The sequence below is a fragment of the Ptychodera flava genome, chromosome 3, assembly GCF_041260155.1.
Source record: "Ptychodera flava strain L36383 chromosome 3, AS_Pfla_20210202, whole genome shotgun sequence".
Classification (NCBI taxonomy): Eukaryota; Metazoa; Hemichordata; class Enteropneusta; family Ptychoderidae; genus Ptychodera; species Ptychodera flava.
The window spans coordinates 26,053,039-26,176,155 of NC_091930.1; the positions used below are offsets into that span (position 1 = coordinate 26,053,039).

The 123,117-nt window shown below is 37.2% G+C and overlaps 3 protein-coding genes across 5 annotated transcripts; 1 reads left to right on the top strand and 2 right to left on the bottom strand.

Annotated features, from left to right (window-relative positions):
- The first annotated feature begins 17,037 nt into the window (after nucleotides 1-17,037).
- Nucleotides 17,038-36,503, top strand: LOC139125902 (uncharacterized). 2 transcript variants are annotated; one of them, XM_070691989.1, is made up of 4 exons: nucleotides 17,038-17,166; nucleotides 22,252-22,326; nucleotides 26,079-26,222; nucleotides 34,433-34,723. In XM_070691989.1, exons 1-4 carry the CDS (start codon nucleotides 17,103-17,105, stop codon nucleotides 34,453-34,455), a joined length of 306 nt encoding a protein of 101 aa, XP_070548090.1. In that variant the 5' UTR covers nucleotides 17,038-17,102; the 3' UTR covers nucleotides 34,456-34,723. The 2 variants fall into 2 exon arrangements, with proteins under 2 accessions (XP_070548090.1, XP_070548097.1); XM_070691996.1 differs by lacking the exon at nucleotides 34,433-34,723 and adding an exon at nucleotides 36,153-36,503 and having other exon boundaries at nucleotides 17,039-17,166.
- An 11,920-nt stretch (nucleotides 36,504-48,423) lies between these two features.
- On the bottom strand, nucleotides 48,424-91,301 carry LOC139129799 (tyrosine kinase receptor Cad96Ca-like). The gene is made up of 14 exons (XM_070695484.1): nucleotides 91,183-91,301; nucleotides 86,887-87,033; nucleotides 86,289-86,594; nucleotides 85,604-85,891; nucleotides 83,018-83,299; nucleotides 82,719-82,846; nucleotides 81,966-82,182; nucleotides 81,696-81,806; nucleotides 80,850-81,037; nucleotides 80,265-80,387; nucleotides 75,424-75,535; nucleotides 75,083-75,179; nucleotides 49,517-49,616; nucleotides 48,424-49,169 (listed from the first exon to the last, which is right to left on the bottom strand). Exons 4-14 carry the CDS (start codon nucleotides 85,614-85,616, stop codon nucleotides 49,125-49,127), a joined length of 1,416 nt encoding a protein of 471 aa, XP_070551585.1. The 5' UTR covers nucleotides 85,617-85,891; nucleotides 86,289-86,594; nucleotides 86,887-87,033; nucleotides 91,183-91,301; the 3' UTR covers nucleotides 48,424-49,124.
- Nucleotides 91,302-93,598: 2,297 nt separating this feature from the next.
- On the bottom strand, nucleotides 93,599-97,876 carry LOC139125919 (uncharacterized). 2 transcript variants are annotated; one of them, XR_011550414.1, is made up of 5 exons: nucleotides 97,446-97,876; nucleotides 97,069-97,140; nucleotides 96,559-96,752; nucleotides 95,415-95,541; nucleotides 93,599-94,919 (listed from the first exon to the last, which is right to left on the bottom strand). XR_011550414.1 is itself a non-coding variant. In XM_070692003.1 (4 exons), the coding sequence occupies exons 1-4, from the start codon at nucleotides 97,122-97,124 to the stop codon at nucleotides 95,411-95,413; spliced, it is 432 nt and encodes a 143-aa protein (XP_070548104.1). In that variant the 5' UTR covers nucleotides 97,125-97,135; the 3' UTR covers nucleotides 95,370-95,410. The 2 variants fall into 2 exon arrangements, 1 of the variants encoding a protein (XP_070548104.1); XM_070692003.1 differs by lacking the exons at nucleotides 93,599-94,919; nucleotides 97,446-97,876 and adding an exon at nucleotides 96,273-96,323 and having other exon boundaries at nucleotides 95,370-95,541; nucleotides 97,069-97,135.
- Between the last annotated feature and the right edge of the window lie 25,241 nt (nucleotides 97,877-123,117).

Below are 123,117 nucleotides of genomic sequence, written 5' to 3' on the forward strand. Positions count from 1 at the left end.
ATTCAATCCCTAACTACTTATTCCTTCCAATGTTCTTGAAATTATTATTATTTTTGCATATGGTACACATATATATCATTTTAAAGCCTAATTTCGTGCATCAAGAATGGAAACTTCAAACATGTGACAGGATAACAGAAAATAAGCGTTCGAAGTTCTGTAAAAAGGAGACATTGTACGTATATTATGGATACGACTAGATTCTTACCGTATTCCGTACAGCAGCCTAGTAAAGATACAATATTTGGATGGGTTCCAATGGATTTCATTAGATCTATCTCTTTAAGAAAATCCATTTTGTCAACATCAAGAGGACGTTCTACATAACGCAAAAGAATCATCAGATTAATAAAATGAGTGACTAAGATTTCTATTGAATATTTACACATCTAAACTGTTCACAAAACAGAACAATATCAGAAGGAAAGCACCAAGTTTTGATAAATCATAGTTTTTTTAGTATATTTACCTTTCAAGATCTTCCACAACCACGTTCGAGACCCCTTCTCTTCCAGCGATATTCCAAGCTTCGGCCTTAAGGAACCTGCCAAAGGTGCCCTCCGCCAAAGTCTGTTTCAGGCACAGAAACACACGCGAAATTTCGAACGACGTCCTTTCACCGAGTTTCATGTACTCAGATTCGCCTTCTACGCGACGTGTGATCGATGTGTAATGTTCATATTCATCCTTTCAAAACAGCGAGAGATAAAGTATACAGCAATTCATCGGCGTATAACTGAGCGTTGCAATATTATCGAGAGTTGTAGAGGCAGTTTCACTTAGAATAGGTAATTACAGCGGTTGTGAATTCATTTTTATGGTTGTAAACGTAGATGATACGATGGTCTTTTGAATAAAGATGCAATCGTGTATATTGTTTCTATAAGGCAAGAACTTCCAACATATCTGTGCTCAGAAATACACGACAGCTTTCCCTGCGAGAATGTTGATTTATTGAAAGTGTAATGTGTGCGTACTTACTGCAAAAAAGGCAGATAAATAAATAAACGACATTGACGAGGATAACAGACGGGGGTTTAATCAAGTATCACCAGCAGCGCCTTTTCCGGTCACTAACAGGCCATTGCTTTTTGCAAAGGTCAATTTGAGAAAGTTCAACGAAATGATTTGAATTGAATATTTAATCTGACGGTGCAGAAAACAAACCTTGAATATTTAAAATATTAGATGCTCATCAGCATACACCTTTTCGTATCACTATCTGAATGTGTCATTGCTTTGTCCTTCTGTTATTTCAAGTAAACCAACTGTTAGTGTCTCCGGTTCGTCTATCAGGCAGCTGCCTGTCCTCCTTATATGTCCGTACCTGCCTACTGTTTTTCTCTGCATGTGTGAATAATCCTGTGTCAATAAAGTCTCTCTCTCTCTCTCTCTCTCTCTCTCTCTCTCTCTCTCTCTCTCTCTCTCTCTCTCTCTCTCTCTCTCTCTCTCTCTGATTACATGTCTTCTTTACTGACGAGTCATGCAAAGTGTTGTCAGAGAGCCAGTTTGTACACTCCTTAATACATACAATCTACTAAAAACGATTATAATGTTTGTAACCTCAATATGACCTACATAGTGTGCGAGCTAAGCGTCATTGTTCGTCGACCTTTTTTCTCAGATTGATGTCACAGTTTGATCATGTTATGATCCGACACGCCCTTACCTTCAAAGTCTACCGTACAATGGAACCGACCAAGCTTACAGCTGTTTACATGAAATTTCTGTTTTTGCAAACACAATAAGATTATGATCATCAATATTAAAACTTTGTTTTTGAACTCCATATTTGCGTCAGTTGATCAAGTGCCACATTTATACGGGACCTTTAATGCCTCTTTCATAGAACACATGCAGTACTTCAAGTATGCACGTTTCCACTTTTTAATGGCAACAATTCTTTCGATCAGCCTGAGAAATTGATCAAAGGACGGTTCTCGGGATTCAGTTCCGATTCTTTTTGCAAGTTTGATATTCACACCCATTCTGACACCTCTATTTTTGACAGGATTCAATAATATATAGAGTCCACGCTACGATTCGTGCTGAAATTTGGGAGAGCTTATCTACTTGCCGGCAACTATATTCACGCCTCACATATACGAACACGAATGCTATAATATCACAAAGCAAAGCCACAGTCGGGTTTCCAAAATTGTCCTTCAAGTATAGTTAGATCATGTCCTTATCAATCCAAAAGAAACGCGAATTTTACAAAACTGTGTAACATAAAATCGAAAAAAGTAAGATAAGTATCGGAAAATCTTGCTCAAGCATATGATTTATTATTCAAACTTTCAGGTTCGGCGATTGCTCGTAGGATTTCACGTACCTTCTTTTGAAAGAAAAAGAACCGGGATTTCACATTTATATAAACTAAAAATATACAGTCCATTCAAACATTCAATAGGATCGATCGAACACTTCGATTTTACAACTGTGTGAACTACAACTATTTAAATTGTCGTGTTTAGGAAAGTATGCAATCATGCAAAATATATACGGACTTCACGTCAAAATGAAAACAACACAGAAATCGAGTTTCAGAACAGGCTTTCTTTGGACTGCATTTCGATCGTCTCATAGACCTCTCACTGAAGTTTGATCAAATTACCTCCTATCAAACACGTAACTGTAAACACACCCACGGATCACGGAATTCACATATATGAAAACAGTGCTGCAAAATCAGGTTTCGGAACCTAAGATGCCCTAACGATGATAAGATACTTCCCACCAAACGTGCTTACAAAATTCACGTTCTTTGAATGGTGAATATTCAAGCCATAAAAAAGCATGAAGAATAAAGAGCACTAAAACGAAAAGTTTGATCATTCGCATAAAATATGGTGTGTATATAAAGCGAAATTTTCAAAAGACGGGATTAGAACCTTTCATAAATGTTCCGTCATGCAAAATGTTTGCTCCCACAAGAGTTACATATCGAAAAAACGTGTTTTGCCTCCGGTGTATAATTTTGTCACTTTCTCATGCTTGGATTATGTCCGATGGAGCACTTGATAGCATCCAAGACAGGGCATGCTATTTTTGCACAACAAATTTGAGGTAATATTTTAGTAAGTCATGCAGCATTCACAATAATGGTCGTCTTAACTGCTACTGTCTGTATCACTTTAGAAGAACTTACTTCCTTGTGTGGGTAATAACATGGTTTAACATTTATTCCGCTGAACCTCGAGAGCTATCCAAAAGGGCTTGTAAACTTGATAGTAGTTACACTAAGGATGGGACGAATAAAAATTTGAGTCAAATGGTTTGCTGGTGCTAGAGAAGAACGTTTTTAAAGATTGAATTTGACTTTTCGCAAAAACCAACATGGTCGCAAAACTATGTTATCGATCCAAAAGGGTGTCACAAACTTAAAAGTGCGCACACTTATGATGATACGAGCAAAATTTCCGTTCGAATGGTGCGTTGCCTCTGGAGAAGAAGATTTTTAAATAGTAGATTGGAATTTTCGCAAAAACCGATATGACCGCCAAACCATTTGATTGATCTATATGACTTTTCGCAAACTTGAAGTACTCACTCTAACAATGATACGAGTAAAAATTCAGCTCAAATATGTTCTTTCAGGACAAGAAGATTTATAAGGACTAAATTTGAACTTTAAAAAAAAAACAAATATAGCGGCGAATGTCATGTAACCCCGCAATGTTTTATCAGCAAGTTTTAAAGAATAGACAACATGCTTGCGATACATTAAATTTCCAATTGGACTTACCATAGGTCATTAGGAGAAGCCATTTAAAGATTTTGTAAAATCCAGTTTGACCACAAGGTTCTGTGACTAATCTAAATTTGTATTGTCCTGTGCACGGGTACTCAAAATGTACCTATTAGCGATTCGAGTTTGAGAAATCTAAAGGCCAGGGACTTGATCCCGGGGATCAAGTTTTTTTCAGTCTATAAGAGGATTATGGAGTGTCATAGCTTTTTGTTTTCCATTGAAATTGTAATCTAATAAGTAGATTTCCCTGCGAGACAATCTGACGCCAGCACAGGCCTTTAAGTTTGGTGGTTTTATCAGAGCTGGATAAAAAAAAATCACGGAAGAAGAGAAAGAAGGCAAAGAGGAAAAAAGAAGAATAACACTGATCTTTTATAAAAACGAAAGGGACCAGTGCCCGGTGGGCTTGGGCCCCTAATAATATTCACAACAAACTCAGCTGTTCCTTGGTGTCTTCAAATGATTCTATTAATCAGCAATATTAATGTCAAGATGTGCACAATTTGGCCCACAAACCTTTCACTTAAAAAACAGCTCATAGTAAAAATGTATGTTTTTGATGTGTGAATCTCAAAGTGGACACTTTGCTGGCGAGTCTACATTGGTTGTATTGGTTTTTCATTTGCTACTTACTATTCAGCAGTTGCTGAAATATGGTGTGTATATAAAGCGAAATTTCAAAAGACGGGATTAGAACCTTTCATAAATGTTCCGTCATGCAAAATGTTTGCTCCCACAAGAGTTACATATCGAAAAAACGTGTTTTGTCTCCGGTGTATAATTTTGTCACTTTCTTATACTTGGATTATGTCCGATGGAGCACTTGATAGCATCCAAGACAGGGCATGCCATTTTTGCACAGCAAATTTGAGGTAATATTTTAGTAAGTCATGCAGCATTCACAATAATGGTCGTCTTAACTGCTACTGTCTGTATCACTTTAGAAGAACTCACTTCCTTGTATGGGTAATAACATGGTTTAACATTCATTCCGCTGAAACTCGAGAGCTATCCAAAAAGGCTTGTAAACTTGATAGTACTTACAAAAGGATGGGACGAATAAAAATTTGAGTCAAATGATTTGCTGGTGCTAGAGAAGAACGTTTTTAAAGATTGAATTTGACTTTTCGCAAAAACCAACATGGTCGCAAAACCATGTTATCGATCCAAAAGGGTGTCACAAACTTAAAAGTGCGCACACTTATGATGATACGAGCAAAATTTCCGTTCGAATGGTGCGTTGCCTCTGGAGAAGAAGATTTTTAAATAGTAGATTGGGATTTTCGCAAAAACCGATATGACCGCCAAACCACGTGATTGATCTATATGACTTTTCGCAAAACTTGAAGTACTCACTCTAACAATGATACGAGTAAAAATTCAGCTCAAATATGTTCTTTCAGGACAAGAAGATTTTTAAGGACTAAATTTGAACTTAAAAAAAACAAATATAGCGGCAAATGTCACGTAACCCCGCAATGTTTTATCAGCAAGTTTTAAAGAATAGACAACATGCTTGCGATACATTAAATTTCAAATTGGACATACCCTTTGGTCATTAGGAGAAGCCATTTTAAGGATTTTGTAAAATCCAGTGTGACCACAAGGTTCTGTGATTAATCTAAATTTGTATTGTCCTGTGTACGGGTACTCAAAATGTACCTATTAGCGATTCGAGTTTGAGAAATCTAAAGGCCAGGGACTTGATCTCTGGGATCAATTTTTTATTCTAAAAGGGGATTATGGAGTGCCATAGCTTTTTGTTTTCCATTGAAATTGTAATCTAATAAGTAGATTTCCCTGCGGGACAATCTGACGCCGGCACAGGCCTTTAAGTTTGGTGGTTTTATCAGAGCTGGATGAAAAAAAAAATCACGGAAGAAGAGAAAGAAGGCAAAGAGGAAAAAGAAGAAAAGTAACACTGATCTTTTATAAAAACGAAAGGGGACAAAGCCCGATTGGCTTGGGCCCCTAATAATATTCACAACAAACTCAGCTGTTCCTTGATATCCTTAAATGTTTCTGTTAATCAGCAATATTAATGTCAAGATGTGCACAATTCGGCCCACAAACCTTTCACTTAAAAAACAGCTCATAGTAAAAATGTATGTTTTTGATTTGTGAATCTCAAAGTGGACAAATTGTTGCCCAGTCCACATTGGTTGTATTGGTTTTTCATTTGCTACTATTCAGCAATTGCTGAAATATGATATTGTAGGATTTTATAATACTGATTACTGAAATTCAATTTTGTAATTTTTAATTAATATCTCCCTATGATAGGTGAAAGTGATATTAGTTATGCTTTAAAAGATGAAGGGATTTGTAAATTGATCCTATTTTCATTGCTATGAAAGATGTTACACTAGCGCCCTCATGAGTCAATTACGAGAAAACTTCTATTTCTGCAGGTGTTTACGTGCATGTCTGCAGACTATCATTGACAGAGTAATCAATCAATCGTGTGAATTAGACCATACATGAGGGGATTGGCCGGCACAAACCATGTATCTAGGCTAATCCTCTGAACGCGGGAAATTTCCGCGTTACCGAATTAATGGCTTATGACTCCCAAGAGAGTAAATATTGATATCATAGTGTATAGACAATTTACAATATGAGAAGGTTTGTCTATGCCAAACGCCTTGGGCTGACATTGAATCGTGTACAAACTCATTAAAATATAAATTTCTTTCTTGTGCAACGTGTTTTGGTATGCATAAAGAAAAATCTAAGCAGAGGAATGCATTACATTATGACCTGAAACATGTTCTTTAAGGTATTAAGGTTGTTTTCATGATCCCACACGTAATTCGAGTCTTGCATTCATTTGACTCAATTGCCATTACTCTTTATGAAGTGAAAAATGGAGGAACTCGAAGGAGAACAAAGACAAACTGTTTGAATGTAGGTTAAGTGACAGGAAATCGATTTTGGCGTAGCGCTCTTTAGTAACCTGCACTGCAAATTCTGTTTGTTTATGTTTGTGTATAGTTTACATAGTTACAAATCAAAGGACACGGCTTCAGGGTGCCACGCCATAAATGTCAATGAGGTTATATAAAGTGCAAAAGGTGGTAGATAAAGTATTGTGTACTGTAACTTTAAACTGCCATAGAAACAAACTGGGCAGTTGTCCAACCAGGAAAAGTATGCTTAAAGGCCAGGACGGGGAACAAATAGCTAGCTGTCCCTGTTGGAGTCTGTTCATGCAAAGCTTGGACCCTCGAGTTTTTCTAAAGGGTCTATGGCTAGCGTCACGCTCGATCGCTCTTTAAAAACCATGCCAAAATAGTCACAGGCTAAGCATCTTAGGTGTCGAAATAATGTTATGATTTGAGCATAAATAAAGCTGATTTGATCGATGAAGGTATTTCTCATTGTCTTCAACTTGCGTGGCAAGCGACCATATCAAAGGTCTGCAAGCTGTCATTCAAAAAAGGACGCGCTACAGGTGTGACTCGGTAAACGTTTGTGAGATGTCAACATGTTAGATACGGCACAGCATTGTAATTTGATGGGAAGACTCCAGTGCTGTTGGAACGCCAGACCCGAAAGTATGTCACTCAAGCCATAGCGCGTTCTCGCGTAGACGTCGTACCAAGACACGCCGCTATTTTCGATCGTTTCTTCCACAGAACTGTCATATAAAGTTCAGATTCAAGTTCTTTTAGTTTTTTGCTGTCGTGAAAAAAATTATTATTATCATTATCGTCGTGCCGTTTTCGAAGATTTTCGAGGACCTTTCCATTGCTATGGAATCCGATGTCAAGGAAAGGCGGTGACTTTTTGAATTTGATTTCCTTTCTGGTTGTCTTAGTCAATCAATCGAAATACCTTTGTTCCCAGTTGATTAAACCATTGACTGTCTCGATTCTCCCGTCTATGATTCGATATTCACTGGCTCATTCTTTCTCTTCTTTGTCGATCGATGAAGTATTTTCATCTTCAATACACTGTAAAAATAGCGGACGCTAGACGCATCTTTACGCGTTCAAAATGTAGATGTCGGTGTTCAAATTTGAACGGCTAGTGTTCATATTGTTAACACTAGTGTTCATATTGTTAGCAATGATGTTCTAAACCTGAACACAGAGTGTTAACAACCATCTCCTTCAAGTGTTCAAAAACTCAGCATTACAGAAACTTTACAATACTGTAAAACAATTAACAATCTTTTGTGTTGTTTTTTCCTTTAGTATGGCCATATTAAATTTACTGCTGCCTCGCTGTATGGCAAACGTACACGGACTTTGGTGTAACGAATTTCACACAAAGTGAAAAATATTTCCAGTCTACAATTCCTGAAAACATGTTTTCTCTAAAAAAGGAACTATACAAAATAATTTTACACGTTGTTTACGGGTTCAAATTTTGAAAATTTGAAAAGAAATTCAGAAAACCACCATGTACGTTTTAATTTTAACATCGGCGTGTAAGAGGCGTTCTACTTCAAAACACTCGGTGTTCAAGTTTGGTGCCTTTTCTTATCCCGTCATGCATCAAAACGGAAGTTGCGACATTTTTCTTATAAGCGCACGCTGAAGTCGTGATCGTGCGGAAGCACTAAAGACCAGAAAGGGTAAGTTTTCTCTCCAAAGTAGTAAAAGGTGTTAGATTTGAAGGATCTGTATTATTATCTTTTGAAAGTAATTGCATTGTACTTTGAAATAGCTAAACTACGTGAAGAAACCTTTTTTATTTCAGTGGCTGGTATACCAAAAATAGCTGTGAATACGCAGCAGTACTTTTGCCCATAGCCTATCGATCGATCACACTCGCGTCAAGGGTCACCGCAACACAACTGTGTTGACCCGAGCGCGATCGATAGGCCTTGCACAGTACCGCTGAATAATCACAGCTAACGCATGTCTTTTAGTAGACACAATCGCATGTAAAACATCAGTTAAACATCGTAAAGTATACACTGTATAGTTTCAGCATATGGGAGGTTGTTTTTTTTTATTTTAATCAGTTGATGACAAGAAGAAGCATATATTTTGTAACAATATTGGAAAGAGGCACTGTATATGAAAGTCTCCCCTTTTCCTTACTTAATCAGCCCATTGTCTTCCATTAAAGTCTCATCTCGCCATATTACCTATTGTTGCTTTTTTCAGGATGTAACAGTTGGATTTAACTGGAAATCGAAGAGTTGTAACAGAAGCTTGTGGTACAGAAATTGAAGAAGATGAGTGTACAGGTAGCTGTCTGGAAACAAATATTAGAACCTGAATTCATGTAGATTTAATGTAGATTTAAACTTTCAAGGTTCAGTAACTGAATTTTGATAAGTTTCTGTAATTTTGTTCTGAATTAATCTAAGTTTGGTAGCATGCTATGATCAACTAAATGTTGCCGGAATATAAGTTTCACAGACGCGTAGTCTCCCTTATCAGATGAAAGGCTGGAATGAAAAATTAAAGCTGAAAACGACAGAAAATTCAGAGTAAAAATGTTCACTCTGAATTTTCTGAAATTTTCAATCTGAATTTTCTGTCACTGTCTGCTTCAATTCTTCATTCTCCCTTTCATCTGATGAAAGAGACTTCACGTCTTTGAAAGCTTATGCCCCTGTAATATTTAGTTGATACTAGCCTGCTACCAACCAAAGATTATTTTGTATTGTAGCTCAACACGTCTCTTGTTCTTAGCAACTGCTTTTTAGCTTTGCTGTCAGCTTAATTGGTGGATGTGTAGCATTGTCCTCAAATTTGTACATTCGAACGTTTTTCTTCAAAACAGCCTGTACGAAACATTTAATATTTGGATTACAGGTCCCCTGGGATAACCCGAATCAGATATGTTCAAATTATAATAAAATATACAAATTTATAGTTTTGAGGCTAATTTTGCTATTTTTGTCAGGCAATCCTTAAGTGAGCTGTCAAACATGCTCTGCATAACCAAGCAAGCTCTTTCGACCGCTAGGTTGCTTGTTGTATTCCTATATAGGTGAGGAAATGGCTAGCATTTAGTTTGTTGCCACTGGTTTTAGACTGCCGTTTCCTTGTACAAGTGAATTTCAGTAAGGACTGAAATTTCAAGATTCAACAGCAAATTCTTGTTGATACACAGAACAACACTGATGAAACGAAGTCAAATAGTTAATATGTTTTTAATTTCTGAGAAGGAGACTTTTGAAATGTCACCGATTAATTTCAGGGTTTATTAAAAGATATTACAAACAAACAAACAAAACATTTTTGTTAATGAAGGACTTTGTTGGACAATGAAATAGGTTTTACATTGCCAAGGACCCTTTTACCCACTTTCTGCATGTTGTGCCTTACTGTGACAACTTGACATGTTGTTATTACTTCAGTGTGGGCAACTATGTACCATGTGCATCGGAGAAGCCCTGAGTAACTTTTTCAAAATTTACAATTGTCTATACAAGGGGAAATATCTTTAAGAAACCATCTTACAAAAATGGAGTATGCATTTCATACATATACATGTTTTCAACACAATAGGTAAGCCAAATTTTGAGCGTTTACAAATGATTTTTTTTTGCACGTTTTAAAAAAGTATGAACATAATCAACAATATTACGTAAAACCTGTATTGTCATTACTTTGTTCATATTTTTAAAAACGATCTTCAGTGTTTATTGGGATTTTATTGCTTGTTTTGATAGGAGTGTACTAACACCATTGGTATTTTCCTCTGACAAACTTTACAAAGTGGCAATGTTTATTTGCCTTTTTACACTAAATTGTTGTATTTTACTCCAGAAATGTTTTGTGTATTTTAGAATAAAATAATTTTACTGAATATCATATGCCTGTAATGTTATTTTAAGGCTTAAACGCCAAAAAATTAAAGGTGTTCAACAAGCGCGCATTATGTGTTCTAGCCTTTCATGACACACTTATCGTTGAACGGCGTCCATGCGTTCAAAAAGTGTTACAGCCCTTTGAACGCGTAAATGTGTTCAATTTTTTAACACATGTCATGTGCAACTTGTGTTCAGTCATGGAACACCATGGCGTTCAATATAATGTCTGATGAACACATAGCGTTCAAAATCTGCACACGTGTGTTCAAAAATTGAACGTTAATTGGTTGAATACGTAGTGTTAAATTTCTGAACGTCTAGACGCGTTCAAAAAGTGTTACAAAAAGGCGTTAAATTGGTGTTCTATCCGTGAACACTTAACTTTACAGTGTGCTCTCTCTAATTTAACAGATGCAATCCTGCGCGCAGATCGATGATCGATGACAAGTTATTCTCCTCAAAACTAGTCAAAACAATTTTGCGACAATGATGATGTATCCTCATGAACGTCCTTAATCCATAGCCGCGACCATTGTTTTGGACATGTTGCGTTGTTGATGATTGGTAGAATTAATGCATCAAAATATGGACATGTGACTTATTCCTGTGATTGTTAGGCAATTGACTGTGTGTAGGGGCGAGACGGACTGTATAACAGTCCACGGACCAAGGGAGCATCAACACTAAGCAGTACATCGCATGCTTTATGATAAGGAATCGCGTGTTTCCATAGCAACCATGCAAAATCCGGCTTTGACCAATGTTCCTGTCCTGTTTCGGAGGATAACTTTCGAGCTGCGTAGCTCTTGCTGAGGTTCAGATATCCGAATCTTTCGTGTTCGAAAGGCTTTTTGATTTGCAGAGAATACTAAACTTTTGTTATCAGTTTACGTGTACAGAACCCAGCACAGGGGCAAAGCCAAATACTTACCAGGTTGGAAAATTTCTACGAGTCCCTCTCACCAGCGGTCGCAAGAAAAAAAGTACGCAGAGTCTCTGAAGTCGGTATCATTGCTCGGCCATGTTTATTGTTGCTTTTACAACTAGTTTGAAATTCATAGATTTTCTTAACAGTGAAATATATATTGCAATTCAATAGTTTACGCATGAAGTTGCCTGTGCGTTTCAATACGTCGATTCGGAAGAAAAAAATGTTTCCACACTTTCGATGGTGATAACTAGCTCCAGGCCTTGACATGTCTCAAGTTACGAAGTTTACCGGGTGCGACATAAACACTGAGCGGTGATCGTGAACTGTTAAAAAAGTGTTGGCCAAATGAAACATCAAACGGCTAGACTTGGAGAGAGAGAGAGAGAGAGAGAGAGAGGAGAGAGAGAGAGAGGAGAGAGAGAGAGAGAGAGAGAGAGAGGAGAGAGAGAGAGAGAGAGAGAGAGAGGGGAGAGAGGGAGAGGGAGAGAGAGAGAGGCGCGCGGGGAGGGGTTTATGCAGTTGCGAGCTGATCATAGTCTTTAGGATCGGATTGATGGATGCAGTGTCGGTTTACACATTGAGGCGCACAGATATCGAAAATGTACAGACACATGTATTTTCCCGAAATTTGACTTATTTCATACAAAATGTTTGATTCGCAAGTTTGCTTAAGCTAGATTACACTTACAGAAAATGATCGCCGTAATCTTCTGTTCAAAAATAAATCTTCACACCACGTTTCTTATAATCGGTGATGTCACATTTCATTATTTGTATAAATATAGATTATTGCACTATGGTATTAATTCAACGATTTCGAGCCATATTTTTTCTGGTCGAATAGAGAGGTTTTAGTAATTCTGCAGAAGAAACGATCGGAAATAGCAGAGTATTTTGGCAACAGTACGACGTCTACGCTATCGTTTAGCTGCAATAATTTTACAATTTTAGCCAGCGCCTGGGCCCCGAGTAAGCCTAATTCGCAACGTACTAACGTCGTGGATTGACTGTAGCTTTGTCATAACTGGTTAAGTACACCTATAATTGCGACAAGCATCGCGGGCTTCTTGAAACGATGTTTCTCAGTGTACTGGTCTCGTCGTTATATTCAGTTACGTTTAATCTGTTGTTTGCGTGTCAACACATTGGCATGTTTACAACCTCCTGCGTACACTAATCGTGACCGTAATTTACACAGATGTCATAATCTTCCAAATTGACGCACAGAATAGTAAACTTTCATACTCACAAAAACATTCGCGTTCTGGGACGCGAGTGATCAAGCTCACGTTTCTTTGTTTGGACTCTAACAATGCTGGCGCCACGAAATACCAGCACAGTATCGACAACATGATCTCGCTCATTTACACATTTGAAAGAATGATCCAGTAACTTCTTTTTGTCATGGTGGTATTCTGCGTACTACCCCCACGTTCTATTTTGTTTCAACCAATCGTAATATTGAGCCGTTGTCATCATTTTAATTTATTCATGGTGTGGGTTTGAAACAAAAAAAATGTAGCAAGCCACGCACGGGCAAGTGATAATTTCTACTTTTGTAGTCTTTTCTAATGTCGGTAAATCAAAGTATTGTCTTATTATATTCTTCATGGCGTCGACATCCGACATAGCCAAGATACTGTATAAAAAGACACACTAACTCAGGGGAAAAAGGAGAACTCAAGGACCAATAACCACGGTCACTCTCTTGTGGTATGACCGAGACAGGACATTCACTCAGAAACTAGAACTTTGGACCACGATCACTCTCTAGTGGAGTGACCGAAACTAGAACTCAAGGCCCGATAACCACGGTCACTCTCTTGTGGAGTGACCGAGACAGGACATTCACAGTTATGGTTCCGTACTCAAATAAGTTCCAGTTATACATCAGCACTCGTCGTCAGATCCACCTTCTTCCCTTTGTTATGACACAGACATAAACATTCGATCCCGCCCGTGAATGTCAAAGGTTAATGGGACTAACTTGGTCCCGGGTATCACGTCCCTGGCCTTTAAATAATATATAGAAAATGCGTAATGTTGATGCTTTACAGAAAAAAATAGAAGATTGCAAATGTTATTAGTTGTGCAATTTTCCAAAGAATGTTTTGATGAAAAGAAAAGCATTATTTCCTATCCATGCACACATTGTTCTAGGCGAGCCATGTAAGTCTTTTAAATCAATGTTCACTTGGAAAACTTCCCTAATAATAATTACAGTTTGTCATGTGCACTTTGTAATTTGTAATATTTCACATTCAGCCACAAAGCACCTAAAACTTTGAGAAATTCGAACGATGTGAAGATCCAATTTTCCCAAATTGGATCCAGTCCTGTTTGTTTTTATTATATTACACATAAGTCGAACCTTACCTTCATTTCACTCTATTACAATTACACTTTACGAAGTCTAATGTTGGAGGACATCTGAGGGGAACAAAGGCAAACTGTGTGAATGTAGGCTAATTGACAGGAAATAGGTTTTTTTTTTGCTTAGCTCTCTCTGTAGTAGTCTAAACTGCAATTACTGTTTGTTTCTTTTTGTTTGTTTATATTTATGTTATGTTTATATAGTTTAACTTTAACAAATGGTTGGAATGTATTTGTGCACTGTAAATTTTAACTGTAGCTTGCTAAAAACGAAGAGAGAAGAATAGATGACTGCAAATAGCAAAGTCGTGTAAACTTAAATAGAATGTTTGTTTCAAAGAAAGCGTGTTGTTTCTCCTCCATGTACACATTGTCTTTTTAATCAATGTTCACTTTGAAAAGTCGTATGATGAAAATTACAGTTGGTCATAGGTTGTAGAAAATGTAGCATTTGTAGTCTGTAAGATCCAATGCACATATTGTACAGTTGTGATCAATAAAATTATCACCTTCACCATGCAGTAAGTCAGGATTACCATTGAATGTAAATATTATATGTTTAGAAAAAAATGTTAAAAAATGTTATCTGATAAGAATGAACCTCTTTATAACAGCACATTTCATCATTTGTTGATTTAAACAAGGATGGTTTCCATATGACTCTTTGTCTTTCTCTCTTTTTCTCTGTCTGTCTGTCTGTCTGTCTGTCTCTGTCTATCTCTGTCTGTCTGTCAGTCTTGTCTCTCTCTCTCCCTCCCCCTCTCTCCCCCCTCTCTCTCTCACTCTCTCTCTCTAAATTACTTCAAGTAAAAGTTCAAGTATAAGTTCTGCTTAGCATCGTGCACTGTAATTTCCGACGAGGACATCTGTATATACTTCGATATCTATCTATCTATCTATCTATCAATCTATCAATCTATCAATCAATCTATCTATCTATCTATCTATCTATCTATCTATCTATCTATCTATCTATCTATCTATCTATCTATCTATCTATCTATCTATCTATCTATCTATCTATCTATCTATCTATCTATCTATCTATCTATCTATCTATCTCTATCTATTATATATATATAATATATATATATATATATATATATATATATATATATATATATATTATATATATATATATATATATATATATATATATATATATATATATATATATCGAAGTATACATATATATCGAAGTATACAGCAGCATAGACGTAATGTTGACACTTTTGTTGCTGGGCCTTTTTGATTGTCACCGACAAAAATTCAGAATGTAACTTAAATTCTAATAGACGTGGTTGGTATGGCCGATTTACCCTAAATAATGAGTTTGAAATTAATTTTTTGTATTAGCAATATATTTATCAAAAAGTACGTTTTGTTTCACAGCATAAGTGGAAGTTAGTTTCCAGGTATTCCTTGCTACTTTCCAATATTGTCTATAATACTCGATCGAAAGACCTGAATATTGTACTCATATTGGCCAATTTAAAATGAAATACTGTGGCGTTGCAATCTTGAACCAAATCCAAGAATTTAGAATAATATCTGTGAATTCAAAGTTACAAATTTGAAGAGAAAAGTCATCTCTTATTCATCTAACATGTTACTTTTTATGTATATTTTATCTTAGCACAGGATTTAATAAGTTATGTACTTACCTTGATATATAATTGAATCGAATAGCAACTTGAAGGCTAAATGTTCAACGTAGCGCTCTATGACATAATGATGAATTCACCGATTGTGTATTGTAGGTGCTGGACTCGATTAATATAATACTATTTTGTAGTCCCAAACCCGCTTTACAAATCCTTTATGTATATGTATTTTCTCTGTTTGTGGTTTCTTTTCCTCATTGGAAAAATACATATCCTATCCTAAGGAGGACCTGATGTGAACTGAATTTGCTCATGTGCTTTACAAATGGTTAATTAATAGTAGTACGCTTCACAGAACAATCAGATATCTGTTATATCATTATATATAGCATTTTTCATCAACTTCCGCAGAGTACTCTAAGAGTTTAAACACTAATTACAAAACTTTATTTAATATGCAAATGAGTTGTTTATTAACTTGACACTGCTCAATGCTTCATGGGACAATTAGATATCTATCAGATCAACATATGTAGCACGTTTCATCAAATTTAATGCTGTAATTTTGGAGTAATATCACTAATTACAAAGTTCATTAAATATGCAAATGAACCCGTAATTCATTTGACACTTCTCAAAGTTTCATACCGGTAGTGCAATTAAATATTTATTAGATCAATATCTGTAGCAGGTTTCACCACATTTGTGCCATAATTTTAGAGTTATATACGTAATTTTAATGTTCAAAAATATGCAAATGAACCCTTAATTGACATTACACTTCTAAATGCTTTAAAAAAACAAACAGACATCTGTCGGATCAGTATCTGAAATCTTGAAAAGAAAACTACATCGCTTGTCATTTGCGTTTCAAATAAGATAGTGACGACCATTAAGAACAACGTTATGATAAACGTGTAATCGAATGTGTCATTTTATAGACAATGGTGGCATATCGAGAAGCACATGAGTATGTTCAGTTTATAGCGAGTTCAGATATTCCTTCAGAAGGTTGAGTCGCAGTAGTTTTTTCCTTCTATTAAGTATCAGAGGAGATGATGTATAGTTAATGTTCTTATTGAGGCTGATGTAGGGGAAATGTTGTAACAATCTTATGTCTATATAACATTTCGATTTTTTATTTTGTGTCTCTTAAAGCACAATCAACTGCAATTGACTGGATAAGCTTCAGTTTAAGTGTCTTTCGCAGGGTGATGTGTGTGTGTGTGTGCTCGTTCTGTTGTACTAAAGTCCACAAGACGTAATTTGCCAGAGTCTTTCTGGCGTCAAACATCAGTTAGAGAACTAAATAAACGAAAAAACGAACAGAGAAAGAAACCATTATAAACAAATGAAAACATTAACAATGCCATTTCAAATTTAATATCGAAATAATGTGCTAAGTTGATAAGATAGAAAACATGTACATGTAATTAAAATGTCAGCGTTAAACTGATCGATATTTTGAAAAACAAGCCGCATTGTTCACTTTACCTGATTTAAAAGAACAGCCTTTGACCTATTAGCATGTGGTCATAAACATATGACGGAACACGCAAGCGTCTTGGCTAAATTTACGAAGCTCATAGTTACAATATCTCAACCGACGTAAGGTGGTGCTTTCGCTGTTGCAGACACATTTTCGACAAAGTGGAAATAATGGGCAAAGAGCCATCCTACATCGGCATTTATTGGTGTACGCTTACCATTTTGTTGTTTACAGGTATGATAATCACAGTTTCCCTTCCTATTCTCATTCTAACGTTTTCTCCCCAGAAACTGGCCAGCTTGGGGTTTTAACACACACAATATATTATTGATCTCGATGTTTATCTACAAATGTTAGATCAGCCCAATGTTTTGACAACATTCACGAAACGACTCTGTAATTTGATAAAATGGCTGTTCTGGGCATTTGAAATTAACCCTAGGCCAATGCACTGGTCAGACATCATGTTATCTATATAATAGTAGTTCTAAACATAGACAGAAGAGGGGAAGTCCCCCTCTACTGTCTATGTTCTGAAGTAAACTACTAAAAGCTGTTACACTACTGGAAAGTTTCGTTTGAGACGCCATGCCGAGTTCCTTCTCAGTGGGTTCTAACATAGGGGTGGATTTAGATCGGACGCTACAAGACGATACAGAAATTGTGTGACATACATTAGAACTGAACTGAACATTCATCTACATTGAAACGTACAGTATAGCAGTCGAAAAATCAGAACTTCGGTCATATATATTAACCGTGACGTGACTCAACAAACATGGAGGTAGCTCCATGCAACAAATGACCCCACCGCCACGCAAAAACACGGATGTTTTGCGACGAGAATATAGAGAAGCCGTGGGGGATGTTGGTGGGGGGGGGTGCTAGAACTGCAACTAATCGACATCAAATTGTTCAAATTGGTGACGGTCATATCAGTTCAGTAGAGGTAAAAATACAATCAAATTTGCAACTTACGTGTTTGGCCGAAAAAAACCCTAAATTCCATGCTGTCCCACCAATCTACATAGTGGATCCATGAACTAAAAAACTATGATGTTCCCTACATCACGAAGGAGGTCTGTGCCTACATGGATTGTTAATACTAGAGGAAATGATTAAGGGTCAGTTTCTGTTCTCTAAAAAGTTCCCACACGCTTAAAAAGGTGCTTATTGTGAGCAGTAAACCCCTCTCTAAAGAGAAAACAATTCACATGTTTTTCTTATGCGCCATACGTACGATGCTGTGTGGACCTTTGAGTACATGCTCCGTTCACTATGTTACCCTACACCACAATAGAGGGAAACACTGTGGACGAACACAAATCACCATACAATGAGTTAGGTGGCTGCAAAGTTTGCAAGGACCAAAGACCACGGACTGTGAAAAGAAGGACCTCGGCTACTTCTTTGGCGTCTACACACGCGCTACTCCGCTCTGCGTGGCAGGGCTATAATACGGCTACGGCATAGTCATAGCCGAGCACTCATGACTCATTCCGGCCGTGGGGCTAATAGCGGACCATCGCGCATCGGTTGATACCGTGGCAGAGAATTACTTTATTATTTTTTGGTCACGCTTACGTTTGTCATTGGAGGTAAAAAATTATCTTCTACCTCCATGGTTAGTAATGGAGCCAGGAGCGGAGCTAGTACCTCCATGCTATACGGCATTGAGAAATATGTTGGTCATTGCATGCTCATTGTGTTTCGAATGTCATTACACACGGCTTTGCTAGGTCTGCATAGTATTCCCTGTTTGATGAACGTTAGTGTTGTAATTGTAGGGAAATTAGTGAAACCAACATTATTGGGAATCGCAACTGTCTTACAAAGAGCATTGAGCTAGCTCCATGCAAAGAGTAATCTGAATTCGCTGCCCACATGTGGGGGTTGTCAACCTGATGTAATAGCCATTCCCCAGATTTCCATCGATAAAGTGTGTGCGTAAACAAGAAAAGTAAACTCATGAATTTTAACAGACGTGGTGGGTATGGCCGATTTTGCCCAAACAGGCCATAGCCACCACGTCTAAATCTGTGTGGGGAAAAGCTGTCATGTTATGTTCTTTACGAGATAATACTAGTATGTGTAAGGATTGCAAGTATTGCAGGATTGGCTCTTAATATTTCATCGGTTTCACAAGTGTCTTTTCTTAATATTCAAAGAAAATTCACCTTTTTGCGCTATCCGTCAATAGAATGTTCACTTGAGCTTCAGCAGGTTCTGAGAACAAGCAAGAAAGACCTTTATTCTCATGTACATTGTTTCATGCAAGGGTGTATTAAAGCAATACATAAAAGAGCATACAGCTAAATGTAAACTACATTACAGATATGTAGTAAAATAAATTAATTTCCCTTCATTCCATAGCAATTAATCAGACATGATTGATTTCCAAAAGTCATGTTGCTTCACCAAGTCACTAAAATGTAAATATATAAAACCTACAACTTATCAGTTGGGGGCGCTCTTTCTACCTCACCATTCAAAATTGTTCCCACACTTAAACTGAACAGATTGACCCAGTCACACCTCTCTAAATCCTACTATTCTATAAACTTTTGTTTATGTCGTCAATATATCTATCGCGCGCTCCTAGCACATTTTCCAAGTTTCTTGAAACGTGGTTGGTCAAAATTGGCTGTTCTTGCCACCTTGATCACCCCTTTAAAATAGTAGGTGAGTTGGAAAGCAACATTGTAATTACAAGACTCGTTAGCAGTTTAGTGAAACACAGGAAAACATGACACATTACACGTTTTCAGTAGGTGCAAAAGTTGAGGCCGTCGTGACTGTAACTGGTGGACAAAGGGTGCAGTTAAGGAAATAGTTGCAGCTCAAGAAGTACTGTTTACAAATTCCGTTCACTACATTACCCTCCAGCACGATAGAGGGAAACATTGACCCCAAACTCCAATCGCCGAACACAAACCCAGGTGGCTGCAATTTTTGGCCTGACCAAAGACTACATGTACAATAAAAGAAGGGTTCAGCTACTACTCTAGTGTCTACACGTGCGCTACTTAATTCGCCCTGAGAGGCTGGGCCATTATACGGTTGCGTATTTCTGTACGGCGTAGTCATAGCCGATCACTCGTGACTTACATCGGCCCTAGGGCTAATAGCTGACCATCGCTCATTGGTTGATACGGTGACAAAAATACTTTAAGTAAATAAGAGTAATAACCACCGTTCTTTTATTCTTGGTCACATGAATGTTAGTCAATGGAGGTAAATAATTATCTTTTACCTCCATGGTTACTCTGTCGCTTCGATCATGGTGTCAGGAGAGTAACTAGTACCTTCATGCCGTACGGCAACCATTGTTGAATGTCTAGGTCAGTGCTTTCTCACTGTAAGCTTATTTCGAATGTTTTCCCAAACGGCTGTGCTAGGTCTTTGCTGCGTAGTTTGAGGGAAATTATTGGTGTTACGTTAACACTAAAGAGTAACTGCCTTTAAAGGTTTACAGTCACCTGTAATCAAAATATGGCCATATACGGTTCAAGGGGCGTTCTTTGGTATTCAAAATGCCCATATGAGGGCGCTGTTTTAAAAAGCGATCACCCGCTTTAAATCTGCGATTGGTTAGATTTCTTCTTCTCATGGTAACTGTTTCAAACTTAAAACAGGTGACAGTATACCTTTGAATTACCATAAAATATTACTACATGAACGAATCACGTTTCATCGTAAGAGTAAAGACTTCCTTCCTGGGTGATTTTGGTCATTTTTTTTTTGTTTTATGCTAAATTTTGAATCTGTGTAATATAATTTTTGAATGCAAATTGTAGGCAAAGTCGCGTGCTGTCCTTTTCTTATGTCAGCGTATCTAAAAACGTAAGGAGATAACGTTATCCGGTGAAGTGCGCATGCATTCGCCTTATGCTCAGTTACCAACCAGCCGAGCTCTAGTGGGATGCCATGGCCACTGTAGGAAGTCGTCACAAGTGAAAGCGTGGTCCTCAAAAGAGTGGAAGTTGTTGGATCTAGGATCGTACTACAACAGTCGCAAGGATCCTAGACATTCTGTTGTATATACACAGACATTTTGTTACATATTTCGAGAGTGTGTACTAGGAGAACACATATTACATATGCTTTTTTTGGTTTAACGTACTTTTTTTGTCAGTACGGGACGATAGATCGAGCATAAATCGACCGCTCCATCAGACTACCCAGAGCACGGGTATCTGTGGTCTTAGCTACCAAAGGCAGCCGACGACAGCGAAAGCACGTTCCCCAAAGGAAAATATCAAGTATATGTTCCGGACTAGGCAAGAGTTGAAGTTGTCAGTTACATTCCACTTTAAACTCCAGGTTTCGGTGCGGTAACAAGACGTGTGAGCTGGAACTGGTCGCAAGCGCGCACTATAACGCAAAACGCTACTAATTCAACATCAGCGTTCATGCCAGGTCAGACCTACAATTTGTTCCAGTCTTACGTAAAAGGATATATGTAATTTGGTACAGAGAGTAATTGTGTCAGGTCTTGATGTCATTACAGCGTTTGTTTAATTTTTTGTCAAGATTTTAAGCGCAATTACCCACGATTTTGTCACAAAGGTTAAACATGGTGTGTAATGCAGGGCTAGTACTGAACATGATTAAAGTATTAACATTATTTTCGTTATTGTAATTCTGGCCAAAGGCTATGCAAACGTTTAGAACCTAGTATGCTTCTGCCAACAATCGACCTAGCGGCGATATAGCTCGCTGTGTTATGTAGAAAATAACTATTTTTGACAAATATGTAGACGACGAAGGTGAAAATCTTTGATAGCTCATTTTAGTGACCAGACCAAAATGGCAAAAAAGCTGTAAAAAACACAATTGAAGATTTACTCATAATTTACATATTGCATTACGATCATCTCTAACAGCATGTCAACCGATTTAAAGCTAATTGACGAGTAATTTTCTGAGAACATTTTCTGACCAAAAATGCAAAAATTGCCCCCCCCCCCCCAAAAAAAAAAATTGCAGATTCTGTCATAGCTGTAATGTATCATAAATTAACTTTAAAAAAATTAAGATAATTCTGCACAATTTGAACAAATCATCTCTAGGGACCTATGTACAAAATATCAAAGTTATGTGACATCTAAGTTTGAAGAAGAAAATTTTTAAAGAATTTTTGACAAAAAATGACAAAATTGCCTTAAAAATACAAATATGCAAATTTTATATGATTTCAACTAATCTAATTGAAATCACCCTAGGTAGCCTGCATATCAAATTTCAAAACATTTTCATAACTGTGTGGTCGCAGGGCTGTAATGACTGACTTGATTAAGTCTTCTGTAATTCTATCAGGAGTTTGCCGTGCTAAGGTTGTTGATGTAGAGCAGAAAGTCGCCGATCATGAAACAAGTGAAGCCGATTTGAAAGGTAAGTATTCAACGAATTCGAACACTTCAACCATGAACTTGTACACTGATAAAAATCTATCTTGCAGACCTACTATCGCCGAAGATTTGTAGGTTTCATAGTGACATTGAAGGTCATTCAAACGTTACTGTACAGTTTGTACTTTGTCCCTTCACTTAGTTATTAGTTCTGTTATTTTTGAATACCTTTCGTTTTGACGAAATAGGTAGGTAGGCAGATTGGTAGGTAGGTAAGAAGGTAGGTGGGTGGAAACGTCATTGAGTAGGTCATTTTAGGTCATTCAAACTTTTACAGTCTATCCTTTATTAGTGATTATTTATTGGATAAATTTTGTTATTAAGAAAATAGCTGACTTCAACGTTTTTCTTATGTAACAGAAATGTATATTGTCCTGGATTTGACCATTTCGTGTCGTTTAATTAACATTGCTTTGCCAGCCTTTACTAAACTACCAGAAGTGTACTGTGAACTCAGCGAATTTTCACCTTGGCAAAATTCAAGAGAGACGATATAAAGATATTAATTCTCTCGAAAAAAACGGCATAATTAAATTGGCTAATTTCCTTAAGGTAGAATCAGAAGATCTATGCGTCAGAAACAAATTCAGTACAAAAATATAAAAAAAAAACGTTAGTTTAAAAAAATGATAAGTCTGCTTTGAAGGATTATGTGCCCGAGCCTTCCTTAGAACTCAAAATATTAGAATCAGGAAAAGAAAAATTACAGAAGGAGGAAAGACAGAGGGATAATGTAGGGAGAAGAATAACGAATGGAAGAAAGGCAGAGGGCGTAAATAGGCTAATGGAAGAAAGACGAAAAGGCAGAGGAAGGCTGGAAAGACTACTAATAGAAGAAAGGCAGAGGGAGGAAGAGAGAAAGGAAAGAGAAAGGGAACGACAAGATAAAATAAAAGAGCATCAATTTAAAGGGACATTATCGCTATCTTTTGACTTCTTTTTCACCAATATTGTTGCAAACGAACAATTGCTGATATCGTTCGACTTATTGAAAGATGTCGAAAAAATGGTCGACCATAGACAACTTCCATCCAATTTTGCCTACATTGTGTAGACAAACCTGGGGTCAGAGGTTTTAGGTGGGCTACTGCGAAAACCATTTTTAGAGAGGCTGTCCCTGTGCGAGGGAAGCGTTCGTATCCGCGGCCATTGTTAATCTCATTCAACCCATGAACACTCGGGCGAAAACCAGCCTTGCAAACAAAAGAGCATCGCGATGTCGAACTTCGAAAGTCGACGTTCTGAGAGGAGTGGAAGAAGAGAAAATTGTGAAATTTTTAAAACTTCTGAGAAAAACAGAAAAAATATTTTTCAACAGAAAATGATCATCGCAGATTGTACCTAGCTACGATCTTTTATTGTGATCACAAGATCTTTCTTGTTCTCTCAAGATCTTTTCTTGTGCTCACGAGAAACTATCTTGTGATCACAAGATCTTTTCTTGTGCTCACGAGATCTTTTCTTGTACTCACAAGATCTTTTCGTGTGATCACAAGATCTATTTTTGTGCTCTCAAGATCTTTTCTTGTGCTCTAAAGATCTTTTCTTGTGCTCATGAGAAAATATCTCGTGATCACAAGATCTTTTCTTGTCTTCATGAGATCTTGTCTTGTGCACACAAGATAATTTTGTGTCCTCCTAAGATAGTACCTCGTTTGCTAATTATATTTTCTAACACAACTGTAAAAACTTGTGGATGAGCCCAGCCTTAATTTCTAGACTGAGTTGATTATGCCATTGAGTGGAACAAGAGGGACAGAGCACTGCGGCAAACAACGAAAGAAGTGACAGCTTTCAGTGTGCGATGTCTTTTGGGATTTCAGTCAATAATTGCTTTGTTTCACATCTTGCGTTGCACTGTACTGACAAACGAACATACGAAACATGGACAAAGTTAGAATTCCGATTTTGTTGCAGATGTCAGTTTAATTTCGTTTTTGTGCATTAACAGTAATCGCCAAAACTTTCCGAGATTTATAGTTCAAGTCTTTCACCGTTTTAATCTAGCAGCACACCGTGACCGTGATAATAAATTCAGTATGAAGGTTTCTACTATGGTCACCTCAAATTATAGCAAACCAAAATAAATGCCAGGTTTCTTTCCGATCAGTCGATAGAGTGTATCCTCTCAATAATTATTGCAAATGAATTAGTTCTGCGCCACTACGTAAACACATAAAAGTCTTTCTTGTTTTAAGGAAACACATGTTAAATGTGATATGGCATTGTAAAAGTTGTAACCTTTCACATAGGGAACAACTGGACATTGTTCACATTGGTAAACAAGCGTTAATTTCTTATTTTGGGAAAATGCAACACGTGCTCAAATGTTATACTATAACATCATATCGCAAAGTTCAACAACCAGAACAATGTCACTGAATGCTGTAAATCTGTTAAAATCGAAGGTAAACATTGTTGGAGTTATCAAATGAGAAAAAGCTAATGTGCTGTAACATATGTCATCGTTTTTAAATACTGACCTTTGAAAGGCAAATGTGATCAAAAACAAACTTCTTCGGATAGACTAACAAAATAAGCAAACAAGACTAGCAAACATTATCACTTGTCAACTTTTGTGTAACAATGTGACAAATTTTTGAGAACAAGAAAAGATCTTGAGAGCACAAGAAAAGATCTTGAGAGCACAAGAAAAGATCTTGTGATAACGAGATAGTTTCTCGTGAGCACAAGAAAAGATCTTGAGAGCACAAAAGATCTTGAGCACAAAAAAAGTTCTCGTGCGCACAAGAAAATATCTCGTGATCACAAGAAAAGATCTTGAGAGCACAAGAAAAGATCTTGAGAGCACAAGAAAAGATCTTGTGATCACAAGAAAAGATCTCGTGAGCACAAGAAAAGATCCTTTGATCACAAGAAAAAATCTTGAGAGCACAAGAAAATATCTTTGCTCACGAGATAGTTTCTCGTGAGTACAAGAAAAGATCTTGAGATCACGAGATAGTTTCTCGTGAGCACAAGAAAAGATATTAAGAGCACAATAAAAGATCTTGAGAGCACAAGTAAGATCTTGAAAGCACAACAAAAGAACTTGTGACCACAAAAAAGATCTCGTGAGTACAAGAAAAGATCTTGTGATCACAAGAACTATCCCGTGATCACAAGATCTTTTCTTATGCGCATGAGATAATTTCGCGTGCTGTCAACATAGCACATTGGCGACGCGCATAGCTGGAACGCACCAAAGCGATCTTCTCTACGTGGGGGTATAAAACGAAAAAAAAATAAATTTATATCGCCACATTTTGCATTTGAAACCACGGAGATTTTACGCTTAAGGTCTAACTACCTATGTTCCCTGTGTCGTAAAAAACCTGAAAACATGGATGACATCGACGCACACTACTGGTGGGACAGACTTATAATCGTTTATTCTGTAACAAAAACATGCTGAAAAACAAAAGCCGTGTGTGTTCCGACCCTAGGTATATGCGACGCATATCAACGTATTGAAATGTTCAATTTACAAATATATACGCTACGTATATGATTAATTCCGTTCCGTATACGTCAATATACGTAAATATACTGAACGTATATCAATCAATTTGTACAGTGTAAGGCAACAATAACAGTGTAGGCTGTTGCGATCACGTGGAAAAGGAACTGTTCACAGTAGTTGTCCTTGAAAACCTCTTGATACAATTAAACTAACATGTCTTATGTTAAGAGTCTGTCTTCCGTGAGACGAAATGTATTTTTTCTGTATTACAGATGCTTTATCATTGTGGTGGATCGTGCTACTATGCGTGCCTGTTATTACTTTCTCTTGCCTGGTGTTGGCGCGCGCCCCAAACGGTGTAGTGGAATGGGCTTTGAGACCACTATGCTGCGATTGCTGTCATTCTTGTTGTAAAGGTAAGTAACCGAGATGTAACGTAATTTCGTACTTGCTATCTAAAACCTGCTGTACTCGAGTGAAATTTCATGCGAGGCTGTTTGCTCGGCTGCATTACTCTCGTGTGTGAGCGATTTGTAAATTTGTCATTTTGTGCCTTTGAGAAAAATGCACATTATGAGTGATATTTTTGCCTGGCATGGAAAACTGCCGATCTGGTGCGCCCGAGTAAGCAAGGTTATTCACGTCTGTTTTAATCAAAAGAGTGCATGGAAATCACAGTTGATATTATGCAATCTTTTAGGATAAGAACATTTTAATGTGATCGCACTTTCCCACGCTGTATAATATGTGTTTCCAAACATAAACAACATGGATCATTCACTTGGAGATATGGGAATGGAACTTGGGAAAAGAAGAGGAAATCGCAGCCCGCAATCCATCAAAAGTCCGCATTCTTAATCAGCGAGCTTGAATATTGACGCAAACATATAACGGCAATATGTATGTAAATAAGGAACAAGGTATGTACTAGTCTGTTATCATTCGTAATGAGACAGATTTGGTTAAAATGAGATAATGATAACGGTCATTCCTAAGATGTATTAGGATTTCTATGCGGTTATAAGACGCAAATCGTTAGTAAGTCCCTCATAACTCTTACTCGATTCAAGAATTAAACAACGTTTTTCAAACAACGGGAACAGTGTTCCTGTTCGGCAAATCGACACAATATCTTTAAATGAAAATGTTGGCAATGTCACGTCTGTTTTCGTAGATGGTATCATGCAAAAATTAAGATAATTGTTCTTAAACAGACATTTGGCAAATCTACAACAAAGGTATTTACAAAATGGAGGATTATACTCAGAGTACTTACAGAAGTCAGGCACAGAAACCATTGTAAAAGAGAACGGGTGGATTGTTTGAACACACATCGATTCATTTTGATATTTGTGATAAAATTTCAGTCCCCGGAGAAGAGTGGCTATAAACACAGAGCACTGCATTCGAAAATGGCGCCAAACGCTCAGCTGATCGCGTCGCTACGGACTGCCCCAATCGTCACGGTGATTCACACCTTTGACAATGGAAATTAATCTGCGTTGCCAGACCGGTGATAGAGGCACCGTGGCCAAACCAAGAATATTTTTACAACGCGAAGGTATTGACGAATGATGGTAGCAGCAAAAATTACATCGACTTCACAGATAATCTTTCAAAAACTCTCTTCTACAACCACCCTCACTCTTTCACTGACGAGAAAAACAAAACAATACAGAACTTTCCAAACACATATTGCATTTGAAGAACAGTAATATGCTTCACGCAAACAGTGGTCTGTTTTGTACCATACTACTGCTTACTCGAATGCTACAAAGAGATGTAACCTTTGCATGAAAGAAAAACTGTTTAACATCAATACTGAGAAGCCTAGCCTGGTAAACAAGCGATCGGAGCACATCTCGAAATGTCGCCATTAGAACAGTTACATTCTGTCTAACTATCATGCCTCTCATCTACAGAGAACACATGTAGTGTAAAACTCTGATATATATATATATATATATATATATATATATATATATATATATATATATATATATATATATATCTGTGAATGTGTGTGTGTGTCAACTGAAATGGAGGAATTAAATTTAATGATCGCTTCTTCTTGCAAATAGGTCCAATAGTGCCTCATTCTTATATGTAACTTTGCTCGGTCTATGTCATGTATTCGATAAACACTGGGCAATACACGTAAATATGTCAACGCATATCAAGCATTTTGTCCAGTTAAACTTTATAAAAACTGCTAGACCCTCCTCCGGTATTCCAAAGATGTCAGTGATATCCTTAAAGACATTTCATGCGTACCATGTAAATTTCTTGCCTTTCCCTTTGAAAGCAGATATAGTATGGAAACAAGAAATGAAGGCAACTTCACACATTATTTCGACCATTCTTACTGATATGGTATAGTTTCATGGCAACGGGAAACATGGTAATACACAGGTGAATCAAACGTGGTTTGACCCTTGTCATGTAATCTCGGTCGCCGGAAAAATGATTGTATGCTTGTTGACAAGCCCATTTGTTTACCCATCTCTCGATGTAAACCAAATACATCTGCTTGCATACTGAATTCTTAGATGTCGTAAAGATATCAAACATATAAAAAAAGTTTGTAGGGCAGTGAAGATCTTCTATAACGAATTTTATTTTTAGTTTTTTACACATAATATGTGCCTCCTGTACGGTAGTTCACTGGCACAGTAATGCTTCAACGGGACCACGAAAGGGCTGGTGTGTCTATAAAAAAATGAACACCTGTATCGATGTCTTGCTCTAGCAGTTTGCGAATTATAATTGCACCAAGCATGACAGCGTCCTCATGAAGCCAAAAGAATGTGACAGCCGCGAATGACCATATAGCCTTCCAAGCCCTGTACAGGCAAAATTTTGCAGCAAGAGTGAAGTCCATGTTCAATGATGAGGAAAAGTACGACTTTCGAAATACAAGGGCATCTTCACCAAGAGATACCAACTTAAAAGGATAGAGAAGATCTTCACTGTCTAGAGCGTCTTCTTTTTGTCTAGCTCCATCCCATATTCTTTGATGATGCGCTTGCTGTTTATCATGCTGGAGTGTATAAAAGCACAAACATCCCAATGTTCCCTGTTAAACCCCTTGCTGATGCCAATGTATTGCCGCATCACGACCAACACACTGAAGTGGTTGTGCCGTGCGCTAAACCCCTAGTTGACCAGCTTGTTGCTCCGCTTCTTGCCGTCCTTCGATGCTGCGCAATCATCTAAAATGATCAACAACTGTGTCCCTGCATATGTTTTGTGGTATGACATCATCATCTCTGTAGAGTAAGCTCTTGTTGTAGGATTTGTTGTCCAGGTAAGTGGAGCACAAGGAAACAACGTCCTAAAACTTCTGATGATAGGGTCCCATCAACAAACTCATCATGTACTCTCTGCGCTAGGTGATTGGGTGCCGTGCGTTGTGGGTTCGAGTCCCGGTTGAAACCATCGTATGGTCATATTGAAGGGTGATTCTGCCCACATATCGCTGTCCACCTCTTTTCTACCCGCTGTGAGTTGCATACGCCTATACTTGAAAGGGGATACTGTCGAGTTTGGTTTCAACAGAACCTTCGTGTTAAACAGCACATAGACTTGTGCCAGCAGTCTATTTCAACGATTGCTGTGGGTGTGTTTTTTCGGCGGATTTCCAGTGGCACTACACCATCTTTCTTGTTTATAAATCTCAGGCCATGACGATTAAATATTTCTGCTTAAAACTTCTCAAGTCAACGAACAGGCAGACCTTTTGGCTACTGGTCTTCAGCAAATTTTTTCGTATTCCTCTTTCCAGAAATGCTGGCTGCCTGCGCTCGGCATAGACTTTGTTATAATCCCTTTGATCGTAATAAAACGTTTTCAAGGTCTGGATTCACTAACAGATCGCTAACTAGCCGGGCTTGCTTCTGTTTCTTTGTAAAAGAATGAGCACCCTTTTAAATACTTTGGCGAGGGACATTAATAAAATCAAACAAAATAACAACAACATTATACATACAGTGAAAATCACAATTTACAAGTAAGTGGGTAAGAGGTTGGAAAATAGTTGTGATCTAAGTATAAAGTTCAACCTTGCAAGTAATACTTTCCATGGAATAGAAATATATAGCCGCTGTCGAACTTGGTGTTTTCATTACGTTAAACTCTTACAAATCAGAGCAATTGAACAAAATAAAATTAAGACAAAACAAAATAAGAAAACATTAAAAGATCAGTATCATGACGAAAAAAAGCTTTCTGTATGCTATTCTAAACTATTTAGAACACGTATATATCTTATGCTATTTTGAATACCATACCAAATTCGGTCCAACAATTTTGATTGAGAATAAAATTCTATTTTATACCTAGGGACATGAAGGTCACATTTACTCTGATTTTTGATGTACCGATTGTGATCGAAATAAGTAAAATATTTTGTTTTGAAGTGGATGGGAAGCCTTTCGAATTTGACACTCACACGTAAACTGTAATGCTTTATATATCAAGAATACGAAGTCTATTGAACAAATGTACAGCTTGTGCATTTTACTCTCTTCCTGAAGTAATACGAACAATCTTTGTTGTACAATAGAAACATTTTTTTTAAATTTGTGTGATTTGTTCTTCTCCAAACTTGAAGCCCATATGTAATATTTGGCAAAACGAATGAATTGTATTAGAATCAAATGAATGTGCTAAGGGACTAAATTCCTTGATTTCTAGAGAAATACCAATTATGTTACAATTTTTCTCTTGATTTCCCTAACATGCTTTATCCATGTGAAATTGATATCGACAGGAATCCAAGAAAGGTTACATTATCAACTTTTTTGACAGGATTATGTTTCACAGAAAGGGGTTCATGTACTTCCATATCCCTATGACATCCTATACCAGCATGTGTGACATCGCACCATTAACTTATCAAACGCACTGTTGGTTCCTCTGGTTAAAATGACATTATGTATATTATAAACAACGTACAAGAAGTTAGAGTCGTCAGCATAAAGTCTAAAATTGAAAATAAAGTTTGAAGAATATGGGATATTGTTGATGCAACAAGAAACAACATTAGGCCCAATAGAAATCCTTAAAGCACACCGCTAGAAAGCTTTGCCATGATTTCAAATGTTTTATTGTTGATGATTAAATATTTGCGTTTACCATGCAAGTAACTCGTAAAGCTTTTCAAAGGTACGCCCTTATACCGTACTGTTCTTATTTGGAAGTATGATCTCATCATTTAAAGTATCGAAAGCTTTTGAAATACAATGAAAATTTACCTTTATTCGAAACTATACAAACACTTGCAATTGTTTTTACAGCCTTTATTCTTTCTGAAACCTATGGAAGACCGGTCACGACATGCGACATGCGACCTGCGACTTCAAAACTGTAACCTGCGTCCTGCGAGTTTGAAACATACGACCTGCGACTTCGGCATTTAGACCAAGGTGTAGGCCTAACCTGCGACTTCACAACAGCGACCTGCGTCCTGCGTGTTTGTCAAACTGCGATATCAGTCTTGATTTGTTCGCACCATTGCTCTGAACACGAGCCTGAAAAACACGAGGGACACCATTGCACTATATTAAAACAGCCGGTTTACCGCATTCTCGCGACCAGAGCATTATTTTCGCACCGCTGGCCTACGCAAAAATCGGCCAGCGAAAGAATTCAACCAGCGATAGAAGTGCATGAAGCTGTGACGGTAGAGAATTCCAAAACGAAGAGCACAAATTTATTTTCCTTCTTACGAAAGGCAAACCGATCTGAAATAATGCAAGTAGTAATAGGGTTTTAAACGTCTACATCAGTGTTTAATAGTTTCCGGAACTTTTCTGCCTACATGATCTAAAATATTATATACACACAAAAAATAATATGTACATATTATAGTATGTACATATTAGGCTTAAAGACTGAAAATAGGATCGTAGGAGGGTTTAATTATGTCCTGTTTTACAGTTTTAACTCGCGTTATCTATAAAGAACTTGAGTCGGTCTCTGGCTATTCATGGTTAGCAAATATGTTTGCACTTCTGTCAATATCAGTATTATTTTAACTGCTTTACTTTGCATATGTTATTTGTGTAGACAAATATAGTCCGAAGTTAACCAGTAAGAATATTTTTATTTTTCCAACTGAACAAAAGTTGGATCAATTCGATTTTTTGACGGAAAAGTAAAAATGAAATTAGACGAAAAGATGGCAACATCCGATGATCAATCACTAGAGAATTGGAACAAAACTAGAAATGTTAGAAAATGAACGGCAATAACTGAAAATTCAATGTTTGCAATGACACTGACGCAGTTATGATACAGGGGGGGACAACTGATGAATTAAACAGACAGCTAGATGGTTATACCATAGTGAAATGAGGATAAATACCAGAGATTTCTAAAAATCAAAAAGTTTGTTGATAACATAAGGAAAGAAGCGAGGTAAGGCAGACGAAGAATATCTAAAATAATTTGAAATTATAATATAAACATATAAATGCCTAGATCACGTAGCATATTATTTCCATGCATTAACACGTACTGTCAACATTTCCGTCATAAAATTATCTCTCCAGATGAAAATGAGTGAACTGGTGTGTACATGAATTGAGTTTTGCCAGACTTTGTGAACGATATACCAAAGCGAAAGCAATGGCTTATTAATTGATCGATGTTGAACGTTAAATCTCCTTTCCACGTTTTACCCTTTGAGCGCTGTAATTTTCTCCCACCAAACTTTTAGTGCAAAATTTTACCAATTGTATGAATTTTCTGTAATTTTTGATAATTTTGGACCAAATCGACATCACATTTCATTGGCTACAGGTTTTTCCCAATTTTTTTGCAAAAATTGGAGAAGAATTGACAGGGGTTTATTATATAAAGGGGACAAAAATAGACTTTGGCGCTCAAAGGATTAAAGTTCACGCAAGACGCCTCCAATCTAATACTGAGGAAAACACCATGAAACGTTACGTGTTGTTGTCGCATGTCGCAGTTGTGAAGTCGCAGGTCGCAGTTTGACAAACACGCAGGTCGCTGTTGTGAAGTCGCAGGTTATACACCTAGGTCTAAATGCCGAAGTCGCAGGTCGCATGTTTCAAACTCGCGGGACGCAGGTCGCAGTTTTGAAGTCGCAGGTCGCATGTCGCATGTCGTGACCGGTCTTCCATACAAACCATATTGATGCTCATATAAGATCTTCCGTTTTTTAAAGATATCAATGACATACTTTTAACATTTTCCTAATAAAGGTACTTATTATTGAACTTACAGACAGTCAGGGGACTGGTTTATGGTAAACGAAAGGTGATAATGTGGAAGAGGGGTGACGATATTTCAATAATATCTTCTTTAATAAATTTGAAGGGATGTATCCTATCCATTTGCCATCGTCAATAACATCAATAACGTTTTCAACATTACATTTCGTTAATGGTATCAAGAAAAAAGACATTTTGCAATTGAAACACTCTGGAGCCTGTCTGCCAAACCCTTACCAATTGATGCAAAAAACTTATTGAAATCGCTATCAATATATTCCAAAAGTATAAGAATACAAACTTGACCATTTAACTAGATTTCCAATTGTTTAGGGATAACCATACATTTACGAGTTGGGTTAACAATTAAGTAATTACTTATCCGTAAGTCTCGGTCATCTTGTCCTTACTTTTAGAAAAATAAGTTGACATAATACCGATTAGGTGCTTAATGTAACTATTCGTAAGAAAAATTCCGTATTTCTTGTAATGGTATATAAGTCACTGTTACAACGTGGTGTCTTCAAACGGGGTTCGAACCAACAATATACAGCATCCTGTCACTTAGCGTAGAAGCAACAGAAAGAACCGCTCGGACAAATCCCCACTGTCAAAAAGAGTGGTTTAATTAATAACCAGGCTAAGTTGTTACATCTGTCTGACTGCGATTTCTCCAAAACTTTGTAAAGTTCATGAAGCACTCATGCTCACACACTCAACAACCAACATCGCCCAAACTTTATCTAAGCAACGAATGCATACATCGCTTCAACTGTTACAAATGACATGTTTAAAAAATTATGCTTCGTTTAGATAGCTTCCCTGATGCAAGGTGTATGCTTTTGCCTCGTTTTGCTAACATTTTTTTTCTTTTATACTTGGCGTTGAATTTAGTAGTGTGAAGATAATTGAGGGTTCATTTGCATATTTAATGAACTTTGTCATCAGTGATATAACTCTGAATTTTGGCACCAAATTTGGTGAAACCTGCTACAGATATTGATCTGATCAATATCTAATTGTCGCGTGAAGTGCTGAGCGGCGTCAAATTAATTAAGTGTGTTTTTGCATATTAAATAACGTTGAATTTAGTGATACTAATTGATGAAACATTCTATAGATGTTAATCTGATAAATATCTAAATATCCCGAGAAGCATTGGGCAGTGTAAAATTAGCAAACATTTCACTTGCATATTAAATGAATTTTTGTAATTAGTGTTTTAATTTAGATAGTACTGTGTAAAAGTTGATGAAACCTGCTACATACAATGATCTGACAGACGTCTGATTGTTCTGTGAAGCGCACTACAAAGCTGATGTAATGAACCTGTTATAAACCACTTGGGCACATCAGTTCACATCTGGTTCATTTTTTTTATTCAGATAGGCCGCAATCATACGAATAACCCAACGGAAAGTCTGATTACGAAAAACTGTGACATCTACAAAGCATCAGCTTTTTCCGCATAATAAAAATATAAGTCAGATTGACCTAAAATATATTTTCAAGTATTTTATTCACTGTGAACTGCACTGGAATTTGCCGAAACTTAGAATGCTTCTACAATATTACAAAGTTAAAATGTGATAGCTTCATTCGTCAGTCTATAATGGACAGTTTACATACCAATGTTCCTGATTTGCTTCTAAAGTAATAAATTAAAATTGTAATATCTGTTAGTAAGATTTGGTTTCTTTTCACTGACACAGACACAGCGTGTGGTTTTTCATAATTTGTGTATCATTTCATATATTATATATATATATATATATATATATATATATATATATATATATATATATATATATATATATATATATATATATATACATATATATAATATTATATATATATATATATATATATATATATATATATATATATATATATATATATATATATATATATATATATATATATATATATATATATATGAAATGATACACAAATTATGAAAAACCACGCTTTAAAAAATTGTACAATATTTTGAAAACGTAGTATAATTTGATATATGCCAAAATATTGACTATCATCACTAAATGAGTAATTTTGTATTAACGTCAGACAAAAATAAATCGGTACACTTGCCTGATCAAGCATGAGAAACATTCGGTCTGTTTTCACTAGGGTACTGACTATTGTAAAGCTAATACTGCAAATTTACAAAACAGTAGACTGCCTCGATAACAAACCCATCTCTATTTGCAGGAAAATATTTTGTTAAAGTGTAAAAGTACTTGAGAGATATTGATTCCTTGTCTCGATCAAGTTTGATTTCTACATAACGTTTTCGCTTTCTTTGTCTCGTTATGTCTTCTGTCTTCGACGCAAGTTTTAGTCTTCCCGTTATTAATGAAATATTGCAGAAAGAATGTTTTTGCCTGTGAAAAAGTGCTATAAGTGTACAGTTCTATAAGTGTACAGGGTCCTGGACAAAACTGACTGCTGCGAATTCACCCGTTATAATAACAAAAATATATATTTTAATTGATTAAAGTTCATTAATCATTTTGGCATTAAATATTTACCATTAAAATTAAACATTACTATACGCTTTCATACAGATCATGGGGTCGGCTTTTATATCCATATTTTGTTGTAAATTTTAAATTTTATTTCTTTTGGCTTTGCCTTTTTTTCCAGGATTTGAAGGGTCTTCCCTTATGCTCTGTCCGTAAATTATACCAATATATGCATTTATATTTTAATTTTCCAAGTTGCGTTAGTGTCACTTGAGATTTCAGCGTCATCTGTGATATAAATCTTCGGACCTCCTGATCGTTGACAATGACAGGGTTCTCAGCGTTGTGTTCGTTGTCAGTCTACTTGCTCTTGCACGACACAGTGTTCGACAGTCATCCTGTAAACTCTTTAATGTTGACTTTTTTATGAAAATTAAACTGAAAATGTTTATACTTTAATAGGTTTAATCACAAAATACCGGGTTTTATGTAGTCGTTCATAGTACGTTTCGGTATTGTCCTCGACGCTATGCGTTTCGAATAATACCATCGCTTCACGAGGTACGAGGCTTGGATGAAAAGTTTTGAGCCTAACTATGAAGTCCTACTAGAATGAGTTTCAATGATATTTATTTTTCAGCATAGTCCACCTTGCGGTCCACACACTTCTAGCTGCGGTGCTGCAGCGCTTGGATCCCCGCTTTGTAGAAGCCATCTTGGTCGTCAAAGAAGTCACGAACGGCGGATCAGACGTTATCATCATCGTCATAATGCTTTCCAGTGAACTGTTTCTTCATGTTCAGGAAGAAATGAAAGTGTGAAGGTGCCAGGTCAGGAGAGTATGGTGGGTTTGCAAGGAGTTCGAAGCCGCAGTCACGCATTCTTGCCATGCAATGACTGACTTGTGGGGTGGAGCATTGTCCTGATTGAACAAGACACCTTTTCTCAACTTTCCTCGTCGGTTTATAGCCTCCCGTAACTGCCTTGTATCAGCTGTATTACCCCTATTTGTAACAATCAACCCTATTTGTAACAAAATTTAATTTTCAAAAAAACTTTGCCGTATATGTTGAAATATTAATAAAATATGCATATTTGTATGTTTGAGGGCAATTTTCTTTTTTTTTCCTTGTCAAAACTCATTTTTTCCGAAACTGCTTTGTTACAAATTGGGTTGATTGTTACAAATAGGGGTGACATGTGTCAACCCTATTTGTAACAATCAACCCTATTTGTAACAAAACCTAAATTTCAAAGAAACTTGGCCGTATTTGATGAAATCTTGATGAAATATACATATTAGTATGTTCGGGGGGCAATTTTCTTTGTTTTCCTTGTTGAAACTCATTTTTCCGAAAATGCTCGTGAGATTAAATTTCGTTGTGCAGGTTCCTAGGGATAAGAGCCCTACTCGTAAGATATAATCAAGTCATGCAGATACATGCCAAAGGTTTGTTTTGGGGCAATTTTCACCATTTTCGGTCAAAAATGTTAAAAATCTTGTTTTCTGACCGAAATCATACTAAACCTATATGGGGTTAACTTTTGTTACAAATTGGGTTGATTGTTACAAATAGGGTTGACGTGTCAACCCTATTTGTAACAATCAACCCTATTTGTAACAATCAACCCTATTTGTAACAAAATTTAATAATTTTGTAAAAAAACCTAATTTTCAAAAAACTTGGCCGTATTTGATGAAATCTTGATGAAATATGCGTATTTAGGTCTATATTTTGGGGAAATATGTCGTTTTTCAAAAAAATATGTTTTCTAAAATTGCGAGGTGGTTTGTTTTGAAATTTGGTATACAGGTTTCTGGAGATAATTCCTCCAAGACGTGTTGAATTGTGCTGATCTATGCACGACTCTTTTTTGGCAATTTCGCCATTTTTGCTAAAAAAACAGGTCAAAAATCTTCTTCTTAGAATCTACTCGTCCTATTGCTTTGACATTTTGTATGAAGGTTCCTTGTGTGACGTTTTACCTAATTTTCAGATAATTCATCACAGATACGGCCTTGGCATTTGTTTGGATTCATTTGAACCCTCAATGCCGCTGCTTTAATTTATACACTTGTTGTTTATTGTAGGCTCTTGTTGGTTGTTTCGGCAAAAGGGTTTTTATTGCATCCCACTTATCAAGTTCTTCCAAATATTTTGACGGGATTTCTTTTTATCCTTTGTTTTGATATGTGTTGAGCCTAAATGTTGTTGCGAAGATCAAGACATTTTATGTTGTGAATGTTTGTTTGTTTGTTTTTTCTATTTACGGTTTTGAGTATGGTTTCTGTTTGGTTTATGTTGCCGTGCATTCTCTGTCTATTAATTTGCTTGTGAAGAATGCTACATTTTTTCTTGAAATCGATTGGGTATTGCATGTAGGCGAGTATCTAATAATTTTGCCTTTGATGGGTCCCTTAAAGGTTGGTTTTGGTTGATCCTCTGAGCAGGCATTGGAACGTTCCAGTTGGTTTTGCATTTGTTTTAATATCAAGAATGATTTCTTAGTTTTGCTTTTAGCCCTGAAATATTTCAACGTCGGAAAATGTTGTTTTTTTAGGTATTTCTCAACTGTAAATTCAAATGTTGAATGCATTTCCAGTGTCAGTAGTGTCATGAAGTCTACAACCATTTTAATATTCAAATTGAATATTCGTCAGTTTGTATAACCTGCTGAAGGGAGATTTTCACTGACAATTAACTAGGAGACAGAGACACAAGGGTAATTTCCCACTCGATGTTGCTGCCGAGCGCTGATGGATAAGTAACCCTATGACCTTTGATGAAGGGATGAGTCAAGTGCATGGCATATTTCGTATCATAAACCTCAAGAGGTAGACTATCATAAACGATGTTATTATCTGCATCGGCCGCACCACTTCTTAGATTCGGAGATTTTCATTCTGAATACTCTTCAGAATCACGTTTCATCTCTACTTTTTATGTACATGGGATCACGATAACATTCAATAACATTATGATTACTAAGATCGAGAAGTATCTGTCCCTCGAATTCTAAAACAATGCACTTGATTATATTTTTATGATATTCTGAACTACTCGGTTATTTGGGTGACCGATACTATAAGGTCAAATACCAGATCGAAGGTATCTGGAACATAAACGACTCCACTCTCTAACTTTGGACACCGTATGTGTAGTGTCTCACCTATCTGTGCCTGGCTTGGGTTATGAGTAACTACATGATGGGTCCTTTCTGCCTTAATTCCATATGGTTTTCGGCTGCTGAAGCTTGATAAAATTATCGATTTTACGGCATTGTCATTGCTGTACGGCATTATTAGCGGAGTAATACAGAGAAAAATACGACTGAAGGAGGAAAAAATTTAGAACTCGAGGGCGACGTTATTGAAAGTTTTTAAAATTTAAAGTTTGATGATGATTTAAGTTACTATGAAGCATCCTTTACAGAGGCCGACCAAAGTCTCGGTGGCCTGCAGATGGATAGGATAGGCAAAAGAAATAAGTTGTCCTGTTCCGATAACCCGACCTACCCTATTTTTTAGACTGCGACCCTAAACTTTTTAGCAACGTAAACACGGAAGAAACAAAAAGACAGAAAACCCCCGTAAAATCACGTGTTCGTCACCTGATATTTGATTTTTGCTTGGGACGTCGACGTCTTTTATGTAATTAGTCCTTTAATATGTATGATACGCTTTTTCTGGAAATGTTGTGGTAAGTGTTAGATCGCCCTGAACCCCTGAAAAGTGCATATTTAAAAAAAAATTGGGGAAAAGAAAACCAGCCGACCTAACTGCCCTATTTTGAAACCATGTTATTGGAAGAGCAAAATTTATGTTTTAAGTGTTACAAATAGCGTTAACTTTTGATACAAATAGGGGTAGTATGACTTCTGTCAGAAAAGAACATTTGTTTTGCATTTTAGACCAAAATTAGTGACTGATGCCCCCACCAAATTTTGGCATGTATCTGAAAAACATGATTACCTCTTAGATGGAGGCCTTTTTATCCCTAGAAACCTGCACGCCGAAATTTTATCTACTGAGTAGTTTTAAAAAAAATGAGTTTCGACAAGGAAAAAACAAGGAAAATTGCCCCCGAACATACTAATATGTATATTTCATCAAGATTTCATCAAATACGGCCAAGTTTTCTTGAAAATTAGGTTTTGTTTCAAGTTGGTTAAATTTTGTTACAAATAAGGTTGATTGTTACAAATAGGGTTGACACGTCAACCCTATTTGTAACAATCAAACCAATTTGTAACAAAAGTTAACCCAATATAGGTTTAGTATGATTTCGGTCAGAAAATAAGATTTTTAACATTTCGACCGAAATTGGGGAAAATTGCCCCGAAAAAACCTATCTGCACAACTCGATTATATCTTACGAGTAGGCCTCTTATACTAGGTAACCTGCACAACGAAAGTTAATCTAACGAGCATTTTCGGAAAAAACATGTTTTGACAGGGAAAAATAAAAATTGCCCCAAAACATACTAATATGTATATTTCATCAAGATTTCATCAAATACGGCCGAGTTTTTTTGAAAATTAGCTTTTGTCACAAATTGGTTAAACTTTGTTACAAATAGGGTTGATTGTTACAAATAGGGTTGACACGTCAACCCTATTTGTAACAATCAACCCTATTTGTAACAAAGTTTAACCAATTTGTAACAAAACCATATTTTCAAAGAAACTTGGCCGTATTTGATGAAATCTTGATGAAATATACATATTTATATGTTTGGGGCAATTTTTATTTTTTTCCATGTCGAAACTCATTTTTTTCCGAAAATGCTCGTTAGATTAAATGTTGTTGTGCAGGTTCCTAGGGATAAGAGACCTACTCGTAAGATATAATCAAGTCGTGCAGATATATGCCAGAAGTTTGTTTCGGGCCAATTTTCACCAATTTCGGTCAAAAATGTTTAAAATCTTGTTTTCTGACCAAAATCTTACTAAACCTATATGGGGTTAAAGTTTGTTACAAATTGGGTTGATTGTTACAAATAGGGTTGACGTGTCAACCCTATTTGTAACAATCAACCCTATTTGTAACAATCAACCCTATTTGTAACAAAGTTAACCAATTTGTGAGAAAGCTAATTTTCAAAAAAAAAATTGGCCGTATTTGATGAAATCTTGATGAAATATACATATTAGTATGTTCGGGGGCAATTTTCTTTGTTTTTTTCCTTGTCGAAACTCATTTTTCTTAAACTACTCAGTAGATAAAATTTCTTTGTGCAGGTTGCTAGGATAAGAGGCCTACTCATGAAATATAATCAAGTCGTGCAGATACATGCCAAAAGTTTGTTTCGGGGCAATTTTCATCAATTTCGGTCAAAATGTTAAAAATCTTGTTTTCTGACCGAAATCATACAAACCTATATTGGGTTAAATTTTGTTACAAATTGGGTTGATTGTTACAAATAGGGTTGACGTGTCAACCCTATTTGTAACAATCAACCCTATTTGTAACAATCAAACCCTATTTGTAACAAAGTTTAACCAATTTGTGACAAAAGCCAATTTTCAAAAAAACTCGGCCGTATTTGATGAAATCTTGATGAAATATACATATTAGTATTTTCGGGGGCAATTTTCTTTGTTTTTTCCATGTTGAAACTCATTTACCTATTCATTAGATAAAATTTTCGGCTCGCAGGTTTTTAGGGATAAAGGCCTCCATCTAACAGGTAATCATGTTTTTCAGATACATGCCAAAATTTGGTGGGCGGCATCAGTCACTAATTTTGGTCAAAAATGCAAAACAAATCTTCTTTACTGACAGAAGTCATACTAACCCTATTTGTATCAAAAGTTAACGCTATTTGTAATTCGTAAAACCAAAAAAAAATTTTGCTCTTCCAATAACATGGTTTCAAAACAGGGCAGGTAGGTCGGCTGGTTTTTTCCCCCTATATTTTCTTTTAAATATGCACTTTTCAGGGGTCCAGGGCGATCTAATACTTACCACAACATTTCCAGAAAAAGCGTATCATACATATTAAAGGACTAAATACATAAAAGACGTCGACGTCCCAAGCAAAAATCAAATATCAGGTGACGAACACGTGATTTTACGGGGGGTTTTCTGTCTTTTTGTTACTTCCGTGTTTACGTTGCGCTAAAAAGTTTTGGGTCGCAGGCAAAAAAATAGGGTAGGTCGGGTTATCGGAACACGACAACTTTTTTCTTTTGCCTATCCTATCCATCTGCAGGCCACCGAGACTTTGGTCGGCCTCTGTAAAGGATGCTTCATAGTAACTTAAATCATCATCAAACTTTAAATTTAAAAAACTTTCAATCACGTCGGCCTTGAGTTCGATATTTTCCTCCTTCAGTCGTATTTTTCTCAATATTACCTCAATAATAATGCCGTACAGCAATGGCAATGCCGTAAAATCGATAATTTTATCAAGCTTCAGCAGCCGAAAACCACAAAGGCAGAAAGGACCCATCATGTAGTTACTCATAATCCAAGCCAGACACAGATAGGTGAGACACTACACATATGGTGTCCAAAGCTAGATAGTGGAGTCGTTTATGTTCCAGATACCTTCGATCTGGTATTTGACCTTATAGTATCGGTCACCCAAATAACCGAGTAGTTTAGAATATCACAAAAAATATAATCAAGTGCATTTTTTTAGAATTCGAGGGACAGATACTTCTGGAAGTGAGTAATCATAATTTTATTGAATGTTATCGTGATCCCTATGAACATAAAAAGTAGAGATGAAACGTGATTCTGAAGAGTATTCAGAACGAAAATCTCCGAATCTAAAAAGTGGTGCGGCCGATGCAGATAATAACATCGTTTATGATAGTCTACCTCTTGAGGTTTATGATACGAAATATGCCATGCACTTGACTCATCCCTTCATCAAAGGTCATAGGGTTACTTATCCATCAGCGCTCGGCAGCAACATCGAGTGGGAAATTACCCTTGTGTCTCTGTCTCCCAGTTAATTGTCAGTGAAAATCTCCCTACAGCAGGTTATACAAACTGACGAATATTCAATTTGGATATTAAAATGGTGGTAGACTTCATGACACTACTGACACTGGAAATGCATTCAACATTTAAATTTACAGTTGAGAAATACCTAAAAAAACAACATATTCCGACGTTGAAATATTTCAGGGCTCAAAGCAAAACTAAGAAATCATTCTTGATATTAAAACAAATGCAAAACCAACTGGAACGTCCCAATGCCTGCTCAGAGGATCACCCAAAAACAACCTTTAAGGGACCCATCAAAGGCGAAATTCTTAGATACTCGCCTACATGCAATACCCAATCGATTTCAAGAAAAAAGTAGAATTCTTCACAAGCAAATTGATAGACACAATATGCACGGCAACATAAACCAAACAGAAACCTGCACAAAGAAATTTTATCTACTGAGTAGTTTAAGAAAAAATGAGTTTCGACAAGGAAAAAACAAAGAAAATTGCCCCCGAACATACTAATATGTATATTTCATCAAGATTTCATCAAATACGGCCAAGTTTTTTTTTGAAAATTAGCTTTTTCATCACAAATTAGTTATAGTTTTTGTTACAAATAGGGTTGATTGTTACAAATAGGGTTGACACGTCAACCCTATTTGTAACAATCAACCCAATTTGTAACAAAATTTAACCCCATATAGGTTTAGTATGATTTCGGTCAGAAAACAAGATTTTAAACATTTTTGACCGAAATTGGTGAAAATTGGCCCGAAACAAACTTCTGGCATATATCTGCACGACTTGATTATATCTTACGAGTAGGTCTCTTATCCCTAGGAACCTGCACAACAACATTTAATCTAACGAGCATTTTCGGAAAAAAATGAGTTTCGACATGGAAAAAAATAAAATTGCCCCAAACATATAAATATGTATATTTCATCAAGATTTCATCAAATACGGCCAAGTTTCTTTGAAAATATGGTTTTGTTACAAATTGGTTAAACTTTGTTACAAATAGGGTTGATTGTTACAAATAGGGTTGACACGTCAACCCTATTTGTAACAATCAACCCAATTTGTAACAAAAGTTACCCAATATAGGTTTAGTATGATTTCGGTCAGAAAACAAGATTTTAAACATTTTTGACCGAAATTAGTGAAAATTGCCCCGAAACAAACCTATCTGCACAACTCGATTATATCTTACGAGTAGGCCTCTTATACTAGGCAACCTGCACAACGAAAGTTAATCTAACGAGCATTTTCGGAAAAAATGAGTTTCGACAAGGAAAAATAAAAATTGCCCAAAAACATACTAATATGTATATTTCATCAAGATTTCATCAAATACGGCCAAGTTTTTAGAAATTAGGTTTTGTTACAAGTTGGTTAAATTTGTTACAAATAGGTTGATTGTTACAAATAGGGTTGACACGTCAACCCTATTTGTAACAATCAACCCAATTTGTAACAAAAGTTAACCCATATAGGTTTAGTATGATTTCGGTCAGAAAACAAGATTTTTAACATTTTTTAACCGAAATTGGGAAAATTGCCCCGAAACAAACTGCTATCTGCACAACTCGATTATATGTTACGAGTAGGCCTCTTATACTAGGCAACCTGCACAACGAAAGTTAATCTAACGAGCATTTTCGGAAAAAATAAGTTTCGACAAGGAAAAAATAAAAATTGCCCCAAAACATACTAATATGTATATTTCATCAAGATTTCATCAAATACGGCCAAGTTTTGTAGAAAATTAGGTTTTGTTTCAAGTTGGTTAAATTTTGTTACAAATAGGGTTGATTGTTACAAATAGGGTTGACACGTCAACCCTATTTGTAACAATCAACCCAATTTGTAACAAAAGTTAACCCAATATAGGTTTAGTATGATTTCGGTCAGAAAACAAGATTTTTAACATTTTCGACCGAAATTGGGGAAAATTGCCCCGAAAAAACCTTTGGCATGTATCTGCACAACTCGATAATATGTTACGAGTAGGCCTCTTATACTAGGCAACCTGCACAACGAAAGTTAATCTAACGAGCATTTTCGGAAAAAATGAGTTTCGACAAGGAAAAAATAAAAATTGCCCCAAAACATACTAATATGTATATTTCATTAAGATTTCATCAAATACGGCCAAGTTTTGTAGAAAATTAGGTTTTGTTTCAAGTTGGTATAAATTTTGTTACAAATAGGGTTGATTGTTACAAATAGGGTTGATTGTTACAAATAGGGTTGACACGTCAACCCTATTTGTAACAATCAACCCAATTTGTAACAAAAGTTAACCCCATATAGGTTTAGTATGATTTCGGTCAGAAAACAAGATTTTTAACATTTTTGACCGAAAATGGTGAAAATTGCCCCGAAACAAACCTTTGGCATGTATCTGCACGACTTGATTATATCTTACGAGTAGGGCTCTTATCCCTAGGAACCTGCACAACGAAATTTAATCTCACGAGCATTTTCGTACAAATGAGTTTCAACAAGGAAAACAAAGAAAATTGCCCCCGAACATACTTATATGTATATTTCATCAGGATTTCATCAAATACGGCAAAGTTTCTTTGAAATTTAGGTTTTGTTACAAATAGGGTTGATTGTTACAAATAGGGTTGACATATGTCACCCCTATTTGTAACAATCAACCCAATTTGTAACAAAAGCAGTTTCGGAAAAATGAGTTTTGACAAGGAAAAAAAAAAGAAAATTGCCCTCAAACATACAAATATGCATATTTCATTAATATTTCAACATATATGGCAAAGTCTTTTGAAAATTAAATTTTGTTACAAATAGGGTTGATTGTTACAAATAGGGGTGATACATGTCACCCCTATTTGTAACAATCAACCCAATTTGTAACAAAAGCAGTTTCGGAAAAATGAGTTTTGACAAGGAAAAAAAAAGAAAATTGCCCTCAAACATACAAATATGCATATTTTATTAATATTTCAACATATACGGCAAAGTTTTTTTGAAAATTAAATTTTGTTACAAATAGGTTGATTGTTACAAATAGGGGTAATACATCAGCAGTCAAATACACAGTGAACTGAACATAAACCAATCAGTTAGCATCTGAACGGTTTAAATAAATGCAAATCAAGTTTCATTGTTCTGGCATCGCTCCTTCGTCGTGAAGCTCAAAACTTTTCATCCAAAACTTGCAGTTGGATATTCAGTGAAAAACTTATATCATTCATATTAAAATATAATTTATAATAATATTTCTGTGTGTGATGTAGACTAGGTTCACAAGTCGGTGAATTTCTATAGAAAATCTTTTGTAAATAGCTTCTCTTGTGTATCTCCTATTTCGACTTTTACAGCCTAGGCCAGGTTTTCCTTGTGATTAATTGAACGTGTTGCCTTTGAGTCTGCGCAGTAGTGAGTTAGGTTCTGCCGAATTCGGGAGAAACTCCCCTGCTGATCGTTCACCCCCCCTTCCCTCATTGCAGTCACCCAACTCACGCGTTTCACATGAAAACGCATTACAAATTATCGCGTTCACCCCACTCAGACATTCACAAATCACAGACTCGAACCAAGTATATGTGTGTGCAATAAAGGTTTGTTTGTATGAAAAGGTTGACCGAGTTGTCGCCCAAGTTTGGTCTTCTATTTCCAATGAGTGTTGTTGATATGGTATACAATAATGATATACAATAATATTCTATTCAGAGTACTAAATCAGTACAGTACACTACAATAATACTTTGCAAAAGCCCCTCACTGGAATAGATAACCTGTATGAAAGTGACAATATTACACCATCAATTGACCTGAAGCAAAATCGAATTAGGGTCGATTCCATGAGTACGTGAAAGCGATTTAAATTTTTGTTCTAAGGATTGCTAATTTGGTCATAAGATTAAATTCTGTCGAAATACTTCAATATTTTTAACCCTGTATATATATTTAGGTAAATTGAAAATCACATCTACTATCATTCTGCTATCCGTAGTAAATCTTGGAATGTCACTCCTTCTTGAATATAAGTATAAATTGTTATCACTAAAACCGACTTTAAAACCATGTTAACCCTCTCCTTATTGACTCCCGGATAAAACTTTGGACTTGTAAACGACACAGTGGTCCTATTTATCACATCCGATGAGAGGGTTGTAGAGATAAAGAATGCAAAATTGACTATATCGGAGAAACAGAACGATCCTTTCAAGCCCGAGTGAAAGAACATTTTCGTCAAAGCTGCGTCACGTCAGAGGTTTCTAAACATATTTACAATGATTCCCCGGGTCATAATTTCATGGTAGAAAATGTGAAAATATTGGAACGAGAGCCGGATTGGTTCAAGAGAGGTATTAAGGAAGCGATATACATAAGAACACATAAACCAACGTTGAATCGGGATGGCGGACGATATCGTCTGCCTCGAATCTGGGATAATATTTTAAGATCACGCATGCACAGTGGTGCTTATTAACAGTGTTGTTAAAGACGGCGGTATAGTTGTCAGAAGCTCTGAATAGAGAAATAATTCTCCGATTCAGTACAAAGTATTTAGCTACAATAATATAGTATGTCTTCACAGATGAGTCTGCATCATTGTATTAATTAGATGTGTATGTCCGTTTCAAAAAGACATCACTGTGATAATAATCAATTCTGTGTCTGCTCATGTTCTGCAGCATAACGAACGAAATTTTTCGTCTTTCAGGGATTGTGGCGCATAACAAATAGTCGACACAGTCATGTGCAATTGATTTCATCTATCGCATATTTTATAATATTATGCATGCACGTACATAAGATATTACTCGAATTGTCCATTTTGCTTGTTTCTTATCTCGCATTAACACAATAATATATTTGCTTTGCTACTCATGTTACCGTTACAGGGTACAAGGATAAACTTAAACAAAATCTCGTTGTGTTTTACACAGAAAAAAAACAAAAGAAAATTCTTATTCTTGTTCATAACATGGTATTTGTTATATACAGACCTAATTAAAATATAATCTGGTAGACAATAGTCATGTTACACTTATTTGACAGTGTAGTTTGAATGTTGCCCATGTATTTGCAAAAACGAAGAACATATAAAAGCAGTTCATAACACCATGATAAAGTGAGAAATTCTCGGATTACGTTACAGGTAATGTTTAATGCGTAAAAGTGCCATTTTACTGTTGTAATTTAAGGTTCCTTGTAAGACTGAAACAGTATTATTCAATCTTTGGCATATAACGTTGGATGTGACTTTTCAATGTAAATGCACAATGTCATTCCAGTAGTGCGAAAAATGATGTTCTGCTCAGATGGGATTGTTTTATTTCAACTCAACTTGTGATTCACAACACGAACCGAAAGCCAAAGTATTGATATTGTATTAAACCAAAAACAATATTGTCAAATAGTGAATTGAACGTCAAAGCTCTCGAAACAGGAAATGGATAAAAATCTCACATTCAATAAGAAATGTTGCAAGGAGTATTGACAATGTAAGGAATGTGAAATTGTGAAAGTTCTCAGCTCCCGTGTTTATTTTCGTCCGCATTAAAAGTGTGTGCAAGTTGGATTATCTTTTGTATAGAGTATGTTATCTTTTCTTCTTATCATATCAAACTTGCAAAAGGCAATTATTCATCATAACATGAAGAAGTAGTAATGCACTTAACAAACATGCAATAAATAATCTACCATTCTGCTTTCAGACCAGTCTTTGGTTGTTTTCCGTTATGCTTTGAAAACCATTTACATGGTACTGTAAAAATGTTTTTCGTTGATCGATGGATGATTCTGCCTTCTGAAGATTGTTGGCGTTTACACGGTAGGTTCCCGAAAACCAAAATCATAATTAATGAAATATCCGCGTATCTGCTATCTTTAATAAAAATAATGGCAAGGCAACAGTGATGTCATCTGTTGATATCATGCAAAATATACAAGAGTATGAGGTTACGTTGTGAAAATAAAATTTCCAGATAAAACAATAACAAACTGTATTGTAATTGTAATCTTTGACGTTTCTTCTTTTCTATTTTATATATCTTTTTTACATTGAAATACAAAATGTCGTATTGGAAGAGCTTAATTAGATTTCTCGCTAGTAGATTCTTATAAATACGTACCAATGACCTTACAGGAATTTTTCATGGGCCAAAAAGACTAAATTTATACCATGTTGTCTCCAAATTAATAAAACATATGCCTACATTTGTTTGAAAAGTGTTATTATAAAATCGAGTAAAATATTACTGAGTGTAAAAAAGATTTGAACTCCTGGTTGATTTTCATATTATTATATTGTGAAGATTCCTTCTACAATTCGATATTGACGTTGTTTCTGTACTACAACTGCATATTCCTACTATCTTAAGTTTTCATTCATCAAAAGTAATTACGGGAAGCTCTAATTACACGTATGTTTTAAAAACGTTATAATCGCTATCGTCTATAAACGATTAAAAATAATGTTAATATGTGTCGTGAAATACAGACTTAACAAGTAAAATATACATTGAGCGGTTTGATTACTCTACGTATGCTTTTATGATGTGAAAAAGTACGTTTCCAGTTTCTGCAGCTGAATTGTTTGCTCGTCATCCTCTTCGCAAAAGATGTGTTCTACTCCAGAAAATGCCAGTTTATACTTCGTCAATAACTGATTTTTTTGTGTCAGTCATCATCGGCCAATTCCATGTCCATGATTTTAATGTTGTTCTACAAAAGCAAGAAGGGAGACAGAAACATTGTATCTTTCATGTGTAAGAATGACGCTGGCTCCTAATATTTGAAAGATGTGTGAAACTAAAAGCAAAACGCAATGCTAGGGAAACTGATCGTTGACATTGGCGAAGATGATCAAAAATATATATCATCTTTACAAATTTTTAACCTAGTAATCCAATTTACTATAACAAACTGCAATACTACCCTCCGTACAAATAAAGTAGTATTTTGTTTATTCTCATCTGTCACAAATCCATTATCTTAGTCTTAATTGAATATATTATCGGTGTCTAGATTTGTTTACTTATTTCTCCGCTAGTTGATTGTGTTCTTCTTACCTTCTCATCATTGGCCATTTTCTGCAGAACCGCTGTTAAGTCGGCGAAGGTGGGTCTTTTCTCGGGATCTTCAACCCAACAACTCAGGATTATAGAATACCTTCAAACGAAGAGCGGGCATTTATGTTATACATTAAGAGGCTCTACGCCAAAGGCAAACGTCACCATTATTATTAAATCGACGAAAAAATTAATTTCATTTACATATGCAAATGCTCACAATTGTTAGCTAACAGCCGGTTTCCAGATTGGTGACTTCTTCTATCAACATATCATTTGCGGTTATTAAATATCATCTAGACGGCTGTGAAACAAGACATTTGCTTCTTTCTTGATTGCCTACACATAAGGAAACCTTTCAAATTTGCTGGTAAATGCTAACGTGGGCCTTCTGAGAGTCTTCAAATCCCTATTAAAGGTTATATTAATGAAACGCATATCTTACAGCTCCTGTTCACATTGCGAAGGCTTCGGCATTCGATAACCTGCTTGCAATGTTGACGTCACTTCTTGTTCCGACATTCCCGAATACGGTCTGTTGCCTGCGAGAATAAACACTGATCAATGAGACTTTACAGCATCAGAGGAGGCTATATGTAGGGCTAAAGATAATGGTACCTCTGAGAGCGAGATGAAATTTGCATTCAAGCACTTGAAAGTTCTTATAAATGATTAAACTTAATAGTTTGTGATGGCGACTGTCATAGAATCAATTATTATCTCCAATTGCATCCACAAAATATGCTTCCTCAATGGATTTGAGCTAATCGGACACTAGTGAGCCTTTCTAAGGTTCACTCAACTAAGAGCTGACTTTATTGGAGCAATTACCTTAAAGCACTGATGATAAACAAGATGACAGGTGTATTTTGCGAACTGGTGGCATTTTCACTTACCCATTGTAACAATTTCCCACAAGACGACTCCAAACGACCAGACATCACTTTTTGTCGTAAATATACCATCACGTATGGATTCCAACGCCATCCAAGGAACTGGCAAGTTACCCTATGTGACATGAATAATACATACCTTTATTAATAAATTGAATATTTATACTTCTTCGATAAAGCCTATTCACAAAACAATTCCGAAAGGGAACTTTTTAAAGAGTACAATGCCTAAGTTAGTGTTCCAGAAGAGGTCAGTCTGCATGTGCGTCCTATTTTCCCAATCTCCCTGTATAAACTATTCTCACCTTTGTCTTACATTCATATTCATGATTGTCAACCACGTCACGCGCCAATCTGAAGTTGGAGATTTTGCAAACGTTATGCTTATCAAGGAGGACTTTCCTGGCGGATAGATCCTGTGTACACACTGTGGATGAGATATTCGAGATTTAACGAGTACAGCCTGACATGCATTAAGATTTTAAAAAATAAAAAGGTTTGAAATATCGGCACTTTTAATAGAAGGAAGGGTATCCTTGCCCTTTCCAACTAACGTACTGTTTCTATGTGCCAACCATCAATGTCTGATAAAAGCGCGTTTTGTACCGATGTCTGGTTACGTCAGGTAGGCAAATATAATTTGAAATATCGTCTGTCTTTGTCAGGTACCGATAAATAACAATGTCTAGTCAATTTCTGCCTGTACTTAGAGAGTACTTTAAAGAAACCGCAAACTTGGTATAAATTAATCAGCTCTATACAAATGTATTATTTAATATTTTAATTATTATATCGCATATGGAGAATTCTTTTCCTACTAATGTATTACCCCACTCGATGACAGAAATTCCATTCCAGAAGACACCTGGCATGCAAAGGTCATGAGATTGGTCGTTGACAATGTCCTGTTGCCACTGTGCATATTGGCATAGGCACCTCCCTGGGGACTTCTGTTGCTTCTCAAAAAGTCTTGCAGATTGCCTCCTTCCATAAATTCTAATATGATGTAGAATGGTTCTAAAAGGACGGAAATTAATAATATCAGTAGGATGCAAACGTCATCACTAATATCAAACATAGAAAAGCAATACGTCGAAAACTTAAGTTTGTAATTAGATTGTTACCAGCAATCATTTTAAGTGTGTATGAACCCATTCTTCTTCACTGAAAGTCAGTTTTTCATCGTTTATAGGTAGAGCTTAATATAAAAGAGACAGTAGTATATATCTTATGACAATTTTCATAATTTTGTGTATTAAACAAAACTATCGTCAGATTTCATTTCTCCATACACATGTATAAAATAGACATCAGAACGGGTCACAGGCCCTATGATCAGTTTCATTCGAGGTAAATAACGTGTCAATTAAAGGGGTAATGAGTTGCCAGTACATACTTTTCTGCCAGAATTGAAGATTTACCTTTTGCACACACATATGAAGGCTATTGCATCAAGATTTATTTAACAGTGTTATTGTAACGTACTCTTACTCTTTCACCATCATGGGTCGACGGGGTGAAATTAGGTTCAGCAAATCAAAATAAACTGTGGTTGATAATAACGAACAATGATAAGGAAGACGTTTTATTGTCAAATATTACAGCTACTCTCCTAGTAAGAAGAAATCAGCAATGATCCGTTTGTGTTTTCATGATAATTTAGCTGTAAACGTTTATTTTCAGTGACTCTAGAACTTACATATATAAGTTCTCTGAAAAAACACTTCAATAGTTGTCCTTGTACTAGATTTGAAATAATGTATTTATCAGAATATGGATTTCTGTATCTGGGTTTTCCCGTCTCCCATTTCGAAGACAGGTTAAGATACTTTAAAATGGAAGCATTAGGAATATAAAATCACGCCTTTACACAAAAACATCAAGAGGAGCAGATAAAAAATAGGCTTTTTTGGCTTGGTTCTTATTACATCTCCTAAGATGCCCTACATAGGCTGAAGAAACTGAAATGTCTGATAAACGATTATAACCTTTCCGAATGATAATACCTGTCGCAGAGTAGTGTAGCATAGTGCACAGATTTGCCTTTACGTACACAAACCTACTCAAATTCACTGTTGGACTCAAAAACGTCATGTCTAACAAGTGCACATAGAGATAGGAAATACAAATCCAATTTTAGAACTGATAGGCTTTGGCCTGGATGAAACAAAGACAAGCTGGTTCGATTAAGCGCTCAAAGTTCAGGAAAAGTAGGTTTGTGTAGTAGATAATTAGAGTCTGGCTTTCTTACCGTATCCAGTACAGCAGCCTAGTAGAGATACGATATGTGGATGTGCTCCAATGGATTTCAACAGATCTAACTCATTCATAAAATTTGTCTTCTCAACATCGAGAGAATATTCTGCAAAAAAAAATCCAAAAGAGAAGGAAGATTGATGACATCGCAAGAATACTGTCGTAGAACTCCACTGTATTATAACCTTTATCCCGCGTTGGTGTTGTGCGCTCGTTCTCTGCGCGACTCACGTGTACCTCCCCTTTCTTGCCTCTGCGGAACCTAGTGTAGGACCGGTGGCAATTCTCTACGCTGGAGAGCTGAGACTGTCTTGCATCGCAAGAAATAAGCTTTGGGGGCATTTTGCGACCACTACCCTATCATCTGTGAGTCGGAGTAACCACCCATCGAACATCGATCAAATATCGAACGGCATTGTAATTAACTGCAGACTTACTATAGCCCAACTCCAAACTAAAAGTTACGAAAGTCTAGTCTAGTCTATGTAAAATTAAGTCAGATTAAGGATATAGAAATCATAAAAATTTGTCGGAAAACACACCGTAAAAGGGATAAAGAACGATATTTTACGGGAAAATACCAAGTTTAGATGATTATCCGTTGGTAAGCGTATCTACCTTTTAACAACTTTACAGCGACATGTGTGACTCCTTGTCGGTCTACAATGTTCCACGCCTCGGCCTTGACAACCTTACCGAAGAATCCTTCGCCTAGAGTTTCTTTTAGGCAGAGGAACTCACGTGAGACTTCAAGCGTTGTCTTTTTCGAGAGTTTCATATACATAGATTCGCTTTCTACGCGAGGTGACATCGATGTGTAATGTTCACTGTCATTCTTATGAACAGAGAGAGAGAGAGAGCGAGAGAGAGAGGAGAGAGAGAGAGAGAGAGAGAGAGGTGCATAATACATATGTGTATGTATGTATGTATGTATGTATGTATGTAGTCTGTCTGTCTGTCTGTCTGTCTGTCTGTACTGTCTGTTGTCTGTCTGTATGTCTGTCTGTCTGTCTGTCTGTCTGTCTGTCTGTCTGTCTGTCTGTCTGTCTGTCTGTCTGTCTGTCTGTCTGTCTGTACTGTATGTATGTATGTATGTATGTGTGTGTGTGTGTGTATGTATGTATGTATGTATGTATGTATGTATGTATGTATGTATGTATGTATGTATGTATGTATGTATGTATGTATGTATGTATGTATGTATGTATGTATGTATGTATGTATGTATGTATGTATGTATGTATGTATGTATGTATGTATGTATGTATGTATGTATGTATGTATGTATGTATGTATGTTTGTACTAGACTCCTAAAGTCAAATTTAAGGTGTGGACTCGTGTGTATATTGACTTTTTTTTCTTTTTCATTCACTGTAGGCAATATTTTAATCTCTGAAGACAAAATTACGCCTTGTAGACATTGAATATTGAAATGCTTTCCTCAAATCTTCTTCCATGATTTCAGACTGCTTTGCGTCAATAAACAACTGAAATCACGGGAGATGTGAGGAGGGCGTAACACTATTTAATCACTGAAATTTGAAAATGTTGATGATAAGTTGTTTTTTTTTGATATTTGTAGTCGCCATTCTAAGCTTGCGGTGTGTAAGAAATTCAAATAGGTCTTTCCGAATCATTTCAATTGCCAACTTCCTAAATTCTTTCCCAAAAGAACTCCCGTTGTGAATCACATACAACCACGTATTGGAATCCATAAGAATAAATAAGCATCCGTACCTCTATGGGTCCACTGTTGAGTCTTGTGTGCGGTCAGCCTTGAGTTAAGAACAAAATATGGATAAAATGAAACCAAGTTAATGAACTGATTGTATATTTCCCTTAGTCTGTAGATGGTTTCCTTATATGACTGTTTATAGAGGTTTCAAATTAACTCGTAAGGGTAACAAGAAGGGAAATGATAGAGGTGTAGAGTCAACCGAGTTTTCAATTGAATGACAATGACCAACACTCTTTAGGTATTAGCAACTTACTTTATCTTGTAGTTTTCTTCTGTAATAAAAGTTAGAGACTATAATTCCCGCCAATGCTTGCTATTAGAATGAAGACAACTAGTGACACAACTAATGCAATAGTACCAGTGTTTGAAGAGGACGAGGTAACTGAAATGGAAGAAAAGAAAACAAAAACTAAAACCGATCAAAACCACTGGAGCGTAAGTCATAACCATAACCTCTTATGGTAATTTTATACGTTACAAGCATCTCAGAGATGAGAGCGACAACCTGTGGCAGACATACACGTACTAGTAAGAGTGCTTTTTAATTAAATGAAATGACTTGACGACCAAAGCATGTACAGAGAAGTGCTGTAATGATGTAGCTTGCATCAAGAATGGCACGCTTGTCAAATGTTGTAATACATAACAAAGTATTACTGAAAGTCACTCAACCATAGCGATCTCACGGTCCTTACTACATGCAGCTGTAGTACACATTGAAATTGTGCATAATTCGATGTTTTCAAGACATAAATTGGTACTGTCTTGCATATATCAATGTTTATGTCGACTAAGTCACACATTTTAGAATTCTTTTCTGGCAATCCACTTGTGGGGGCTCATTTTATAGCTTTTGGATTTTCATCGTGGAAGTTTTTCGAAAATATTATATTTTTCGTCATAGAGTTAACACTAGTGTGGCAGTCATTTTGAACTTCAAATATCGGTAAATGTTCGGACATTTCATTACCTGGTACCAAAATTTACATGGTGACTCTAATTTTTATTCTGGATTTGTCAAGGAAATGACTTGAGTTGCTTTTGGAAAGTTTCAACAAAAGTCCAGGTCTTTAATTTCGAGGAGCTTACTACCTTACCAGTTGTTATCGTCGAATCGTGAAAAATTGTCAGATTTTGCGATTTTAATAGGCTGAAAAAGTGCAAAAACATGATTTCAAGACTTTGGAATCTCGCAAATGGAAAAGGGGCAAAATCCTACAGTAACAGTCCGTCCTGAATTACTCAATAGTATGGTTCAGAGATCAGAGCTCATAAAAGTGGGTCAAGATGTCAGCACTGTTCAACAACCCTAAGGCAAAACCAAACCCTGTTTTGTTCGAACAATATATAGACTAAAGTTGTTCCCTTTCAACTCACCTGACTGGTTTGTGTTCACTTTAATAGCACTCGCGCTATTAGTATCTACTCTCAATTCAATAGAAGCATCCTGATTTCGTCTAGTTGCGGGCACGGTGAATGCCGTAATCACATCGTCTTCAGTAAGTCTGGTGTCCTCGGAGAACGCGACTGTGATCTTACGACCATCGCACTGTCACAGCCGTAAGCTTTTCTGTACATTTGAATGAATAGGACAAAATTTTAATTGTTATACATTGAAGCAATAAAGCACATCCAGCGATGGTATAACACGAGTTTTGACCAGTTCACGACATATATACAAAAGTGATAGCGAGTGCATATATGAAGTGAAATGGTCAAAATATGAAATATGAAGTGAAATGGTCAAAATCGCGTGTGCTTTATTGCTATTATATCATAAAAATATTGAAATTCTGGCGTGGAACCATAAAAGAAATTTTCCTCAAGCTGAGAGCTAGCGCGTATGCCAGCCGTATATCGCCAATAAACCACGGTTCCTTTCGCGTCTCGACCAATCAGATTGCCGTATTTGCACTATCAATATACTGGTATGATACAATTTAGCTTGTTGTCAGAAAAGCGTTCCAATGGCATTATATTGAATTTAGAAATCTGTCGTACGTTATGCAGAATGACAAACGTCTGCACAACTATGGCAGTGACTGCTAACAACATCACAAGTCACGGGTAATCGTGACATTATTAGAGGTTTGACTTCAACCATATTGTTTCTGTATCTGTTTATTACTAATACACGACTTTATCTGCAAAGACAAAGGTAAGTCGAGACTTGGAATTTACCTCAAGAGAGGCGCTGTATGCAGTCGACCACGTCAGCGACAGAGGAGGCCTTAAATATTCCATAAATCTAGGGAAAGGAAAGGTTTACGCTTTTATTCTGTTTAAATTAAAGGCCCCTCTCAAAACACAGATAATTACTGAGAGAAAGGCATCCACACAAACTCTCTCTCTCTCTCTCTCTCTCTCTCTCTCTCTCTCTCTCTCTCTCTCTCTCTCTCTCTCTCTCTCTCTCTCTCTCTCTCTCTCTCTCTCTCTCTCTCTCTCTCTCTCTCTCTCTCCTCTCTCTCTCCCCTCATCGTCACCTTCCAATTGTTTGTGCACATATTATATTTCTTATTTTTTTTCTATGAAATATTGCAAGTGCATAAATCTAAATTTAAGGATGTTTAGGTTTGCACTTCAAAGTCACGCTGCGTCAAAAAGAATCCATTTGCTTCGTAGTGCATGCCTCTCCGTGCGTGCATTTGCATACAATGTCATAATCTATTATTGTCGTATTCATTTGTCTATAGGTGTCTGTACATCGTCAGTCTGCATCTTTCAGACAATGTTATCCCACACTTAATTCCCGTCACTGTTGAGAATACCTACCACGTCACTTATATCCACGATGGCATTGCTGTGTTGACAGGAAGACTTGTCATCAAGGTCATCTGTCCAACCATCCAGGAAAGTGCAAGTAACTCGAAGGATAGGCCATTGTTTTGCACGCAGGCGTGCTTGGAATCCTCTTTCAGGGGCTCGGGGCACAGTAATCGAATAGCATAATTGAAACAGTCGCCAGTTTGTTGGCTGTGGAAACACATAAATCCTGACTGTAAGTCACATAATAGACTAACTTGTCCAGTTTTGGTGTATGGAGTATGTGTGGCGTCAGCCAAAGCACACTCAATATCAGTTGGCTCATCACAGAATCCATAAGGACCTCTCAACTGGTTGACAAGTTCAAATTCTCCGATGGAAGAGGGTTCAAGCGTTCCGCATTTCTCATCATCCATCCATTGGGTCCAGACAGGACTGTTTGCTATGTTTTAAGAGAACAAGAGAAATAGAGAGCTGAAATGGCAACCTGCACTTGTGAAGTACGAATTTACGGTACGTTTCCTCCGCATACAAAACTTTGACTCCTTTGTCCTGACGCCCCAAATGATGCGGTTGAATAAAACTGCCACAGTGACGTGAGGGGCTACCGTTTCACTATCATGTCAAAATAAACATATTATAATCAATATTTCAGGAAACCTAACTATTTATAAATACTTTTGGCTTGAATATAATTATTTTCAAATTTTGGAGATGAGCGTAATTTCATTCTTTCCGCCATCTTTTCCTCACTTCGTTATCCACGCATTTGTCTGTTGGTACACCTAGCTGTCTATCTCTATGCCTTTATCTCTTATGGATCAATTCTCCGTCTGTCTGTCTGTCTGTCTTTCTGTCAATATAAATCAGTCAATCAGTCTATTAATCTTAATTATCCAAATTTGGCGATTAGCTTTACGGCTGTGACATAAATTGTTGATCACAAAATATAACGATTTAAAACAGCATATTTAATTAAGACAGTAGATAAACTAACACACAACAATAGGTAAAATTAGGGCTATAAAATGTTTAAAATTTAGCAGCTGCTGTTAAATTGTTCACCGGTTCTGATGATGAACCAGCTATCTCCCGTTTACAGATAGAAACTCAAACAGGACGATCTGATGGAGCAAGTCGAACTCGTGATACGATTGATATTGCAATTTGGGATGTAAATCGAAAGTGATATGACATGTTGACGGATTAACGCTAAGTTGGCTTACCTCGGCTTAGTTTAGTTTTACTGACCTGTCAATTAGTAGTGGCCCATCTTTTTATCTCCCGTTTGTCATCGATTAACGAACTGGAAGCTAATCATTCATTCTTATGCACCTGTGAAATACGCTAAGCTGGCAACTGGCTTTACACTTACATTAGCATGGCAGATTGCCTAGGATACAGTACAATAATGTGAACACCGAGAGGACCGTCGTCTGAGCCATGAACACTTTGCTGTATTCAGATACAACTGAAAAAAAAGAGATGACGGCTACATTAGTATGCTGGTGATTTTGCACGTTACAGAATCGGCTTATTTCAGAATTCCGCTTTATTTGTATGTGAAGAATGAATCACGTCATAAATATACTCCATCAATTTCCAGAGTGTTTTACATCTGTAGCATTTGTCCTGCATTTTAACAATGTATTTATGTGAAATGTCGGAAAAGAACTTGAACTTATGTCTCGCTTCAGGCCATGAATTTGTCTATTGTACAGACAGATCTACACTGTTCTCTCTCCATCGTTTAAGAATGCACACTCGTGAGAAAACTATCACATTCCTAGTGTGTAGTTCATAAGCACAAACACTATCAGTGGTAGGATAGAAATAGGGACGGGGAATGATAACAACTCCTTGGACCACTAAAAGACTGCGTTTGGCTTAAAGAATCCCCTAGATAATGACTGGATATCTTCGCGTATCCTACGAATTCAATAATTGATCACTAAAATAATTTTAATTAGCAACAAAGGGTGATTTTTTCAAGATGGAAACGCCGACTTTCTACATAAATTTCACGCGAAAAATTACTTTTAAATCGGAATTTGACAACTCCAATAAGTTCCATCAAATGAAGAACTTAATTTTCTAGAATACCTAAATTTCTTACAATTTTCCTTTTCCTGTGAAGATAATCGAATTCCTGTAGAAGATTTAGATTTTCTTCACAGCAAAACAGATCTTTGAATCAATCAATTTGAAGCTTATACCTTCGTCAAAATGATGCGAGTTTACGCTTCAGAATTATGCATTTGGGAATATGTGTCTGTTTTTAGGGTGGTCACTAATACATTATGGATGCAAATTCTCATGACTCGCATCTCACGTTATAAGAATTTACTACACAAAACAATTGTATAAATAACCGTCGTACAATATACTGCTGTATTGAAGTCTTTTCACAATTGAGGCTAATAACATGGCAGCATTTAACTTCAACTAAATAGAATGAAAGCCAATAAAAGTCGACCGTGTGTAAATATACTATCGGTAACTGATATCAGCCTCAATGAATGGGAAATGTCCACTACATCAACCAATAATTTTATTTCGCACTTTGCACAATATACGCACATATATTGTAGTTACGATCCTTTCGATCGAGATCATTGCTTGTAAATGCATGCAGTTTCAAAACCGCAGAGCCCACTACACTTTGTTTTTTGAAATGAAGAAAGATTGGCTGCGACGTCAGTAAATATTTTAATTTTAATATGAAGGGATACGTTACCATTGATTTGCCAGAGCATTACTAGGGTGCTAGTGATCGGACGCAGCAGATAGCAAACAATATCATAATCAGTTTGGAAGTATTCCTATTTAGCAGACCAGACGCGAGGAAGAAGTCACAGTTGCTAGTCCGGTTAGAGAGAAGAGAGTGAGAGAGCAGTAACGTGGAATAATTACTTGGGAATCTTCTAGAGAGTTCAACAAACGTTACATGTAACTAAGCAAATGACATCATGAAACAGTATGCTCATTATTACAACATTATGTAATAACGTCGTATAACGTATAGTAAAAACTTATGTCGACATGGCGCTTCGTGAAAGGAGCAGTAGCCATAAATATTTCTCAAAACATTTGTGAGCTCGTCATTGTCTTCTTCATGTTTTAAAACCGTGGTTTTACTATACTTTAATACAATGACGAACTCACAATAGGTTGAGAAATATTTAAGACGTCCCACACCTACATGTTTTACTTGCATGGCAAAATTAACGTCGGAATTCCAGATTTTTCTTTCAGCAAAAACAATGATGAAGGTGTTATGAGAGGTGAGGAAAATGCATGACACGCAGATATCTTAATGTGCCAAAGAATAAAAAATGTTTTTGATAATTGACAAATCGAAAGTGTTTAACATCTGATAGCAAAACGTCCCATTTATCATGTTATTCCCGCGTAGTTTACTTCATCACTGACCGTCTTTTTCTAATTTGTATTTTTAGGGTACTCTTGAAGTCCAAATAAAAAAGTTGGTACGTATACCATGTCAATGAAATTAAGCAAATAAGATTGGTACAGTCTTTCAGTGCAACAGATAAATATGCAGCTTGACAGCAACGCGAGGTCACAAACAGGAGAATGAACAGTCTCGGGGCCATGCTGCTTTGAACTCCCTTTAATGTAAGTTCATCATTTAAAAGAAATGTGATTGCACTAACGCGATATTAGCCATTATATTATCTATTGGGCGGTGTTAAAAAGCAAAAAAAAGGAAGGTGGAAAAGGAAAATATATTTGCATTAACAAAGAGCACATAATAGCTGACTCCGGTTTACTGTTTGCGAACTACGTCACGCTCAGCAAACAGTAGAGTTTCAAAAGCCAAGCGTACAAGGAATCCATAGAAAGTGAGGTCAGTGAGGGTCATACATTTCAGTGCGTAGTAGTATGGGGTGAAAGATGTCAATAGAATTGGAAGGGTCATTTAGTGTTTCTAAAGAAGATGGTGTAAAGTGGTAACGTCACTCAACAAAAATAACTTCCTCATGACGTCTTCAAACTGCGCGGATAAATGCAAGGTCTGTACAGTTAAATATTTCCTACTTTTTCCGGTTCATTCCTGGTTACAACAGCTTCAACTTTGGTGGAAATAATACATAGTTTAGATATATATAGTTTAATAAGTTTATCGAATAAGTTTAGTTAACACCGTTTTTTTGAGAATACAGAGACCAATTAGTAGACAGAATTGTTCAATCTTGAGTTCGTCTGTTTTTGTTTTTCAAAAGTAAGTCATTACATTATAGTGGCTTCTTTGGGTCTTTCGAATATCTTGCTGCTAAATTTACGAAGTAACGAAGTAAAGGAAGAGAACCATAAGGCTGCATTAACAAACGTATCATTAGATTGTACCTTAAATATGAAAGAATGCTAAACGTTCATGGGCAAATTGCAGGGTGAAAATATGGAAAACAGCACGAAAGAGGCTGTAGAATTATAGTTGTTTACTATATCGTGAGACAGTGGCTGTCGAGATATGTATAGACCATAACCGTCGATGATGTTCGTATGAACATATGCAGTCACTGACTAGTATCATGCAAACCGTGGATCAACTCACCTTACTAGTCGTCTGCTGCCAAAGGCTTGTGTCGAATGAACTGTGAAAAAGGACAAGATTAACGAGGTGTGATGTTTGAAAAGGTGGGGGATTCCTTGACGACGGACCGGAACTGCTGATAATGTGTGAAAACGAAAGAATGATCGGCAAATACGCAAGGGGCGTTGTTCATGTGAGGGTTTCTTTCGCCTAAAATTAGTTCAGCATGCATCTTCCTCAGCAGCAGACGAGCGATCGAGTGCAGCTTTTACACAAGCATGCAAATGGGTACACTGCATGGTTTGCGGAGTAGAAGTTTGACTGTTGTTAAACATCACAGAAGTTATCGAGTTTGACAAAAAAAAACCTATTTTGGACTATTGTATATGTATTGACTGATATTCAGTGTATGCCTAATGGTTTCACGAGCGCAGATTTCAGAAACTTGGACTCAGCCAGAATGGAGTTAAGGGGGCGCTGCACTCAACGCGGCGTATTTCGCTCAAAAAACACCTTTTTGAATATATCCATTCAATTTTAATTCATTTGTTATCCCAAGATTAAAATAATGGTGGGTTCACCTTTAAGCTTGTCAAGCAGTCGTAAGCGGTGTGATAAAGGAGTGTTAATTTATGCAAATGTATGTAAATCACCCGGTTTTCTGGCTTCTTCTTCCTACTAATTTCAAAGTTTCAAAGAATTCAACGTCACTCTAGCTGGGTCAAATTTTCTGAAATTTTCACATTACATTCTTAAAATGCTATATAGATAAACGACCATTGTGTTTGGCAATAAACTTCTAAGGTTTTGAATAAGAGGCATTTTAATTTTGCCAATTTAATCACTATAGGATAGGTAATGCAAAATAAAATGGTAGTTTTTTCTTCACATACTCTTCTTTCAAGTGATAATATTACATTTCAAAACAATATTGTCAAGTGTTTACTTAAATAAATTGTTATCATTCATACCAAAATTGAGGGTTTTATAACCCAAATATACACCCACTTCATCCTTCGAGTAAACTACTGCTACCATACTAAACTTTAGAGTCTCTGCTTTTTGAAAATATATAGTATGAGGGTTTTCCTTGTCATCTTTGATGGGAAATAATGCTTTGAAAAAAACTATGTAGGCAACATGCAGCGCAACCTTAAATTCTTTGGAAATTTTGAAACTGTGAGGAAAAAGAAGCCGGGAAAATGGTTGATTGGTATACATTTGCATAAATTAACACTTCTTTATCACGCCATTTACGACTGCTTGACAAGGGAAAAGGTGAACTCAACCAATATTTTAATCTTGGGTTCACAAATTAATTAAATTCAATGAATATTTGCGAAAAGGTGATTTTTGAGCAAAATACGCTGTGTTCGGTGCAGGACTCCCTAAACAGTGGGTTTTCCTTAATTCAATTAAACACGGAAAACATTTTCCATCACACTTACAAAATATTTCCGTTAGTTTAGAAGAGAGTAGCATATTCTAAGGGATCTGTGATTTCCACAGCTATGATAGCTGTTTAACTAGCTTGTCCACTTAAGTGCATTTAAAATTCACTTGACTAACTGTAACAATGCCTGCGTAACAAACTTCCAGTATATACTCTTATTTTAGGCGAAATTCATTTTTCAATTTGCTATTTCTCCAGGCTACAAAAAAAAAAAATCAGATTTGACATCTTTAATAAGTCAAGGTGCTATAGAGCAGATTAAGACATGTATAGAGAATTGCTGTGCCAATGCTCAATTTTTATTATACATTGTTATCCTAATAATACGGATAGTTTTCAATCGGATTCGAACCCACAACATACGGCATATCCTAATAAATAATGTATGTCTACACTCAGACGCGTCGATTTAGCACTCATACTACAGTTACAAACTACAACGGTTAAATTATACCAAAATGTCGTAACTCTTGAAGAGAATACGTTTAACAGATGTGTCTTCTCGTTTACAGCGAAGATAATTGTTTGCATGCAACAAGAAATATAAATCAATATGTAAAACCGTGTTACACCGATATTCCCTTATTAGAGAATTATCTGTTGAGCTAGAGACAAAAATTTGAAAACGCTTTCTCTAAGGCAAAGTGAATTTCATGTTTATATCACGATCATTTGCGAGATAAAAAAAACAGCAATCTGTTAACAGTGTGAATGATCTTTGACAATGAAATGTACATGTACAATTTGAATTTTCACTATAGGTTTAAATAAATTTTCTATTGAAATACATAATTTCTTATCACTAGAACATAATTAAGATTCTCATTAACACGACTGGAACTAATTTGGGATAATTGAATTTTGATATTTTTCAAATTTCTCAAAACTGTTAGGTGCCATATAGCTGAATGTTGCAATATAACTAATTGGTCATAAAAACAAGTGTGTAACTTTAATGAAAAGCAGATGAGCTTACATTTACAGGTTAAAATGACCTTACTTTCCCATTCAATTATCCAAAATTAGTTCCGATCGTGTTCATTGAGTAAATCGATAAATGTACTTATCGATGACCTGCCTAAGACATTTTATAGGTCAAGTAGTATAATTATTAGTAAAAAATATGAGAAATGTTTTTTAGAAATGTGTAGTTATAGAAAATAAGTCAATACTTTTTGATTTACAACAAAACTTTGACCTCCTGGTGAATTAATAAAAGCTATGTTGTGAAGATTCTTTCTGCAATGAGAAATTGACGTTGTCCCTATGCTACAACTGTCATGCTCGTAGTAAGGGAAATCACAAGCTGAGGTACCAGTCTGGATCATAATGCTTTCAGTAACTGGAGCTGGCACACCAAGATTTAGACTTTAACACAACCTTATACCTTAGAGCAAGATGGCGACCTTTTGTTGTGTACCGTCTCAGCTCTGATCATGATCAGTAATATCTTTAGGCTAAGTTCTCTACAAAGGTAAATGGGTCTCTAGACTTGTTCTCATACAACGTCTGCAAAATAATTTAAAAGTATCACACTATCTCTTATCTTCCTCTCGTAATATCTGAATCAATGACCTTCATACGCCTTTTTCACGTGTGGGACGCTTCGAGGTAAAATCACTACAGGGAAAGAGCGTTACACTCTCCCACCTTTATAATAACCAGCGTCTTCACTGATCAAAGCGAGTGATGGAGCATCGCAATAGCCGAAAATTGCGATCTACTTAAAATAAAACAAAATCACATTAATTGTGAGGCAGTGTGGTTAAAATACACATAAATCACGCATTTTACAAGTCAGCATGTTGTGTCATCAATCGTGTACCTTGAAAATTACAGACAAACATTTACGCATCTAAAATACTTACAGATATACTAATAACATCACTAAATATACATCCAATTACAAACTCCAAGTTCAACTACTCTAAATAATTAAAGAAAATCTACTGAAAATCATTTGAAAATGCCATATATCAATGATAATTTTCTTTAACTTGTTTAAAAGGTGAGTGAACTGGAAGGTGGTGGACATTGAGAATGATGACGTAATATTGACCGATGTATTCTGGTATCACCGTCAGCGGCTTAGAGTAACCATAACAACGACCGATAGGCACCACTGGACTGCAGCCAATAGAAACTTTTGTGCCAAAATGCAGTGCTCTTTCTATCTCAAAAAACTTCATCAAAAACAAAACAAAACAACAAAAGCAAAACATCGACACATAAACATCATCAAAAAAACTTCAAAAACTCCAAAAATATACAGGATACACCTAAATATCGCTACATCTCCTAATCTTAATTCCTCGGGCCATTAGGTCAAATCTAAGGACTGTTGTATCACTTACAGACCACACTGGCATTTTAGCCAACTGAGGAGACAAACAACAAAACACCCAAACCCCTGTACGCGTACCTCATCATCTACGAAAACATGCAACTTCAACACTTCATCAAAAAAAAAAACTAAACAACGCTTTAAAGGAAGAAAGATAAAGGATGATTTTGAAATTTACCAGAAAATTTACCAAGAACAAAAGGTCATGCTGCATTATTTTTGTTGCTGTCTCACTTTACGGATGGGTGTTTTCCGAAATTCTGCTTCTTATCATTGTCAGTTCATTCGTCACGTAATCATTCTGTATATTCCACAAGCATCGCTGATTTTTGCTTACCTCTATGGGGTCCATTGTTGAGTGCTTTGCGCAATTAACCTTGCGTTAAGAATAAAATGAAGATAAAAGGATACCAAGTTAAAGAAAACACTTACTTGGTATAAATTAATCAGCTCTATACAAATGTATTATTTAATGTTTTAATTATTATATGGCATATGGAGAATTCTTTTTCTACTAATGTATTACCCCACTCGATGACAGAAATTCCATTCCAGAAGACACCTGGCATGCAAAGGTCATGAGATTGGTCGTTGTCAATGTCCTGTTGCCACGTGCATTTGGCATAGGCACCTCCCTGGGGACTTCTGTTGCTTCTCAAAAAGTCTTGCAGATTGCCTCCTTCCATAAATTCTAATATGATGTAGAATGGTTCTAAAAGGACGGAAATTATAATATTAGTAGGATGCAAACGTCATCGCTAATATCAAACAGAGAAAAGCAATACATCGAAAACTTAAATTTGTAATTAGATTGTTACCAGCCATCATTTTAAGTGTGTATGAACCCATTCTTGTTCACTGAAAGTCAGTTTTTCCTCGTTTATAGGTAAAGCTTAATATAAAAGAGGCAGTAGTATATATCTTATGACAAGTTTTCATAATTTTGTGTATTAAACAAAACTATCGTCAGATTTCAGTTTCTCCATACACATGTATAAAATAGACATCAGAACGGGTCACAGGCCTAATGATCAGTTTCATTCGAGGTAAATAACGTGTCAATGGGAGGGGTAATGAGTTGCCAGTACATTTTCTGCAAGAATTGAACATTTACTTTTTGCACACACATATGAAGGCCATTGCATCAAGATTAATTTAACAGTGCTATTGTAACGTACTCTCACTCTTTCACCATCATGGTCGACGGGGTGAACATTAGGTTCAGAAATCAAAATAAACTGTGGTTGATAATAACGAACGATGATATCAAAGTCGTTTTATTGTCAAATATTACAGCTACTCTCCTAGTAAGAAGAAATCAGCAAAGATCCGTTTGTGTTTCATGATAATTTAGCTGTAAACGTTTATTTTTAGTGACTCTAGAACTTACATATTTAAGTTCTCTGAAAAAAAAACACTTCAATAGTTGTCCTTTTACTAGATTTGAAAATGTATTACCAGAATATTGATTTCTGTATCTGGGTTTTCCCGTCTCCCATTTCAAAGACAGGTGAAGATACTTTAAAATGGAAGCATTAGGAATATAAAATCGCGCCTTTACACAAAAACATCAAGAGGAGCAGAGAAAAAATAGGCTTTTTTGGCTTGGTTCTAATTACATCTCCTAAGATGCCCTACATAGGCTGCAGAAACTGACCTGTCTGATAAACGATTATAACCTTTCGGAATGATAATACCTGTCGCAGAGTAGTGTAGCATAGTGCACATATTTGCCTTTACGTACACAAACCTACTCAAGTTGACTGTTAGACTCAAAAAACTTCATGTCTAACAAGTGCACAAAGAGATAGGAAATACAAATCCAATTATAGAACTGATAGGCTTTGGCTTGATGAAACAAAGACAAGCTGTTCGAGTAAGCGTTCAAAGTTCAGGAAAACTAGGTTTGTGTAGTAGATAATTGGTGTCTGGCTTTCTACCGTACTCAGTACAGCAGCCTAGGAGAGATACGATATGTGGATGTGATCCAATGGATTTCATCAGATCTAACTCTTTCATAAAAATTGTCTTCTCAACATCGAGAGAATGTTCTGCAAAAACAAATCCAACAGAGAAGGAAGATTAATGACATCGCAAGAATACTCTCGTAGAACTCCACTCTATTATAACCGTTTATCCCTCGTTGGTGTTGTGCACGACTTTCTCTGTGCGTCTCACGTTTACCTCCCCCTTTCTTGCCTCTGCGGAACCTAGTGTAGGACCGGTGGCAATTCTCTACGTTGGAGAGCTGAGGCTGTCTGGCATCGCTAGAAATAAGCATTTGGGGCATTTTTGCGACCACTACCCTATCATCTGTGAGTCGGACTAATCAGCCATCGAACATCGATCAAATATCGAACGGCATTGTAAATAACTGCGGACTTACTATAGCCACACTCAAAACTAAAAGTTACAAAAGTCTAGTCTAGTTTATGTCGACACTGTCAGATTACGGATATAAAAATCATAAAAAAGATTGTCTGAAAACACACCGTAAAAGGGATAAAGAACGATATTTTGTGGGAAAATACCAATTTTAGATGATTATCCATTGGTAAGCGTATCTACCTTTTAACAACTTTATAGCGACATGTGTGACTCCTTGTCGGCCAGCAATGTTCCACGCCTCGGCATTGACAACTTTACCCAAGAGTTCTTCGCCAAGAGTTTCTTCTAGGCACAGGAACTCACGTGAGATTTCCAGGGTTGTCTTTTTCGAAAGTTTCATATACATAGATTCGCTTTCTACGCGAGGTGAGATCGATGTGTAATGTTCACTGTCATTCTTATGAACAGAGAGAGAGAGAGAGAGAGAGAGAGAGAGAGAGAGAGAGAGAGAGAGAGAGAGAGAGGTGCATAATACATATGTGTATATTTGTATGTATGTATGTATGTATGTATGTATGTATGTATGTATGTATGTATGTATGTATGTATGTATGTATGTATGTATGTATGTATGTATGTATGTATGTATGTATGTATGTATGTATGTATGTATGTATGTATGTATGTATGTATGTATGTATGTATGTATGTATGTATGTATGTATGTATGTATGTATGTATGTATGTATGTATGTATGTATGTATGTATGTATGTATGTATGTATGTATGTATGTATGTATGTATGTATGTATGTATGTATGTATGTATGTATGTATGTATGTATGTATGTATGTATGTATGTATGTATGTATGCATGTATGTATGTATGTACTAGGCTCTCAAAGTCAAAATTTAAGGCGGGGACTCGTGTGTATATTGATTTCTTTTTTTTCTTTTTCATTCACTGTAGGCAATATTTTAATCTCTAAAGACAAAATTACGCCTAGTAGACATTGGATATTGTAATACTTTCCTCATATCTTCCTCCATGATTTCAGACTGCTTTGCGTCAATAAACAACTGAAATCAGGGAGGTATGAGAAGGGCGTAACACTATTTAATCATTGAAATTTTAAAATGTGATGATAAGTTTTTTGTTATTTGTAGTCGCCATTCTAAGCTTGCGGTGTGTGAGAAATTAAAATAGGTCTTTCCGAATCATTTCAATTGCCAACTTCCTAAATTCTTTCCTTAAAAACTCCGGTTGTGAATCACATACAACCACGTATTGGAACCCATAAGAATAAATTAACATAAGCATCCTTACCTCTATTGGGTCCAATGTTGAGTCTTGTGTGCGGTCAGCCTTGAGTTAAGAACAAGATATGGATTAAATGAAACCAAGTTAATGAACCTATTGTATGTTTCCCTTAGTGTATAGATGGTTTCCTTACATGACTGTTTATAGAGGTTTCAAATTAACTTATAAGGGTAACAAGAATGGAAATGATAGAGGTGTAAAGTCAACCGAGTTTTCAATTGAATGAAAATTGACCAACACTCTTTAGGTATTAGCAACTTACTTTATCTTGTAGTTTTCTTCTGTAATAAAAGTTAGAGACTATAATTCCCGCCAATGCTTCTATTAGAATGAAGACAACTAGTGACACAACTAATACAATAGTACCAGTGTTTGAAGAGGACGAGGTAACTGAAATGGAAGAAAAGGAAAAAAAATAAAACCGATCAAAACCACTGGAGCGTTAGTCATAACCATAACCTCTTATGGTAATTTTATACGTTACAAGCATCTCAGAGATGAGAGCGACATCCTCTGGCAGACAGACACGTACTAGTAAGAGTGTTTTTTTAATTAAATGAAATAACTTGAAGAACAAAGCATATATAGGGAGGTGCTGTAATGATGTAGCTTGCATCAAGAATGGCACGCTGTCAAATGTGTTAATACATTACAAAGTATTACTGTAAGTCACTCAACCATAGCAATCTCACATCAATATTTCATGCAGCTGTAGTACACTTTGATATTGTACATATTCGATTTTTTCAAAGCATAACTTGGTACTATCTTGCATATTTCAATATTTATGTCGACTAAGTCACAAATTTTACAATTCATTTCTGATAATCCACTTGTTGGGGCTCAATGTAAAGCTTTGGAGTACGAACAATTTCAACGTGTTAGTTTTTCGAAAATATTGTATTTTTCGTCATAGAGTTAAACACAGGTGTGGCAGTCATTTTGAACTTCAAATATCGGTAAATGTTCGGACATTGCATTTTCTGGTACGAAAATTTACACGGTGACTCTAATTTTTATTCTGGATTTGTCAAGCAAATGGTTTGAGTTGCTTTTGGAAAGTTTCAGCAAAGTTTAGCTCATTTAATTTCGAGGCGCTTACTACCTTACCAGTTGTCATCGTCGAATCGTGAAAGAATAGTCAGATTTTGCGATTTTAATGGACTGAAAAAGTGCAAAGACCATGATTTCAAGACTTTTGAATCTCGCAAATGGAAGAGGTGCAATATCCTACAGCAACAGTCGCGTCCTGAATTAGTCAATGGTATGGTTAAGAGACCAGAGCTCATAAAGGTGGGTCAAAATGTCTGCACAGTTCAACAACCCTAAGGCCAAACCTAACCCTGTTTTGTTCGAACAATATATAGAATAAAATTGTCCCCTTTCCACTCACCTGACTGGTTTGTGTTCACTTTAATAGCACTCGCGCTATCAGTATCTACTCGCAATTCAATAGAAGCATCCTGATTTCGTCTAGTTGCGGCCACGGTGAATGCCGTAATCACATCGTCTTCAGTAAGTCTGGTGTCCTCGGAGAACGCGACTGTGATCTTACGACCATCGCACTGTCACAGCCATAAGTTTTTCTGTGCATTTCAATGAATTGGACAAAATTTTAATTGTTATACATTGAAGCAATAAGGCACACCCAGCGATGATATACCACGAGAATTTGACCAGTTCACTACATATATGCACGAGCGATAGCGAGTGCATATATGAAGTGAAATGGTCAAAATATGAAATATGAAGTGAAATGGTCAAAATCGTGTGTGATTTATTGCTATTATATCATAAAAATATTGAAATTCTGGCGTGGAACTTCATAAAGGAATTTTCCTCAAGCTGAGAGCTGGCGCGTTAGCCGGCCATATATCGCCAATAAACAAAGGTTCCTTTCGCGTCTCGACCAATCAGATTGCTGTATTTGCACTATCAATATACTGGTATGATTTAATTTAGTTTGTTGTCAGAAAAGGTTCCAATAGCATTATATTGAATTTATAAAATCTGTCGTACGATATGCAGAATGACACACGTCTGCACAACTATGGCAGTGACTGCTAACAACATCACAAGTCATGGGTAATCGTGACATTATTAGAGGTTTGACTTCAACCATATTGTTTCTGTATCTGTTTATTACTAATACACGACTTTATCTGCAAAGACAAAGGTAAGTCGAGACTTGGAATTTACCTCAAGAGAGGGCGCTGTATGAAGTCGACCACGTCAGCGACAGCAGTGGCCCAAAATATTTCATAAATCTAGGGAAAGGAAAGGTTTACGCTTTATTCTGTTTAAATTAAAGGCCCCCTCTCAAAATACAGATAATTACTGAGAGAAAGGCATCCACACAAACTCTCTCTCTCTCTCTCTCTCTCTCTCTCTCTCTCTCTCTCTCTCTCTCCTCTCTCTCTCTCTCTCTCTCTCTCTCTCTCTCTCTCTCTCTCTCTCTCTCTCTCTCTCTCTCTCTCTCTCTCTCTCTCTCTCTCTCTCTCTCTCTCTCTCTCTCTCTCTCTCTCTCTCTCTCTCTCTCTCTCTCTCTCTCTCTTTCTCTCTCTCTCTCTCTCTCTCTCTCATCGTCACCTCTAATTGTTTGTGCACCTATGATATTCTATTTCCCGATGCAATAATTGTGCATTAATTAAATGCTAAGGGTGTTTAAGTTTGCACATCAAAGTCACGCTGATTCAAAAGGAATCTATCTGCTTCGTAGTGCATGCCTCTGCGTACGTGCATTTACATATAATGACATAATCTACATGTCTTAATTATTGCCTTATTCATTTTTCTACAGGTTTATAGTACATCGTCCGTCTACATCTTACAGACCATTTTATTTCCCACATAATTCCAGTCACTGTTGAGAATATTTACCACGTCACTTATATCCACGGTGGCATTACTGTGTTGACAGGAGGACTTAATGCCAAGGTCATCATTCCAACCATCCAGGAAGGTGCAAGTAACTCGAAGGATAGGCCATTGTTTTCCACGCAGGCGTGCTTGGAATCATCTTTCAAGGGCTCGGGGCACAGTAATCGAATAGCATAATTGAAACAGTCGCCAGTTTGTTGGCTGTGGAAACACATAAATCCTGACTGTAAGTCACATATTAGACTAACTTGTCCAGTTTTGGTGTATGGAGTTTGTGTGGCGTCAGCCAAAGCACACTCAATATCAGTTGGCTCATCACAGAATCCATAAGGACCTCTCAACTGGTCGACTTGTTCAAACTCTCCGATTGAAAAGGGTTCAAGCGTTCCGCCTTTCTCATCATCCCCTACCCTAAAAAAAAAACACTAGCAGCGGGCACGATGAGCAACTAATAGGTAACTTTCTTAAGAGTCAAAAGGTATTTTTTTAGTCCTTTTCCCGAAGGATTTTTTACTTTTATTTTGTTTTTCACTGTTTGCATTATTTTGTAATACTTTGTATATCGATGTTCACTGTCTCTGGTAGCACGCGCTCCTTGATTGGTAGTAGACAAGAAGTATGGTAACATCTGGCCTATATTTACATGGTTGCAAGTTAAATATCTATTTGCAAAGCAACTTTGAAAGACACCGATGAATGCCTTGATATTGGGTTTCCCTTATTTCAATTAAACAGTCACGGAAAATATTTTCAAATCACACTTGCAGCAGATTTCCATTTGGTTTATAAGAGAGTAGCTTATTTTGAGGGATCTGTGGTTTTCAAAGGATATGATACTTGTTGGACTTACCTTGATGTCATTAGTAGGAGTACATAAATTAACTAGGCTACCTTAACTGTTGCATGATAAATTAAAATGCTCTTACGTTAAATGACGACAGATTCATTTTTAAATTTGCTTTATTCTCCCAGAACAAAAAATGACCAAGGATTACATTTTTAAGGAATTAAGTTACTGAAACAGAGATTAAAGATATATATATACATGATTCTGTGTTATTGCGCATATTTTATCACACATTATCCAGATACACATTAAGTAATGTATGTTTTGCGTCTCGCATGAACACTCTGACGTGTTAAATTGGCACTCATGCTATAGTAAAAAGTATACAGGCAAAATTGTACCTAAAATTCGTTGCTTTTGAAGAGAATGCGTTGAATAAAGGTGTCTTCTCATTCGCAGCGAAGAAAAGTATGTCTCCATGCAATATAAAATGTAACTTTACAGGTACTAGCCGTGTTACACTGATATTCCTCAGAGGAAAACACGTTTATTTGTAGAACCACGGGCAAAAAATGTAAAAAAAAACTGTCATCATTTCCTTAGAGGAAAACCGTTGATTTGTAGAACCAGAGGCAAAAATATAAAAACACTTTCATTTAGTTAAAGTAAATTCCTTGTTTACATCACGGTCATTTGCGGCATAAAAACAACAAACTTTTAAATAGTATGGATGATTTTTAAATGTGATAACAGCGTAATGCACATGTTACCTTTGACGTTTCTCCTCTACCTAAATTTTCCATTGAAATACAAAATGTAGTATTGGAAGAGATTAACTAAATTTCATTACCGAGTAGATTGTTATATGTACGTACCGATAACCTAACTGAGAATTTTCATACGTCAGAAAGACTAAATGAAACTCGTGTTGTGTCACAATAAATAAAACATATGGGACTAGTTTTGGAAAATAATATACTTACAAAACTATAAGTCAAATCTGTTATTTTCGACAAGATTTTGCACTCCTTGCTGATTTTAATAGAGTCATATTGAGAAGAGTATTTCTGAAAGTTGATAATGACGTCATCCTTGTCTACAACTACATATTTCCACTAATGAAAGGAGTTTTCATTTATCAGAAATAATTATCAGAAGCAAAAATTACACGTATATGTTTCAAAAACCTTGCAATCGCTACCTTGTAGAAACAATTAAAATATACAGTTATCAGGTTGTTAAAACTGGCATAGAGAGAATACATTGAACTGTTTGAATACCGTATGTACGCTTTCATGATGTGAAGTACAAAATACGTTCCCAGTTTCTACAATTAATTGTTTGCTCGTCATCCTTTAGCTAAGGTAGTTAGAATCCAGAAATGCCGGTTCATGCTTCCTCAGTAATTGATTTCGCGTTAATCACCATCGATCAGTCCATGTCCTTCATTTTATGTAGATCTATAAAAACAGAAAAGACACAGGAACATTGTAGTTCTGGTGTGTATGATTGAATTTGGTTTTTAATATTTGAAAAATATTTGAAACTTGAAACAAAACACCTGTATAAGAGACGAAAAAGATCTTGAGCACTGTCTACGATGATAAAAAAAATCTGATCTTTAAGAATGTTTATATTAGAAATCCGTTACTACTTTCCGTACAAAATATACTTATCATTTTGTTTTATTCTGTTCAATCATGAATATATTAGCTTAATTTAGTCTCAATTCAACACATTATCTGTGTCTAGTTTTTGTTTCTCTAGTTGACTGTGCCAATCTTATTAGTTACCTTCTCATCATCGACCATTTTCTGTAGAGTCGCAGCCAATTCATCAAAGTTGGTCTTTTCTCCAGGTCTTCATTCCAACAGCTCACGATTATTGAATACCTTTAAGAAACAATGATTATTTCATGATACATATGACTCTTCATGGGGAGCAAACACTGCCGTGATTATTCACTAAACGAACGGAATGAGTTTATTTGTATGTGAACGTTCACGATGGCAGCATAACAGCCGCTTATCGGGGTTGTGATTTCTTTAATAAATTGTTATAATCGGGTATTCAATGCAATGCACAGGGCTGTGAAAACTCAGACAAATTGCTTTTCTCTAAATTGCCTACTTGGGGCCCGGGGGACATTTCAAATATCAGAAATATTTCAATAAATGATAAAGTTACGTCATCTTAGAGACCGTAGCTCCCACCAAAGTGAAGATTGAATGAAACACGTATCTTACAGCTCTTGTTCACAGTGCGAAGGTTTTGGCATTCGATAACCTTCACTCAATGATGACGTCACTTCCTGTTCTGACAGTCCCCGATATGGTATGTTGCCTGCAAGCGTAATCATATACCACATAAGACTAGTTAGATAATATCTGTGTTAATGCACTTGATGATGTAAGAGACGCTAAAATATATTGAACAGTTTGAAACTACAGTAGTTGCTTAACTTAACACACTCCGTTGTAATACGCTGCAATTACAAAGAATAGTGGAAAAAACACCACAAAACTAAAAGGCAGGCCTACTGAGCCACAAACTGTGATTCAGCAGACACAAAAAACGTTTCACTTACCCATGGTGACAATTTCCCACAAGACAATGCCAAATGACCAGACATCACTCTTTGTCGTAAATATACCATCCTTAATGGACTCCATAGCCATCCAACGAAATGATAATTTACCCTACGAGAAACCAACGAACGATTCAGTAGTAATACGTCGATTTCGCTTTATGTCAAAAATGGAGAATTTACAACCTTTGTCACTATGGGCGCTGCTCTAGAGTCTCCTTTTCACGGAAAACGTGGCGTTTTTTCAAGTCGTTTAGAGGATCATATGTAAGCTGAGACTACAAATTACCTACTTTAAAATTTAAACCTACACTTTATTCACTCAGTTGCGATATAGCCCCCAAAAGACAGCAAAACTAGAAATAATATGCAAAAGAAAGGAAGGCGTAATTTCCTGCAGGTCCTTGACGCAGCCGTGAGGAGAATATGAACAGTGGGGACTTCTTCTATGCGGAAAACGAGATCGACGTACATGAACTTGTTTCCTTCTCGAAATAGTCCCGTTAATACTATTGAGATACTGATCAAATAAACAAAGGAATCAAATAAACATAATTTGACATAATTTGACGAATTTTCATAATGCGCAACAACTAATCGCACAGCGGGTGTAAATTAAAAACTGCAAATCTAACAACTTGTGACATCATATGAATGAAAATCAACGTCGGCATTTCGGTAGTGAAGGGCAAACAGGCAGCTAATGCAGATCCCGAAGCGTCCAAAATTTAATTAAAGGCTGAAATCATTTTATTTGTAAAGTGACGATCAATGCCAGGGAACGTTAACCCGTTGCTAATGACCACGACTCTAAACGTCTTATCATATACCTAGATTCACGTACCCATGTAAACCTATGGGAAAAGGCGCTCTTACAGGTGTGTAATAAGTTGCCTTATCATATACCCATGCCCATATTGCTACATCCTAGTGACGTTCAACGTAAAATATCAGCCGTGATATTTCACGGTAAACGTCGAGATATGCACGATGAACGTCATCAGTTTTAGAGTTTTCCCGAACTACATTAGCAGTTTGTTGGTAAACAACGTAAACAACAAAATGGCTGCCGCTCCCCGCCTGCGAAGCGATGTCGCCGACGTAAAAACTTGAAGGGCTTCGAGGAACATGGGTATTTCTGGTTGCAAAATACAGAAATATCACGTTGAGTCTTGAAATGTTTTCCCATGGTATTTTTTTGGTCAAGTTCTAGCAAACATTCTGCCGTTCGCACGGCGCCGGCACTGTGCACGGTCTCCACCGAACAGGTAGTGAGCGCGTGGCGTGACAGCGATGTCGCGCGCGCGACGACTGTTGACATGGCAACTCTACGGGTAAACTAACAAAATGGCGTTCCCTCTCCGCGCGAGCTCCGTGCCGTACGACGATCGAAATCAGGACAGATTTAAAGCTGAGCAGTTTTTGATCGGTTACAGTTGTAATAGCATATTGCATCTTAAAATGCTCCTTCTGTATGACGATTTTTGTATCCCGGTGTCTTTCTTCTTGGGTTTCATTGAGATATGGACGACTTGCAGCGATGTCGCGCGTGATGTTGACATCTTCGTCGTATACTTTATGAATGAAGCCTGTTCACATAAACATTCTGATATTTATGCGCAAGGCGTAATAAAGTAAAGCCTCAAAATTAAAGGTTTTTCGTTCTATTAGTAAAAATTCCCTAAAATTATGGGCATGGGTATATGATAAATCGGTTATTACCCAATATCGCCTGTTCCTTGTGTCGTATCAGCATTCGTGTCATTTGTGCTGCGTCAGACACTCGACTTCGTCTCGTGTCTGACGCAGCACAAATGACACTCATGCTGATACGACACAGGAACAGGCGATATTGGGTATTATATTATAGCTTTGTCAATACCAGTGAATTTTGTGACGTCATATCCATACATTATTACTGATAATGTATTCCATTATTCAGCATTGCGGCCCCACAGCGAGCAAGTTTTTTTTTGGAAAACGAAAAAGGACTGCGCATTTAAAAGGAGGGAAAATATCGGATAAACCATGTAATACACAAAACTATAAATCATGATGATCGTGCACAATATTGATAATAATGTCTTACTGTACGATTTATCACATTTTTTGAGTCCTCGCGCATGCATTTGTCGTCTGTTTGGCTGGCGCTCAGCATACGCTGGTTGTATCCTACGTTTGTTTACAACATGGTTCGCTTCGTTGCCGTATAGGTGAAACAGAACTCAGTACGTTTGCAAACTCCTAGACGATACTGGGTTTGACACATGGCATATTATGCATGTCAGTGGCCATGTAAACGATGCAAGCGTGAAAGGCTACTCGAACCAGCCGTAAACGAGCCAACAACGGCAGCTTGCTGTCATCATGGATGTAAAAAACCGGAACTGTCTACTGACATACTACGGAGCCATTCAAAGTCTCGGTCCAAGGTCAGCTACTACCAACAATCATGACGACCGTGGACTCTCCGTTGATCTAACATCTCGGCCACCTAATTCTGATGCATTGACTGTAATCGGAGACAACTTTCATTCATCGTTTTTTCTCCATGTCTGTGATTTTACCTTGCCTTGTTCTCGATATCGCGACGGTACCGAAACCCTCCAGTATATGTTTGTCAACATGTACCTTTCAAGCACCCGTTTACGTCAAGTTATGTCGTTCGCTGAAATAAAATAGCTCTTCTCAAGAAGCCACCGAAAATTAATTTATAGACACAATTATTATTGAAATATAAACATTTGAATAACAATGTTGAACTCTGTTGATATCGTTAGCAATGAATGCTGTACTACTAGCGACATAATAATGATCGTATTGATCAGCTGATACCATGCAGCTCGCTGATCATACTGATGTCGATGCATGAACATTCCGTTTTCTCCATCTCTGGCATTTCACCGTGTCGACTTTTTGAATGGCATGATATTTAAAGGTGATGTTTCAAGTTTGATATAGACGGTAGGGATGCAGTTACTTTTCATTTCCTTCGAAAATACATCGTTTTTCAATTCAAAATGAACCGTGAAAGTGCTGGTCATTTTTTGTGCTGAACGTGCGTGTTCAGTGCAGTGCACTGTGCAGTGTGGATTCAGGGCCGATCATGCTGGACGACGCTCACTGGCTTCAAACTCAGTTAAAATTTCCTTTTTTATTCGTTTTATACAACTACAAATTCACTGGCATTGCCAAAACTATAAAATAATAGCAATAATGCACCCCCTCCCGGCCCATAATGGACTCAAGCAAACTTTGCACTTCATAATGTACTCGGCTTCGCCTCGTACATTATGTCGTACAAAGTTTGCTTTCGTCCATTATGGGCCGGGAGGGGGTGCATTATTGCTTAAATAACCTCTAAGTATCAAGCCCAGCACACTTTGCCCAAATAAGGTAGTGTGCGCGCATTTTCGAACTTTTTCGTTGTCGTTGCTACGCGCGTTGCTATCCACGTACATTCCATTCGAAAGCACATCAGCGCGAGATTCGAACCCGTTTCTATGCGCTTCGCTCGTAGTTTTGAACCAAATTGTAGACAGTTCGAATCTTATTCCGATCAAAATTGGTTTAAAACGAGTGCTTGATAGTCTCCTCTCGATGTTTTGCAGAGAAAATGTATTTTAACGAGCAGGATCAACTACTCATCTGTGCTCAGTCTGTAGTGACATTGGCGTTCACATAGAACAAGCTCGCGACGCGTTCCACAACAGAACAAATGACAACATCGTACATATTAATCCGCAAAGTTGCGTGGCTCATGATTATTTTTAATTTACGCCCATAACTTTAACAAAATTTTATTGATAAATACTGAAACATATCACAACCGTTCAATAAGGTATATGATAAAACCTTTACGGCCCAGATACGGGTTTTGCGGACCTCGGTCGTACGGCGTACGGGCCCTCGCACGCTCGGGCCCTTCCGCCGTACAACCTCGGTCCGCAAAACCCGTATCAGGGCCGTAAAGATTATTGTTCGCGTGCCCAATATACTATACGCCCGGCGAAGTTATCAAATTGAAAAAAAAAACCAGAAAAAATCATATAAATATCTATAGTTCTTTCATTCATATTCATTTTTTCCGACCGTTTTGCTTTTACTGTCCTGATTGCCTAGTCATGGTCTGCGATGACTACAGTCGCGTTTAGCCCTAATGTTTTTCATATTTCCGAAGAATTTAACTCCTTTCTGACTGAGACAAATTTTCCGAAAATTTCACATTATTTAATTGCTCTATAAATAACGACTATTTTTGTTTGACAATTAAGTTCTTATTTAATAAGAGGCATTTTAAATTTTGCTAATCATGATTTTGAACACTTTTTTGAGTGTCAATTTTCAATCACTGCAATTTAGAATGAGGATAGATAATGCAAAACAAATAGTTGTTTTTTTCTTCATATACTCTTCTTTCAAGTGAAATATTACATTTCAGAAAATTGTGTGCAGTTTTTGAATTAAATTAATGTTTATCATTAATACCAAAATTGAGTTTTGCACCCTAATATACACCCACTTCATCCATTATTGCTACCATACTAAACTATTGGGTCTCTGCTTTTTAGAAATATAGTATGACGGGGTTTCCTTGTCATCTTTGATGACAAATGTTGCTTTGACAAAAACTTTGTTGGCAACATGCAGCTCCACCTTTCACAATAATATTGATTTTATTTTAAAATTTCGATATGATCTGTTCATATTTCGATTCCGAAGATAATACAGAAAAAAAAAAACCCACCGGTTACGGTACAGTCCTCTCATATTGAACAGTCAAAAGTGCTACGAGTGACTGGCACCTAATGTCTCTGCCATGTGTATACATATACTCTCACCTTCGTCTTGCGCTCATATTGAGGTTTGTCAACTACACCAAGAGCCAATCCGAAGTCAGATATTTTGCAAACGGTGTCTTTGTCTAGGAGGACGTTTCTGGCCGACAGATTCCTGTGTACGCACTGGGAAAGACGTTTTTCATGGTTAATGGCATTGGAACACTCGATGCAAGTGACGTTAATTGACAGCTTAGCAAACCACGGGAAATGTAAAAAATATGAAAATATTTTGGTGCTTTCAGTGTGATTTAAGTAGCCCTTTACCTATTCTTTTAGCTCAAACTGAAAATAATACTGGATGCACCGATGTCTGTCAATATCACGCATAGCCACTTTAGTTTGGATTATGCTCTGCCAAAGAGTGGTATCTTTGCTAGAGTGGTATCTTTGCTGTCAAAGAGTGGTATATTTGCTAGTGGTATCTTTGCTAGGTATTGACAGATAAAAGTGCATAATCAATGTATGCTTATGACGATTAAATAACTCTAAAAAAATTCTACTATGTTAAAGTCTGCAAAATCATATCATCTACCGAGTTGCTTAAATGTATTATACAAAGTATTTCAATTCTTTCTAATATATTACCTCTCTGGATGATAAAAATTCCATTCCGGAAGACACTTGATGTGCAAAGGTCACGAGGACAGTGTTTGTCAAGGTCTTGTTGACATTGCTTATGTTGATATAGGCACTGCCTCTGTCAGGTCTATTGTTTCTTAAAAATTCTTGGAGATTACCTCCTTCCATGAATTCCAAAATCATGTAGACTGGTTCTAGAAAAAATAAAAACACTCCGCTTGCAAATGACTGACACTTTCGGTTTATAATTTGATTAATTTTTCGGGTGTCTTGATCTCTTGCAATAACGATGTTCTTTGATACTAAGATTGGTAACATTAAAACGACTAGACTCCAGCCAGGTCACACAAACAGAATAAGTTGATAAACCAAGTCAACCACTTGCAAGCAAACCAAAAAACCAACATCGCTCGTATAGGGAAGTCACAAATTTGGCAAACACACATGTAGAGTCAATGTAGCATCGAAATGAAAATGTTTTAGCTGAAATCAATAAAAGAAGGAGGCATAAGTGACGAGTAGTTCGTTGAGCTTGAAGGGATCCCTTTTTTAGAAGGACAATCAGAATGCGAAGGATATACGCAATCAAAGTATGGGGAAAAGTCTAATTGCAAGTTAGTGTGTGTTTGATTTTTTTTTTTTACAGATGCAGAAAATTAAGCTTTCATCTTAGACGTTTAAAAATGCAAAGAGAAATGAAAGAATGTTTCAAGAAAGTTTGAAGTTTCAATAGATCAGGGTTTAATTAAGCTCATCAGATATTAAGAAAAAAAATCAGCGTTCGAAGTCTAGAAATGGGAGATATGCGTAAACGTTATTCTACGTCTTCCATGAAGTACATTAGCCTCTTACCGTAATCCGTACAGCAGCCTAGTAAAGATACAATATTTGGATGGGTTCCGATGGATTTCATAAGGTCTATCTCTTTAAGAAAATCCACTTTGTCAACATCGAGAGGACGTTTCTACATGACGCAAAAGAATCCTCAAATTAATAAAACAATAAGTGAATCAGATCTCAGATGAAGGGTGTACATATCTAAACCGTCCACGAAACAGAGCGATATCAGCAGGGAAGCTCTAAAATTTGAATAATCATACTTTGTGAGTACCGTGTATTTACCTTTCAACGCCTTCACAACAACGTTTGAGACTCCTTCTCGTCCAGCGATGTTCCAAGCGTCGGCCTTAACAAACCTGCCAATGGCGCCCTCACCCAAAGACTCTCTCAGATATACAAACTCACGCGAGATTTCGAACGGCGTCCTTTCCCCTAGTTTCATGTACACAGATTTACCTTCTACGCAACGTGTCATCGTTTTGTAATGTTCATATTCATCCTTTCAACAAATCAAGAGGCAAAGTATATAGCAAATCAAATTCAGTGAAAGAAAGATATTGAAATGACTAATCCATCCATTGAAATATTAATATATTAGAGCGTGTCTGTAGTATCTGAATGAAGGAAAAAATACAACACGTTCTTATTGTTTCACGACCAAGGCCTCCTTGACGACAACATTATTCCAGAGTGAAAGTGAGTCGGTAGCATGTTGAATTTCTCTCAAGCAATAGCGCACATTAAATGATTATATGGCAATGGAATATATATATATATATATATTATATATATATATATATATATATATATATATATATATATATATATATATATATATATATATAATATATATATATATATATATATATAATATATATATATATATATATATATATATATATGTCAGCGAATAAATACCTTCATTTCGTTATCTTTTCATATGGAGAAGACAGACATAACTTAAAACAGTTACAGAGCACGTGCGCTGTCGCTACTGTTTAAAAAATGTCATTTCAAGACATATTCAAAACCTACTTTATCCTTTAGTTTCCTTTTCCAATAAACGCTTGACAGTAGAATCCCTATCAACACTGCTACAGGAACGAGGGTGACTAATAACACTGTGAATAGAACTGTACCTGCGTTCGAGGTGTTGGATGAAACTATAATAGAAGAGTAGATCCAGAAAAGTATAAGATTCTTTAACCACATACGCGTTGTTTCGGAGAGCGAGACTCGGATCATAACCCGTGTTATCAATTGAGCTAAGAAATCATTGTCAACAGCGACGAGAAAGCACAAGGGGCAAACACATAGAAACGGAGTGTATTTACTTTTCGTCTTAATTTCCTGGCCAACTTCGGAGAATCCTTCAGTGCCGTCAAAAAACATTGTAACAGCCAGACACCTGTAGAAACCAATGTAGTCTGTACCGAATGCATTGACCTCGTAGGCAATTTCGGCCTCATCACCACCAGTAAGTTCTTGAGAGCCAAGTGTCAACTTGAGCGTGTACGGTTCAGGATATCCATCTGAGATTGAACAGGTGATCCTTACATAGCTTCCTTCGGCCACTTCATTGGACGGCCGGACTGTCATATTAACGGTTGCCGTATCTAAAGGCGACAGTCATAAAGGCAATGACAGAACAGAAAAGCGGAGACAAAATGAGACCAAGGGAGCTAAAACATATTTCAAGAACATCCTACATCAAAGGGTAAATACTCTGCCAATAGTTGTGATTTCAAGTTTCCTTACAAGCATTATGTTCAAAACCTTTCGTAATTTATAGATGCCTTGCTGTACTTAGCCGTTCTCATATTCGCTGTGCAACGAAGCTTGCCTGTTCTGTTTTAAACGTGGGGTCAAATCTTGTATTTAGCTATAAATTATAAAGTAAAACCACCATTAAACGGAACATCACATGCATCGTTCTAATCGATAATATTGTAACTTCGATGCATCTGAAAACTTACGAAGATTGGAGGACCGCGATTGCAGTATCAATATCGTATGGCCGTACATTCCAAGCCAGCTTTCGTCGTATACCTGTACGTGTGGTTTCGAGTTAGGGTTATCGAAAGCCACTGGAATCAATATTATGCTTCTATACGTTGCACTTCTAAACATCGCTGCTCTACGGTGACAGTAGTGTGGAAGAAACTGAGCTAAATCGACATTACACGAAATGCCATTATTTGCTTGACAGCATTACTTGTAGATATTAATATGTTATATCACAATTAGCTCTTTTTTGGTGATCTCTCTCTCTCTCTCTCTCTCTCTCTCTCTCTCTCTCCTCTCTCTCCCTCTCTCTCGTCTCTCTTCTCTCTCTCTCCTCCTCTCTCTCTCTCTCTCTCTCCTCTCATGTGTTCGTTTGTTGTACAGCTTTGGTTACAACGCAAATCCCTCGTTACGTTGTTGGTGTCGATAAATGCCTCACCATACACAGAACCATCGACGAGAATTAAATTATATACCACATCATTCGGCTTAGCAACGATCAGACGACAAGTAAAAGTCAATGAATTTTCCTCTATTATAACTGCTGGTGATAACATTATTGCAACAGAGGGCAAAAAACATTATTTGAACAAAAATTGGATAATTGGATTAGCACTATTTGTTCAAGACTTTGAGAATTTGTTTAATATTATTACACTATATTTGCTTACCATCTTTAAATTGTATTCAAAGTTTGATATGCTGTGGATATGTTATGACACAGAGTAACATGGACAGAGTCGCAACACTTGCATGCCTTTTGTTCCATGGTCGTCTCGGTAGACTATTGGCTTTTCATATTAAAATGAGCTCCAAAGGTGTTACGTTTTTGGAGGCTTTGTTTGTGGTTGATAATTACACGAGATTATGCGAAAAATACGACGAGAAGGCATCGTACTGCCAGTCGCGTAGCAACCATAGTTACTTTGTGAGCTCTCAGGCCAGAAACACTGCTTCACGCCAATCAAAACATAACACGCCAGCAGTTTCATAAACATGTCCTTCCTTGACGCACGTGTTAAAGAGGGTATGACTGACCGTAAACCATTGAGTCAAACCAGACAGTATCGATAAAGACTTTCAATTTGGTTCAAACACACTCATTATATATTCATAAAAATATGAGAGGAATTTTTAAAACGGTAAAACTCATTTTCCTGAAGCTCAAAACACTCCCGTTTTCGCCAGCAGGTCAATTCTGCTTAGCATCACACGACAACAACACACAAACTTTGCCGAACATACTTTCGCTTAACAATTGGCGAAAATCCGAAATTACCGAAGGATTCATGGTCGGCACTCTTCGGAAAAGAGAGGCGAGAGCAACCTGAGGCGAGGTGAACATGGATGGGTTACGTAACCGCTCCACGCCTTAAACAATACCCGTTGCCACTCTATCTATCTTTCTCTATAGTTATGAGTAAGAGTCATTGCATGAAAGTACCTAATGCAACTTGAATATTGTTCAAAACATTTTATATTTCAATTAAAATGTGTTGAATTTGTCTGTAGCTTTTTCGTTACTGAAATACTGGTACTAATCTCAATTTGTCACTTTGCCTTGACTAAAGTGAAGTTTTTCGATCAATTAACAATTCAGTCACTTAGGGTGATTAAAACGTGCCCTAACTCTATTAATGGTTTACAAAGCCGAAAATTCACGTAAGAGTAAGACAAGTTTCAAAGTCGTCCTGACTGAAAAGTCGTCAAAATGAGAAATTTTATTCATTTTGTCTCGTTCCTTTATAACATTTGTTCTTTTTTTTTTCATAAAACTGAATCAAATTTAAGAGCTGTATAAAATTGACATACGGCCGGGGATGTCTTAAATGTTTTGTTATCCAATTATAATTCTCCGCCATGTAAATTACATTAGCTATAATACGATGATAATAATATCGACACTCTTCACTCACATTGGACGTCCATAATGATTTGGTCCTCGCATGCAAGTTCAGACCATTTCGACGGAGGTAAAGTGTAATGTTCTAGTTGACAATCGAAATTTGCTCCGTTGTCGTCTTTGGAGAGCTTCGTCGACCACACATTCACGTGTCCACTAGCTCGAGAAACTTCCCTCCCTTCTCTATACCAGACAAGATCGCCAGGAGCATTGTCATTGAGTTCGATACCGCAGTTGAAAGAGACATCATCACCCGCAATTACTGTGGAATCATTCTTTACTGAGCACTTTGTTACATTTGCTGCAAAAGAAATTGAAGGTAAAATCGTAGGACACCGTTCCTGGTTCCAGCAGTAAGTTGTAACCTATAGGGTGATATGTAACATGTATGCATTTTAAAAGGAAAACGTAGCCATGTTCAAACCGACCGCCATCCGACCACCCGTTATCAATGTTTGTCTATACAATTTTGCTGCAAGAATGTTAGTGTTCATGTATAGAAAAAGATTTCAATTTTACTTGATTACGTACTCACGACATAAATTGTCGCCAATACTCTTCCTGATCAATTTACGAACACTTGCAACAATGTGTTCAGTTTCGAGAGCTTAATATTAACGTTTTGGTATCTGCCAATTCCAAAAAAACCCATGGACGAGAAAGCTGCTGTGTATGATTCAAACTAAAAATGCATTTACCTATGACATAAAGGGAGGCCACTGCTTTCCTTGATCTGTTTGTAACATCCGCACATTCGTATTCACCTTCAATGTCTTGAGTCGTGTTGTGGATTCGAAGATTATACACGTCTCCTTCGACAACGACTGCATAGTGTCCTGTATCTAGATCATGTATATTTTTTCCTGCGGCTACCAATGTACTGCCACGATACCATGTTTTAAGATAAGGGGCGACGTTGTAGGTGCAGTTTAATTGCGTAGAGTCTCCAGCTAGTACTAGAGTGTCAACTGGTTTGACTATGAATGCTGTCGCATTCCTGAAATCTAAAGTGTTTGTATATTTGATCATTATTCAATAGTCTTTAGCGTCATACCGGATGAAATTGGGACAGCTTTGCAGTAATGATGGCTTATGACAAATATCCGTATCTCACGTTAGTATTGTACATTTTCCAGCTTAGAAATTCTAAGTATAATTGAAATTGCTTCACCTACTTGCAAGATTAGAGGTTGATGAAAATCCAGAAAAATATATATAATGCATTTTCTATGAAATTGTACAAGTACAAGAATAAGTAGTATTTTGCATACTGAATACAACTACCGGTTTCCTTACCTCGGAAATGATTATGTAAAATAAACAGATGTAAAGAGCGGACAGTAGCAAGACAGGCATAATTGTTGAAATTGCGGCTCGAAACAACGATGTATATGATAGAACTTCGTTTTATTTCACTTTTCCTTTCAGTTCATCACAAATGTTCTGTAAGTAAAGGCAAGAGAGAGAAAAAACTTAAAAGCTTTGAAACGAAGTAAACATAATGTGATAATGCAAGAAATGCACCGTGCAACCTCAAGCCTGCAAGCAAGCCAAAGGACTGTTCACTTTGTCTCAGTGTCTGACTAAACTCTGGATCTTTTATCAGTATCTCCAGCAGATTTCACCATATTTGGTGCAGTTATTTCGAACTTATATGACTCATTACAAAACTTCATAAATCATGCAAATGAGCTATTTATTAACTTCACACTGCCCAATGCTCCTAAGTTCAAAAATGTTTATCAGATCAATATCTGTATCAGATTTCATCAAAGAACATGTCGTGGCGATGTCCGTCTGTCTATCCGTGTCTGTCTGTCTGTCTGTCTGTCTGTCTGTCTGTCTGTCTGTCTGTCTGTCTGTCTGTCTGTCTGTCTGTCTGTCTGTCTGTCTGTCTGTCTGTCTCGCTATCGCTCGTGCATATATGTCGTGAACTGGTCAAATCTTGTGGTATACCATCGCTGGGTGTGCTTTATTGCTTAAATACTGCGCAAAATTTCATGAAACTTTTCACAGATGGCAAACTCAGAGCATACCCCTGATACTGTGATTTGCATAACTTGATTCCTATACTTTGAACTGTTTCAAAACATATAAATTCTTTGCTGTTGACCATATATTTATTTTCAGGTTGTAAGTCAATCACTAATATAAATGCGTTCTTATTTATATGCTATTAAACATCTTTCTCTAATCTATAAGGCAGTCTTAAAAGGGAAAAAAAAAGAATTGGGAAAAGGTAAATATTTTAGCATCAACATAGATCACATAACAACTGACTCCTTCTACGTTCCAGGCTCTTCAAATAGTAAAGTTTCAGTCGCAGTGTACACCAATGCACAATTTATAAATATAATCCATGTCGGCCCTGAGCAAAAACGACAATAAATACTGACGACCGACCTACCCAAGTATTGAGAGACTTCAGAAATGCAAACTTCGTACAATGTTGAGATATACAGTAAGTACCTGCCGCGGGTCAATCATACAAACATTTGCTGATAAGATAATCATTTGAATTTGAGTGGGGATCATCTCGGGTTTTCCCAGTAGCATGACAAGCGTGAGTCTAAAATGTGTCTTGATTACCTGTTAAGAGAACATGATTTTGCCACCTCCACGAAAATTAGCAAGAATGCCAATGTGACTATAGCGATATGATTGGTCGAGACTCGAAAAGAACCGTGGTTTATTGGTGATATTCCACGGCTGGCATACGCGCGAGCTCTCAGCTTGAGCAAAAATGCGTTTTGACGTTCCATGCCAGAATTTCAACATACTTTATGATATAATAGCAAAAAATCACACCCAGCGACGGTAGACCACTCGATTTTGACCAGTTCACTCCATATATGCACTCGCTATCGCTCGTGCATATATGTCGATTAATCATGGCCATATTTAAATCAATAAATGAAGTTTATTGATATATTGATATATTTACAGCTAACGATAAGATGTAACGCAAAAAAAAATAAATTCTTTCATCAGAACTGTTTCAGTGTGTCTGCGTATCTTCCAAATTATATTTGAAATAAAATAGTGTTATCATACATTGCCATATTCCTATTGTTTTAAGGGTACTGATATGAGCCCCTATTTTAACTAGTTAAAATACGAATTACAATTTCACTGTAATCTGAACTATTTACAGCTACGCGTACGCGTTACCTTCCAATACTGTGGTATCAATGTACGAAAACAGCTGAGTGAATAGGATTTGTGACACTCTGAAACGTCATTGATAATTATGGTCAAATTTTTTTGAATGCATTCAGTTCATGGGCATTGCAGTTACGTACAATACAATTTTACCAAAAATAAACAAGCAAACTAAAATTTGTACGTACTACAACCGACACCTTTCATTATTCACACGGTTCCCCCCTCCATTTTCTATGACCCACATGGTGTATTTTTATGTCGTCTACGCTTCTGAAAATTACGATCCCGGTTGATCGGCAGTGCATCATGACAAAACCGCTATACGACAAGTTTCCCCTTGATGAATTTAAATATGTAGGTTGTGAATGATACCGTGTATAGTCATATATGAGCCACAAAAATCAACCATACTTGAAATACTCGCGACAGAAAAGGTGCACATATTATATTTCCGATCTGCACAGTGAGATTCATAGGTCATGATATTATTCCGTGCGGGTTTCGGATAGCGCACATGGAAATTCAACTTTCGTTTAGGTTGTTAAACAAGTTTAGTTCTATTTAGGCGAACCAGTAACGGAAATATACTTGCAGACGATTACAATACCTTTGAAATGTTATATTCGTATACCGTATACGTATTGCAGCAAAATGTGCTATATATTATTGCCTGAATACATGGGTTTAGGTGCCCGAGAGCAGGTGACAATTTGCCCGACGCCAGGAGGGCAAATTGTCTCCTGCTGCGAGGGCACCTAAACCCATGTATTCAGGCAATAATATTTTTATTACATGCCTCTTCACAGTTAATACTATATCACAATTTTACCATTATCGACCAGCATCAAACAGATTTTAACGAAAGTCAAAATAGCAGTGCGCGCATGGATATTTTACATCTAGCGTTAAGCGTCTACTTTGACGTCGAAAACATCGAAAGGCTTCACTGGCCCGGGTAACCATGGAAACCGGTCAGTACATCGTTCACCGGCCCGCTAACATCCCGGATGTTCCTATTCAAATCAAGCACTGATCATGATTTACAGTCACCTCGAGGCATGTAATAAAGGAACGAGTTTCCCACTATAGTGTACTCACTTCACGTTTTCCCGTAATCCTTTCTAAGATAGTACATTCGGCATATTTGACGTCCAAGGACATGTATAATTCTTGCAAATAAACTGACTGTTCGTGACGGCTACTATATTCAGTTTGCATTCATAGATGTCGTACAGCTGCTTGCTCTATGTCTTGGCTTGAGCTGATCAAACTAGTACTCGGAGAGAACTTGGAATCGAGCCGATATTTGGCTGGTCTATAATTTTCGCGAAGGGATGAGACTGTGTTGCAAAAGACGACAAAGACGAAAAACGGTCATTTTACACACTCCAGCCTATGTTTTACATCTAAACCCATACTAAACTTTAAGATAAACGTTCTTGAAAGTGTGAAAACCTAGGCCTGTGTCGACATCTTAATATGTAAATTGTTCGCTCCAAATGTGTACCATAACCGCTTCTTTGAAGTGGAACGGCCCAACAGTGCTGGCGAAAGTTAATTTAGACCCCACCCTCTTTCGTTTATAATACTAAGGGTTATTAGGCTCTGAAAAAGTGAACACTGGAATGCGGAAAAGTCCTTGAAAAAAATACCGTACATCTATTCAAGCTAGAGCGATAACCCGAGTCCAAATAATGGTGTTTATCCCTAGACACTGTTTATAGGGTCATGGTCCCTCGAACCGAAGGTGTTGCTTGAAAAACGCGAAACACAATTGCTACAAAGGGCGGCAGTGTATACATGACGCTAACATATCATATCATTTCTTATGATACAAGTACTCAGTTCATGTGTCCAGATGACCCATTGAAAGGCACTGCCCCGATGGAAGACTATTGTGTAGACACACATAATCAAACATGATTCTCAATGAGACTTGCGACAAAGCAGTGTATACATTTTACCGTCAGCCAGACAGCTGAATCTTTTCTAGCTATGTGAGATACATGATAATGGGCAAAAAAGCATTTGGCGACATACTATGATATCTTAGGAATGCTGATTTTTTTCTTTGCACTATCATTCCACAGTATTGTCTTCCGGTTTGGGTGGTGTTTGTTCGTGTCCGGTGATTTTGCATTGCATGGCAAGGGTTCAGACTTTGTAAAAAGACTCGTAAAGTGTACACACACAAAAACGTAAAATGCCAATGTCTTCTGTTTGATTAGATTGCAAATATAGTGTAGAGAATGCCAAATGTTCATAGGTAGACAGCAGCGTGAATAGGTGAACAAAAAAACAAAAAAGGCTGTAGAATTACAATTGTTTTCCTATATCGTAAGCCGGTGGTGTCGACAACTATGTATACCATCACGAGACGACGATGTTTGTGTAAACATATCAGTATAAAGCGAATGATCAACTCACCTATAATAAGTTCTCTGCTGACAAAGTCTTGGGTCGAATAAACTTTGAGAAAGAACAATATTGATTAAGTATGATGTCTCAAAAGGTGGAGAGCTTCACTTGTTTACGACAGACCGGAACTGCTGGTTATGTGTGAAAAACGAAAGAATGATCTGCAAATACGCAAGGGGCGATATTCATATGACGGTTCCTTTCGCAAAACACACACACACACAAAAACCCTCCACAAATTCTCGCCCCATTCACAAATTAGCCAATGAAATTTTCAACATCCTATATTATACTTGCGCTCGAATCGACAGCTTTTAAACGCCTAGTTGTTGAAAACATCATTTCTGTACCTCATTTAACTCAATAGTCCTTACTTTCTTTTCCTAATCCTTAGTTGAGGGTTACCAACTTCACTACTTTTCACAATAGCCAATGGTCAAACAGCTGTCCTTGAATTTGGAGACGACATACCAAACGTATAGCACATATAGGCATTTGACATTCACATGTTGAAATTCTGTTGAAAGGCGTTTCCTGAGTTCAGAATAGTTTTAGCTGTGAAGATGGGGCCGGCACATTTCGTGAAGACAGAGTCGCTACCGTTGATGGAGTGGTAGTTGTAGCGTGTGTACCCTGAGCGGCCCGTGCTGCTCAAGTTGGTTCACCAGGCTTATGTCTCAGCAGCAGACAAGCGGTCGGTCGTGTGCTACTTACCACAACGGCCTGCACTGCACGGTTTGTGGCGTAGACCTGGAACTGATGTTGTACATCGCCGATGTTATCAAGTGAGACTAATAATTATTTTTGGACTATTTTATATCTATCTCATGGATATCACTGTGTTCCTAATGGTATCACTCACTGATTCGGTTTTGATAATCGCCGATAATTTAAAGTTCTCTTTCTTGCCAACACATGATGGATGATGGGACCTAAATGAAAACACATCCTGTATGATAAAATACATTTTCGAAAAAATATTTGCAGAAAAAAAACACCAAAACACAATATTCAAAGTGACCCTCTGAAGGTTACAAAATATATATAAGCTAGTCTGTATTTCACGGTTGAAATTTCACAATGCATTATCTATGTCAAATCGAGAGGATATGTTACGTTATACAAGGAATACTTAAATTACTGTTTACTATTAGCAAAATAAATCTCAAAGGGAAGTAAAAATGTATATCGTACCGTACAAGACTAAGTTAGCTCTAAAGAGGTGCAACGATAAAGCTTATACGCATTTTAATTTTTTTTATCAAATATTTGACATGAAATGTTTCTTCTCTGAATTTGTCGTTTATGCATCCGCCAAAATGTAAGTCGGTCCGATGAAAGCTACGATAGCTGTTTAACAAGCTTTTTCACTTATTGGCTTTTATGTTAGGTGCATATAAAATTCACTTGACTAACTGAACGTTGCATGTAGAACTAATGTTTTCTTACAAACTTTTATATGAGGCGAGATTTATTTTTCAATTTGCTTGTTTCCTAGCCTAGAACAGAAAAAAAGACCAGATTTTACATCTTTAAAAAATCAAGGTGTAAGAGAGAATCAAGACATGTAGAGGATGGCCTGTCCCAATGCGCATATTTTATTAGACATTAGAATGTATGTCTACACTTTCATTTGGAAATGTGAACTAGCGTCTTTCGTGAGCACTCAGACGCGTCAAATCAGCACGTCCATAATACAGTTACAAACTACAGCGGTTAAATCATACCAAATGTCGTTACTTTTGAAAAGAGTGCGTTTTGACAGATGTGTCTTCCTCTTACAGCAAAGATACTTATGTTTGCATGCAATAAGAAATAAAAATTAACAGGTACAAGTCGTGTTACACCGATATTCCTAAACAATAAGTTTATCGGCATGAACTAGAGACAAAAATGTGAAAACACTTTCAGTAAGGAAAAAGTAATTTCCTTGTTTATATCACGATCATTTGCGAGATAAAAAACCCAGCAAACTGTTGATCGTGTGAATGATCTTTGACTGTGTATGTTACGTGTAACCTCTGTAGTTCCTCCGTTAATATAAATTGCCCATTGAAATACAAAATGTCATATCATGAGAGCATAAGTAAATTTTCTCACTGAGTAAATTGTTATATATGCGTAGCGATGAACGGACTGAAGGCCTTTTTGTGGGTCTTGTTGTGTAATAATTAGTAAAAAATATGGGAAATGTTTTTTTAAAGTGTAGATATAAAAAATAAGTCAGTACTTTCTGATTTTAAACAAAACTTTGAGCTCCTGGTTGATTTTAATAGAGGCGATATTGTGCAGATTCTTTCTGAAATTCGACATTGGCCTTGTCCCTATGCTACAACTGTCACGCTCATGGTTAGGGGAATTACTAGTTGAGGTACCAGTCTGGATCGTAATGCTTTCAGTAACTGACGCTGACACACCAAGATGTAGATTGTAACACAACCATAATACTTTATTACAAGATGACGACCGTATCGTTCACCGTCAAAGGTCTGATATGTAATTCCTCCAGTCCAAGTTATCTACTAAATACGTCTCTAGACTTACATATTTACAGTTGTTATCACGTGTTAATTTTCCCGCCAGTCTTTGATTGTAAATTTAATAAGATAACACCATGGAATATCCCGTTCTCAATTGTTCTCATTCAACGTGTACATATAATGAATTAAAAGTATCACACAATATCTGCTTCTCTTACTATCTGAGTCACTGACCTTCACAAGCCTTAGCTATATGAGGGACGCTTCGAGATAAAATATCTACGGGGAAGTTGTTACACTCTCCCACCTTTTTAATAACCAGCATGCTCGCTGGTCAAGCGAGTGACGGAGCATGGCTATGGCATAGCTGACAATTGCAATGTACTTAAAATAAAAAAAAATCATATAAACTGTAAGGCAGTGTGGTTAAAATATACATAACATATTTTACAATTTAGCGTGAAATGTAATCATTCGTGTACATTGAAAATTACAGACTAATATTAACGCATCTAAAATACTTACGGAAGTACTAATGAAATCACTAAATATACATCCAATTTTACACAAACTACGCTACATAAAATATAGGCGTCACTAGACTGCTGCAAATAGCAACTTCTGTGCTAAAATGCGGGGCTCTTTCTGTCTAAAAAATAAACTTCATCAAAAACGAAACAAAACAACAAAAGCAAAATATCAACACACAAACATCATCAAACAACTTCAAAAACTGAAAAAATAAACAGGCTTAACCTCAATATCGCTACATCTTCAAAAACTCGATTTCTCAGGCCTTTCGCTCAAATCTAGGGACAATTGTATCACTTACGGATCACTAGCTCTTGCATTTTAGCCCACTGATGAGATAAGCAACAAAACACCTAAAGCTTTTGTACGAGTACCTCATTATTATCAACAACAACATACAACTTCAACACTCCATCCAAAAATAAACCAAAACAAACCAACACTCCAGAGAAAGAAAGACTCCTCGTTTGCGTACAAGTCAAGAATATTAACCTAATAAAATGATGGTTTATAAAGTACCAGAAAATTCTCCACAAACGAAAAGCTATGCAACCTTATTTTTGTTGCTGTCGCACTCTTTGGGTGAGTGTATTCCGAAATTCTTCTCATCATTATCAGTTCATTCGTCACGTAATCAGTCCGTCTATTACAAAGCCGACAATAAGCTTATTGTGGCTAGTCGTTCTTGTTCTACACTTATGGGCAGGCTACACAACAATGATGTCGATTTCGCCCCTAAGAAGCGCGTTTGAAGAGAGAGAGAGAGAGAGAGAGAGAGAGAGAGAGAGAGAGAGAGAGAGAGAGAGAGAGAGAGAGAGAGACAGAGGAGAGGAGAGAGAGAGAGAGAGACAGAGGAGAGACAGACAGACAGACAGACAGACAGACAGACAGACAGACAGACAAACAGACAAACAGACAGAGAGAGAGAGAGAGAGACAGACAGACAGACAGTAAATTAAACTACATTACTTTACGCATCCTTACCTGTAAGGGGTTCATTGTCGAGTCTTATGTGCGATTAGCCTTGCGTTAAGAATAAAATATGGATAAAAGGACACCATGCTAATGAATTCATGGTAGGTTCACATAATCTGTATATGATTTGGTTACATGACTGTACAAATGGAGATGTTCAAGTAACTTATAAGGGTAATAATAAGGGATCAAAAGTCAGCCGATTTTGCAAGTGGAAATAAATGGACCTACACCCTTTAGGCATTAGCAACCTACCTTTTCTTGTAGTTTCTTTTTAAATAAAAGTTAGAGAAAATAGTTCCTGCCAACGCTGCTATTAGAACCAAGATAACTAGTGACACTACAAGTACAATGGTACCAGTGTTTGAAGGGGACGGGGGAACTGTATGGAAGAAAAGAAAAAAAATTATAAACCATTGGACGAGAGCCATAACTATAACCTCGATCTTATCCGTTATAAGCCTCTCAAAATAGAGAGAGACAATATCTTCAGACAGAAACATACCAGTGAGAGTGTTTTTGACTCAATGAAATAAATTGAAGAACAACGCATTTATAGAGAAGTGCTGTAATGATGTAGCTTGCATCAAGGGTGGCCAAAATTTTCTTGGTCAGCTGCATCAGGGCACACGCCAGGTACGCTTTTCAATGTTGCATTACATAATTAAGTATTACTGTAACCGAGGCCATCTTACAGTCAATATTACATGCAGCAGAATTAATGTTGACATTGTACATGATTCCATGTTTTCAAAGCGTATATTGTTATTATCTTGCATATAGCAATATTTATGTCGACTATGTCACACATTTTTACAATTCTTTTATGATAATCCACTTGTGGGGGCTCATTTTAAAGGTTTGGAGTACGAATAAATTTTCACCGTGTTAGTTTTTCGATAATCGTATTTTTGCTCACAAAGTTAAAAAGGGGGTTGCAGTCATATTGAATTTCAAATATCGGTAAACGTTCGGACGTTTCTTTCGCTAGTACCACAATTTACACGGTGATTCTAATTTTTATGCCGGGTTTGTCAAGGAATGGTTTGATGTGCTTGGGAAGGTTTCAGCAAAAGTTTATGTCTTTTAATTTCGAGCCACTTACTACCTTACCAGTTGTCATCGTCGACTTGTGAGAGAATTGTCCGATTTTACGATCGTATTCTGAAAAAAAGTGCAAAGACATAATTTTAAGAATTGAAAATCTCACATATGGACGAAGGGAATATCCTACAGCAACAGACGAGTCCTGAATTAGTCAGTGGCAGCATGGTTCAGAGATCAGAGCTCGTAGAGGTCGGTGGGACAAGATGTCAGCACAGTTCAACAACACTGAAGTCAGACAAACCCTGTTTTGTTGGACCAATATATATAATACAATTGTCTCGTTTCAACTAACCTGATTGGTTCCTGTTCACCATAATAACACGTAAACTATCAGTGTCTACTCTGAACTTCATAAAAGCATCCTGGTTTCGTCTAGTTGCGGCCTCGGTGAATGCCGTAATCACCTTGTCTTCAGTAAGTTCGGCGTCCTTGGAGTAGAAGACCGTAATCTGCACGACCAAGGCACCCTCACTGCCATCCGCTTTGCTGTGCATTTGATTTAAGAGACGAAAATTTAATTGTTATATATTTTAGCTTGTTGTCAGAAAAGTTTCCCAATGGCATTATATTGAATTAATGAATTAATGAAATCTGTCGTATGTCATGCAGAATGACAAAAGTCTTCACAACTAGTTGTTTTTCATCATGGCAGTGACTGCTAAGAATATCACAAGTCATGGGTAATAGTGACATTATTAGAGGTTTAACTTCAACCGTATTGTTTCTGTATCTGCTTTATTACTTATATAATACATGACTTTATATATACAGACCAAGCTAAGCCGAGACTAGGAATTATTACCTCAAAAGAGGGCGCAATGTGCAGTCGATCACGTTAGCGACGGACGATCGAAGCATTAAATATTCCATAAATCTGGAGAAAAAGAACGGTTTACGCTTTTAAGTGTGTTCATCTTAAAAATCTGCCGCTCAAAACACAGAAAATTATTCAGAGGGAGGTATTCACACAAACATTCTCTCTCTCATCGACATCGTCGTCTCCAATTGTTTGTGCACCTATATTTATTTCTCGATGCATTTGCATACAATGTAATATAATCTACATGTCTTATTGCTTATTCATTTTTCTATAGATGTCTTTACATCTTCTGTTTTCATTCTACAGATCGTTTTATTCTCCACATAATTTCCGTCACTGTTGAGAACTTGAATACTTACCACGTCACTTATATCGACGATGGCATTACTATAGTGACAGGAAGACTTATTGCCAAGGTCATCTGTCCAACCATATAGGAAAGTGCAAGTAAACTCGAAGGATAGGCCATCACTTTCCACGCAGACGTGTTTTGAAACCTCTTTCAGGGGTACGGCGCACAGTATTCGAATAGCATAATTGAAACAGTCGCCTCTTTGTTGGCTATGGAAACACAAAAATCCTTTTTGCGGGTCACATGTTAGACTAACTTGTCCAGTTTGGCTGTATGGAGTATGATTGTCATCGGCCAAAGCACACTCAATATCAGTCGTCTCGCCACAAAATCCATAGGTTTTTCTCAACTGTTTGACGAGTTCGAACTCTCCGATAGAAGCCGGGTCAAGTGTTCCGCCATTCTCATCATCCATCCATTGGGTCCACACAGGACATGTTTGCTACGTTAAAGAGAACAAGAGAAAGGGGCGGCCAAAAGGCAATCGGCGCTTTTGAAGCACGAATTTATCGCCTGTTGCCTCTGCATAAAAATCTTTGACATGCCATGCCGTGTAGACTAAAAAATCCGTCGGTCGAGGACGCTCCCTATGCTCCCCTACTCTTTGGAGGCGAGAGTAGAGAGCGCCCTCGAGCGACGGATCTTCCAATCTTTATGCCCTGGCGCCTTAAATTATGTGCTCGAATAAAACTACCACAGTCACGCTTACGTAAAGAACAACCATTTCACTATCATTGCGGTAAATACATATTTATTAACAGTAAACATAACTGTGTCTATAATTCAGTAAACCTAACTGTGTGGATACCATCCATCTGGCTATCTTTTCATCCCGTTGACTATCCATGCATTTATCTGTTATTACATCTAGCTGTTCAGATCTATGCCTTTATCTCTTATCGAGCAATTCTTCTGTCTGTCTGTCTGTCTGTCTGTCTATATAAATCAATCAATCAGTCAATCAGTGTATTAATCTTAATCCTCCCGAAATGACAATTAGCGTTACGGCAGTGACATAAATTGTCAATCACAAAATATGACGACTTAAAAAGGCATATTCAATTAAGACATTAGATAAACAAACACACAACCATAGGTACAATTAGGCGTATAAAATGTTTGAAACTTAGCAGTTTCTGTTAAGTTGTTCATCGGCTCGAATGATAAACTACCTTTCTCCGTTTTATTGATCGATACTACAAACGGACGATCTCATCGGAACAATTCGAACTCGTGATATAAATTGGTAAGCTCATTGCAGTTTAGGATGTAAAATGTAAAGCGATATGATATAGTCAATGGATTAATGCTAAATCGGCTTTGCTCGGCTTAGTTTAGCTTAACTGACCTACCAATTAGTAGTGCACGCATCTTTTTTATCTCCCGTTTGTCATCGATTAACGATCTGGAAGCTAAGGCCGCGTTCAAAAAAAGTGGTGAGGGGGGGGGCTGGAGGAATCGCGATTGAAATCTTTTTTTTTCAGATCTCCCCCCCCCTCAATACCCTCAAAAATTTTCAAGTCCCCCCCCTCAATACCCTCAAAAATTTTCAAGTCCCCCCCCCGAATTACCATATAGCTGCATATTTATTAGGAATGCACACAGAGTAAAAAAAAATCATGTTATGTGTCGTTCTGCACGCAAATGTTCAACACTACCTCTTATCAGCAGGTTGTGGAGCCATATACCTAGGGCAAGTTCTAAAATGATTCATTTTTAAATGCATCAGTGAACTTTTTGGATTTCTCAGTCTAAGCCGACTTGAGTTTATCCAACTCTGGCCAGTTCAATGGCACCAGCTGAAAAGCACACAAAATGACAATCATGAGAGAGTATGAAAATTGTGTATTCCTAGCTACGTTTAACCAAATTGTGAAAAAATGAGCACAGTGACCTACCGAATTTTTTTTCTCAAAAGTACAAGACATGTACAACTTAGATGCCACTTATAAATGTTTTACAAAATTGACAATACTGGAAGGTTAAATATTCCATGAAATTAATGTTTTAATCTCAGAAATTTTGGGTGTAATATGGCAAATTTGATAACAAATAAAAGATTCCATTTAGTCACACATTTTTCCATTTAAATTAGAGTCTTTACTGTTCAGAGTTTAACTTTGTGTTATTGGTACAATGAGATGTGAAAATTTCATTTACTGCATGAACTTGAAATGCATGGTTTTATATATTGATTTAATTGATTTTAGAAAAACTGACTTTTCATCGTACATTTGTATAAGATCAAGTATGGTGACCCCATCTTTTTTCTCTAATATTTGATTGTTCTCATATGCCAGAATTCAAAAATCCATGGTAACTGTTAGTCCCCTAGTCTTCTATGTGTTGCTCTCTGGCTGGATCTTGTGTACAAGTAGATGTATGTTTCACTGTCAATTGAGTGTCCTATGACCGAAACTCTTCTTAAACTACATCAGAGTCAGAGCTACATGTATCACTGTCATTGCCAGTATGTAGTAGCAGGGCAGTAGTTGTATTAACTTTTTATTTTGACAATATTTTTGTTCAGTTTATACAATTGTGTTCTTGTTCTACTCCCTACAGAATGTTGAGCTATCCAGTATTCATCTTGCCAACACAGCCTACATGTACCGTGCATTTGCATCATTCAATTATCACCAATATTTAGACAAACGGGCTTTGTTGACAAACTGAATATTGTGTTTTTCAGCAGCATGCTGTAGAAAGACACCAAGAAACTGTGTTTGATACATTGCATAGAAATACTGAACAAATTATCAACAATTGTAGCTCCTGCCCCAGTACAAGGCCAACCTGTTCTACGAAAATTTAATGGCATTCATACATTTTTAGATTTTTTCGAGATTAAAGACATAAAATATGACCTAGATTTTGTTTAATTATTACTAACATTAGAACCATTGGACGACATCAAAATGTTGGGAGTCAAAATATTTCAGGTCCCCCCCCCCCTATAGGTAGAGCAAAACTTTCAAGTCCCCCTCGACTACCCTAAAAATTTTCGAATCCCCCCATGAAATCCTCCAGCCCCCCCCCACCACTTTTTTTGAACGCGGCCTAATCATTCATTCCTATGCATATGTGAAAATACGCCCAGCTGGCAACTGGCTTTATTTTTACACTTACCTGAGCATGACTGATTGCCAGGATCGAGTAAAACAATCTGAACACCGAGAGAGGTGTCGTTAGAGCCATGACCACTTTTGTGTAATGATATACAACTGAAAGAAAGATTGCGGCTACATTAGTATGCTGGAAAATTTGTAAGTCACAGAATCGACTTAATTTAGAAATCGGCTTTATTCATATTATAAGAGTGAATCAAGACATAAATATGTATTCCGTCACTTTCAAAAAAGTGAATTTGTCCATTGCACAGACAGATTTACAATGGTCTCTCTCCATCGTGTAAGTATGCATAGGCTACTGTTAGAAAACAACCATATCCCTTGTGTGTAATTCATAAGCAAAAACATTATCAGTGGCAGGATAGAAACATGGGTGGGGAATGATAACTACTCCATGGACCACAAAAAACCTGTGGTTGGCTAGAAGAATCCCCTAGATGACGACTGGATATCACCGCGTATCCTGCGAAAACCATAATTACTTCTATAAATTAAAAAGAATTCAGCTTGACCTATTTATGCACGGATCTTTTTTTCACCCCGTTCTCCAAGCACAGATCGTAATGAGACCCTGTTTTGTGGCCATACGTTCTCTTTTCATTCAGGAACGCGTATAGAAATATGTTGATAAAAATTTATAATTTTGATAAAAAAGCGTTGGCGGGGTAGGGAGCAATATAATCCCCCCCCCAAAAAAAAAGAGCATAGATTTTTTTCAAATGACCTTGCTTACAAAACTCAAAAGGTGTTAATGATCAGCTGATTTCCCCTTCTGACTTGCTATAATTTTAAAATTACCCCTCAAAGGGGTTAGACAGAAACTACTTGTGGATCGCAATATTTTTGCGCAAGCATGTGTGTACAAAATTTTGATATTTGGATTTAATTAAAAATCAGCTCTTGATAATGTTGATTCACCATACATGGTATACATATTTTCTCATACATGTATGAGAAATCTATGCAATACTTTTTCAACGCAAAACTATACATTAGGGGAAGACTACATTAACTCTCATGGTACCTGAAACCTGATTCCCTGCCTGACCACCTCGGGTGACAAACAGAAGACTTTTAATACCCCAAGGTGTGAATATTCCATTGTTACGTTTATTTAATCCAGCTTGTGCCATTGTACTGCCATTGTAGGAAAGGCAGGTCTGTGAAATTGATCCTCTAGGGGAAGTAGGGTATACCTTATTTAATGGAGCTTTCCCGTAATGATCTGTGCATTTATAGATATTTGATAATTTACATAAATGTACTTAAATGAAATGGGGTTGTTACAACTGGTATGCGGACAAAAAGTTTGACCTTAGAATTTCACCAAAAATGTTCATCTACTTTACATGGGAGTCAATGATAAAATTGTGAATAATTTTTTTTTTCAAATGAAAAACTTGGTATACTTGTGCATATACTGATGTTCAATAATTAACATTATTTTACTTGATTAGAATATGATGGTTAAAGGTGCATATTATGCGTACAAGAAATCTGATCATGGAACTTCACTGAAAATGTTCATCCACTATACATTGGAGTCTATGAGGAAAGTATCAATATTTTTTTCCAATACAAAAATAGGTAAACCCATGCATTTATGTACTCTCGATTATTGATGTCAATGTACTTGATTAGATTAGGGTGGTAACAAATGAATGTGTTCGCCAGAAATTGGATTTTGGATTATACCAAAATATAGATTCACTGTACATGGAAGTCTATGAGGAAAATGAATATTTTTTTTCCTATGCAAAACTATCAAAATCTGTGTATTTATAGACATTTGATAATTCATTCTAAAGTACTTAGTTAGCCTAGGATGGTTAAAGGTTGATATGTGTAAGAAATTGGATTTTGAAATTTCACCGAAATGTTGATTCACTGTACATTGGAGTCTATGAGAACGCTAAGAATATTTTTTAAAAGCTAAACTAAATTAATTTGTGCTTTTATAGGTGTTTGATAATTTATACAAATGTACTTGATTAAAATAGGGTATTTAAAGTTCAGATGTGGACAACAATTATGATATTGGAATTTCACCTAAAAGTATTATTTAACTTTTCATGGTACTAGTAGTCTCAGTACAGGTAACTGTTAAATAATTTCCCTGACAAAACTTGCTATATCTCTTATGTGAAGTAATAGGAATTGTTCATCGCCCTCAGTGCAGTGAGCTTGATTTACAATAAGACAAGCCTCAGAGTTGTCAAGTCAAGATGTTCATGTGACAGATAATTATACTTTTGTTCAGATTTACAGGTGAATAACTTCAGAGAATGAAATCATGCAACGAATCAAATTTATCTCTCTGAATAATTTTGAACACTGAAACTACTTTTTGACGGGACGTATACCTATGAAAATTAAGTGACCCCCCTCTGAGTTGTTTCAAAACTACATGACCCTCTTTACAGTTTTCAAATTTGAGGTGACCCCCCCCCCCTTGATTTTGCCGGCCCACCCCCGGCCATAATAACTAAACGCTCCCCTATAGCGACATCAAACGAACATTCCGGACAAGCCGCGGAGTCGCACCCCCGACCACAGGCGTGATGTTTACTGGGTAGTTTGTATAAATGTAGTTTATGCTACGTTCCGACGTTCTCTTGCTTAGCCTATTAATCAATCACCTACGGAAGAGAACGTCGGAACGTAGCATAAACTATACAAACTACCCAGTAAACATCACGCCTGTGCCCCCGACCATGTTTTGTAAACAAACACGAATCTGTGACCGAAACGGTATACGCTCGTAAAAGAGGCGTAGATTTAGATCAATAGATAGGAATATGATAGGAGCCATGAGCTTTTAAAATTATAACCTTCAAACAACATGAACTATTCAAAACTTCAAATTTTTAAAATATATTTTGATTTCGCCCGCGTCGCCCAGTCGGTCTCCCAGACATGCAATGATGTCAACGAACTCCTATGTATGTTACAAGCCGATGAAAGACGCGCCGTATCTCCTGGCCGATGGCCTGGGAAAACGTATACATGTGCATATCGCGCAAAGTAAGGAGTTTGCGAAAGGATGTTTGGATAATAATGTCAGAAAGATAAAGTTTTACAATGAGTAGGGATGTAGTGTATTTCTTTTCAAGTATAATAATTGCTGTCAAATTGCCGTGATTATATATATATAAACACATCCAGTCCGCACGGGGCTGACACCGGGGTAGAGTGGCGGAGGTCGATCATCCGTCCCTTTGTTTATTCTCAGTGCATGGAGCCTAAGCTTATTCTCGACCGCGGAGTGACGTCAATGGGTGAAACGCATGCGAGGTGAATGAGAGATCAGACGACACAGAAGAGCGAATGATACAGAAATTGTGTGGAGAAAATCAGAACTAAAAGTTATGTCACTGATGTATGTTGAAACTTTGAATATTGCTTTGATGGTTGAAAAATACGAACTTCCCCACGGCACTGTGACGCAAAAATGACGTAAAAACCCACAAGTACCTGGATGGCCAGCGGTCGAGAATTATTTACGTGATTGGAAATGTGTGATTTACAAAATATCCGCAAAAAAGTAATGTGAGATAGTAGTAAGAAAACTTTACATGGTATGATCTATCATAGGTCTGCATGGCAGGGCTGTGTGTTACCGGCGTTATGCGGCCTCGTGGATAACGCCGGTAACACACAGCCCTGTCATGCAGCGCTAGATCTATTAAACGCCAACGCCGGTCTCTTGGTATTGCAAGGCCTGGTGATCGTACTCAAACATCCGGGCGCTCTCGCTTTGTTCAAAGTTGCAACTTGGCATCCGTGAATGACTCTCCTTCAGGATGGCTATAAAATAAATCCACACTATCATTGGATGATATTTTAAAAATAAACCCTCCCATATCCCTCGGGTTGATTGTCTTCTCTAAAACTAGCGCCATTATTGGCCCTTTCCGAATATTGTCTCAATTTTATACCACTTGGGGGGGGGGAAGTTCATCAACAACAAGGTCTGTGAGTGGTTCACAAATTGCAACTTTCGTCTCACAAGATTGTCAATGAAACAGTGTGGCGCGCGTCCCATAAGGTTTTGTGGCCGCACTCCAGGGTGAAAAAGAATCACTTTGCGAGCACACAAAGCTCAAACAAACCATAAATCGGGGACTGATTCATTCAGCAGGGTTCTGCGAAGCATCTTGTTACTACTATATAAAAGAATTCAGCTTGACCTATTTATGCCCGGATCATTTTTACACCCCGTTCTCCAAGCACAGATCGTAAAGAGACCTTGTTTTGTGGCCATACGTTCTCTTCTCATTCAGAAACACGGTGGTACAGAAATATGTTGATAAAAAATCATAATTTTGATAACAAAAATACGATTTTTCAAAATCTCTCGCAAAATCCCGTGTACTCTCGCTTACCCTAACAATTGACGGTGCCTCTGCGCGAAAAATCATAATAAAGGCAAATATAAACAAACACAATAGCAGTTTCATTATAACATTTGCACGAAGATACACACGGATATGGGGCACCAAATGTAAAATAATTAGTTTACACATTTAAAACATCATCCATTACACATTACATCATATAGTCTCTGCGGGCGTCGTCCAGTTTGAGGTTTACCGCACTGCATACAAATAAATGTGCCATGCTCTCTTTCTTTCATCACATGAATGTGTGTCACAAACGTACTCCTTACTTGGACTGATATGTAGTCCTAATGAGCCTGTTTTGGAGACAAACATGGTGAATGGAGAAACTTACCAAGGGCAAGATGGTGAGAACCCAGACCTTACAAGTATCGCAATTTATTGACTTGCCGCCTGCCGCATGCCGTTAATGTAGCAAATTGGATAAAACGGGAGACTACAAACACCGAAAGTGCTAATGCAGTGAATAAGTAAGGCTATAAACAGAGCAAAATTCAACAAAATGGATAGAAGGGGATGTGACTGGAAAAGCGGCAAAGTCAAATAAAGTTGAAAATAAAAGCCATGAACACAGCAAATCTAACATAGGGATTGTGAAGCCTGTAGGCGGATGACTAAATTTCGAAAATGAACATTGCTTGCAAAAATCACCTACGTCCAACCCAGTGTGCTTTGAGAAGTCACGGTGTTTAGCGCACGTCGCGATCGGTTGACACACCCATCAAGGCCATGGACTTTAGCCTGTCAACACCAAACAGTCTACGTGATGATGCAATGAAGTCATGATCCACACCTACAGTGCAAATTTCAAAGCGAATATCTGGTACAAGTTTATGAAGAAAGATGAACTTAAAAACAAAAAAGCGAATGGAATGAACGTCCACATGCAGTATGCTCACAGAAGGATGAAAAGAATGAGCAATGCATACAATGACATTGAAGTTTGGTTTGGCGGGCAAATTGGCGCGCTCACAAGGCTATGCATGTTTTTGGGCGAACTGCAACAGTCGCCGTGGTGTGGGCCCGACACAACCCATGAAACCTGCATGGAACGATTCTTGACAGAAAGCTTTGTCAAAAACTCTTGGTCAAACATGACTGTAAAATAAACACTGTCAAGACTGAAAACCTTAACAATGCTACACAAAGAACCTCCTTTTGAACACTGACGTCCGATTACATTTACAGCCATAGCAAAACATGCCCCGCTGCATATATTCACTACACGTACGAAAAGGCGGCCCACGTGCACATGTATGTATTGGAGCTGAAACTTTTGAAGAGGTTTCGGCACGGTATTTGCCCCCCCCAACGAAGGATGAATGAGTATCCCCATGGCCAAACATTAATGCGATGAATAATGAGCTACGATAAAGTAGTAGTATACAGAGTATAGCTACAGTTGCGTTGTTAGGGAGCGTTCAGTTATTATGGCCGGGGGTGGGCCGGCAAAATCCATGGGGGGGGGGGGGTCACCTCAAATTTGAAAACTGCAAAGGGGGAGTCATGTATTTTTCAAACAGCTCAGAGGGGGGGTCACTTAATTTTCATAAGTATCCGTCCCGACGAAAAGCAGTTTCAGTGTTCAGAAATATTCTGGGAGATAAAAATGATTCGTTGCATGATTTCATTCTCTGAAGTTATTCACCTGTATATCTGAACTAAAGTATAATTATCTGTCACATGAACATCTTGACTTGACAACTCTTAGGCTTGTCTTACTTGTAATCAAGCTCACTGCACCGAGGGCAATGAACAATTCCTATTACTTACATATTAGAGATATAGTAAGTTTTGTCAGGGAAATTATTCAGCAGTTACCTGTACTGAGACTAGTAGTACCATGAAAAGTTAAATAATACTTTAGGTGAAATTCCAATATCATAATTGTGTCCACATCTGAACTTTGAAATACCCTATTTGAATCAAGTACATTTGTATCAATTATCAGACACCTATAAAAGCACAAATTAATTTAGTTTAGGATTGTAAAAAAAATATTCTCAGTTTTCTCATAGAGTCCAATGTATAGTGAATCAACATTTCGGTGAAATTCCAAAATCCAATTTCTTGCACACATATCAACCTTTAACCATCCTAGGCTAACTAAGTACTTTAAAATGAATTATCAAATGTCTATAAATACACAGATTTGATAGTTTTGTATTGGAAAAATTGTCAATTTTCCTCGTAGACTCCCATGTACAGTGAATCTACATTTTGGTATAATTCCAAAATCCAATTTCTGGCGAACACATCCATTTGTTACCACCCTAATCCAATCAAGTACATTGATATCAATAATCGAGAGTACATAAATACATTGGTTTACCTATTTTTGTATTGGAAAACAATTATTCATACTTTCCTCATAGACTCCCATGTATAGTGGATGAACATTTTCAGTGAAGTTCCATAATCAGATTTCTTGTACACATAATATGCACCTTTAACCATCATATTCTAATCGAGTAAAATTATGTTAATTATTGAACATCTGTATATGCACAAGTATGCCAAGTTTTTCATGGGAAAAAAAATGATTCACAATTTTATCATTGACTCCCATGTATAGTGGATGAACATTTTTGGTGAAATTCTAAGGTCAAACTTTTTGTCCACATGCCAGTTGTAACAACCCTTTTTCATTTAAGTACATTTATGTAAATTATCAAATATCTATAAATGCACAGATATTTTTGCATTGAAAAAGTATTACATAGATTTCTCATACATGTATGAGAAAATATATGTATACCATGTATGGTGAATCAACATTATCAACAGCTGATTTTTAATTAAATCCAAATATCAAAATTTTGTACACACACGCTTGCGCAAAAATATTGCGATCCACCAGTAATTTCTGTCCAACCCCTTTGAGAGGTAATTTCAAAATTATAGCAAGTCAGAAGGGAAAAATCTGAGCATTAACACCTTTTGAGTTTGTAAGGAAGGTCATTTGAAAAAATCTAAGCTCTTTTTTGGGGGATTCTATTGCTCCATACCCCAAGGTGTTTGTGTGTGCAGCTTTACTCAAGCAATGTGTGTGTGTGTGTGTGGGGGGGGGGGTCATGAAATTTTGTCATCTTGAAAGGGGGGTCATCAATTTTTGGTACAATGGGTAGGGGGGTTCACTTATTTTGACTGATGCGCAGGAAGAATTTGCCGGCCCACCCCCGGCCATAATAACTGAACGCTCCCTTAAGTTTAGAGGAGGTCGAGCTGCAGAGTTTTCCACCAACAGTCGCCTTACTATGACGATATGCAGGGCGGCCAAATCGAATGACAGAATTTTTATTGGACAGCGGGTCGGGAGTGTTTCCCGCGTGTGGTAAAGGTGATAGTGTTTTTTTTTGTTGGTGGGAAATGACTTGATTGACAGCAAAGTACGGAGTACAATGTTAAATTATGCACATCAATGGCTTTGCTCTAACCGTCAAAAACCAAACGTTAATACTTTTACACTCACTACGTACAAAAGAAACGATTATTGCAAACAGCTCCTCAGATGCTGTACAGCTTGCGAGTCATATGAGGATTTCGGAGAACGACTTGGCTTTAAAATTACTGAGACAGGGCATCTCGGAAAGGAGACTCGCAAGATCTTTTAAGAATTTCTATGGTACATATGGGGACGTAGTTTCCAAATATGACAAATATGTTACGCAAATGATGCGTGGCAGTATTCCCAACTTCGACCTTCGAGCTTCACTGAGATGCCATTGATTTTGACACTTCAGGGCCATGCTTGACGGGTGTAGCATGCTAGCAGGGTACGCTTACCCATTCTGGACACCTGTACCACCACTTATGATTGCGTTTCGTGTTCAAGATGGTCCTTCATTATCATTTATATATTGTCTTTTTCATAGTTTGCATTAAAGGACCTGGTTAATCATTACCTTGTAGGATATGGATCATTGAATTTGTTTTGACGTCATTTGCAAACAGTCAAATAGTGCGCTTTCGTGTTACGAGTTGTATGGTGGTGGTAGTGTCCGTGTATACCTCTATGTGGTGTTTGTCCCAGAAGCGATGCCTCCTCCTGCAGGCATACAGGACGGTGTAAAGTTCCTTGAGGTTGATATGTGCATTCGCAGTAGTTGGTTGGTCAGCTGACCATCGCATGTAGAACCAGTCGTTCACGTTTATGGCATGTCCCGCTGCTGAGCATGTCAGTGGTAAAAATATGCTGGGGCACTGAGTTTCCTCTATGAAGAATGCCGTACCATTTAAAGTTTAACTGAGATTGGCCCACCAGCTGATGTCCCCCTCTCGCTTGCCTGTTAAGGCGTATGTGATGAGATTGTCGTGAGACCGAGTTTGTCTCATCGATGAGATGCCGCAAAAATGTGCGCCCGCCGAGAATAAATCTTGCCACCAAGTTGAGTTTGCCGAGTAGAATAAGCTCGAGTTTCGTCACTCACCGATTTGGAAGCCAATATTCCATGAGGTATCTTAGTTCTTGTAGCTTTTAACCGTCCGGGACAAAGTCCGTGAGTGCAAGGTAATCTCGATCCCTAGGAATGTTAAGTATTGCTTAGGCTTGACCACATTATACCAGTTTATGGAAAAGCCAAGTTGCTTAAGTAGTTGTAGCAAATCCTTAAAGGCTTGCTCGCACGCCAATTTAGACTCCGCAATGATCAGGAAATCGTCGAGATACACGATTACGACGTCATGCGCATCATCTGGTAATACTTCGCTTAATGCCAGTGAAAATTTCTGGGCTCGTCGCTGCTCCGAATGGAAGGCGTGTGTCGACTATGTACGTCCAAGTTTTATGCTGGGTGAATTTGTAACGTAGGCCTGTAGCAAGGAGTGGGCAAACATCTTACATGTATGGGTACTGAGCGATAAGTTGAATCCAGGTTGACTTTTGCCAGATAACGATCCTGGCCTGCACAGAGCAACAGATAGATAGTTTCGTATTTGAACGAGCTGTAGATGCTGAGTTCACTCTTGTTCACCAGTGTTTCCTTGTCACACGTCCAACTGATACAGGTTTGAATTTAATCAAGTGTCATCTCCGGAGTAAACAAGCACCTTTAAACACCATAATGTCGTCGACAAATCGAAAATACAAGCACATTTTGTGCTGTCTGTGTAATTACTCAAGTGATTTTCAAGTCAAAATGCTTTTTTTAAAAATCAGCTATCTTTGAATATGTAATCTATTTTTCAGCTAAAAAACCCACCATACTCGGTGGGAACAGTTACATGGCTGTTTTGCATTGCCTAAGTCTAACATGTACTCGTTGTTTAAGTGAAAAACTCGTGTCTAGAATACACGTCTTTGTGAATGACGCGTGTTTGTGTATTTGCCTATTTGTCGACGTTTTTGTAACCTTAAAGGTCATATTTTGACCTTGTTGACATTCCTCTCACAAATAGACGGCCATCCATGAATGGATGGTACGCATATGAATTGAAAGGGACGTCGATAGAATACAATATCAATACTTCGTGTTCCCATTCTTTCATCATGTGAAGGAGGGTAACAAACATAAAAAGAAATATCACATGAATTGTGCCTAATCTTCTACTGGTATTACCTCAATCGTGAGTTTCGATGACGCCTCACAGTAACACACCTACTCAAGGTCACGAAAGTTTACTCGCTTACGAAACCGTCTCCTTTGAAGGTGGCAAGCAATGCACGTTCTCCTACTCTTTCTGCATTATGACAACTTGGGGGAGAACACCTAAACAGAATCAGCATTGAAGTCACTCTTGGTGCAGTGAAGGGGATATAGCAACAACGTTTTATGTCGTTTTTTATACGAAACTATTTATATGTGCTTGAATTTTCACACTTTCTTGTGGTAACAACTACATCGTTTTTATTCCCTTCGAATGGGACTTTTACGGCGTTTACATGATCGATTTCAGAGAAACAGGAGGAAAATTGTCATATCTTGATTTTGTTTTCAAGATATATTGGCGGTGTGAACCTATATATAATAAATAACAACAACATCAATCCAGGGGTCGTTGAGTCTGTATTGTCGTACTGTAGTGATATCAAGCCATATACTCAAAGATTACTGACACTGTCGATACTGTGGTAGGGTAACAAAATACTCAAAATGTTTAATTTGCGTAATTATTAAATCAGTATTTCCTGCCATATGTTCATGTCTAAAATTTTGCAGTTAGCATTGAGAAAGTGATCAAATGAAGATTCAAATCTGATCACTGAGAGAGAGAGAGCGAGAGAGAGAGAGAGAGAGAGAGAGAGAGAGAGAGAGAGAGAGAGAGAGAGAGAGAGAGACAGAGAGAGAGAGAGAGAGAGAGAGAGAGAGAGACAGACAGACAGACAGACAGACAGACAGACAGACAGACAGACAGACAGACAGACAGACAGACAGACAGACAGACGAGAGAGAGACAGACAGAGAGACAGACAGACAGACAGACATACAGGGAGACAGGCAGATAGACAGAGACAGACAGACAGAGACAGACAGACAGACAGACAGACAGACAGACAGACAGAGACAGAGACAGAGACAGACAGACACAGAGAGACAGACAGACACTGTCAGACAAACAGACAGACAGAGACACAGAGAGGCAGACAGCCAGAGCCAGAGTGACACAGGGAGAGATAGAGCTCGAGAAAGTCAGAGTTAGACAGAGACTGCGTGCGTGAAGGCGAGAAATGGCGTTTACAGAAAACATCCTTTGCCGTCTGTTCAAGAACTAAAACTTGATGAAAGATTCTGCTATCAGCATACTTTTATGTCTCTAAATATCGGTAACTTAGAAGCAACGACAAGAGTTTAGGAATTTGAAATGGTTGAGGGATACTTTGGCCGAGTGGTTCTGTCTGTTGTTATTCGCAACAGGTAACTGGCTGCCGTGAGTTGTGAGAGCGAATCGATTGAAAGTGCGGTACTTTCTCTGTGACCCTTCGCTGATAGCTTTTACGCTTGAGAGAAATGTTGAAACCTCTGCTGATAGAGAGAATTTTACCAAAGGCTGTCTTTCGCATTCGTTACGGTGACAAAGTTTGTGTGCGATGTGTGATAGCAAGTATGCACGTGCGAGTGCTCCATGAACTCTACAGCATCGTGGGGTGGTCGCAGAAAGAAAATTGTAACAGCTTAACTGCTTAACGTTCTTTTTGAGAGTGGGGATTTGACTGAGTGGTTCTGTCTGTTGCTAGTCCGTTAGGTATTTGTTCAAGGAGAAAAGTGAACACTCGACCAATTTCCTCTGAGTGAGATTCTCCAATTTTCGTTAACAACAGGAGTATGTGAATGTATATTGTATTCAGATTGTGTTCAAGTTGTGTTGACACATAGCTTTTAAAACGCGTCTTGTTTAGTTTCGTAAACATTCAAGGCATTTTCTTACAGTGTTTTCTATGGACTTGATGTCGATAGCCATGCTGATAGCCGAATTTCTGTGAGCGGTATGGATTGCTGTTATTAGTATTTTCACACATCCACCGATCAAAAAAGTAACACAATAAAAATACAACTAGCTGTGCAAACATTGTAAGAATTTTTGACATTAGAAAAGCAAAAGCGAAATATAGACGCTTTTCCTGGAGACAGGACTTTTTCATACAATGCACTATAGCTACATTCTTTCACTATGAGTAATGCCCGCACGTTTCATGGTGTCAACAGTGTACTTAACAAACAAACAGCAAAGAAACAGGAGCTGTTTCCAGACTAGTGGGTGGAGGGACGGTGGTCAAGCTAACTATAAAATGAATGACTAGTAAGTAGTTTCGAGGAATACGGATGCTCACTGCCATATGTCTCTCGGAAATTCTCAACCCGTTTGCACCAAATGTTAAGAAACACCTAATTTCAGAACTCTTGCATGGGTTTCGCTCTCGACCAAATCCCTGAGATAAAAATGGCGTTGCACTATGAATTAGTTTGAAGGTTTTCAGTATAAGTATTTTGACTTAATTAAAGCTTCAAGCGGACAAGGCAAGATGAGGCATTCCGAGGAAAAGAACTTCCTTTCGAAACATACTTAAGATCGACGCCTTGTAAGAATGAATAATCTGACAATTTCATGTGTCTCAATGAATTAAAAATCGACATTGTCATTTATTTTTTTGTAAATTTATATTATATAAATTATTTAGTTGCTTAAGGTCATAGCGGCATTTATGTAGAACAACGCTATTCTTGCTGTAACTCTTCATCATACTGTGAAATGAAACAATGCTTATTTACTAATATCGTACAAAATATTTTCGACACATATGTCGATATATACATTTTCCAATATACTGTTATTGTTAACTTTCTTTTTTTATTATACTTGGATACGCCAACATTTGAAACAGTTGGCAGTTTTGGTTTTGGTTTTTTTTTTCAGAAAAAAATTACTGCCATACATATTTTGGTTTTACTGATCATCAAAAAGGATAATAAAATTTTCTTCAGACGCAAAACAAATTTACACTGGGTTGACAAATAACTCTGCATTTGTGATGTGGAAAATCGAAGTGAAAACACTCAGAAAAGGGTTAACCTGTCAACCATCCATTTAGAATTATAAACATGTCAGCAATCAATACCAAGGACTGAACTTTGGCTCGGCATGGCTCTATGCATGGCATATTGAAAGGCATAAAGCAGTGCCCGTATAAATGAAAAAAGCACTTAACTTCATCACATTCTTTTAATTTGCCTAAAAATTGGTTTTAGATATTTATGTTTTTCATAAACAGTCTGAATTTCCTGTCCATTTGCATACCCTTGTTACATATGAGAATGGGCATTTGCAGTGAGTCAATCGGTTGTCGAGAATATAAACGTTCCTTCTATTATCATAATTTGCTGTAGCAGTAACGTTCTTGCTGGAATAACTACTTTAATCAATCTAAAGTGGAAAATGTGTGTCTTTCATCTCGGGTTGTCGACGTAGGACAGCAAACGATGTTCGGATCTATTTCTTTCACTTTCGTATCAACAAAGGACATGAAAACTGGTGGCTTCATCCCCCATTCACCGTTTAAACAGTGACATCAATGCCTGTTTCAGTTTACGCACTACGCCCCCACGATTGTTATGAAGCAGGCAGAGTGACCAGAGATCGAAGGAAAAGAGCCCTGGTTGCCGGCGATAAAGGAACATGGTTTCGTTACCGTGCAACCTTTTATGACATTGAATAGGAGTTATATCACGTGGTGTCTGGTTCGTTTTACCCCTTACGTGGTTTATTCAAGCAAGCACTGAGTCTAAATAACCCGGCCCCTCATTTTCACCAGTGTAAGACATCGGCTTCACCCGGAGACGATCAATTCGTATTTATATATTTATTACCTCGAAAATAACTTGATACCTACACTTGGAGTATTTTCGTCTGACGAAGGTCTTGTCTGAAGCAAAACATTTGATCTTACGATTGTGATTAGCGAGGCTACTTGTGGATGCGATGCCCTCGAGTCAAATACACAGACAATGTATCTGTCTTTCTCGTTGGGTGGGGTGAGGTGAGGTGAGGTATGAAGTATACAGTTGCAGCTATGTCATAAGTAAGGGCCGAAAGTAGGAGTGCTGCTCGTAAAAGATGAAATTTAGTAGCAGTCAGTGCAGCAGTCGCTAATCGAGCGAAATCTGTACGCTTCGGTCGATCCACTCTGGCCGTGCTTACGCAGACTCTGACTGGCGTCCTTTCAGCTTTTGTGCCAGTTGTTGGCACAACGAAGCGTCTCTTCAGTTCTATTGTACCGATGTCGCATCGCAATTGCAAAGTTGTGTCAGACTTTGAAAATACCAATATCCTTCACGAAACGGGGGCGGGGGGACTGTGACGAAAGTAATATTCAGTCAAACGTTACAAACATTTTTAAACAACATGCGCATCAAGTTGGTATTTTTGTGCATGATGCAGTGAACGGATTGCTACCGCCAGAATTTACTTATAGAAACTATTTTACCCTTATGACACACTAGTATGACACGCATCACAAAACCGATTGTAATCTTCATGCTACGAAGCATAAAAGCAATTTCGGTCATTTTTCTTTAAGTTTGCTGGACTAAAGATTTGGAACAATATCCATGTTCACACAAGAAATATTAAAAGCAGAGACATTTTCAAAAGAAAATTCAAACTTTTATCATTAAAACGTTATACATTATTACCTGTATACGTGAAGATATTTCACTTTTTCAAATTGTTGTGAAACCATAAACCTGAATTCTTCACGTGATTTTCTTATTTCCTGTAGAATTAGAGTCGCTTGTGTTCTGAGAGTTATTTAAGTTGCAGTTACCTGTCTAGATTTAGCTCGAAAAAATAATAAATAGGGGAGAAAGCTTGGAAGAAATCAAATTATACCTACTGTATCACTGACTCTCTACGACTCATCTTCTACTCCTGCTAACGAACCCGACTTTGACAACATGTGTTTGCGACCGTTTTACGGTGAGTGCTCGGTGGTTCCTGCTTGAATTTGAACTTTTGACCTCCAAGTTCCAACGTATTCAGTGCGTTGTAGGCGCGATCGAGCAAACATCGTAGAAACCGTCGACGGCTCACAGGAATGGTCGAAAATACGTGTTCTTATTTTCAAGGAAGTTAGCAGGCGTACAGAATGAGTCTCCGATAGTCAATGATAAAGATGATACAAGTTTATTTATTCAAAGGCTAATATAGTTGCGAGTTAAATCTACGATACCGGTCGGTCTCATAGTAAACTGCCAACGAAGCCCACCCGGGTTTGGCTCGCAGCGAGACCCGAGCGCGTTCGATGCACGCCACAAGTACCGCTGCGATATCACAGCTAGGTAATATTATAAATTTGAATTTGAAGTGAATAAAGTTTAAGTTGAAAAGTTGAAGGACAATGGGATATTATGCCGTATGACCAGTATGTTAGAGCGCCATCAGTAGTGCAATCTCCACAAATCCTTTGTCTCGGTCTTCCAACCTTTTTCATAAATTACCACTCTATTGGAGTGGAAGCGACATGCTATCCGTACTTTTGGAATTTTTTGTCGTCGGTTATAATATGCTATACGTTACTAGTGCTGTAACTCTCTCTCTCTCTCTCTCTCTCTCTCTCTCTCTCTCTCTCTCTCTCTCTCTCTCTCTCTCTCTCTCTCTCTCTCTCTCTCTCTCTCTCTCTCTCTCTCTTCTTACACTGCACTTTTAGGTATATGACATAACTTCCTGATCCCTGCGTCCCGTCGTAGAATGTATGCGTGACTGTACAGCTTTGGTTACCATGCAAATCCCTTGATACGTTGTCTATGTCGATAACTGCATCTCCATATACAGAACCATTGGCGAGAATCCACGAATATACCACGTTGTTCGGGTTAGCATCGATCACACAAGCTAAGGTCAATGATTTGCCCTCTATTGTTACTGCTGTAGAAGACATTATGTTAACAGACGGCGTAACTGAAAAAAAAATGTACGATAAAAAAACTATGTGTGAAAAATCTTAAACGATCTCTGGTCTTTTCTAGACTCAACAATCTCTCATGTATTATAACTTAATGCTTACTTATCTGATGACCTTTCTGTGCTATTATTTTAGTAAACTACATATCCTTCATTACATTTATAATAATGTCGACACTCTTCGCTCACATTGGACGTTCATAATAATTTGGTCCTCGCATGCAAGTTCGGACCATTGCGACAGAGTGAAGTGTTCTAGTTGGCAATTGAAAAGTGACCCGTTGTCATCTTTGTAGAGCGTCGTCGACCAAATAAATACGTGTCCGCTGCTTCGAGAAACTTCCTCCCCATTATTGTACCAGACAAGATCACCGGGAGCATCGTTATCTAGTTTATTTTCGCACTTGAAAGAGACGTCATCACCCGTGAGAACTGTTGAATCATTGTTTACCGAGCATTTTGGTATAGTTTCTGCATGAGAAATTGGAATTGAAATCGTAAATTCATCGTTCCTGGTCCAAGCAGCAATGTGTACTCTAAAATAATGGCGTTTTAATGTACCATGTAACGGATGCATTTTCAACTTTACTGCAAAGAAACCGTACACGTGTCAAAAGCGACCGCCACCAGCCGTTACCTATGTTTAACAAATTTGCTGCATGTAGCAAGCGACCTTGGAGGTAGAAGAGAACTCCATGGACTAACGTACACGTGGCCGTAAAATAAAACCAAGGAGGTTACTACTAGTATATTTACTTAAAGCAATTTTCTGTCACGGTATCAACCGATGCGCGATGGTAAGCTATTAGCCCTACATCCGGTATGAGTCAAGAGTGCTCGGCTATGACTACGCCATAGCCGTATTATAGCCCTACCACGCAGAGCGGACTAGCGTGCGTGCAGGCTGATGCCAGAGTAGCCACCGACGCCCTTCTTTTATTGACATGAAGTCTTTTGTCCGGGGAAAATTTGCAGACACCTTAGTCTATGTGGTGAACTTTGCTTTATATTCGACTTTTGCTGATAATCTTTACATCACCAGAATAATCTCTTCTACATTTAACACGATTGGAAATATTTTGGGAGTAATAGGAAATTGTAGTAGTATTGGTTTATTCATAAATTTAAGCTCATCTACTCTTCTGTTTTGCAATTCACATGTTTTTAAGGGTAATCTGTAATATTGTAACTTTCAGCTGTAGGGTACCCGACACTTTTGATAAATTTGCACAATAAATAGATTTCTACCATTTCAAAATGACATATCCTATTGTTTTCTTTGAAATTGTCATCATTGTTTTGTCCATTCCCCAAGTTTTGGTAATTTGAGAAAATAGAGGGTCAAAAATAGAGGGTCATGTCCAAGGTGGCCTTGAACAATAGAGGGTCATGTCCAAGGTGGCCCTGAAAAATAGAGGGTCATGTCCAAGGTGGCCCTGAAAAATAGAGGGTCATGTCCAAGGTGGCCTTGAAAAATAGAGGGTCATGTTCAAGGTGGCCTTGAAAAATAGAGGGTCATGTCCAAGGTGGCCCTGAAAAATAGAGGGTCATGTCCAAGGTGGCCTTGAAAAATAGAGGGTCATGTTCAAGGTGGCCTTGATAATATAAGGTAGTGTTGTCATGAACAATTTTTAGACATTTTCATTTCAATTCAAAATATCTTTTTAATACAAATATTTCACCAGCTACTTGAACTCCTTGTATTTTTAAGTAGATAGAATAAAAAAAAATACAATTTTAACTATTTTACTTTGCCTTATTGAGGTACTAAATTCAAAAGTATGAAATACCTCAGTTTCCTGAACATCTACCACTAAATGAAAATGACAGTTTAGCAAAATAGGAGAGTTTACAATGTACTATCAGCAGTCAAACAAAGTAGTGGTTATAACTGTTCGAAAAATCGCAATTTGACAACTGTGATATATCAAAAACAGGTAAAGGATCAAAATTTGTAAGATTCAAAACATTCTGAAGAAATTATATGATAAGTACAGTTTGCAAAATTTTTGTTTATTTCACTGTGTTTTACATTTGCAAAAAAGCAAATTTGACTAGATTTAGTAAAAAGCAATTAACTTAACTTTGTTGCCAAGTAGATTGAACAAAATTAAGAAATTTACTTTAGTCTGTAGCAACAAGTTATGGTCTGGTGCCTTATTTTTCAATAATTTTTGACAAACTTTTCAAAATCCTATAAACCCAAAATATTTTCAATCGTGTTATTTATGTTTTTTTTGTTATTTAACTAGAATTACAAAAACCTACCTAACCTGTCTTTTCTAGTTAATATTAGTGGCTTTCGTAGAATCTTTAAATCAGAGAAAAAAGCGGTGCAATTTTGAATACGCCAGTTTTAATTTAACTTTAATGCTATTTTCAAAACGAAGCTAAAAAGAATACGTACATGTTGTCAGAGATCATACCATTATGGTAGTGAAAAATAATTTTGTTTTCAATTAGGTGTTTCAGTTCGGAATTTTTCATGAAGATAATAGAGAAACTCTGATAGACATTAAACTGAGATATACTTTCATTTCTTGGTGATCGTAATCATCGACATAAATGCTAGTACATGCTCATGTACATCAGGACAAACATACTGTACATAAAATACACAACTAAGGTAGGTACAACATGGAGCAATAATTACAAAGCATCTAACCAAATGAACCAGGAGCACTAAATGATATAAATGAGTTTACTTTGCCATTTAAAAGTTGCAAAGGTTCGGGAACGGCCAATATCACAATAATATAAACTATTAAAACAGAATAGAATGTGATAAACACTGATTGCTCGATAAAAATAGCACTTAGTCTATATGTATACATTCCAATTATATTAGTTCTTTTGAGTTTTCTCCGGAGAAGATCAAAATTCAAGATATCAAACTAATTCAAAACATCAACTTTTAAATTTACAGCTATGTACATTGCACAAATAAAAAATCTGACGCTAAGTATTTGGTTCTTATATAGCGCACATATCCACAAGTACATGTGATCAAGGCGCTTTACAATTATTATTACTCCTAGTCACTGGACCTAATATGATACCACTCAACTCCCTGGGGAGCAGACAACAGCTCACATATGCAGCCAATAAGCGCAGCACAGCTTAACGTGCTAACATAACAATCTCTGTCCTACCAGGCATCAATCAAATTACATCTCCTGGGTGGGGAGAAACAATGAGGAATAAAGTGCCTTGCTCAAGGACACAACATTATAGCCATGCCGGGGCTCGAACTCACCATCCTTTGATCGTGAGTTCACTGCTCTAACCACTGCCCCACGATGCCTCCGCCAAAGAAGATATCTGGGCAACAGTCAATGTTCTCTGTAAATAATGTAATTTTGATGCCCCTTAATTAAAGGTCCGCTTGATTAAACCAAGTACTTTAGACGACTTCTGTTCAATCTGTTCATATTTGAGGTAAAACCACGAAAACCAGAAAGGGTAATGCAGAGATCATTTGTGACACTCTCTTTATTAGTTGTTTGAAATGGACAATGACAGCGCTTTGATGTTTTGAAACAGAAAGACGTTGCATTCAAGTTTACATCACTGCTCATTACACAGTCGGACAGGCATAGACCCATAGGGAACAGAATATATATGAATAACACGATTGGAACTAATTTGGGATAACTGGACGGTGAATTAATGTCTGATTCACCTAGGAATGAAAGAGCTTCTGCTTTTCTTTTGAGGTTAAACACTCACTTGTTTTTATGAGTAATTTGTAATATTTTTACATTCATCAGTAGGAAACCTAACATTTTTCAGAAATTTGAAAAAAATATGAAGATCCAATTATCCCGAATCAGTTCCAACCGTGAAGTAAAATTTATTTCACTACAACAAAAACACTCCTTTAAATAACAATTTCAAAACTTTGTCAACTTATCTAACCACTCACCAATACTTAAGATTTCAGGAATGCAACAGCATTCATCGTCAGACCGCTTGACACTCTTGTACTAGCTGGAGACTCTACGCAATTAAACTGCACCTATAAAGTCGCCCCTGCCGTCTACCGTAAAATGTGGTATCACAGAAACGTGTTGATAGCGGAGGAAAAAGATGTAATGGATCCATATACAGGACACTATGAAGTCGTCGGCGAAGGAGACGTATATAACCTTCGAATACACAATACGGCTTCAGTCGATGAAGGCGAATACAAATGTACGGATTTCGGAAACCTGTCACGGACAGCGGAGGCGTTCCTCTATGTCATAGGTAAATACATTATAGTTTGAATAATGCACAGTAGCTTTCTCCTCCAGGATTTTTTGGGTAGGGGATAATACAGAGACGACAAAATTGTGTAGGTCTCGAAACTGAACACATTGTAGCAACCATTATTGAGAAAAGAAACCATGACAATCACTGCCTGTGGATTTTGCCGTAAAATCACATTGCTACGAAGTATATGTTGAGTATGGTCACGACATATGGTTAGAAGCAACTTATGAATATGTAGATTGTACTGAAATATTTACATATTGCGATAATTCAGAATCTTTAAATGATGAGACAGTACAAAACTACCTGGCAAGACTTTGTATGATTCGTCAGTAAACAAGAGATGTAATCAGAGAGAGAGAGAGAGAGAGAGAGAGAGAGAGAGAGAGAGAGAGAGAGAGAGAGAGAGAGAGAGAGAGAGAGAGAGAGAGAGAGAGAGAGAGAGAGAGAGAGATTGTTCAATGTGGATCGGATTGTTCATGCATGGAGAGAGTAACGGATTGAAAATGGCGTCACAGGTAATACTTAAAATGAAACCTGCGTCTTTCATCAATTACACAATTTCTCTGAGTATACTTTTTGCGGTAAACCGGAAACAATACTTAAAAAAACCAAGCGATTTCTTTTCATTTTTTCGCAGTGAGTAGACAGATGTGACAAGTTCGATGTGGTTAAACAAGCGTAAGGTTTCAAAAATATACAGCTTTATTTCCAAAACCTTCGATAACCATCGTTTAGGTCCTGCACAGAGGATCTTCATCAGGGATTTAAAACGAGCAAAATAACAGTTGAAAATAAAATAAAAATTAAGAAAGTGAAAAATGTTACAAAAGACGAGTCATAAAATCATTGTAGTTAAAATCAGGCTAAAAAGGGGACTCTTTACAAACTTTGATGACCTCACAAAGTGAATGGAAAATGTTAAAATGGGGTAAAACTGAATAGAATGTGTGGAAATGGAATTGAAAATTAAATAAAAAAAAAATAAAAAAAATATAAAACTTACTAAGCAGTAAAAGGTGAGGTTGGGACTGCAAGAAGAATTGGCCTGAATGGTAGAATCTAAACAAAAAGACTCCCTAGCTCAGCTGAAAACAAAACAAAACAAAACAAAACAAAACAAACAAATGAACCACCAACGAAGAGGTACGGGGATAGGCAGTGGTGAATCAAATTACCAGTCTTTTCTGTTGATGTCGATTGGGTGAAAGAGTTAGTGCCCAGGAAATTGTAAGTTCAAGTTGCGATTTTATTTTGTCATATCTGGAATAGACTTTACAGAGGCCAGTGAATTGGAAGTGGTTAATGTTGTTACCGGGTTCATGGAAGTGATGAGCGACCAGGGTATCTTCGTGTGTACGAATACAATAATGATTCTGATACGAAGTTCATGTTTAGTTTCACCTATATACAATTGTTTGCTTTTGGCACAGACAATGGCGTAGATGATATTGCGTGTCAAGTGAGAGGATTTGATTTTTCATTAACTTTTTCGGTTATTTTATGTTCATTGTTCTGAATCATAAAATAGCATATTCTACAGGTTTTACATGATTTACAGTTTCCTGGATTAGCGTCTCTAGCTTTTTTTTTCTTCAGGCTGGTTTTGACCAACATCTTCTTGAGCTTTGGTGGCTGTCGGTATGCAACAAAAGGGGGAGTGGCGAATATCGCCCTTGTACACCGATTGGATTTGAGGATGTGTCAGTGTTTCTTAATAATTGATGATATGCCGGGAAGGGTTGTGTGATACGTGGCGGCAAATGGTGTGCGTCCTCATGAGTTGATATTTTTGTCCTGAGCGTTGATTAGCCGATCATGTGACATGTTCTTAACTTGATCAATGGCAGTGGAAATTGCCCAACTTTTTTATTTCCGCTGGGTGAGTGATCCTGAAGTTTCTAGGTTTCTTCATCATAGAGGTCGGTGGTTGAACAGATTAACCTGTATCTCTTCACCTGTCAATTGGAAATTACTTTGAAAATACGGCGTGGACGAAAAAGGATGGAAGTAGATAGCTGTGCTTGTCGGTAGGTTTGCTAAAGATAGTTGTTTGTATCTGGTTATTCTTGATCATTAGTTTGGTGTCCAGGAATGGAACTTCATGTGAGCTCTATGTGGTGAATTTTAACGACGGGTGGATGGAATTGCAGTATTCATGGAATTTGACCAGTTGATCAAGACCATGAATCCATATGTATCGCACGTCATTAATAAATCTTTCCCATTTTTGTGGGTGCAGAGTAAAGTTGGCAAGGATGATTTTTTTGAGTTTACTCATTGTGATGATGGCGTATGAGGGACCGACCTTACTGCTCATAGTTGTGCCGTGTACTTGTAGGTAGGACTTAGCAGTAAAGTGCCTTGCTGAAGGGCACAACACCGAGCTAGAGTCTCGAATTCACCGTCCTCCGACAGTGAATCTGCTACTCTGGATCTACCGGGACTTGAACCGGGTCTCGAACCCACCATCCTCCGATAGTGAGTCCGTTACTAGGCG

Coding starts and splice junctions, on each gene's coding strand:
- LOC139125902 (XM_070691989.1), top strand. CDS start 17,103: ATGGGCAAAGAGCCATCCTACATCGGCATTTATTGGTGTACGCTTACC. Junction 22,327..26,078: donor AAGTGAAGCCGATTTGAAAG/GTAAGTATTCAA, acceptor TCTGTATTACAG/ATGCTTTATCATTGTGGTGG. Junction 26,223..34,432: donor CTGTCATTCTTGTTGTAAAG/GTAAGTAACCGA, acceptor TTTTTTATTCAG/ATAGGCCGCAATCATACGAA.
- LOC139129799 (XM_070695484.1), bottom strand. Junction 82,847..83,017: donor CCAGGAAATTAAGACGAAAA/GTAAATACACTC, acceptor CTTCTATTATAG/TTTCATCCAACACCTCGAAC. Junction 75,536..80,264: donor AATATGAGCGCAAGACGAAG/GTGAGAGTATAT, acceptor GGTTTCTCGTAG/GGTAAATTATCATTTCGTTG.
- LOC139125919 (XM_070692003.1), bottom strand. CDS start 97,124: ATGCTTCGATCGTCCGTCGCTAACGTGATCGACTGCACATTGCGCCCT. Junction 96,753..97,068: donor ACATTGCGCCCTCTTTTGAG/GTAATAATTCCT, acceptor TCAAATGCACAG/CAAAGCGGATGGCAGTGAGG. Junction 95,542..96,272: donor CAAGTCGACGATGACAACTG/GTAAGGTAGTAA, acceptor TCTTCCATACAG/TTCCCCCGTCCCCTTCAAAC.